The 131,695-nt window shown below is 50.2% G+C and overlaps 2 protein-coding genes and 2 pseudogenes across 4 annotated transcripts; all 4 read left to right on the top strand.

Annotated features, from left to right (window-relative positions):
* The first annotated feature begins 18,590 nt into the window (after positions 1-18,590).
* Positions 18,591-19,373, top strand: LOC125159392 (protein SET-like; annotated as a pseudogene).
* A 3,261-nt stretch (positions 19,374-22,634) lies between these two features.
* LOC125159391 (10 kDa heat shock protein, mitochondrial-like) lies at positions 22,635-32,655 on the top strand (annotated as a pseudogene).
* A 3,571-nt stretch (positions 32,656-36,226) lies between these two features.
* On the top strand, positions 36,227-104,448 carry MECP2 (methyl-CpG binding protein 2). 2 transcript variants are annotated; one of them, XM_047847760.1, is made up of 3 exons: positions 36,227-36,370; positions 95,152-95,502; positions 96,655-104,448. In XM_047847760.1, exons 1-3 carry the CDS (start codon positions 36,309-36,311, stop codon positions 97,736-97,738), a joined length of 1,497 nt encoding a protein of 498 aa, XP_047703716.1. In that variant the 5' UTR covers positions 36,227-36,308; the 3' UTR covers positions 97,739-104,448. The 2 variants fall into 2 exon arrangements, with proteins under 2 accessions (XP_047703716.1, XP_047703717.1); XM_047847761.1 differs by lacking the exon at positions 36,227-36,370 and having other exon boundaries at positions 95,421-95,502; positions 96,655-96,709; positions 96,819-104,448.
* Positions 104,449-109,018: 4,570 nt separating this feature from the next.
* IRAK1 (interleukin 1 receptor associated kinase 1) lies at positions 109,019-118,051 on the top strand. Of its 2 annotated transcripts, XM_047847757.1 has the most exons (14): positions 109,019-109,234; positions 109,317-109,484; positions 109,606-109,737; positions 109,856-109,959; positions 110,165-110,353; positions 110,590-110,654; positions 110,846-110,960; positions 111,902-112,014; positions 112,500-112,707; positions 113,125-113,190; positions 114,675-114,911; positions 115,559-115,994; positions 116,400-116,543; positions 116,950-118,051. In XM_047847757.1, exons 1-14 carry the CDS (start codon positions 109,099-109,101, stop codon positions 117,009-117,011), a joined length of 2,175 nt encoding a protein of 724 aa, XP_047703713.1. In that variant the 5' UTR covers positions 109,019-109,098; the 3' UTR covers positions 117,012-118,051. The 2 variants fall into 2 exon arrangements, with proteins under 2 accessions (XP_047703713.1, XP_047703715.1); XM_047847759.1 differs by lacking the exon at positions 114,675-114,911.
* Positions 118,052-131,695: the final 13,644 nt, after the last annotated feature.

Raw genomic sequence — 131,695 nt, 5'->3', positions numbered from 1 at the left:
GGGTGCCAGGCCAGGGGCTCTGTGTGGAATCGAAGGAACGGGTCCTGACCGCCGTCTTGCCAGGGCCCCCTGGCGGCCTGGAAAGCTGGGCTCGTTGTCCAAGGGCAGGAGAAAGTGCACCCAGTATTTACACCCCTAGGTGTCTACTCAAGAGAATTGAAGCCACATGCCCACACAAAAACCTGTCCAGGACCACTCACAGCAACACTAATCCCAACAGGTGAACAGGTAGAAACGGTCGAAAGGGGTGTCAACAGGTGAACGGACACACAGAATGCGGTCTGTCCGGGCGACGGCAGCGACTCGGCTGGAACGAGGAATGCGGTTCTGACCCCTGCCACAACAGGACCTGCCACAACAGGACCTGCCACAACAGGACCTGGAGGGCGGGGTGGAGTGAGAGCAGCCGGACACAGAAACCCGAATGGTGCATGATTTCACGGACGGGAAATGTCCAGAACGGGCAAATCTGCGGAGGCCGAACACGACGGGTGGATGCCAGTGGCCGGGGGCAGTGGGGAGTGACTGCTCGTGGGAACGGGTTCTTTTGGGGGTGATGAAAAGATTCCAAAAGTAGACTGTATTGGTGTAGCCGCTGTGGAAAACAGTCTGGCAATCCCTCAAAAAAATGCAACGAGGCATTGCCACGTGGTCCAGCAGTCCCGTCGCTGGGCGCACACGCAAAAGAATGGAAAGCAGGGGCTGGTAACATGAATGTCGCATGTTCAAGTGGCCCCGTGACGCGTGGACCTCACAACGTAGCTTGATGCAACAAGGTCGGATCCCTAGAACCCAACCCCAAGTTTTTGTGACTTCCAAGTTTATACTTTTCCCTCCTCCTGGGTCCCAGGGAGCTTTATCTGTCTGTCCCCACAAGGGTCAAAGAATCAGAGCCTCCGGGATTGTCAGAACTAAAAGCGGGCCTCCTGTGAGGTCACCCGCCCGACCTGGCCCCTTTGGAGCACTGGACACAGGATCGCCTCTTCCCAGCATCATCGGGGACCGGCAGGGTGGTCTCGGATGGGGCAGCCCTGCCCTCTCAGGCCAGGTGCACCTTCTTTCTAAAGGGCTGTCATGGACCTCTGAGGCTACCACGTTGTTTGGGAGGCGAAGTGCCACCTCGGGGGGGTCTGGCAGAGGCGGAGCAGGTCATGTGGGGGAACCTCCAGCTCACTGCTTGCTCAGCCCACTTGTCTGGCATCACACTCATGACTGAGCTCAGTCCTGGGTCTGCCCCAAGACGCCGGGGAAGGAGAGGGGAGGGGACAGAGGGAAGAGAAGGGGGAGATGGCCATGAGTCTGTCGCGGTCTCTGCAGAGTGGGATGCTAATTGATGATTAGGGCTAACAGAAGATCAAGTCTCATTTTAGCCTAAAGCAGATTACTGGCCTGGAAAGTCACCCGGCACCTGGGCGCCCACGTGTGCCACCCGAGGCCCAGTCTGGGTCCCACGCTCTGGCACAGGGTGGATGAAAGGGGAGGGGCCCTGGAGAGGGAGGGCTTGGGCGAAAATGGGTGTGAAAAGCAGCAGAAGTGGGTGGGTGGCGACCTTGACCACTGTGGGCTTTCGGTTCATTGCCCCCCGCCCCAGCGCCCACTGGACTAACGTGCTTCCAGAAAATGGGACCGTTTGGCCAGGCCGGGCATGCCGCCTTGCCGCAGCCTCCACCCTGCCCCACTTACGGCGCCCTCGCTGCCAGCTGGGGCCGCCCGGCCAGGCCGGAGGAGGAGGTGTCGGCCCCGTCGCTAATCCGACTACTCTGAAGTGATGCCGCGCGGGGGTGCCGATTAGGAGCCCCGGGAGCCGGCTGTCACCTTGATGCGGTTCCTGGCTCTGGCCGGCGGGCCAGCGGCTTTGTCATTAGCAGCCACAGGCTGCCAAAGGGACGGAGCGAGCAACCACTCGGCCGTTGTCTTGGGCTTTTGTGTGCGCGTGCGATAAAATAGAACATCCAAGTCACCATCCGAACCGTTTTTAAGTGTACGGCACACCCACGTCCCCACCGTCCACCCCCGGAAACGCAGCCCCATCCCCATCAGACGTCGCTCCTCCGGCACCCGCCATCCTGTGTTCCGCATCTGTCAGTTTGCCTAGTTCGCGCACCTCACTGGGGTGGAATCGTCAGGTACCTGCCCTTTTGTGTCTAGCTTATCTCACTTGGCATGGCGTTTTCAAGGCACATCCCCTGCCTTCGGCTTTCGAAGATGTTGACATGCTTCGTCAGAGACCCCTAAACGTGCACCATGTGTATAAAGGCCAAAGGCAGGGGCTGGGCTGTTTCCCCATTCCTGAGACGGTCGCGTGACTTCCTGAACCGCTCGCCTCGGAACCCGACAGCGATCAGATTTTCTCCCCCCTCCAGCCAACCGACTCCCCATACTGCCCGTGTCCCCCTCTCGGTCCGATCCCCATGCTCCTCAGCTCAGTCCCGTAATCTCGCCCCATCTGCTGCGGGCCTCCTGGAGCGCTGCCACGCCTGCCCCCTGTGACCTTGAGCAAGTCAGTCAGCGTCTCCAGAGCACGTGTCCTCATCAGGGCCATGGGGATGACATTCACTTGCTGTGAGGCTTAAAGGACGTCATCCTTTTGAAAAGCTCTAGCACAGTATGTGGTACAGAAAACTCAGTCCACGATTCATTCCACAGCTACTCGCCAAGCACCTGTTGAGGCCGGCGCTGTTCGGCGCCCCAGTGCGCAGACCAGTCGGGAGACCCCTGCCCTTTGCAGCTGCTTGTCCAGTGGGGGCGGGGAACATGGACGCCAGCTATAATGCGTAAGCTGTGATGAGTAGGTTGGAGAACAGGGAAAGGAAAACAGGATACAGACATGCCAAGAGCGGAAGGGAACAGATGGCCATTTTAATAGGGCATCAGGTGGGCCTCTCTGAGAAAGGCCTATGTGAGCCAGGACTCAAAGGAGGGAGGGAAGGAGCCATGTAGAGATCTGAGGAAGGCATCCCAGGAGAGAACCAGGAAGTAAGTGCAAAGGCCCTGGGGGCGGGGGCATGCCTGGCATGCTCAGGGGAACACCAAGGAGACCAGGGTGGCAGGAGCAGCATCAGGGAGTGGAGACTAGGAAGAAGAAACGTCAGAGAGGGGATGGGGGCCAGGGCATGTGTTAGCTTTCACTGTAAACGAAATGGGGAGCATTGCATGATTTTGAGGGAAAGGTGACCTGGCGTGACTTGGCTGCTGCTTCGAGACGGGTGGGGCCCAGGCCGAAGCAGGGAGATCGGGTGAGAAGCACTTTGGTGGTCCAGGTGAGAGATGGTGATGGCTCACCAGGGACAGGCCAGCAGGGTGGTGAGGAATGTCCGACTCTGGATAGAGTTTGCAGGCAGAGCCGACAGAATCTCCTGGTGGCACAGGTGGCAGCAGTTGGAGAAAGGGAGGAGTCAAGGCCAAGTCCAAAGTTTGGGGCCTGAGCAACTAGACAATAGAGTCGTCCTCGGCGGAGAAGTCGGGGCCACAGGCGGTGGGGGGTTGCCTGGAGGAGGGAGGCCGTGAGCATCAGGATTGCAGGCGTGAACGGCCAATATGAGGAACAAAAGGGGCCATCGCCCGGGCGCTGGGGGGGCTCAGGCAGTCAAACGTCCGTCTCTTGATTTTGTCTCGGGGCATCATCTCATGGTTCATGAGTTTGAGCCCCACGTCAGGCTCCGTGCTGACAGTGCAGAGCCTGCTTGGGATTCTCTCTCTCCCTTCTCTCTCTGCTTCTCCCCCGATTGCGCTCTCTCTCTCTCTCTCTCTCTCTCTCTCTCTCTCTCAAAAAAGGGGGGGGGCGTCACCTAGACCCATAGACATTATTCAAACAGAATATGCTGAACAACTTATCCCTATCAGTGTGAAACTTTGGATGAAAAGGGCCAACTTCTAGAAAAACACAGCTTAAAACGGGCTTGAGAAGTAGAAGATGTGAAGGGTTCTGTATCTATTAAGACATCGAAGCCCGAATCACAAACCTGCCCACAAGGAACGTCTCTTCTGTTGCAGACGCAAACAGCCTCACCGATTTTCAAGGCTCATCTGCACCGTCTTCCCCAATAATCCTCAGACCTTCGCTGCTCATCCCCAGAGGTCTTTGTAGCCACACAAACAAGCAGAATCAGTAAGTCAGAGCTGGACAGTTTTGGTGTGAATATCCGAAATTTGAATGGATTAAAATTAGCCATACCCCCACCCCCGAATTCTGCTGGTAGCCATATGATCACCACTGAGGAGAAACACGAGTTTTGTTCATTTATGATATGAAGTTTTACTCCAGAAAAACCTATTGGGTTTCTGTTGCTTTTTCTTCTTCTTCGTTTCTTTTTACTTGCATTTTTAAAGTTTACGTATTTATTGTAAGAGAGAGAGCGTGTGCAAGAAAGAAGGGGAGGGGCAGAGAGAGAAGGAGCAGGGTCTGGGCTGTCAGTGCGGAGCCGGATGCAGGGCTCGATCCCACGACTGTGACATCATGACCTGAGCTGAAGTCAAGAGTCGGATGCTTCATTGACGGAGCCACCCAGACGCTCCATCGTTTCCTTGTATTTTTCAATCGATTTTTCTTGTTTTTACTTGAAGCAAAAGTGTTTTATTTCTAATCTGGTCCATAGTTACAATCCAGTTCAGAGCCACGCCTTAAACTTCATAATTTCTGCTGCAGTTTAAAACTGTTTCTTGTTTGGGTATAGAGGGCCTTCAAGAAGATATAGTCTACAAAGCCAATCACAACAGGACAAATACTATACGATTCCACTTATATGAGGTCCTCAGAGTAGTCAAAGTCATCGAGACTGAAAGTAGAAGGGAGCGCAGTTAGTGTTCAATGGGTACAGGGTTTCAGTTGTGCACAGTGAAAACGTTCTCAAGCTTGGCTGCACAAAATTGAACACTACTGACCCGGACGCTAGGAAATGATTAAAATGGTAAGGTTTGTGTGATGAGTATTTTAGTACAATTAAAATTAGAAAATATATATTCTCCATTACTTTAAGTACGGCCCAGCCAATGGTGACTGTACGTGTCTGTGTGGCACAAGAAAAATGGTAAAAGTCATCTCTGGAAACCGTGTGTCACATCAAGGGAGAAATGCTCCATCACCTGCACGTGTAAGAGCAATCCGGAGGAACACAAGAAGTCATTACACAGTTGACACCGAGGGCTCTAACAGGGTGAGGGTCTATGAGAGCCGCACCGTGGGGCACCTGGGGGGCTCAGTTGGTTGAGTGCAGACTTTGACTCAGGTCATGAGTTTGAGCCCTGCGTAGGGCCGCGTGCTCACGGCTCAGAGCCTGGAGCCTGCTTCGGATTCTGTGTCTCCTTCTCTCTCTCTGCCCCTTTCCTCCCCACTCTCAAAAATAAATAAACATAAAAAAAAATAGTGGCACTGCTACTTTGCAAATATTGGTGTTCCTCTTGTGACCAGGCCAAACAGGCCAACCACCCGCACATTTGGCTTTGAGCTTGAAGCTGGGCTGAGCCAGGGCCCCTCACTTCTTCACTACCTGGGTCTGTCCAGCCAGCCTCTGGCTGCACCTGGTCGGTGAAGCCTGTAGTGTCCCGCATGCTGGGTGACATGGTGCGCACAAGGGGGAAGGCCCCGCTCCCGGGGCTGCACCCCTGTCTCCACAGCAGGCTTCTCTTTCCCCAACAGTATCGTCACGCGCCAGCTGGCTTCTTTATATCCGAGGACACAGAAAATTATAAGTTTGCTTTCTAAATCCTGATCTTCAGGGTAAGAGAAAGGAGAGCCACGGGCTAGTGCGTGTTAAGTGGCAAATTCGATCCGAGCTCGTTTTTTATTTTTATTTTTAATGCTAATTTTATTTTTCAGGGAGAGTGCAAGCGGGTGAGGTGCAGACAGAGGGGGGACAGTGCCCGACGCGGGCTCGAACTCACGAACCCGTGAGATCATGACCTGAGCGGAAGTCGGAGGGTTAACCGACTGAGCTCCCCAGGCGCCCCCTGAGCTTGTGGTTTTAAATACGCGAGTGTAGATCACGCACCGCATCTGTCTTTCCCTGTACCGCGGTCCAAAGAAGGACAAGGTGAGCCTGCAGCATGTCCTCTGCGCCGGAAACTGCGGGGACCGGCAAAAGCACACGGGGGCCGGCTGGAGGACGGTCCCCCTGGCCAGCCTGGCGACAGGTGGAGCGTCAGAAGGAATCTGCGACGGGAATTTCCGTGCGAGGCCCCGACTCCGTACCCGCGCGCAAGGCGTTTCGCTGTCCGCTTCGGAAAGGCTCGGGTTTCCCTGCGGGCTCCCCGGCGGGGGCCTGGCGGACGGGGAGGGCTCGCCGCGGGGCCGCGCTACGGCTCTCGGGCGCCCTCTCCCGGCGTCGCCGTGCCGCCCGCCCGGGGCCGCCTCCGCCGTCTTCCCTCCCGCCCGCGCCGCCCGCCTCGCCGCTCCCCGGCGTCCGTCCACCGCTGTCAGCCTGCGGGCTCGGGCCCGGCCGCGGGGCGCGTCCTGCTCGCTGCGCCCTGGGGACCGCCGGGGCCCTTCGTGCCGCCCCGCTGCCTGGCCTCGCCCGCCGTAGCGGCTTCTGGTGCTGCGGATCCCTCTGCTTGCTTCCTGGTCTCAAGAAACACGGGCATTGCTGGGGGGGGGGGGGGGGGGGGTAGGGGGGGCTCGGGAGCAGTGTCACTCGAGCCCCTTGTGTTTTTGTGCTTTTAGAAGTGGGGGGAGGGCAGGGGGTCCGGGTTTTCTGCTGCCTTCCGAGTCCTGCCTGAACCCAGAAATCTCTGATCTTTTTTTTCAATCGACTTTTACATTGCGGTAAAGTACGCAGAACATTTACCGCCATAACCATTTCTAGGTGTGCAATTCAGTGGCGTTGGTACATTCCCGTTGTCTTTATTGTCTTCTTTTGTATTAAGATCGTTCATTCAAGTTGTGGTCCGGTTAATTGGTTTTTTATTTTCGTTTCCACCGACAGTGGGAATCGGACAAAAGCTTACACAATATACTTGCAATTAAAATTATCAACAAGATGTGCCCGTCTGATATGGTTCCCTTTAACTGTCCGCCACCGTTGGGGAAGATATCGCAAACAAAAGCCCAGGGTGAACCCATTTTAACAGTATTATTTCCTGTAGCTCAGGGTCCTTTGTTTTTATTGTGTATATTCCCTTTATCTCTTACTGCCTGTGTTCTTTATCTGTCCTCCCTTTTTTACACAGTGCAACAAGAGATACGCTTTGTTTCCATTGTTCTAGAAATGTTCTTACTGGCTTTGAGTCAGGGAGCCAAGGACAGAAAGCTTGACCCCATTGGGTCTCACTGCAGGGCCCCCTCTTCTCTGCTGGTGTGACATATGCCCTCTTGTGCTGTGACCCTCTATGTCTGTAGGGGAGGCCCCAGGCCATTTTCCGGGCGGGCCCTCCGCACCTTGTTCTGTAAGGTGGGGGGGGGTGTCTTGATCTGATTACTTAAGCTTTACCTTTACAAGTGACATTTCTGGTAAGGTGGGCTTATAGTCTACAAGGCAAGAGGGGTGACCGATTGGCTGATGCAAATAACCACTTTGCTCATAAGCCCAGCAGCCCATGGGGAAAGGCCCAGCATGCTGCCCGGGCTACAGTGCTTAGGGTCAAGTTCTCCTCTGACTTGCTACAACCACCGCCCCCCCCACACACACACCTGAGGTTACTTACAAATGTCTCACAATTTGCGATGACCTGAATGTTTGTGTTCACCCCCCACCGCCCCGCAACTCTTATGTTGAAATCATAATGCTCGGTGTGCTGGTCTCAGGACGTGAGGCCTTTGGGAAGTGATTGCATCATGAGAGGGGAGCCCGGCTGAGTGAGATTACGCCCTTATCGAAGAGCCCCGAGAAAGACCCCTTCCCCTTCTCCCACGGCAGGACACAGTGAGAAGTCTGCCACCCGGAAGAGAGCTGTCAAGCAACGGTGCTGGCCCTCCCATCTCTGCCTTCCAGCTTCTAGCACCGGGAGAAACTACTTTCTGTTGTTTATAAGCCAAACGAATAGGTGGTATTTGTTATAGCAGCCCAAATAGGCTAAGACGGTAAGTTGGTACCAAATATCGGGGCGCTGCTGTAACGGATCCCTAAATGTGTGGAAGCAGCTTTGGAACCGGGTCATGGGGAGAAGCTGGAGCTCGGAGGCATATGCTGGAGAAAGCCTGTGTTGCCATGAAGGGACCTTCGAAGGCGATTCTGATGAGGTCCCAGACATTAAAGAGGAGAGCTGGAAAAAAGTCCTCATCTTCTCAGACGCTACCTAAGGGTCATGAGAAGAATGTTGGTAGAAATGAGGGACAAGAGGACATATCTTTGGACATGGCAGGAAAGGCCGCCCTTGCAAAACGGCCAAGAGCGTGGCGGAACCGCGCTCGCATCGTAGCGTTGTGTGGAAGGCAAGGTTGGCGAGTGACAGGATTGGGTACTTGGCTGAGGAAATATCTCAGCAAAGGGATGAAGCTTGCCTTCTCTTGAATGCTTGTGGTAAACTTCGAGAAGGAATGACTTCAAGATGAAACGGTTAGTCCAAAGAGAAGCAGAACTTAAACATTTGGAAAATCCTCAACCTAGCCACGCGTCGCAAAATATGAGAGCACATTTGGAAGAGAATGCTACGGGCGTGGCCAGGTGAGCCTTTGGGAAGGCGTCTAGTGTGGGTGTGAAACCCTGGACCTCATCGGCCACCCCAGCGGGCACGCTGCCACTTTGCACCGAAGGGGAAGGAGCCGGGCAGGCAGGCAGGAAGGCTGGGGACAGGTCCAGAGAGCTCTTCTTCAAGGCAAAGGAAGGACCCCAAAATCGCTTCAGAGATTGTCAATGCTGCCGCCTTGGCGTCAAAGGGGGGCCACTGCCTGGGTTTCATCAGGCCGGTGCGCCCGCCCAAAGCTGTGGGGACGGGGCCTCCCGAGGCCCCAGAGACGGGGCTGCCCAAAGCACAAGGACTGACTACTGCCCGGCAGAGCTGTGGCGGGGCAGGGCTCCCTCCACCTGGGTTTCCAAGGATGGAGCCCCCTGGAGATGCAGGCATGTGACCCCGGCAGAGGGCCGTGGCCAGGGTGAGGGCCAGCAAGAACCGTGGGGTTGGGGCCACCTGTAGCTCAGGGACCCACACCGATAGAGAGGCTCCGGGCACGCGACTCCGGCGTGTGAGAGCTGCCGTGGGGGCTGTGCCCAGCAGAGCTGTGGGGACAAGGATGCCCATGGTGCCTGGAAGGCAGGACCTCCACCCCAGTGGGCCTGGTGAGCTTTGTACTTGCCTGGGACCTTTCAGCCCTTTCTTTCCAATTGCACCTCTTTAGAATGGGGGTGATTACCCTCTGCCCATCCTCCCAGCACAATTTGGAAGCCCTGAACTTGTTCGCTTTAAAGGCTCACAGCTGGGGGCGCCTGGGTGGCTCAGCCGATTGAGCATCTGACTCTTGATTTCAATTCAGGTCGTGATCTCACGGTTCATGGGATTGAGCCCCACGTCGGGCTCTGTGCTGACGGCGCGGAGTCTGCTCGGGATTCTCTTTCTCCCTCTCCTCTGTCTGTCTCTCGAAATACGTAAATAAAACATTAAAAAACATTCACAGCTGGAGAGGAATCTGCCTCGGTGTGAATCAGACCTTGAGTCTTACTCATTTCTGATTTTTAGAACATATAGATGAGACTTTGCGCTTGGACTTTGGGTCAGTGCTGGAAGACCTTTGGGGCTGTTGGGACGGAATGAATATATTTTGCATGTGAGAAGGACATGAATTTTGGCGGTGCAGGGTCAGAATGCTAAGACACATTTAAATGACTAGAAGTCAAGGTGACTGCTCTCAGCACAAATCTCTCTCTCAAAACATGGGCATACTCGTTGTCTTGAGAAGTACTACAATGCAGAAAACAGATAAGAAAACCCGAAGACACAAGTGTCTGAACCTCCATCCGTTCTCATTGTCTTCAGGTTTTCGTATCCGTTTTCTGCATTGTAGTATTTCTCCTTCCCATGGTGGCAGCCAGGGAATGTGATGTGATCCTGCTATCCGTGGGCCGCCCGGACTAGTCTGCACCGGCGTCACCTGGTAAACTAGAGGTAAACTAGGCACCGAGGACGATGCCAAAAATATTGTAGGAACAGTTTCGCTTGATCCCCAAAAGGCCTCTGTAATTCTGCCCGACTCCCCCCGTCGTGGGCCAGGAGTCTTCGGTGTGGACTTGGTCCTAGGCGTTCTGGGCTTCAGTCCTTTACAAGCTTTTCAGGCGTGTTGTTCGAGAACTCTGGGGCTGTTGTCAGGACTTCATGTATATTCTGCGATTCCGTCTGGATCTCAAGTGTCTCTGCTGACAAGCCACACTAAAACTTAGTGGCCTAAAACAGCAATGATTTGTCATGTGTCGTGAGTTTGTGTGTTGACTGGGCTCTGGGGGGTGGTCCTTCGCGCCACATGGTGTCGGTTGGGGTCCCTCGTGTGACTTCGTCCAGCCGGGAGCACCGCCGAGGAGGCTCCGTCTCACGTCTGGCAGTCGGTGCTGGCTGTTAGCTGGGCTGTATTATCCTCCTTTGCGAGGCGGCTCGTCCTCCAGGGCCTCTGTCCTCGCGGCCTCTCGAGCACGACGGCCCAAACTTCCTGCCACGGTAGTGCTGGGTTCCGAGAGGGCAAATAGACCGCAAAGCCTCTTCTGGCTTAGGCCCGGAAGTCGCCCAGTGCCATCTTCTGCCACATTCCGCTATAGTCAACCCAAGTCACCGGCCGGCCCTGGCCAAGAGAAGGGGAAATAGACCCCACCTCTAGTCGGGAGGGGGAGGGGTCAAGTACAACGTGCAGAACGGGAGCGACCGAGGCAGCCATCTTCAGAAAGTGTCCACCTGTCCGGCGAGAAGTGCGCTGGCATCCCCACACCCAAGAGGAAAGCCAAGGGACCAGAAGAAGCTGTTGAACAGTTGGCACTGAGGTCTCTGGTGCGGGCGCCTGTGGGTCCGTGACAGCAGCACCGCCCTTCCCAAGTGTTGGCGACCGCGTCGTCACCACTGGACAAGCCAGGCTGCGCGCCACGACCCCGTCCTGCTGGCCGCTTGTTTGCAACCACCTCGAGCCCGACAGTCTGTCCATTCTGTGTGTCACTGAAGCTATTAATAAACAAGGGGATTTTAAACGTTGGAATATGATCTTTCAGAAGGTATAAAAGCCATCGTGCCAAGAGAACTTGTATTCGCTCTTGCGTAAAAACACGAACATTTGAACATTCACCCTGAGAACTTTTGCAATGGCCGAAACACAGTTTGAGTGTTTTCTTCTTGAAGAGAAATTCATATGACATGAAAGTCACCATCTTAAGATGTACAGTTCAGTGGCATTCAGCACATTCACAGTGTGGTACAACTATCACCACTAATTCCAGAACCTTTTCATCATCCCAAACAGAAACCCTGGACCCATGAGCAGTCACTCCCCAGTCCCTCTTCCCCTACCTCCCCGGCCGCTGGCACCCACCCGTTGGCGTTCGGCCTCCTCGGATTTGTCCATTCTGGACATTTCCCGTCCGTGAAATCACGCACCATGCGGGCTTCTGTGTCCGGCTGCTCTCACTCCACCCCGCCCTCCAGATCCTGTTGTGGCAGGTCCTGTTGTGGCAGGTCCTGTTGTGGCAGGGGTCAGAACCGCATTCCTCCTTCCGGCCGAGTCGCCGCCGTTGCCCGGACAGACCGCATTCTGTGTGTCCGTTCACCTGTTGACTCGCTTTTCCACTGTTTCTGCCTTTTGACCTCTTGTGAGGTGCCTACTATTTTTGAGATTCGCCTACAGTGTGTCAGCACTTTATTCCTCTTGGCCAAAACATATTTAAATTAATGACATCTTAATAAATGCACAGGGGAGCTTTGATCGTCCCGCTGCTTTTAATAACTGTGGCGCATCGTGATCCTGCCTCATTATTCCCAACGGCCCCCCTTTATCCGCATGCAGCATACAATGGGTCACCTGGGCCAGCCAAAGGAGCAGACCTTGGCGCCGCGGAGCAGCCTTCTAGCGAGGGCAGTGGCGTGGAGAACACTCTCGTGGACGTTATTAATGTGAGGACTCATCTCGGAGAAAGGCAGCATCAAAGAGAGTTGTCAGAGGAGTCTGGGCAGTTGCTTGGTAAGAGCACAGGTGCCCTGGAACCAGAAACGCCCACGGCCTTGCCAGTGTAACCAGAGTCACAATATTTGTTAACAACCCACAGGAGGAAGAAACATGATAACCAGTTGGAATTTTAGCTCCTCCTCTAAGAAAGAGTCTTGGCCGCTTGGTTTGCTGGTTTTCTTATAACTGGCCTCCGTTGTGAAGGACACACACCTCCCTTGACAGAGTTTTGGGCTGTGAGTTCCTACTAGGCTAGCGATTACTTCAGGACCCAGGCCTCTCTACTCTACTGTACGTAAGCTTGTAAAACATCTATTGACTTGGGGCGCCTGGGGGGCTCAGTCGGTGAAGCATCTGACTCTGGGTTTCTGCTCAGGTCACGATCTCACGGTTCTCGAGATCGAGTCCTGTGTCGGGCTCCTACTGACCCTACAGAGCCGGCTCGGGATTCTCAGTCTCCCCCTCGCTGCCCGTCCCCTGCTCTCTCTGTCTCTTTCTCAAAATAAAAAAAATAAAAGAAAAACACATTTATTGACTTCATACACCTTTATACGTATTATGCAAATGAACACTCATGTCCAGTCACGGTAAAGATATTCAGATGGAGATATTATCTAAAACTTTAAGTCTTTAGGTTTTTTTTTTTTGTTTAATTTTTAGTGTTTGTTTATTTTTAAGAGAGACAGAGAGAGACAGAGCATGAGCAGGGGAGGGGCAGAGAGAGAGGGAGACACGGAATCCGAAGCAGGCTCCCGGCTCCGAGCTGTCAGCACAGAGCCCGATGCGGGGCTTGAACTCACAAACTGTGGGATCATGACCTGAGCCGACTGAGCCACCCAGGCGCCCCTAAGTCTTTAGGTTTTTAAAATATAATTAAAACAACTTGGTGTAGCACAAAACAATGTTTATACTATGGTGATTTTCTGAGTTTGAGCCGTATGTGGGGCAAATGTGTTTATACGCAGACAACAATGTGTAAGTAAAAAGTGAGCAGTTTTCCATTTTCTGTCTGTATGAATTTTAATTCCTTTGGAAATTGCCCAGGTAGAGATTATGTACTAACCACCTCAATTTATTGTTCACCCAAGGTCACAAAGTCAATGGATTAAGAAATTATAGTAGATTGACATTGAAGAACAATATAATCACACTTGATGAATAAAAAATAACCCAGTTTACAAAGTGGAGTAACTTTCGGGGCGCCTGGGTGGCGCAGTCGGTTAGGCGTCCGACTTCAGCCAGGTCACGATCTCGTGGTCCGTGAGTTCGAGCCCCGCGTCAGGCTCTGGGCTGATGGCTCAGAGCCTGGAGCCTGCTTCCGATTCTGTGTCTCCCTCTCTCTCTGCCCCTCCCCCGTTCATGCTCTGTCTCTCTCTGTCTCAAAAAAAAAAAAAAAAAAAACGTTAAAAAAAATTAAAAAAAAAAACAAAGTGGAGTAACTTTGGACAACTAAATAATTACTGCTATTGTTAGACATTTAAAAGGATCAATTTTTCAAATGAAGACATTAATTATTTTAACTCAATTTCATTCAACTCGTGTACACATTTACATAACCATAGATATTTAGTGTAAGAAATGATAACATATCTGATCTATAGGATAAGTACGACAAGTTTAGGAAGTTCCATTTAATAAATCTTCTTGTAAGAAATTAATAGTAAATGCATCTCAAATCTGGCAAAACCCCCCAGTGTAGCATTTGCATATGGTTTTTAATGTTTACTTATTTTTGAGATAGAGAGAGTGAGCAGGGGAGGGCAGAGAGAGAGAGAGAGACAGAGAGACAGAGGATCCTAGGCTGGCTCTGCGCTGTCTGCACAGAGCCCGATGCAGGGCTCAAACTCACGGACCGCTGCGAGATCATGACCTGAGCTGAATTTGGATGCTTAACCGATGGAGCCACCCAGGCACCCCTGCATGATATTTTATACTGTAATAAAATTTGGGAGGAGACATAACTATCTTTCAAATGAACATTAATAAAACAATTTATTCAGGGGTTTACCTTGCAAAGAAATATTGAAGGAACTCGGGAAGCTTGGATTGTTTTCTTGGCTTTATTTTACTAAGTGGAGTAGAACAAAAGCCACAGCTTCAGAAGTAGGGTCCGAAACTTTGAATCACAAGTAATGAGGGGTTGCATCATGTGGAGATGGATGCAATGACCAGGGCCCGTGCCCCCCAAGGCCACCCAGTCCCCAGCTCGAATGGCCAGAGAATCCCATGACCGGTGGGGCCTGCGGCCCCCCTCCATTGGCCCCATGGAGGCACGTGGGGCGGGGTGAACCTCTCTGCCCTCCCTTTCCTGTCAGGCTGGAGGCCACTTCCCCATTTGTCTCTTACATTGTTAAAGCCCCTGAAATATCAGTAAGAGTGTTCAATACAGGAGAGGTTCCCGAAGCTTCTTCGCAACTGTTGATGTTTGGCCTGATAGTGGTGTGTGTTTCCTCGTCCCTTATCCTCTAACTTAGCAACCAGGATATCATGGCAATTAAAACACACACACAACAAACCCACTTCTCATTTTCTCTTATTCAAAACCTTTTTGAGAGAGAGAAAAACAGTGTATTGTGGAAACAAGACTACTGTTTCGGGCTTTTACTAATAGCTTGGTTGGTTTATATGGTTATACATACATATTTTATCCTCACTTATTAGAGTACGGTAACCAAAAATTCAATGATTTTATTGATCAATTTTTCTCTTTACCCTTTTGAGCACTTGGAGATTGCCTTTGTGCATAGAAAAAACCATGATATTAACGAGGGAAACAAAGGTAAGAAAGATGTAGTTTAAATTAAATTCCCCTACAGCGTGCAGCCCGTTGGTAGATGTCAGACATCTGTAGTGAGTAACACTCCCCTAGATATTTATGGCTGCCTTAATGCCCTAACGTTTACACTCCCTTAAAAAACTAAAAGCAACCTTATCTTGACACTAGCTAAATCTTCAGGGTCCTGAGAGTCCCTGCTTTCAGCATCCAGAAATTCCTTGGAGACTCACATTATCTATCCCTCCCCTCCCTCCACAAACTTAAGAGTATATCATCAGTCTCTCCTCACACTCCCAGCGCAGCTCTTCTGCCCATGGGTCCTGTCCCCGTGCTGTAATAAAACCACCTCGTGTACCACCGACGTCTCAAGAATCCTTTCTTAGCTGTTTGCTCACGAACCCCACTTCAAATTTCATCAATGTGATTTTTCCCCCCTGTAAGATCAGTATCTTTTATTTATTTAAATATCTGAACAGGCATACCGGAGGATAGGTCCGCATTGCACGGGGACTGATGTTCACACAATTGGGGTCCTTCTTTAAGAAAAAGAACACAGGGGGCACCTGCGTGGCTCAGTTGGTTAAGCATCCAACTCTTGATTTCGGCTCAGGTCACCATCTCACGGTTCTCGAGATCAAGCCCCATGCTGGGGTCCGTGCTGACAGTGTGGAGCCTGCTTGGGATTCTCTCCCTCCCCCTCTCTCTCTGCCTCTCTCTCTTTCTCTCAAAATAAGTAAACAAACTTAAAACAAAAGAAAAAGAATACAAAGTTAGTTTCAGAAACGTCTGTTTATTTGGCAAGAGAAAAGAAATCACAACAAACCGCTCCCTGCTCTGGCACCAGCCCTTGGGCTGTGGCCTGGGGTGTGGGCTGAAATGGCCCATCTCCCTCCTCGTGGCTGCTGGGTCGCTGTCAGGGGAGCGCCATCCCTGCTGCTTCCACTGTAGGACCATCCTCGTGACCGTGACCGTTGCAGCCTCACGTGACCACCCTAACAACCCACCCTCAACCTGTGGCCCTGTCCCCTCGAGGTCAAAGAGAAGTCAGGCTCCTTGAGGAGGCCTTCGAGCCCTGACCAGGGTGTGATGGTAGCCTGGGCCTCTAGTGCCTACTCCCTGATCCCGGGGACAGCCCTCCGAGCTGTCAGGGGACTGGCAGTGAGAGTTTTGCTCAGGAAACCTGCCTGGGCTCAAACCCAGCCTGTGGTTTCTTGTTTCCTAACCTTAAGGAGCCAGCACTTTCACAGCGTCGGAGGTGTGGGCTTACATTTGTTCGTTTCCTCCGGATGTGGGCAAACGTACCTTTTAGGGAAACTCCTCCCACCGATACGCATACAGACAAAATCCCCGCCTTCACCCAGCTGAAGAATCTGGAGACTGTCCAGGCGGCCTCCTGCGGAGGATAGAGGTCCCCCTCACCCCGCCCCCACCATGGCGACCGTGCCTGAATCGGGGATCTTCGTTGGGTACCAAGTTTCAGCATCTCCGTGATAAGCTCGCTAACTCCTGGGTGCAGACTGACACTTCGTGGGGCCCCACGGGAAGTTGGTACTTGGAGCGCACTGCGGGCAGGCTAGGAATCGGTGCGAAGGTTCCACATCAGACTGGCATCCACAGCTTCCCCTGCCATCCCGCCTTAGCCTACATGTGTATTTTCCTGAAATTCCTCTGGTTCTTCTGAGGGGGAGAAATAAAGAGAAACAGAACCAGCCTCGGGGAGCTTGGGTAGAGAGTGGGCTCATGAGCTGGCTGGAGCTCACTGCTTCCCTCCCAGTATAAGACTCAGAGCCGCAACAGCCACGCTCCAGATGTCACAGGTGCCCTGGACTCTGCCAGGAAGCACACTCCTCCAGGAGCCCATTCGCATGCGGGCACCTCTCCTGCGAACCTGTCCCATTTCTACAGCTACTTGCATGTACCTTTCCTTAAAAGACACAGACGCACAGCGTGCCCCAGTCTCCTGGACTCCAGGGAGCAGAGCTCCAGGCAGGCAGAGACCACAGGAAACAGGCAGAACCAGTTCTGCGGCTAGAGCTGGAGGTTAAGTGTAAACAGACCCCCCCTCCCCCCCCCCCCCCCCCCCCCCCCCGCCACGAGGTCACAGGGAGGGCCACCGGGCTGAGGCTGGCCCTGGGCACAAAGCATCAGCTCAGGGGCACAAAGACTCTGGCGTGTCACTTCAATCTGGGAGAAGGACACCTCACCCAGGCTTGTGATTTCTAAACTGGGAGACGGACCCGCTAAAGTGGTCCAATCAGTTTTGCATCCTGGGACACGGTCACAATTCACAGAAACAGCACTCTCACTGTCTCTGCATGAAACACCAGAGAAACTAACAAGGACGGACCAGGAGACCCGAAACGTCAGGTAGCCACCAGACTTTGACAGACAAGAACCCAAAAGCCTGCTCAGTCACTGCGAGCAACACTCAACTCCCCAGTCAGTAGCCACCCTCCCGGAAGAAGGGCTGGAGACTCGAGGACCCTCACCCCCAGGACTTCGCAAGGGCCAGGGCTCCCCTTCGATGGCAGCTATCGTAAGGTGAGTGACAGTGGGGGAAACCTCTAAACTCTGAAAGTGATGGTCTCGGCCAGAGATATGATATGTGATGAGGGAAACCAAGGCAAGAAAGATGTAGTTTAAATCAAATTCCCTTATAGCCCACAGCCCGTTGATAGACGTCAGACACCTGCGGTGTGTAACACTCCACTAAACGTTTATAGCTGCCTTAATGGTTACACTTCCTCAAAAACTAAAAGCAACCTTATCCTGACAATAGCTAAATCTTCAGGGTCCTGTGAGACCCTGCCTACAGCATCCGGAAATTCCATGGAAACTAACTTTATCTCTACCCTTCCCCCCCAACCTAAAAGTATATCATCGGTCACTCCTTACAAGCCCAATGCAGCTCTTTCTGCCCACGGGTCCTGTCCCTGGTGCTTTAATAAAATCACCTTTTTTTTTTTTGCAACAAAAGTGTCTTCAAGAATTCTCTCTTAGCCATTTGCTCGTGAACCCCACCTCAAATTCCATCAATAACAAAAGACGTATAAGCAAAGGGCAGTGAGGCAGCCGGCTAGAGAAGGCTGCCTTAAGGTGCAGCTCTCAGGGACAGGCTGCAGCGGAAGAGGCACGTGTCGACAAACTTCTTACATAGGTGTAAAGCATGTTACTTTCCCAAGGGCATGATCTCAGGGTTGTGGGATTGAGTCCAAAAACAGGCCCCAAAGATAGGCTCCACGCTCAGTGGGATTGTCTCTCTCTCTCTCTCTCTGCCCCCTCCTGCTCTCTTTCTCTCTGAAACAAAAAAAAAAAAAGAAAAAGAAAAAGAAAAAAAAAAGGAAAGGAAAGGAAAGCACCCCCCCCCAAAAAAAAAGACAGAAAGAAATACAGTGGAAGAAAGTCCAGTTTATTTCTCATGAAAAAGTCCTGCTTAGGTTGGGAGACATTCCATTTTTTTCTTAAGTTTAAATAAAATTTACCCACTGTACTTGGGGTCTTCGTGTCGTTCCCACTTCAGACACCAATCTGGACTGTTGTCACCAGAATGGTGACATGATCGGTAGAGCAGGGGGCAAAGCAGATCTGCCTGGCGGAGGTGGAAGCTTCGGGATCATAATAACATTTGAAAACGCTGTTGAAATGAACAAATTCCAAGAAAAAAACAATGACCAGTATTGACTCAAGAAAAGACAGAGTATTCAGAGCTCCTTCCACACGTGCGTCTGCGCCTGTTTCGTGGACTGTCCTCGAAGCATGGCCCCCAAATCCCAGTCGTCGCTCCTGCCGCCTGGAAGAAAGAAATAAAGACTACCTCCCGCCCCCAAGCTGGAGGAGACGTCCACCTGTCAGCACGTGCCGAAGGGACAAAGGGAACAACAAGAAGCAGTTGAACATATTGATGAGGTACAAAATGAAACAGACAGACTTAATGAAGAAGCTAGGGAGCCCGTTTTGGAAGTAGAATCGAAATGTAACAAACGCCGCCAACCACGTTTTCAGAAGCGGTCAAAATTGATCGCCCAGATCCCAAGTTTGGGGGTGACGATGTTCATCAGCCATCCACAAGTGTGTGCTTCTTGGGGAGGAGGATGAAGGGCACTGCGTTATTTGACAAGAGTTGAGGGGACAGAATTTGAAGATGTTAAGTCAGGCGACAGAATAGATTTCTATTTTGCTGAAAACCCTTATTTCAAAAATAAAGTTCTCGCCAAAGAATTCCATCTGAAGGAGAGTGGTGACCCATCTTCCAAGTCCACGAAAATCAAGTGGAAATCTGATGAAACGTTCGAGTCAAACGCAGAGTAGAGCCAGCGGGGAGAGACCGTGTGAGGGACCAGAGGGCAGATGAGTTACGAGAGGCCATCAAAGATGCTATTTGGCCAAATGCGTTGACAGCGCTACTTGGTTCCCGATACGGATGATGAAGGAGGGAAAGGAGTGGAAGATGACCATGACAGGGAGAAAGGACCTTTTGTACTGTTCTCCAGCCCCGGGGGGCAAGCTGCTGTCTTTTCTTTTTCCCTCCTCTTACGCTGATTTTTGAAGTCTCTTTTCTCTCCCTTTGTACCACGGTTCTCAAATTATTTTGGGGGGAAATAACACGGAGCAGAACAGCATGGGAAAAGAATCTCCCTGCTTTTCTGTTCCAAATTTATTTTTAACCCCTCCCTGTCTCAACGCAAAGTGTATGGAATCAACACACTGTGCTTGCTCTGTGGGTGAAAAGAAAACCCTTCTGGTCCCCTAGCTCTGCCGGAAATGCAAGGCTGCGAGGCCCCTGTGCAATAGTATGTATAATCCTAGCTGTCCCCTCCTTTCTCTGTATATTGTGCTCAGAGATGACATTGTGTCTCTGGGAGAATATGGACAGTTAGCATTTACCAACATGTATCTGTCTGTTGTCTCTTAAAAAAAAAAAGAAGAAGAAGAAAACCCTTAGAGAATAGGGTTTTAGAAGGTCCACAAAGGGTGGGTTTGAGATATTTGGGTGGGTTAAGTGGGCACTTTGACAACATGGCTTCTCCTCTGGCATGTTTAATTGTGATGTTTAACAGATATCCTTGCAATTGAAGATGACACTTTTATTTATTTATTTATTTATTTATTTATTTATTTATTTATGTTTATTTATTGATTTTCGAGTAGACAGAGGGAGCGCACAGGGAGAGGCGGGGGGGGGGGGGGGGGGGACAGAGAATCCCAAGCACGCTCTGCACTGTCAGAACAGAGCCCGACTCGGAGTTCGAACTCAGAAACTGTGAGATCATGACCTGATCGGAAATCAGGAGTCGGATGCTTAACTGACTGAGCCACCTAGGCGCCCCTGTTCCTGTTTATTTAAAAAACTTTTTTTTGTTTCACTGAAAAGGAAAGATAATGCTCAGTTTAAAATGTTAAAATGTACAGTTGCTTTTTTAAAATAAAACTTAATGTGGACACACACGAAGAAAAGGCAGAAACCCTACGTAGTCATATAATCATAAAATTATTTTTACCAGTAAATATCCCCCCTATAGCAAACTCCAGGCCCAGATGACCTTGTCAGCAAGATCTGTCAAATATTGAAGAACAAACAGTTCTAGTTTTATACACATTCTCTCAGAAAATAACAAAAAATGATACAATTTTGTTAGAAGGCAAACATAACTCTGACTCCAAAATGTGTCAAAGACATTACAAGAAAGAAAATTATTGGCCGAGCTCACTCGTGAGCATAGATGAAAAAAATCCAAGCAAAATATTAGCAACATCTAAAGATGATAACACGTGGTGACCAGGTTGCATTTATCTGTGGAGTGCAAAGTTGGTTTAACAAGAGAATATAATTTATTGGGGCACCTGGGTGGCTCAGGCAGTTGAGTATCTGACTCTTGATTTCAGTTCGGGTCATAATACTGGCTCATGGGATCAAGCCCTGAGCCGGGCTCCTCACTGAGCATAGAACCTGCTTGAGAGTCTCTCTCTCCCGCTGCTCCTCCCCACCTCTCTCTCTCTCTCTCTCTCTCTCTCTCTCTCTCAAAAGTAAAAAAAAATAAATAAATTAAAAAATAAATTAAAAAAGAATCCCTCTTAAAAAGAGAGAATAATTTATTGTAATCAACCACATTAATAGGTTAAGGCAGAAAAATTACATGGTCATCACATTAGGTGCAAAAAAAAGGGCATTTGATAACATGTCTACTATTCATTAAAAAGAAAACTCAGGAAACTGGGAATTAAAATGAGCTTCCTTCACAAAAGCCCTATAAAAATAGTGGTAGAAAATGAAAGCTTTGCCTGGAGATCAGAAGTAAGAAAAGGCTGCTCGTTACCGTCGCCACTTTTGTTGACATTGTAATGTCCGTTCCAGTCAGGGCAAGAAAAATAAGTAAAAGCTAAAGGCGAGGGAAGGCTGTCATTATTCACCGGTGATTTGATGTGTATTACGATACACCAAAGAATCTAGAGATAAATTATTATACTTACGAGGAGAGTGTAACAAGGTTGCTGGATGTAAAATCCATATATAAAAATTATTTATATTTCTATCGGGAGCGAAGAGTTCAGAAATGAAATTTGAAAAAATAATACACCATTTGCAATAGCATTATATATTTTTTCAATGTGGAGAGAGAGAGAATGAACAGGGGAAGGGCAGAAAGAGAGGGAGACAGAGGATCCGAAGCGGGCTCCGTGCTGACGGCAGACGGCCTGATGTGGGGCTTCAACTCACGAACCACGAGATCGTGACCTGAGCTGAAGTCGGGTGCTCAACCGACTGAGCCTCCCAGGCGCCCCTGCAATAGCATTAAAAAAAACACAAGATAGGGGCGCCCGGGTGGCTCAGTCAGTTGAGCATCCGACTCTTGATCTCAGCTCAGGTCACAATCCCAGGGTTGTGAGTTCAAGCCCTGCATTGGGACTCTGCGCTAGGCATGAAGGCTACTTAAAAAAAAACACTTAGGAATACATTTATAAAAGATTTGCAAGCCCTTTGTGGAAGAAGTTATAAAACTTTAATGAGGGACGTTAAGGAAGAAGACCTAAGTAAATGAGACACATACATGGCCGGACTGGAAGCGTCAATACTTTAAAGGTGTCAATTTTCTCCAAGTGGATTTATTACACATTCGATGCGATATCTATCAAAATCATAATACAACAAGCTGATTCTAAAGTTTACTCCCCTGCTTGCACTCTGTCTCTCTCTCCCTTTCGAAAATAAACAAACATTAAAAAAAATTTTTAAAAGGGGGCGCCCGGGTGGCTTAGTCGGTTAAGCGTCCGACTTGGCTCAGGTCATGGTCTCACGGTTTGTGGGTTCAAGCCCCGCGTCGGGCTCTGTGCTGACAGCTCGGAGCCTGGAGCCTGCTCCGGATTCTGTGTCCCGCCCCCCGCCCCTGCCCCACTCCCGCTCTGTCTGTTGAAAATAAATAAACGTAAAAAAATTAGGGATATCATACAGGAATGAAAATCCATTAACTGTGGCTATATTTAATAACATAAACATAAAGGTTAGTGAAAGGAGAGAGACACGAACTAATGTATACGAGGCAGTGACTATCACAACAGCGCAGGCTGGAGTGACAGCCGGTAGCTGTGGACGGGCACCTGGCGGTGTTGATTTATTCAGCTTCGAGGTGGCGACACGGCTGTGTACCTCAGGATTGTCCTTTCAACCGTGCAGTATATTTGATGCACTGTATTTCAAACAGCTTTATTCGGATGGAACTTACATACATCAAAGGGTGTTGTCTAAAGTATACAATTTGGCACATTTTGACACTTGTTTACTCATGTAAAACCACCACAATCGGGATGATGAGCATAGCCAGAACCCCCGAAAGCTTCTTCGTGCCCATCTGGTCTGTGAATCCCCCCTCTCACCACTCCCCTTAGCCCAATCCCTGTGCAACACCGATCTGCTTTCTGTCACTACGTGTTCCTTTGTCTTTTCTAGGGTTTTATAATAAATGGAATTGTGCAGTGTAGACCCTTGTTGTGTCTGGCTTCTTTTTGCTAGCATGATTACTTTGACGTTGTCGTTGAGTAGCATTCCCCCGCACGGGTGTAGCTCGATTTCCTTCTCGTTCATCCCTCTGAAGGACGTCCGCCCTGTTGCACCTGCTGAGGGTGCTGAAATTCTACCTGGAACAGGGAGACCCTGTGAATGTCTCCAGCCTGGGTGCTCAGAGTGGAGACCCCTCCTCCGTACCCAGATCCGGGCCTCCAGGTGCGGCGTAAGCCGTGTCTTCTCCGGGGAACTGGGGTGGGACTGAGCTTGTAGCCACTCTGTCAGAACTGAAGGCCCACAGAATGCCCAGCACGTGGGTGAAAACAGGTGCATCCTTCTAGATGCTGGAGGAAAATCACTATCAGCCGGGACTTCTATAGAGTAGACAAATTATCACTGATATCTAAAGGCAGAATACAGGTTCCAGGTCCGGGGCGGCCAGTCTAGATCGGAAAAGTGTCACAAAAAAGACAGACATATGCGGTCCTTAATCCCCATCCCAGCCCTGCCGGATGCCCATCTGGGGAGCCCTGTTTCCCAATGGTCACTCATGACCTTGCCCACTGGCTTCCCCGGAAAAGAACTCCCAGGGAGGGTGAGGCCAGACCCCGGCCCAGAAACTCTGTCCGGCTTCTCTCCAATGATGTGCTTGCCCTCTCCTTATTTATCACTCAGCTTTTATATTCATCAACCTTCTCGTGCCTTTCTACCAAGTGAGCCTTCCCTGTCACCCTGTCCAGACTTGCAACACTGCCTCCGTGCATCCTTCTAGACCCGAGCTAGCGGAGTGAAGAAGTCTGATGAAGCTACTAGTTCCTTCTTGACACTGACAACAAAGGCTTTAGGGACACAAGTGTGTTTGGGGAATGTATCTGTTAGGGCACCTGACATTTGAGCGCTGACTGTGGGCCAGGCACTTTTCTGGCCCCGGAGAGAGCAGAGGACAAGGCGCAGCCCTGTCCTCATGGCGTTCACTTTTCGGTGCAGGGGACGAAAGCTAACATGTGTCCAGACTCGATAACACTGGGGGGAAATAGGTGCCCGAAGGGAAGGAGAGCCAAGGCATAGCACAGGCCAGCACTGCCGCTATTTTACGCAGGACGCATAGTTTGCTACGTAGACAACTAGTGTCACAGATTATAGTGTTAGCCAGTAGGGGCGCCTGGGTGGCCCCGTTGGTTAGGCGACCGACTTCGGCTCAGGTCATGATCTTGCAGTTTGTGAGTCCGAGCCCGCGTTGGGCTCTGTGCTGAAAGCTCAGGGCCTGGAGCCTGCTTCGGATTCTGTGTCTCCCCCTCTCTCCGCCCCCTCCGCTGCCCACAGTCTGTGTCTCTCAATAGTAAATAAACGTTAAAAAAAACGTATAGTGTTAGCCAGCTCTATTGGAAAGATTTTTAAATTTTCTGTGTATTATGATGTTTTGACATCCAAAAACGGACAGACAAAAAAACCCCTTTCTGGCCGGGGAGACACTGCCCTTCCTGTGGCCGGCCAATTCTTCGGCTAGAGCCAGGAGCGTGTCTGTGGTATGCAAACTAGCCGATCCGGGTCAGGTCAGCCTCTAGCTGGCCCCTACAGCACAGCAGGCTCTGTTCCTCTGCCTTAATCATCCCAGGGTCGGGTGTCGGGCAAGTAGAGACACCCCCCCATAGCCCAGGGCCTACTGAGACTATTCAAATCAGTCAATTCTAGACTCCTAGGCCTGTCCCGCCTTGCCGTCCTCGCGGAAGCCCTGGTAAAGTCTCTGGCCTAAACCGTCCCCTCACTCCTGTCGTCTGCCTCCTGACAACCTGACTCGTCATCCCGTAAAAGAATACAAAATGCTAACTTGTGTCCTTCTCTTTGTTTTGCCCCAAGAATAGGACTGTCCTACTTCCGCCCATTTCTTTAGGGACTTCCAGCAAATTGTGCAAGCTCTGCTTCAGTGAAATCCTGCTCTGTCCGTAAGCATTCGTTACAGTGGCTTCTTGACGGCAACGTGCTCCCTTTATTGACGTACACGGAGACTGTGTGGGTGCCACTGAATATTCTCCAAATTCCCCTCTGTCAGACGCTAATATTGCTGTTTCCATTGATTCAAAGAGCGGCAGCTGAGAGCAGACCGGTCTCTGAGGAGTTCAGCCGGTGCACGGGCTGTTCAAATGAGCCGGGACATTTGTCCGTGAAGACCGAGAACCGCGAGACACAGAGCCGCGAGGGTACAGAAATGAGAAGTCAGAGAACGGAAGCAAGCATGGAGGGAGGAGAGGTGGGAGAAAGATTCCCCGATGCCCTGAGCTCTCGACAAAAGTTGCCCTTGTCAGTAGATATCGTTCAGTGTTGATCAGTCGCGTAGTAAAGGTTTGACTGGATTATTTAAAGGCATAAATAAAAGCACTAGAAGATCTGAAAGCAATGCCGTAAACACAAAGTTCACCAGAGAAGCAGGCAGAGAAGGAGGAGGGAAGAGTGTACTTACTTCCTAAACTTTCATTTATTTATTTATTTATTTATTTATTGAGAGAGAGAGAGAGAGAGAGAGAGAGAGAAAGCGTGTGTGTGCGGGGGTGGAGAGAGAGGGAGACAGAATCCCAAGCAGGCTCCATGCTGTCAGTGTAAGTCCGATGTGGGGCTCGAACCCATGAGCCATGAGATCGTGACCTGAGCTGAAACCAAGAGTTGGACGCCTAACGGGCTGAGCCACCCAGGCGCCCCCACTTCCTAGGCTTTTAAAGTTCACCCATGGGCCTGTTTGTCCTGAGATCTGCTGCTCACCTCTCCCTCACCCTGTGGGGAGAGGCCTTGCTGCCGGCCCTTCCCAGGCTTGGGGCTTAGCCGGTTTCTGGCAGGGATTGATCATGGAAGGCATGAGCAAGACTAGAGAAGAGGAGGAAGGGGACTCTCTTCCTCTTTGTCTCAGGGGCGGCAGCTGCAGCTCTCACCAGGAGCCCTCCTTGATTCCGCCCTAGGAATGGCAGTGATCTCCTATCCAGGTGGATCTCTAAGCTGCCTGCACATTAACCTCCCAGTAGTCCTAGGTGACCCTTTCCTGGCATTCAATGCCCTCACTTGAAGTGGTTTCTGTTTTCCTGGGAGGACCTTAATGCCTAAAATAGCCAGTTTGAGACCACAATAAGGAAAAGCCCATGCTGGGCATCTTGGCAGAGGGAAGGGAGAGACGAACCACTGACCGCATACTAAGCCAGAAAGGGTCCTGAAGAAATTTCAAAAAACAGAAAAGAATATGAACACATTGTTGGAATAGAATGTTAGCAACTAAAATGGAAAACAAAACAGAAGCCTACCCTTAGAATTTAAAGCTCCCTTTAAGGGGCACCTGAGTGGCTCAGTTGAGCGTCTGACTTCAGCCTAGGTCATGATCTCACAGTTCATGGGTTTGAGCCCCGAGTTGGGCTCTGTGCTGACAGCTCAGAACCTGGAACCTGCTTCCGATTCTGTGCCCCTCCCCCACCCACACTTTCTCTATGTCTCTCAAAGAATGAATAAACATTAAAAAAATTTTTTTTAACTCCCTTAAAAAAAATCTTTCGTTAAAAAAAGTCAAAGAAAACTTGCCAAATGCCTAGAAAACAGGAATGATGAGAACAGAAAGTACTGAGCTGGTACACAGAGAAACCAGAGAACTGATAATCTCAAAACTGGTTCTTTGAGAACCCAAAAACAAGACAAAAAGATAAAACAGTAGCCAACCTACATAAGGGGTAAAAAAAAAAAATACAAAAGAAAACAAAATTAGGGGAGCCTGGGTGGCTCAGTCGGTTAAGCCTCCTCCTCTGGATTTCGGCTCAGGTCATGATCTCAAGGGTTCAAGAGTTTGGGCCCCACGTCGGGCTCTGTGCTGATAGCTCTGAGCCTGGAGCCCGGAACCTGCTTCGGATTCTGTGTCTCCCTCTCTCTCTGCCCTCCCCTGCTCGTGCTGTCTGTCTGTCTGTCTGTCTCTCTCTCTCTCTCTCAAAAATGAATAAATATTAACATTTTTTTAATTAAAAAAAAAGAAAACGAAATTGAAAGCCCAAACTGGGAAATAACAGATACCGAGGAAGTCTCTAATCCCTCCAAGACCTCACAGAAGGGCCATAAGCCCCCCAGGGTCACAAACAACTTGTGATGTAGGCAACAGAACCCTTAACCACAGGGGAACCCTTAACCACATGTCCTAAAGACATCCCTGATGCCTCAGTGAGCTGTCGCCACTGCTTCAGAAGTCACCTCCAGACCCAACCCAGCCCAGGAGGAGAGAGGGGCTGTGGCTTCCCAGAAGGCCCCAGAGGACTTGCCGGAACTTACCACGGGCCAGACCCAGCTTAGTGGCCCCCACAGTTTCCCACAGCAGGGTTTCTTCCTGAGGCACACAAGAGCGGAAGCCAGAATCTAAGCAGGGCTCTACAAACAGGGGGAAAGGGGCATCTGTCCCGAGGGTGTCCGGGTCTCTTCGGGGCAGCTCTCAGTCCCACTGATCAATTGCCTCTTTCAGTAGCAGAGCTGTGCTGTCTCATCAATGCGTTGAGTCACCGTTTCCGTGGCCCATCTTGCAGAGTTACTCCAATGAGCCCTAGAATCGTATCGTCACGTTCCATGACACTCGGGGAAACAATGGGCATCACTTCTCGGACCCCTTCAGAGCCCAATGTTTCTGATCCCCTTCCCTCCACTCTCTTACTTCTCGGAGATTATCTTTTCACCTGTATCGGGATGACACGTAAATGTTAGCTCCGACAGCGCAAAGGTAAAGTGAAGCTGCTGTCGAGTGGTCAAAGATACATTTCTATTGAAAGTTAACAGCACAGGAGGTTCGAGTGTATTATTTATACTTACAAACAACTAAAGAGAGCAGTATGACTATCAAATCTGATGCGGCAGGGGTTCCCCAAGGCCTCTCTCAGGAGCACACGGGCCTGCTGAGTCAACCCTTCACGCTACACATAAGGAGAAGGGGGCCGTGTCCCATCCTGCCACACAAGCCTGTCATTCTGCGTTTTGTGCATAGGCTGATTCTACCAGGTGAAAACCAAAGACACAAATATACGTTATGATGTTTATGTAAATATATATTTTTAATTTAATTTTTTATTTTTTAAAATGTACATCCCAATTAGTTAGCATCTAGTGCAACAATGATTTCAGGAGTAGGTTCCTTAGTGCCCCTTCCCCATTCAGCCCATCCCCCCTCCCACACCCCCTCCAGTAACCCTCAGTTTGTTCTCCATATTTGTAAGTCTCTTCTGTGTTGTCCCCCTCCCTGTTTTTATATGATTTTTGTTTCCCTTCCCTCATGTTCATCTGTTTTGTCTCTTTTTTTTTTTTTTTAAATTTTTTTTTTTCAACGTTTATTTATTTTTGGGACAGAGAGAGACAGAGCATGAACGGGGGAGGGGCAGAGAGAGAGGGAGACACAGAATCGGAAACAGGCTCCAGGCTCTGAGCCATCAGCCCAGAGCCCGACGCGGGGCCTGAACCCACGGACCGCGGAATCGTGACCTGGCTGAAGTCGGACGCTTAACCGACTGCGCCACCCAGGCGCCCCTATCTGTTTTGTCTCTTAATGTCCTCCTATGAGTGAAGTCATATGATACTTGTCTTTCTCTGACTAATTTCACTTAGCGTAATAGCCTCCAGTTCCATCCACGTAGTTGCAAATGGCAAGATTTCATTCTTTTTGATGGCCGAGTCGTACTCCATTGTCTATATAGACCACATCTTCTTTCTCCATCCATCCATCGAGGGACATTTGGGTCCTTTCCATACTTTGGCTATTGCTGATAGTGCTGCATAAACATGGGGGTGCCAGTGTCCCTTCGAAACAGCACACCCATATCCCGTGGATAAATGCCGTGCCATTACTGGGTCATACGGTAGTTCTATTTTTAATTTTTTGAGGAACCTCCATACTGTTTTCCAGAGTGGCTGCAGCATCTGGCATTCCCAGAAATATATTTTGATGCCAGCTGAAGAAGAGACATGCTAGGATTCCATTTCCCTTGTATAAGTCAAATTTGGTGAGCCCTGGGCCATCAGGAAAGACTTGTTTCAGCATCGAGTTATTTGTCTCTTCTTATGCACCATCGGTTGGTAAACTTATGATATGTTTTGCTTTCTTTCCTATTTTGATTGTAAATTCCTCATAAGTTCTTTTTTCATCCTGTTTCTAGGGCTGTTTCTAGTTGTTTTTCCTTATTTTCTCGTACTAATTACCATCGTCGCATTCAATTTTCTTCCAACTCCCAATCGCAACAGCTAATACATTGAGTTCACATACCCACGCTCTTTCTTTTTTCAATTCTTGGAGTCCTCTCTCCCAGGGCCTGCCATTCTCCTAGTCCAATCCACGCTGATTGCCAATCAGGCCTTCTGCCCAGTTGGCATCTCCAGTATTTCCTATCACTGTGGTCCTGGATTAGATCCACTGTTTTGTGGATCCCACATTTTCCTTTTTCTTGGCTTCCACCCTTGTGTTGCTGGAGAACATCCTCAAGTAGATTCCTAAGAAAGTATATTTGGGAGGTGAGTTTTCTTAGCCCTTCCGTATCTAAAAATATTTTAATTCCATTGTCACACTTGATGGATATTTTGGCTGGAATTCTAAATTGAAAATCATTTTCTCTTGGAATTTTGAAAGCATCACCCTATTACCTATTATCTTTTTAAAACTTGTTGCCCTATTGTCTTTTATCATCCAGTGTTGTAATGAAGTCTGATGTGACTTATTCTGATTCCTGTTCTTTTTTTCTCAGTTTTATCTTACAAGAACTCTTGTTAGTTGCCTGCTGGACTTCCTAGATCATTCTTTGAAGTCCTTATATTTCCTCTCATATTTTTTTCATCTGTGTTGTTTTGTTCTATTTCCTGGGAGATTTATTCAGTTTTGCCTTTTGATATTTCTACTGAAACTTGAACTTCAATAATCACATTTAATTTCCAATAATTCTTTCTTGTTCTCCACTCCTTTAAAAAAATTTTTTTTAACGTTTATTCATTTTTGAGAGACAAAGAGAGGCAGAGTGCAAGCGGGGGTGGGGCAGAGAGAAAGGGAGACGTAGAACCCGAAGCAGGCTCCGGACTCTGAGCTGTCAACACAGAGCCCGGTGTGGGGCTCAAACCCATGAACTGTGAGATCATGACCTGAGCCAAAGTTGGACACTTCACCAACTGAGCTATCCAGGTGCCCCTTGTTTTCTGCTCCTTTCACATACTATTCTATTCTTGTTTTGTGGATACAATAGTTTCTCTGAAATTCAGTTCTCTGAATGTGCTAATTAAATTTTTCCATATGTTACCTGCATTTTCTGGGGTTCCTCTGAGCTCATTTTTCCCTACAGATTATACTTGATTTAAAAAAAAAATAATTTTACTTATTTTTGAAAAGAGAGAGAGAGAGAGCACACAGGGGAGGGGCAGAGATTCCGAAGTGGGCTCCACACTGACAGTCCCCGACGTGGGCCTCGAACTCACAAACTGTGAGATCACAACCTGAGCTGAAGTTGGATGCTCAGCCGACTGGGCCACCCAGGTGCCCTTATACTTGGTTATTTTTAATGTTGAAGACCTTAAAATTTCTGATGATCCTTCATGGTTGATTTAAATTTAATAAAGAAGGGCTGGGTAGCTATTTTGGATTTAATCTGCTTTAGGGCAAATAGGTGTGTTTTTCCTGCTACGACTCTTCTGTGTAGGACGGGGAGCCAAAGAAGCGTGTTCGCATTCTGCAAATGCTAGAATGAGGATAAAATTGCCCAGGAGTTGCCAACATCCATGCTGGCAGCCCTGGCTCTCTACAGACATTTCGTTCAAACTCTTTAGAGAACTGTCGGGTATTTTTCCTGCGGGCCTCCGCCAGCTGTCAGCCCGGCTATCCGGTAGAGAGGAGGAGGGGACATTCCCACTCTCTGGTCCCATTGATTTTGATTTTGCCCTTGTACCACAGGCCTGCCGATTCAGAGCCTACTCTCTGGTCTTACATCGGGTGAACTCGCTCCCACGTCTTCTGTAGCTCCCTTATCACATATGCTAGGCTCGATTTTTTCCCGCCTATTTCTTTCAACTAATTCCTACCTGCTTTCCAAAAAACTTGAAATCTGCCCATTGTGGAGAACCTCCCGTCTTCGCCACACTCTCTTCACTTTGATGGGTTTATTTCTTTCTGTTCCTCAATACTGTTCTTATAGCGAGTTTCTTTGGGTCAAGAAGGAAAAACTCTGCGTGTGGGCACGCACGAGAGTGACCATGATGTATCGAAGTCTATTCATTTCTGGCCTATTTTCCTGTTTTTTAGTACAGGTAGTTAAGGTTATTAACTTCTTCTAGATGACCATTTTGGCCACACAGCTTAGGTTTTAATACGTGGAACTGTCACAGTTGGTCGTTTCTGAAGAGCTTATCATTTTGGTTTCTGTTTCCCCTTTAACCAGAGAGCTATTTTGAAGTCTGTCTTAACACTTCCAAGCAGAGAGTGGTTTTCGTTTCGTTTCGTTTTACTTTTGCCCATTCTTTTGTTTCTAAGTTTTCATTTTATTCTATTGTTGCCAGAGACTGGACTGCACGCTTTCTACAGTTTGGAATTGACTGAGACTTTTGGTTTGAGGAGTCTAATTCATAAGTAACTTTGGGAAATGTCCCATAGTACTTGAAACAAATTTATGTTTTCAATTTTTTGTGGTATCATCTGAGATGCTAGCTCTAAAACTCTGGACCGTCTGTTTTTACCCTTCTTATTTTCTAGTGTCATTTTGCATTTGCTTTTTAAAAAATATATACAATCTTATCAGTTCAAGGGAGTTTTAGACAGATTGAGTAGAAGTTGGTGCTCTGTCTGTTTTATCGATAAAATCCTTCTGGTTGTTGTTTTTCTGTCAACTGCTATTCATACTGTGTTTTCCTGGTTTTTATCTTGTACAGTCTGAATTTTGAGGGGACCCATTTAAAAAATAGTATAACCCAATGTTTTAAATGACACATTTTTAATTCTACCAGTGAATATTTTTTTTAAGTTTGTTTATTTTGAGAGAGAGAGAGAGAGAGAGAGTGCACGCAAGCACACACACACACACACACACACACACACACGTGAGAGATGGGGAGGGGCAGAGAGAGAGGGGGAGAGAATCCCAAGCAGGCTCCGCATTGCCAGCGCAGAGCCCGACGCAGGGCTGGAACCCACAAACTGTGAGATTGCGACCTGAGCCGAAATCAGGAGTCAGGTGTGTAGCCAACTGAGCCACCCAGGCGCCCCCCCCCCCACAAGTGTATACTGAAAACTCTAGTATATTTTTCTACTTTTCAATGGTAAAAGTGCATTTGGATTATTTAAGCCTCATTTATTGAAACTAAGGTATTTAGCAAGACCCTCTCCATTGGTTTTCTCTTTCAAAAATGTTTTGACTTCTAGTCTTGTACACTTACTCTTCCCAATCTTGAGTGAACTTGCTCCAGTCCACAAAAACTCCTCGATTTTGACTTGGGAAAAAAATTTCCAGATTAATTCCTGAAGAATTGACACCTTCTGGCGGCGGCAGCTCCAAAGCAGAGTTCGCGCTGTGGCGGCCAGAGTCAAAGCAGGACAGGCGTTCAGAGAGTTTCTTCCCCTCTTTGACCGGCTTTTGGTTGAAAGGAGTGCAGCCAAAACTATAACTAAAGGAGGCATTGTGCTTCCAGAAAAATCTCAAGGAAAAGTCTTGCAAGCAACGGTCATTGGCTAGGGCTCTGAAGGAAAGGGTGGAGAGATTCAAGCGGTTGGTATGAAAGTTGGAGATCAAGTTCTCCCAGAATGTGAAGGCACCCAAGTGGTTCTTATTTAGAGATGGAGACAGTCTTGGCAAGAATGGAGACTGAAATACGTAATTATCGAAATGGCATCAAGTGAAGCTGCCCATTCCAGTGAACTTGTGAAATCTTTCATCAGGTAGATAATTTTCATGGCTCTCTTTTATAATAAACTAATGACATCCAGTGTCTCTCAAATTAGGTTTAGGGTACTGTTATAAACATCACCAAATAAAAATGCATAAATGAATGGTTCAACAAAATTGATATCTTTATTATGTCGACCTCCTTCTAGGAGTATGATAGTTTCTTTCTTCCTTATTTTTTTTTCAGGTCTTCTTTTATGTTTTTCGGTAAAGTGTTATAGCTTTTAAATATAGGTTTTTGGCATTTCTTAAGTTCATTCCCAGCTGTTTTATAATTTTTGTAGCCAGAGTGAGTTGAATCTTTAATTACATTTTCCAGCTTTTTCAAAAATATTTGTTTTCAGTGAGTGAGAGAGAGAGAGAGAGAGAGCATGAGTTGGGGTGGGGGGAGAGAGAGAGGGAGAGGGAGAGAATTCCAAGCAGGCTCCGCACTGTCAGAGCAGAGCCTGATGTGGAGCTCGACCTCACGAACCTTGAGATCATGACATGAGCCAAAATCAAGAGTCGGATACTTAACCAACTGAGCCCCCTTGGGCACCCCACATTTTCCAGATTTTCATTACTTGCTGAGGTCTTTCTCTACGAGGTCTAATGGCTCTTTCTCCTCACAGTGAAACACAAAGGATGGGGTTTAAAAGAGAATTAGAGGAGGATACATGTGTTTTATTTTACATGAATGATGTTGCACCATAGCTCCTGTTCCATTTCTTGCTTTTTTCCCCACTTCACACCATTAAATATGTTTATGCTAAGTTTTTTAATAGATACCTTTGATCAGATTGAGGAAGCTGCCTTCTATTCAGAGCTGTCTAGGTTGTTGTTGTTTTTCTCGTAAGTAGTCGTTGTATTTTACACTTGTATTAAACACTTTTCCTGTATCTATTGAAATAATCATATAATTTGTTCCCCTTAAATCTCTTAAGGTTGATTTTCTAATTTTAAACCATCCTTGCATTCTTAGGATAAATCTCAACTTGGTTATATCATTATATTCCACTGGATTCTGTTTATTTGGCTAGAATTTTTCCATGTACTTACACATCCTGTGGCACACTTTCATTGGCTCATTATAGTAGTTATATTAGTCTCATAAAATAAGTTGCGAGGTTTTTTCCTCGGTGTATGGTTGGAATTACCCATTCATTAACAATTTGGTAGAATTCATCTGTAAAGCTCTCTGAGCTCATTGTTTTTTTCTTTTTTTTTTTTTGGCAGGGGGTAGATTTTTACAATATGGTATATAGTCAATTTCTTTGTGGTTATAGAGGGTCTATCCAGGTATTATGTTTCTAGAGTCAGTTTTGGTAATCTGTGCTTTTCCAGGAATTTATTCATTTTGTTTATGCTTTCCAATTTTCCGACATACAGTTGTTCATAATATCCTTTTAAAAATGTATGTTTTATCTATTATCTGTTGTATAAGCTGTTGTATTTGTGGTTACGTCTCTTTTTCATTTCTAATATAATTTGACTTTTCTCTCTTTATAGCTAGACTGTTAAAGGGTTGGCTCTTTCCCCCAGCTTTTCAAAGAATCAGCTTCTGGTGTTCTCAATCCTATCATTTCTTTCTGTTTCATCGATTTCTACTCATCCTTATTTTTCTTCCTTCTATTTTCTCCAGGTTTACTCTGCTGTTTCTTTGATAGCTTCTTGAGTTGGATGCTGAACTTGTTGAGTTATTAACCCAAACACCTACTCAACATCTCCCCTTGCACATCTAATGGGCGCTCCAAGCTTAACACGGCCAAAACAGGACTCTTGGTCTATACCTCCAAAAATGTGTTTTTCCTACAGTTTTTCCCATCATAGTGAAAGGCACTGTTTCATTCAGTTGCTCAGTGAAAAATTCAGGAATCATCCCTGTTTTCTCTCTTTCTCTATACTCCACATCCAATCTTTTCTGCCCAATTTTAAAAATATAGCTTGACTCTCACAACTTTGCAGAACCTCCCCTGCCACCACCCTAGTTACTGCCATGATCACCTGTCCTAGACTGTTGTCAGGGCATCCTTACTGGGCTTTTCCTCCTAGTTTTGTCCCTCCATGGAAGTTCTCCACACCGCACGTACAACATGGATCTGATGATGTTAACTCTCACTTCAAAATCCTCCCAAGGCTTCTCATCTCAGAAGATCCCAGTTCCCATGGTGGCTCTAGCTGCCTCTCCAACTGTGCACCCTACCATTCTCTAGCCACATAAGCTTTCTCCCCAATATTCCAGGCATAGTATCTCCGCAGGGCCTTTCAACTTGCCAAATGGATATCTCTCCTCAGATATCCATATGGGGGAATAAAATGAGGGCAAAAGCCTACAGATATCTAGATAGCTCCTCCTTCACCCTTGTTTTATCTGTCTCAAAGCCCTTATCATCATGTAACATTATATTATATACTTATTTATTGTATTACATGTTTAGTATAAATCTTTGCCACAAGAATGTTAGTTTACAGTCTTGTTCAGTACCGTGAGTCCAGAACCTGGCATACAGCAGGTATTTAATAAATGAAGTGGGAAGGGGGGGGGGGAAGAAGCAGAACTAGAAGATTCCTTGTTAAGCACAGAACTAGTACAAGGAGCATTGGATGGATTGGATGGTGGCTGGAATCTGAGTAAGGTTGCCTTGAGAAATAGTCCTGTCCTGAACATCCCATTAGATAAAACTTTTCTCATACTCTTAAATATTTTTTCTGACACAGAATTGCTGGATCTTAGCTCCCAAATCAGCTCCTCTAGGAAGTCTTCCCTCTCCCCTCCTGGCAGAGCTAAGTGCTGCTTCCTTTGTGCTCCCAATGCCCCTTCGCCACACCTCCAGCAAACCATCTGATAAAATGACAGGTCTCGGTGCAGTCCTGGCATGCACCGTCTTCTCCGACCAGAGTTTCAGGAAGGCCAGGGCTGTGATTTGTTATTTATTCCTTGATCCTATGAGAGGCAGGCTCAGATGAAAGAATGCAATGGGTAGGCCCCTGAAACGAAGGTCCCTCGAAGGTCCCTCGTCTGGAACAACGTCAGGCTCCAGGGCAGGCAACTTTGCTGCTTCTACTGAAGGTGACGATATTGAGAAAATGCGGGTGCGGTGAAACTCTTGTGGCAGCGCAGTTTGTGCGTTTGTGTACAGAGGGTCAACGGCCCGGAAGGGCCACACAAAAAGACGTGCGAAGCCTAGGCCTTTACTTGCCCCAGCATCGCAAGGGCCTATTAATCCTTAATATTCAAATTCCTCCCACTAAACCTGCCCCTCCGCGCCCAAGCCGCCTCTTTTCCCCAAATGACGGTCGATGGCAACCAATCGGGAGCTTGACACGGTTTCCACCCCCTTTTCCCTGGCCGGAATGGACACAAACCCCAGCCAATTGGTAGCGTCGTTGCCGAGGCCCCGCCCCACCCTGGCCGCCGCACCCAATGGCGGGCGGGCTCGCGGCGGCGCCGGGGGCGGGGCGCGGGCGCGCAGGTGCAGCAGCGCGCAGGCCGCCCGGGAGGGCGGGGCGCGACGTCGGCCGTGCGGGGTCCCGGCGTCGGCGGCGCGCGCGCTCCCTCCTCTCAGAGAGAGGGCTGTGGTAAAAGCCGTCCGGAAAATGGCCGCCGCCGCCGCTGCCGCGCCGAGCGGAGGAGGAGGAGGAGGCGAGGAGGAGAGACTGTGAGTGGGACCGCCGTGGCCGCGGGCGGGGACCCTTGCCGGGGGGCGGAGGGTAGGGGCGGGACGTGGCGCGGGAGGGGCCCGCGGGGTCGGGCGACACGGCTGGCGGATGGCGTCCCTCCTCTCTACCCTCCCCCTCCCGCCGCCACCGGTGACGGCTCCCCCCTCGGCCCGCCACCCGCACTCGCGGTGACCGTCCTCGGCGCGGTCTCCCAGGGCAGCCTTCGCCTGGCGCCCCCCTCCCTCCCGCCTCCGGCGCGCATCCCGGCCCCCGGGCCCGCGGGCGCCCCTGTCGCCGGGGTTTTGCCTGTCGGGGCTGCGCGCGCGTCGTGCCCTTCTCGGGGCTTCGGGCCCGCGGCGTCGTCGCGCGCCCGCCGCCCCAGCCTCTCCCTGGATCGCGCTCTCCCCTCTCCCTCCCTCGCGCGCCCCCTCTGCCGTTACTCGGCCCCCCCACCGGCGCGCGTGCGCAGTCCGCCTCCCGTCGGGAGAGTGCGCCACAAGGGCTCCTGCGCTCTCACCCCCATCTCCAGGCTTTGCCTCCCCCTCCTTCTCGCCCATTCCATGACTTTCTGCCCCCACTGCGAGCGAGTCGGTCCACCATCTCCTTTTCTTTCTAGCAGGAGCAAGTAGGTGGGAATTATTGTCCACCCACCAAAGGGACTAGACATTGTGTTCCTGGTCCCACAACTCATCATAAAGAGGCGGTTATAGTTCCCATCAGGAGCCGTAGGTAGGGGACTGCGTGTCAGGGAGCACCAGAGGCTCTTCGGTGGGAGTGCGCCCCCAGGGTCTTTGGGGGGTTCCGTGGCCTCAGAATATGAGCGCCCTCCCATCCTCCCCGCCCCCCTTCGCCGGAGATCTTCCAGTTACATAAGTGGAGTGGGACATAGTATGTAACCGGCTCCTATGGTCCTGGAGTGCGCCCTGCTCAAGATCATCATTACGATGGGGGCAAGTTAATCGCATCGCTGTGGTTCCTGTCAATTGCCCCTGAAAGTTTATTTCCTTTTTAGTTTGGTTATAACTGAATCACCCAGACTGAAACTCAGGTGACTTTTACGTGGTGTGGCATTGTTTCTGTGGGTTTTGCCCTTAAGACTTAATGTCATCGTAAAGAGTCTAAAAAAAATTGCTTTCACCGAGAAGACCGTTGATGACCTTGCTAAGTGGACCCGAGCCTGGGAAAGCTTGCTCTGGAATACCTACCTCTGTGGTGGTCGCCTGTGTCGTGAGTGTGTTCGTTGTGGATTGGTCACAGCAGAAATGGGCTCCACCACAAAAGTGATATTCCTGACTCATGGTCAGGCAGATGTGTGCTTTTGGTTCTTTTTCCAGGAACAGGAATGGACTCTGCAGAGCCATTCACACATTGTGTCTCTGTTGTGTGGGATCAGTACCCCAAATTGTGAGATGGTAGGCTCGAATTCAGGGGGGTGGTTGGTGATGGTGGAAGCAAATCTAGCAGCGCGTGATGCCGAGTGGCTTAGACTTTGGAAGACTCTCACAAGTTTCAGGTGTTTTGTTATACTAGAAAAATGAAGCTTATTGGTGCCATGGTAGTAAAATTGACTGTTGTTAACAGGCAGTTATTACTTGCGGAGAAATTTGGGGTTCGTGGCCAGAATTTTCATTTGGATCTCAGCGATTTCAGTTAACAAGATTAAGCTGACCTCTTGGGTATTTTGAAATATGCTGGATCCTTATGAAAACAAAAACGGTGTCTGGGTTTTTTTTTTTTAGGTCTTTTAGGAATTTCCACCAAGGATTTAGGGAATAGGCTTATTTATGGGGTTTTTTTAGAACTTCTATTTCAAACTCCAGTCAAGAAGCCTAGGAAACACTTTTATTTTCTTACCCGGACACAGAAGAACCGTAAGGGGCACAGCCAATCTAGTAGAGTACTGTCGGTTAAATAAGTTGCCACAGACACCGATTTGTGGCATGTCAGCTTCATGGCCGAACACTGAGGGACATTCCTGTCCACAGACACACAAAGATTCCAAGGTTTGTGCATCTGAGCCACTGATGTGACAGGATGAGGACTCTGTTTTGCATCATTGGCAATGCGCTTGCCTCCTCGGGTGCCCCTCCAGTTAGCTGTCCGTCATACCCCCAGCCTTCTAAACAGCACAGGCTGCTTCCAGAGTATAGTGTCTTCGAAAAGTGCCTGGTGGCATCTGAACTCTGTATTCCGACAGCTTGACTCTATGGCTTTTTTGCTATTAGGGGCCTATCACACCGTCCTATTTCTTGTTGTTACAAATGTGCCTGGGATGCTTGAAACCTAGAGTAGCCAAGTCTTTATTTCACCTGATAGAGCATGATGTGCTCAAACCGTACTCCCCCTTTTGTGCTGTTTCCCTATTGGGAGGGTTAGAATACAATTTTGCATTCTATATGCAGTCTCCAGTTAGAGTCATTGTTTCTTCTTTGCTCTGTTTCTATGTAGCCAAATCTAGATGGTGGGGAGGCACCCTGTGGAGTTTGGCTAGATAAGTCCAATATGATGTCACCCCCACTAGAATACTGCTTCTCCCATGTGGACATAGAATGAGAAGAGCAGAGGTAAAATTGTTAGTTCCTTACTCCAGTCCCGTTTCCACCACTAATGTATCTGCCTGGGACTATTTGCATGATAAATCTGTGTCCTGGAACCTGTAATCTTTTCAAAAGGCAAATATCAGTGGACATCTTTTAATTGGTTAGGAGCAGTGTGTCCTAGGCTGCTTGAGTTATCGATGAGAATACCTACCTCTGTGGTGGTCACCAGGAGAGAATCACAGAAAATGTTTCACGTTTGTAGTAACTACAGTTGACTTTTGAATGATGCAGGGATTGGGGCCCTGACCCGCACCCCCAATGCAGGTGACAATCCACGTATAACTTTTGACTCCCCCCAAATTAACTACTAATAGCCTACTGTTGACTGGAAGTCTCACCATTAACATAAACAGTTGATTAACGTATTTTGTATGTTATGTGTGTTATATGCTGTATTCTTACGATATAGATAGTAAAGAAGACGTTGTTAAGAAAATCATGGGGAGGAGAGAATACATTTACAGGACTGTACTGAAAAAAAATCTGCATATAAGTGGACCCGCATAGTTCAAACCTGAGTTATTCAGGGATCAACTGTAGTGTCTGTAGTGTTTTAAGTGCACGGGATTGGACGGGTGGGGGAAACACAGTCCTAGACTGGTGGTGAGTTCCAGGGAGCACAGCAGGACACCTGCTTGTTTTCACCACCCTCTGCTTTGGTGACGTGCGTGCAGACACAACCTGTTTTCTTCCATAGAGCATTATTGCTGTTCCAACAGAAGGACCTTGTCCTCAATTTTTCTATACCAGCCTTCTCCAGTCAAATTGCCGTTGTCACCACTGTGCCTTTACCTTGTTTCCAGCAGGACAGATGTTTTCTTCCTTGGGCTCACTTACACAAAAGTTACGCTCTTATGCCTTTATCTGTTCTCTTCTGCCTTTCTCCTGCAAGGACCTTTTTCCTTTTGAAATCTTGATTCGCATGCCGTTACTAAGTACTTGGCTCTACCATGTTTGATGGTAGGTAATGGTGTTTGGGGGAACTGAATGGGAATTTGGCAGCAGGCAGGGTATCCCCACTCCCATAGCAAAAGAGGGGTGGTCATTCTCATGAATAAAGCCTTGGCCTTTATAATTTCTTCAAGGCACACTTATGTTGGGTCTGCTGGCATATGAAGGTGTCCTCACCGTGGCTGTTTTGCAGTTACTCCAGATGTCTGAACTCTCAGGAGCGAGCCTTAGGAAGGGTTCACTTGTCTTCCTTGCCTAGGAGCTGGGGGCACCATATATGTAGACCTACAAATTACTGCTTTATTGGGTGTTTGTCTACCTGCTTTCATTTGCTGGCTCTTTTTTTCCATGAAATCGTGAGTTAATCAAAGATCTTAAAAATTTCAGAGCTGGAAGGCACCTTAGTCCAGCTCCCTCAGTTTACAAGTAAAAAACAGATTGTGGCTGTGAGAAGTTGTGGCTTTGCCAGGGCCTCCCAGCCAGGGTACCAGTTTGATTTTTATGATATAGCTGAGTAGTACTGTTACCTTGACTTCTGGATTTCAAAGCATTCTATGACTTGACTATCTAAGGGAATTGTAAGGCCTCACTGCACCTCAACAGATAATTCTAGGTGGTATCCTGGTAGTTATAGACCAGTGGTAAAGACTGAGTTGGTGTTGCCCTTCCTCTGAGTTTAATTACATGAGTAATTGCTTGTGTGAATAGTCTCGAAGTCGTATGCTCTAGGCTTTTTTAGTCTAAAGATAAAAGTGCCGCTCTTGGGCCAGCAAGGGTACCAGAGATTAGCTAATGTGGGGCGGTTTAGGTTTTAACAAGGAAATGATGGTTATATTGATGAAAAAAATGTAATGACAAAAGTCTTTTGAACATGTTCAAAAGCAAAACAGAAACTATCGAATTAATAACTTAGTTTGTTGAACATCACGATTTACTGATCTGAGAGGCTTAACAGGGATCGCTCTGAAGCACACGTGCGTATTTTGGAGGAGGGCTTTGGATCTCCCAGGGCGCTTGGTTTCTGTTGGTGCTGCTTTCTCTCTCTCTCTCTCTCTCTCTCTCTCTCTCTCTCTCTCAGGGTTAAAGCTCCTTTAAGCGATGTTACAGCAGCTCATTTCAAATTCAGCTGCTTGAAAAAGAAAAAGGGAACACTTTGCCTCTGGATTTTGCATGTTCTTTTTGGGATGACATTTTGATGTTGCATGTTCTGTTGAACATGTGTTCTCTCCCTGAGTATTTCTGCATGACATAGCACAAGAAATACTTACTGGGGATCACCACTAACGGTCTGCTGTATAAAAGTGTCGAAATGTCCCTCAGAGGTGACAAGGCTTGTGATAGTGTTGATTTTAACACACACGAATCTTTATTTTAGTAATGTGTGTTATGTTCTAGTAGTCGGTTTATCCTTTGTTTCTAGTAGGTAAGCTGGGAAATAGTATAGTACTTTGTCTATATGTTTATCTTCAGAATGTCCCAAATAGCCCTGGGAAAAAGGTCGTGCAGCACAATGGGGGCTTTCAACTTACGATTTTCTTTGTTTTAGGCTCCATAAAAATACAGACTCACCAGTTCCTGCTTTGATGTGACATGTGACTCCCCAGAATACATCTTGCTTCTGTAGACCAGCTCCAACAGGATTCCATGGTAGCTGGAATGTTAGGGCTCAGGTAAGTAACCTTCCTTTTTTTTTTTTTAGTATATGTCCTGGTTTGGCCATCTGTTTTTAAAAAAAAAAAAAGGAAAAAAAAAAAAACAAGATGTACTACTCTTGGACAGTATAAAAGTACCCCAAAGACTAAAGATATAACTGTGCCAAACTGTGCCATATAATAAAAAAAAGTCACTTCCCTGAGCCCTGAAAGGTCAGTTTGGGTAGGGTTACTTGGTAGCCACAGCGTGATCTGGGGGCGGGCGTCAGATTAGAGCCGGAACTGGTGATCTGCAACTTCAGTTCACCTTGAAGCAGGTCAGCTGAGCTGAGAGCCCTTTGACTGAGCTCTTCACCTGCCACTGCTGCTGTCGCCTAGCGGTCTTCAGCGTGGTGCTTTGTGTGCTTTGGTCTTGGGTAAATGACTTCCTGGTCAGTGTTAGTGCTCAGTGGGAAAACATGTTCAGTTATGGGGACTGATGAGTGGTCCCCTAGAAGGACGGCCTCCTGAAAGCTGTCCCAGAGCAGCAGAGCCCATGGCTAATAAGGTGTGCACGGGAACTGAAGAGAGCACCCAGACACGGCTCTGGCTCTTGAGACTCTAGAGCAGAATGAATGTCTTTTGAAAAGCTGAGGATCTAAGCCAGACAAGGTCTGACACTCAGGTGCTCTCTCAGCCACACTTTGGGCTACTTTGGTACCATCGTGTGGACTTTAATTTTGTAAAAATTAGTGGTTCCTTAATTTCTCAACTGTCAGGCTCAATATCTCCAGCTTTTTTAAAATCAGTGGTCACTCCCCGTTTGATGTTTTGACACCTGGATTTCAAACATTCCATGTGGTAAGGCAGAACATACTAATTGAATTTTTCCGTTCTTTTCCTTAAGAAAAAATGTGAGTTTACACATATGCTGCCATTATAATTCCAGCTGAGACACCCCCCCCCCCCAGTAGCACTTTGTTGTGTCTCTCTGGTAGTTTCGGACGCCTCAGTCTAAAGCTTTATGGACATCCGTGACACAGCCTGTTTGGGGACTATGTAAAGGGCTGGGATTTGGGTGGAGGAGAATAGAAGGTGTGAAGGAGTGAAGAGCCTGGCACTGCCTGCAAGTCCCAAATTTGGTTCCACTTCTGATCCTGTGACTCAGATTGTCATTTCTCCTTGATTGCTGCGGGGTGTACTCTGGGCCCTGCTGACAGGACGTTCTTTGTGCACCACGTATTTATGCTGGTGGGAGTTGTGTGGCTGGCGCTTTGTGCATTGTCTCAGAAATTGCGTGGACTAAATGTCATATGGGCAGTGAATGGGTTTCTTCTGGTAGATGTTAGGCCTGGGGGATGGCTTATGTTTTTAATAGTCTTTTTCTCAGATTATGAATGGATTTTATAAAACAGGCAGTGGTCACTCTATCTAGTTCCTTCTAAGAAATGTAAAAAATATCTCTTAGTACTTATGAGTGGGAAAGACACAGCCACTTAAGCTGCAAGAAACTTTGAAAGGAATTCTCCAAGGATAGAACCTGTGTTTAGTAGATAAGTGTTTGATATCTTGTTATTTTCCTTCTTTTCCTTTTTTAAGAAATTATAAAAATAATGCATGCTTTTATGGAAAACAAACCATTTTAAAGCCTACTGTGTAAAAAGATGAAAGCTCCCTGTTAGTCTCCGTGCTCATTACCCAGAGTAACCACTATGAATGTAGATCCTTCTGAGTCTTCTCAGGCTCTACAAATATGCACTCTTTGTGTTTTTAACAAAATGAGGATAATATCATACATAGTCCGCATCTATCCAAATCCATGTGATACGTTTCTTTCTGCCTCACTTCTGTTAAGTAGCAGTGTGATCTGGTGCTGACTTACTGTCCTGCATTGTCCTCCTGTTGGTTTTCCCACTGGTTTGCTATTAAACATACTACAGGATTGAACTTCCTTGTGTGCCACTCTTTTTGAAGAACGGCTACCTAGGCTTGGAATTGCTGATGGGTGCCACCACATTGCCTTCCAAAATGGCTGTCTCAGTTCTCATGACAGTCTGAGAAAGTACCGCTTCCTATACCCTCCCTGAATTGGATGCCCATCTTTTAAATTTGTGCTCCTTGGGTTATTACTGAGGCTGAACCTCAGTAATCATCAGCCATTTGTATTTGGTCTTTGTGAATTGCCTATTCATGTTCTGCGTTTATTCTTCCATCAGGATGTTTCTTTTTACGTTGATTTGTAAGAACTTGTATTAAGGATATTGTTTGTCGTCGTGCAGATGTTTTCCTACTTTGTCATATATCTTTTGATTCTCTGCTTGTCATGTTGCCGTATCCAATTTCTGTTATGATTTCTTCTTTTGATTTTGTACTTAGAACATCCTTTCCCACTTAAAGAACGTGTGAATATTCGTCTATATATTTTTTCTTCCTAAAAAAACGTGATGTACTGTATTGATATATACAAAAGAATCTTCTAGGTAAGTTGTCCTTTGTTTTTCATATGGTTATAAAAATGGCTGGTTTTGTATTGAGCATCGGGTAAGGATGGGATCGAGAGCCCACTTAGCCAGTCGTGTCATAGCCGCGTGGGGATTCAGTCAGTCATCTGGTCTTCACCTTTATCGTATGTCGACTTCAAGTAAACAAACATCTCTTACTTTTCTCTTTCCGAAGTTTTTCTTTGTGAGACTTGATGGCAAGCCTGTCAGCAGATAATCATTTATTCATTCACCCAACAAATATTCCAGGCAGGGGCAGCATTGGGCCCTGCAAGTGCTGCCTTCTCCTTGACTTGGGGCAGGGCTCTAGAGGCTGCAGTGCCAGTGGCTGCGGCCGCAGCACTCATTCCAGAAGACTCAAGAAAATAGTGGATCTTCACAAAGTAGGTTTTGGATCAACGAGGAGGAATCCAGAGGGTGTGTGCATGTGTGTGTGTTTAAAATTCTGACACAGAAGTTAGAGCTTAGGGTAGACTGAAACATAAGCATAGTTTGTTTTCTGTCTCATGTAATTGCGGGCTGATTTTTGTCTTGAATTATGATGAAGGCTTTTTGCTGTTGAAACAGTTCTATATTCGGCTATCTCGGTTGTGATGGAATAAAAGTTGTGTACTGATAAAAATGGTAATTTTCTTCTATGATTTTGAAGCATTTCTGTAATAGCTGATAAAAATAAAGTCAGGCTTTTGGTGAATATATTCTTAGGGGGAAAAGTGTAATTTTTTGCAGCTTGCATCATTTAAATCTAATAAATAACCTTAAAACTGAAGTGGAATCCTGGTTTGGAATGAGAAGTATTTTTTTACTTAGAGAAGGGATATGAACAACTTATGATTAAGGAAAAAGTTTCTTGTAGGAGGCTGCTTTTTTCATGAATTTTAAAAATAAGTATATGATACAGAATGAGAAAGGTTGTATAAAAGGTTGTATGGTTAAAGAGCTCCTTGCCACCCTGTCCCCAGATATCCATTTCTCTCCCTGGAGGCAGCCATCGTTACCAGTTGTTTTTTTGTTAATCTCTGTGTATATGCATGTATGTATGTGTGTGTGTGTGTGCAGTTTTTAAATTGTGGTAAAATATACGTAACAAGATTTACCATTTTAGCCATTTTTAAGTGGACACTTCTGTGACACGGAGTATGTTCTTGTGCAGCCATCCCCATTATGCATCTCCAGGATCCTTTTCATCTTGCAAAACCAAAACCATCTCCATTAAACTGTAATTCCCTATTCCCCCTTCCCCAGCCCCTGGCAGCTACCCTTCTCCTTTTTGTTTCTATGAAATTGATTATTCTAGGTACCTCATATTATATTATATTTTATAATCGTGTTTATATATTTTGTGGGCATATGCACACAAACAAGGGTGTGTGTGTGTGTGTGTGTGTGTGTGTGTGTGTTTACACAAACAGTGAAATGCCATGCACATTTCCAAAATTTGCTCTTTTTAGTGAATGTATCTTGGAGATTGGTATCAGTTTCTATAGAGCTGTATCATTCTTTTTAAGGGTTGCTTTACTAGTATACAAGAAATTCCTAGAGATGGGGCTTGCTTGGTCAAGGGGTATGTGCATTTTAAACTTGGAGAGATATTGCCAAGTCAAGGGTGACCTTTTAATTGCATAGTTTTAAAGAAAAGACTACATATGAGGAGATGAGCACACGAATTTATGTCTGCAGTGCTATTTGTAGAGACTAGAGAGCTGTTAATTAGGCTAGGAAGAAATAATTTTTAGCAGTTAGCACTAGAAAGCAAAACTTCGGAAGCTTCCATTTCATCAGATGTGACCTCATGTGAGCAGAGCCTGTGAGGCAGGACCCTTTACTTGACAAGGGGAACTTCAGCCAGTTCTCGTTTGTGAATATTGAAGAAAATGGAGCATTTTTATTTTGCTACTAAGTTGCAGTGGCTCCTTGGGACTCAGAGTTACAGGGTCTCCTGAAGCTGCTGGACCTTCTGTCTCATTTGTATTGTAATATGCATAAGGAATATACTGGAAGTATTCAGGACCAGAATGCTGTTGTGTCATTCTCTTTGATACTTTATAGAGCAATACTTCATTAATTTACCCTATACCAATTGAGTGTCTATTCTGTCATTTACTGTACTAGACGGTGCAGACTTCCACTATCCTCAGTGATCTTCTGATCTAAAAGAAGATACAGATCGGCAAACAGACGTTATTTACAAGGGGCCAAATGCTACGATGGAGGAGTACTGACCACTGAGGGAACACATCAACGTTAGAGAGGTCCCACCTAGACTTGAAAGTGAGATTGGGGAGGAGACTTCTTTGAAAAGTGACCTCCAGGACCTGAACCATAAGGCAACATTAGCTAGTCCAGGAGAAGGTGGAACATAGGAGTGGGGGAGAGACCAGCATGCACAGAGGCTCAGACAAGAGAGAACTGTTGGGCTGGGCCTGAGGAGTTTGGAGGATGGAGATGAGACAGGTGCGGCAAGCCAGGCCTAAGGGCTAGGAGCAGTTTGCAGAGTGTGCTGGTAGGAAATCAGACACACCACACCAGCTGTGCTAAGCAGGCTCTGCTTTCTTTCTAAGTCACACCCCATTCTGAGATGTTCCCACGCCCCAGAAGGCAGTGTAAGGAGCTCTGGCCATCCATCCTGTCCCCTTGCCATCCCCATGGCTCTGGAGGCCATCTGCCCTGAGCTGGCTTCCCACCCACCCATCAGGGCCCCGGGGCTCTCCCTCCAGGTCTCTTTATGGAACCTTTCTTCCCTCCACTTCTGCCCCAGGAGACCCATGAGGAGAGGGCTTCCCATTCTCCAGCACACTTCCTTCTGTGATACTCCATGCCGAGAGGAGGGCGGGAGCTTGTGTGGCATGACCGTCCACTCTGGTGCCAAACTCACTGCTTAGTTCTTCTGATTTTTATTTATTATTTTTTTTTACCAAGACTTTCATGGTGAAGAAAGCAGTGCATAATCAAGCTCACTGTGTCTTGTCAAGGGCCAGGTCCACCCTGATGAGCCACCACGGATGGCACTGCTGCGATTCCCACAAGCCTGGGCTCAGGAGGTTGGATCAGAGCCCTCTTTACCTCTTCTCTGTGTGGCTACTCCTTGGCCCTCCCTTAGGCCATCCTGACCCTCCCGTCTTTGAGGTCTTGCCTTCCTGCAGTCCTCCTGGCCCTCTTCCTCCCCAGCCTCTGCACTCTGCTCAAGCGTTAGCTACTCCGGTGCTTTCCACTTGGACCTCAGAAACGTTAGCAGTTTGCCCCGTTCACATCAGCCTCCTTTATGGAGCTCCATGTGACGGCTCCCGTGAAGTCCCGGGCACGGTTGCACTTGCTTGCCCTGCCTCCCTGAGGTGGCCTGTCCTCCGCAGGTGATGGGGATGCTCTCCATGCAGGCTTTATGCTGCGTTACACGTGAGAATGTATAACGTTCAAAACTGTTTTTACAGGCTTGCGGGAGGGTGTCCTACTGGATGTAACATTCTGCAACTCGCTCTTTTCACTCGGTACTTGGCTTTTGAGTTTGGTCCGTGTTGCTCTGTACAGACCTTCATTCAACATGTCTCCTTGTGCTGTAGAAACATCTTTATAACAGAAGCCCCACCAGAGCCCAGAGGGAGAATGGAATTTAGAGAAACGGGGATTGACATCTGGTTTATGTTTACATCCTTTGGTCCTATTAACCAAGAAGATATTTTTATTTCTTTGTTTGTGAAAGCTTTCCACACAAAAAAAGGCATCCATTTTCTAGATTTATTAATAGGGCAGTCCGAAGGTTTTATTTTTAGATTTGAAAGAAAGCAAAGCAGGCTTCTGAGATACGCACGTTTCCCTTTGTTCCCATCTTTGCAGCATTCCACACTGCTGCTAAAACACAGACGTGAGCACTTTAAAGCATGAGCTGACCTCTACATGTGGATTCTTCTTGAAAACATTAAAGTATTTTGATTTCTTTGGGGCCTCTAGTGGTACTCAAGTTTTGATAGTACTTTGATAAGTTATATTTTAATTTTGTCTATACATATTCAATAATACAGTTTTAAAGTATAAATTTGTGTGTTTCTGGTTTTTGTGTTTTTGTAAACAGCAGAAGGTATCGGTCCATATTAGTGCTAATTTGCTCTAATATTTTCAGCTGTTTTTGGAATTGCACTTGGCAAAAAAACACAAACGTCTGCAGTTGTGACAGTTTGTCTTTTTGTTCCACTTAACTCCAGAATAAATAATTCTAGTGATTTTTTTTTTCTAGGCTCATAAGAACATAGGAATGATTAAAGTCGTCGTAATACTTAAGGAGTTAGGGAAAGTTGAAAAGTCTTTAAGTGGTCACCCTATAAAAAATGTTAATGTAGCTTGTATGCAGCTGTCTAAAATTGCTTAGCCATTCTTCTAAGTTGTTTAAGACAAAAATGTAGTATTTATTAAGCTCTTTATTTTTTTATTTTATTTTTTTATTTTTTTTTCAACGTTTATTTATTTTTGGGACAGAGAGAGACAGAGCATGAACGGGGGAGGGGCAGAGAGAGAGGGAGACACAGAATCGGAAACAGGCTCCAGGCTCCGAGCCATCAGCCCAGAGCCCGACGCAGGGCTCGAACTCACGGACCGCGAGATCGTGACCTGGCTGAAGTCGGACGCTTAACCGACTGCGCCACCCAGGCGCCCCATAAGCTCTTTATTTTTTAATTCCACAAGTAATTTTATCATTGTGGAAAACACATATGGAAATGACTGTGGAAGTTCCACCACGCGGAGAAAACTGCCGTTACTGTTTGGTCTGTATGTTCTTAGACCAACAGTTCTGACTCATGGTTGAAAATCCACGGGTTCCGTAACCTTGGATGGGAAAAATACTTCATCTTGATTTTCACTAACCTCTCACTGAAAATTCAGTTTTCCTTCAATGACAAATGTAGGCTACAGACCATGGTAGTGTTAGGAGTACCTGTGACTTTGTCACCAGTAGAGATGAAAGATGCTTTCTTACCACATTACAGTTACAGATATTTTGGAAACATCATTTGTCCTTATCATACTTCAAACTTAGGGTAGTTATTAGACCTAGGTGTTTAATGGTTTCCCAAAGAAGCACATAATACTCCAGCACCATCTCGATGTGCATAATTCATCAGTTTCTATGTATTTAATTTTATGCATTTCAAAACATTCTTCTGAGAAGGGTTGCGGAGATCCAGAAGGGCCCGCGGCAAAAGAAGGTTAAGAACACCCAGTGTGTATGTTACGCCGTGCGACTGCAGACATCGGAACTGCCAGCCCTTGAGTAGTCACTATGTGGGGAAAAGAGTAAAGAAAGCCCTAGAGCACAAGTGCCAGAAAGGGAGACAAAATGGCATTTAAAGCTTACTTCAAACTATTCTGTCAAATATTTTTATGAACCCATTTAGTGTTTTTGCAAAATCCGTGCAAAGTGTAATGCAACTAAAACTGTTTAAGAATGCTTAATACCACATAAATTTCTTGATAAATAATAGTCTTTTTTTTCAGTTTTTTTTTTATTTTTTTTATGAAATTTATTGACAAATTGGTTTCCATACAACACCCAGTGCTCATCCCAAAAGGTGCCCTCCTCAGTACCCATCACCCACCCTCTCCTCCCTCCCACCCCCCATCAACCCTCAGTTTGTTCTCAGTTTTTAACAGTCTCTTATGCTTTGGCTCTCTCCCATTCTAACCTCTTTTTTTTTTTTTCCTTCCCCTCCCCCATGGGTTCCTGTTAAGTTTCTCAGGATCCACATAAGAGTGAAACCATATGGTATCTGTCTTTCTCTGTATGGCTTATTTCACTTAGCATCACACTCTCCGGTTCCATCCACGTTGCTACAAAAGGCCATATTTCATTTTTTCTCATTGCCACGTAATATTCCATTGTGTATATAAACCACAATTTCTTTATCCATTCATCAGTTGATGGACATTTAGGCTCTTTCCATAATTTGGCTATTGTTGAGAGTGCTGCTATGAACATTGGGGTACAAGTGGCTCTGTGCATCAGTACTCCTGTATCCCTTGGATAAATTCCTAGCAGTGCTATTGCTGGGTCGTAGGGTAGGTCTATTTTTAATTTTCTGAGGAACCTCCACACTGCTTTCCAGAGCGGCTGCACCAATTTGCATTCCCACCAACAGTGCAAGAGGGTTCCCGTTTCTCCACATCCTCTCCAGCATCTATAGTCTCCTGATTTGTTCATTTTGGCCACTCTGACTGGCGTGAGGTGATACCTGAGTGTGGTTTTGATTTGTATTTCCCGATAAATAATAGTCTTAAAGTTACCTTTGCTGTTGGCATTTTAAACATTTTTCTTGGGGCCCCTGCATGGGTCAGTCGGTTAAGCGTCTGCCTTCGGCACTCAGGTCACGATCTCACGGTTTGTGAGTTCAAGCCCCACATCAGGCTCTGTGCTGATAGCTCAGAGCCTGGGGCCTGCTTCGGACTCTGTGTCTCCCTCTCTCTCTCTGCCCCTGCCCCACTTGCACTCTGTCTCTCCCTCAAAAATAACCATTAAAAATTAAAATTCTTCTAGAGTCTTCCTTATGCACCCTGTGCATACATACATACTGTTTTAAATAAATGGGATGATATTATAAATGTACTGTTGTAACTTGCCTTTTTTCCTCAGTGATGGGTTGTAGATATCTGTCTGTGTCAGTAAAAGTAGATTGATAACACCACCTTTCTCTAAGATGAAAATAACGTGATTGTATTTACTAACTATAAAAATAATATCTGTTCAATGGAATTTTTTTTTAGAAAATAAAGAGGAAAAGAAAGAATTGCCCATAAATCTGGCATCTACAGATAACATCTGGCTAATGTCTTCACGCCGTCATTTTTGATGATCACATGACATTTCATTGATGACTATGCCTCGATTTAATTTGGGGCATATCCATTGTTTATGTGTTTCCATTGCTTTGCTGGGTTCAGCTGTGTGCTGATGATTCCACTCTGTGCCTGCATATCTAGCCTCCCTCTTGAACCCCACATTGGATGGCCTCTTCAGTATTTCCACTTGAGTTCCTCATAGACATTTCAAACTTAACAAGTCCCAAACAGTTCCCTTGCTTTTTTTTCTCCCCTCAAATCTGCTTTTTCTCCTGTCTTTTCTAATTTTTTTTTAATGTTTATTTTTGAGAGAGAGAGACAGAGCATGAGCAGGGGAGGGGCAGAGAGAGAGAGGGAGACCCAGAATCCGGAGCAGGATCCAGGCTCTGAGCTGTCAGCATGGAGCCCGACTTGGGGCTCAAACCCATGGACTATGAGATCATGACCTGACCCGAAGTCGGACACTTAACCCACGGAGCCACTCAGGCGCCCCTCCTCCTGTCTTTTCTATCCCAGTAAATAGCATCAGTATCCATCCAGTTACCAATGCAGAATTCCAGGAGTTGTCCTTTGCCTTCTGTTCTTTCCCTTACCAGCGACTCATGTGGGGATCCGTGTTCAAAATGGACCTCACAGCCAGCCGTGTCTCACCACCTCTAATGCTAAGGCCTCAGTCCAAGCCCCAGGTCACCTCTCAATGGATGCAGCGGGACCTTGGGTGACATTGAACAGCTTCCTCACTGACACTCATGAAACACCACACATTTCATAGGACTATTTGTTATACTGACACTCAATTCTGAGTGACAGGACTGTTCCATATTTAGTAACTTTTTCATCTGGCTGATACAGTTCAGTTTAAATACTGAATTCCTTGCTGCTCCATGCCGAAGGATCTGCAGTTCATCAGGCTGTCCCCCAGCCATTCATCCCACGAAGGAGTTAGGTGTCTCCAGTACCTCAGGCACTGTAGTAGGCAGGTGGAGACTGCTTGGTACCTTTCCTCGTGGAGCTTAAGTTTGGCAAGAGAAACAGACTTAAATAATTCACAAGTAATTATGTAATTACAGCAGGTTAAGTGCTCTGAAGGCCAAGTGGCGGTGGGGGGGGGAGGGGTGGTTACTCACCATGCTCATGAGTAATGGGGGAACAGTGAAGCCTTGGGAGGGATAAGGAAACCAGTGCTAAGGAGGCAGTGCTGAAGCCAAGACTTGAGGGGTGAACAGAAGTGGGCAGGACACAGAGTGGAGGAGGGCTTTCCCAACTGGAAAGGGCATGTGTGAAGGCCGCGAGCCTGGCAGGAGCTTAGCCCTCTAAGGCACTTACAAAGCCCTGTGTGGCTGGAGCAGAGTTGGGGCGGGGCAGGTGGTGGTGATGCAGGCAGAGAGAGGTTGACAGGCTAGGTGCAGGATTTTTTATGTTAATCTCAGAGCAATAGAAAACTACTGGAGGGTTAGGTTGTTTGGCGTTTGAGTTTTTATCAAAATACTACGGCCACTCAATAACAATATAACTCCTCAAAAGAGGTTATGGTGAAAACAACAGCCTACCCCTTCCCCTTCCTGTTCCACAACCCAGATAGGACAGCTTTTAACTGTTTCTACTTTCAGTTTCTTTAATGGTTACCTTCAAAATTAAATCATCTGCTTATCCATCTCTCTTGGTTTACCAACTTTGCAGAATTAACTCCCTGAAATGGAAGAGGATGGCTTAGCTTCCATCACCTCCCATGTTGAGACTCACACTCACATTTTCTCTCTGACTCCGGACGGTGCTTCCTCTTCTGTCAGCTTGCGGCCGTGTGGCACTTCCCCTCTGTTAAGATGAGGATACTAGCGACCCTGCTCTTCCTCCCACCTTGACCTAAAAGCTATACTTGACCTGGGCACCTGGCTGGCTCAGTCGGTGGAGCATGCAACTCTCAATCTCGGGGTTGTGAGTTTGAGCCCCATATTGGTGTAGAGATTATATAAAACTAAAATATTTTAAAAAATAAAAAAATAAAAGCTATACTTGATCATATTCATTCTTACAATTACTAACATTTGTGCTCTGCCCTCCAACTACATCCACGTGGTCGTAGGTTAATTCTAAAGTTGAATGAACACTTGGGGCGCCTGGGTGGCGCAGTCGGTTAAGCGTCCGACTTCAGCCAGGTCACGATCTCGCGGTCTGTGGGTTCGAGCCCCGTGTCAGGCTCTGGGCTGATGGCTCAGAGCCTGGAGCCTGTTTCCGATTCTGTGTCTCCCTCTCTCTCTGCCCCTCCCCCGTTCATGCTCTGTCTCTCTCTGTCCCAAAAATAAATAAACGTTGAAAAATAAAAAGTAAATAAATAAAGTTGAATGAACACCTGTCAACATCCTTGACACCGTTACACGTACGTAAATATTGTTACCCTGAGGCCAAGTCACAAGTGCTAGGATTACATTCCCTTCTTTATAGGTCTGGAGTCACAGTCACTAGACCACTCAAAGGAGAATGACCAAGCAAGGTAAAATGGATTCTCCTTTCTTACACTCCCATCACCTGCTTACAATCTTTGCCAGAATTTAACGTGCTTCATGTTTGGACCTTGGCTTTCTTGTACAGATCTTTGTTTTCCCCACTGTTTCTGATGGCCATTTGCTCTTCCTTAATAGTATTTCCTGGTTTTGTAAAATCTTTCCAGCCATGCTGTTTCTTTCCTGTAGCTCTGCATCGTCCTCTCTCCTGCCCCCCTCCCAGAGGGGGACAGAGCTCTCTGTCCCCCTCCTGCAATCTGGATGAGTACTTGCTCTCTGAGGTGGTACACAGCTGCCACCCGGGTCTTCCCTTCGCGGAGATCTTGGGTTGGAGCCACTGTTTCTCAGAAGCCATGTCTTTTACATGGTTTATTCCTCATTTCCTGGATACTGGGATAGGGTGTGTGGGTAGTAAACTGTAATGGACACGGTTGTTCCTCACCATATCCATTCCCTCTTTCCCCGTTCCTAACAGGGCCCTGGTGTCATCTACCTTTCTACCTTGCTGCCGCCACCAGCAGGGATCCTTAAGACATTCCACACATTGCATTCCCTTAGCAACTGATACTGTGTTTTAATTTTTTTAGAGAGAGAGTGAGTGTGAGCCGGGGAGAGGGGTGGAAGGAGGGAGGGAGAGAGAGAGAATCAAGCAGGCCCCGTGCTCAGTACGGAGCCCAGCACGGGGCCCAATGCAGGGCTCGATCCCATGATCCCTAGAATCATGACTCAAGCCAAAACCAAGAATCAGACACTCAACCAAGTGGGCCACCTATGTGCCCCTTGGCAACTGTTACTGATCCAGGTTAGACCTATGTTCTCAGTCCACTCAGAATGAAGGGAAGGGCTTTGATGGCATGTTCAGGGTAAACCGACCCTCACTGGGTATAAATAAGGAAGATGCTGTTGGCGGCTTTGGTGTAACCTCAGACTGAGGTGTCAAGCCTGAGGACAGCACTTCCTCACCAAGGATCTGGGGGCAGATGGACAGGAGGAGCCTGGGGCCTGCCCCCGCTCTGGGCTTCCAGTTGTAGGAGAGAATACATTTTCTTACTGTGTAAGCCAGTTGGAGTTGGCTTTTCTGTTACTTGCAGCCAAAAGCATTGTAACAGACATGTCTTCCGAGTCACTGCATGTCTGAAATGTCCTTCTTCTGCTCTTCTACTCAATTGACTGAGCATAGAATTTCAAGTTGAAAATCATTTTCCCTCCTAATTTTGAAGGCATTGCTTCCATTGTCTTCTAGCATTCAAAGTTACCAATGGAAGAAACATCTGATGTCAGTCTGATTGGGGTTCTTTTGAAGGTGTCTTTCTTTTCTTTTCTTCCCTGGAAAATTTTTAGGATTTTTTTTCTTTTTCTTTAGGGTCTTGGAATTTCATGAGAATGTGTCTGGAGTTGTGTCTTTTTCATTCATTGTGCTGGGGTCATTCAGTCAGAATACTTTTGTCTATTGTCAACTCTTTTCTAAAAAATGTTTCATTTTTCCATTTTCTCTTTTTTATGGAGATGCCTCTTAGCTTAATTTTGGACTTCTTATATTGGTCCTCTGTCTCAATCTTCTCTCATATTTTCCTTTTGTTTTCTTTCACTCTGAATTTTGGAATGTCTCCTAGACTCTATTTCCATCCCTTCTGTTAAATTCTTTATTTCAGCCAAATCTTTTTTTCTACTTACTGTGAAGCCTGTGTGCCTACTGCCTAGATTCAACAATTGTTAACATTTTGACATATTTGCTTGGTCTGTTTAGATGTGTGCATTTTTAGGGGCACCTGGGTGGCTCAGTTGGGTAAGTGTCTGACTCTTGATTTCAGCTCAGGTCATGATCTCACGGTTCATGGGATCGAGCCCTGTGTTGGGCTCTGCGCTGGCAGTGCGGAGCCTGCTTGGGATTTTCTCCCCCTCTCTCTGCCCTTCGCCTGCTCGTGTGTAGGTGTGCTCTCATAATAAATAAACTTAAAAAAAATGTGCATTGTTATATCTTTATGCTGACCATATGAAAGGAATTCGCAGACATCATGACATTTCCTCCCTAAGTACTTCAGCATACATCTCCTAAAATTAAGGATATTTTCCAATACAACACAATGCCCTGAGCATACCTAAAAACATTAACAGTTCTCTACTGTTATCATTAGACAGCCATTCTAAATTCTGATTTCTCCCAAATGTCTCTTACAGCTGTTTGGGAAGAGGGGAGCTAGAGAGCAATTAAGATTTATTCGTTATATTTGAGTATGTTTCCTTTTTCTCTTTTGACAAGAACAGCCTCCCCACCTCCAGTCCACCTGTGACATTGGCTTTATGAAGCAACTAGCCCACTTGCTTTACAGAAGACCCACATTCTAGATGTGTCTCTTTCCCTGTTTATCTTTTATATTAATTGTAAACGAGAGGTTAGATTTTAGGGCTTACTTAGGCAAACATTTTGGGCAAGAGTATTTTGTATTAGTATCAAATCAGGAGGCACGTTCTGGTTAGTTCTCTTGTGGCTCCTGATGCTGTGTTTTACCACTTGGTTGAAGAAGCGGATGACTACTAGATCTCTCTATTGCAGATGTACAGTTTTCCTGCTGTAATTGAGAAGTAATATGTGGTATGCTTTGGCACCATACAAAGATCCTGTTGCCCAGCAGTTCACCTACTGATTTAGCATTCATCGATGATCCTTGCCTCAATCGATTACTTCATTGGCAGTTACAAAATGATGGGTTTTCTAGTTCTGTCCTCTCTTCTACATGTAGTATTGGCATTCTTCTGTAAAGAACTTTCCCTTACCAAGTAAGGAGGAACTATATTTCCTCCTAAAAAGATAGCATAAGCGCTAAATCTTTGCCTTTAATTACTAAATTAATTACTAGATTCCAGAGCAAGGAGTTGGTGTAATAGTCACCTCCAGGTGGTGGCAAACCCTTTGCTGTTGTGTTTTCTCTTCTCTTTTATGTCAATATGAACTCATGGATTTTTATTTATTGAATGTTTTGCAATTCAGCTACAGTCACTATCTTTTTAATAAAATTATTCCAAATTTGATCAGTGGGAGTCCCTTCATGCTGGCACCTGTGTCCTCTTGGCATACTCTCATTAATTAGTCTTTGAGTGATTCTTTGCTTTCTGGCACAAGACATTCCATGTGTGCTTTTCCTGACCCAGAACTGGTTCCAAGAGCTCCGATTCCTTTTAGTGGAAAATGGTATTTAGGAGCCAAGCTTTGGGTGCTAGATGTGCTCATTCTCACTGGGGTGACATTCTCTCTAGGTTCTCTCAATGGACAAAGCTAAAAATGCTGAAAAGATAATTTTTAGACTCATGAATACATAATGATGTCTTTGGTGGAAATTTAACATTTGAGGGTTTGTCTTTAACTTTTATTTTATCCTTATATATCAACTGAAAATGTTGACTCCCTAATTAGCCTACTTATTTGCTTTATCTAGTAATATATAAAGTAGTTACAAAATTATAATACCAATATTACTACTAACCTGCAGTCTCAAGGGCTGAAGAATCACAGGACAGAGAGTTCACAGCAACCACAGCAGCTGAAAACCAAGAGCAGAAATCCTGGAAAGCAGATAGCCACAGGCAGGGGGCCCAAATTCTTCATATAACTCTGCTAAATTCCAGCGAAGGCAAAAGAAATGAACAGAGATTTCAGATGCTGCCCACCATAGGGAACACAGTTTGGAGTTTAAATTCTACTGAGTTGACTTCCTGTTAAATCCGTGTCTTTATTGCAGTATAACCGAATCCAGAGTCTAACAGTGTATCATTCACAATGTCTAGACGTTTGAAAAAATAGGAAAATGTGACCCTTACTCAGGAGCAGGGGTAAGCAAATTATTTTCTGTACATAGTAACTATTTTAGTCTTTGCCAGCCATATAGTCTCTGTTACAGCTACACAGTTCTGCTGTTGTAGTGTGAAAGCAGCCATAGACAGTATATAAATGAATAGGCCTGACTACATTCCAATAAAATTGTATTTCCAAAGATAGGCAGTGAGTCATATTGGGCCTGCAGGTCATAGTTTGCCCACCCCTGTTCAAGAGAGAGGCAATCAGGGGCACCTGGGTGGCTCAGTCGGTTAAACGTCGACTTCGGTTCAGGTCATGATCTCGTGGTTTGCAAGTTCGAGCCCTGCGTCTGGCTCTGTGCTCACAGCTCAGAGCCTGGAGCCTGCTTCAGATTCTGTGTCTCCCCTGTCTCTGCCCTTCCCATGCTCATGCTCTGTCTCTCAATAATAAATAAACGTTAAAAAAGTTAAAAAAAAAAAAAAGGCAATCAATGGCAACCTACCCCAAGATGACCCAAATGTTGGAATTAACAGGATTTTATTTTATTTATTTTTGAGAGAGAGAGTGAGTGCATGCGATGTGGGGAAGGACAGAGAGAGAGGGAGAGAGAGAATCCCAAGCAGGCTCCTCATTGTCAGTGCAGAGCCTGATGCAAGGCTCTATCTCAACAACCCTTGAGATCAAGATCTGAGCCAAAACCAAGAATTGGATGCTTAACCAACTGAGCACCCCCCGCCCAGGTACCCCTAGCAGAGAAGGATCTTAAAGCAACTGTTGTAAGCTGTGCTCAAGAATGTAAAAGAAAATATACTTGTAATGAAAGGACAAATAAGTAATCCTAAATCCACTCATATCAATAATTACGTTAAATGAAAAGTGGATTAGACATTTTAGTTAAATGGCAGAAACTGTAGGCTGGATTAAAAAGCAAGGCCCAGGGGCGCCTGGGTGGCGCAGTCGGTTAAGCGTCCGACTTTAGCCAGGTCACGATCTCGCGGTCCGTGAGTTCGAGCCCCGCGTCGGGCTCTGGGCTGATGGCTCAGAGCCTGGAGCCTGTTTCCGATTCTGTGTCTCCCTCTCTCTCTGCCCCTCCCCCGTTCATGCTCTGTCTCTCTCTGTCCCAAAAATAAATAAACGTTGAAAAAAAAAACTAAAAAAAAAAAAAAAAAAAAGCAAGGCCCAACTTTTGTTGTCTATAAGAGAAGCAGTTTTTTAAAGTTTATTTATTTATTTTGAGAGAGAGTGTGTGTGCACGTGCACATGGGAGGGGGGGAGAGAGAAAGAGAATGAATATTCTAAGCAGTCTCTGAGCTGTCAGCACAGAGCCCAATGAGGGGCTTGATCCCATGAACCATGAGATCATGCCCTGAGCCAAAATTAAGAGTTGAACACTTAACTGAGTCACCCAGGCATCCCTGTAAGAGAAGCAGTTTTAATGCTAGACACAACTAGATTAAAATAAAAGGATGGAAAAAGGTATACCGTGCAAACAAACAGAAAACGTAGGAAAACTGGAGTAGCAATACTAATATCAAAAAAAGAGACTTTAGGGGCGCCTGGGTGGCGCAGTCGGTTAAGCGTCCGACTTCAGCCAGGTCACGATCTCGCAGTCCGGGAGTTCGAGCCCCGCGTCGGGCTCTGGGCTGATGGCTCAGAGCCTGGAGCCGGTTTCCGATTCTGTGTCTCCCTCTCTCTCTGCCCCTCCCCCGTTCATGCTCTGTCTCTCTGTCCCAAAAATAAATAAACGTTGAAAAAAAAATTAAAAAAAAAAAAAAAAAAGAGACTTTAAAACAAAGGATATTACCGGAGATAAAGAGACACACACTTCATAATGAGCAAAGGGTCGGCTCATCAGGAATACATTAACAGTCATGAATGTGTATGTGCCTAATTATAAAACTGCAAAATACATGAAGAAAAATTGGCAAAATTAAAGAGAAAAAGACAAATTTCATAATCATACTTGGCAATTTTAATACTCTTCTTTCAATAATTGTTAGAACTAGACAAAAGAATTAGGATACAGATCTGAACATTACCAGCCACATTGACCTAATTGATATTTATAGAATAACACACTCAACAACTGCAGAACACAGTCTTTTCAAAAGTACATAATATAGTTCAACAGTGTAACATTTACTGGACCATAAACAAGTCTCAAGACATTTCAGAAGTTTGAAACATAGATTATGTTCTTTGATCAGAACAGGATTAAAATATCATACCAATAAGATCTAGAAGAAAAACCCCTACTATTTAAAAATTAATACATTTCTGAATAGAAATAGAAGTCAAAAGAAAAATTAGGAAAAGTTTCAAGCAGTAACAAATTATAATGAAAATAAAACATGTTAAGATTTATAGGATTCAGCTAAAGGAGTACTTAGAGGGAAATTTATATGAGGTATGAACAGCCAAATTAGAGGTAATTAACAAAGCCAAAAATTGGTTCTTTGAATATATCAACAGATAATCTGCTGGCCAGACTAATCAAGAAAAAAAGAGAAGTATGTAAGTTACCTACATCAGGCAGAAAAGGGATATTACTGAAGCCTCTTCAGACATTAAAAGGATTATAAGGGAATGTTATAAACAACTAAAGTTAGCAAATTGGATGAAATGGATAAATTCCTTGAAAAACAGGACATATCAAAACTGACATAATATGAAATAGAAAGTATTTAGTAGTCCTTCATCTAGTGAAAATATTTAATTCATTATCAGGGCACCTGGCTGGCTCAGTCAGTAGAGCATGTGACTCTTGATCTTGCGGTCGTGAGTTCAAGCCCTACATTGGGCGTGGAGCCTACTTAAAAAAACAAAAAAAAATTTAATTCATGATTAAAACATTTTCCCAAAAAGAATATTCTAGGCCTAGATGGTTTGGCTTCACTGGTCAATTTTATCAAACATTTAAGAAATAGCACCAATCTTAACATAAACATTAGCTTTTAGAAGAGAGAGGAGGAAGAAGAAACACTCCAGCATAACCCGGATACCAAATCTTATGAAGACATTACATGACAAGAAAATTCAAACCAATATCCGTCATGAACATAATGTAAAAATCTTAATAAAATATTAGCAAATCACATCCATCAGTATATAAAAAGATAATGTGTCACAACCAGGTGAGGTTTATCCCAGGAACACAAATATGATTTAACATTCAAAACCAGTCTATAATTCACCATATTAAGAGAAAAAAAGGAGAGGGATGCCTGGCTGACTCAGTCTGAAAAGCATGTGACTCTTGATCTTAGGATTGTGAGTTCAAGCCTAGTGTTGGGTATAGAGATTACTTAAATAAGTAAAAACTTTCTGAAAAAGAGAATAAAGGAGAAAAATATGGTTATCTCAGTAAACATAGAAAAAACATTGACAAAATTCAGTGCCCATTCATAATAGAAACTCACCAGATTAGAAGGGAACTTCCTCATTTGATACAATGCATTTATGAAAGCTACAGATAAACTATTTAATGGTAAAATATTGAACATGTTACCCCTAAAATCAGGAAAAAGGCAAAGATCTCCATCCTTAATACTTATGTTCAATATTGTACTAGAGGTTTAGGCCAGTATAATAAGGCAAGAAAAAGATAAAAAGCATGAATGTTAACAGGAAATAAAACTTTCTTTTTTGGAGGTAATGTAGAAAATTTGAGTCTATAAAAGAAAGAAAGAAAAACCTTTACTAAAATTAAAAAGTGAATTCAACAAGGTCTCAGGACACAAGGTCAATTATACAAAAATTAATTGGAAAGTGAATTTTATAATGCAGTACCTCTAAGAATAATTTAATGAAAAATGTACATGGTCTATACACTGAAACTGAAAAACTTGCTGAAAGAAATTAATGGCCTAAATAAATAGAAAGATATACTGTGTTCACAGATTGAAAGACTGATCGATCTTTGCAGTGTTAGTTCCCCCATACTGATCTGTAGATTAAACATAATTCCAGTCGGAGCGCCTGGGTGGCATAGTCAGTTAAGCGTCCGACTTCGGCTCAGATCATGATCACACGGTTCATGGTATCGAGACCTGCGCACAGTTCATGGTATCGAGCCCTGCGTCAGGCTCTGTGCTGACAGCTCAGAGCCTGGAGCCTGCTTCAGATTCCGTGTCCCCCTCTCTCTGCCCCTCCCCCACTCGTGCTTGGTCTCTTTCTGTTTCTCAAAAATAAATAAAAACATTAAAGGTTTAAAAAATATAATTCTGATCATAACTAAAGGCTTTTTTTTGTAGAAATTGACAAGTCAATGCTAAAATGTATATGGAAATGCAGAGTACCTAGAATTTTCAGAGCAATCTTGAAAAAGAACAAAATTGGAATATTTACAGTACCTGATTTTGACTTACTGTAAACCTACAGTAATCAAGACTGCTTGGTACTTGCATAGGATAAACACGTAGTTCAGTGGAATAGAATAGAAAGCCCAGAATTGACCAAAGTTCTATGATTATTTCATTTTAACAGAGGCACCAGAGCGGTTCAATGGGAGAAAGGAAAGCCTTTTCACCAGATGGTTCTGGATGATAGCAAATGACATTTATACCAGACAAAAATGAGCCTTGACCCTATCCATATTAGTTTCCCGGAACTGCTGTAACAAAATACCACAAACTGGGTGGCTTACAACCCAAGGTGTCAGCAGAGCCATGCTCCCTCTGAAACCTGTAGAGAAATCTTTCCTTGCCTCTTCCTAGCTTCTGGTGGTTTGCTGGCAATCTTGGATGTTCCTTGACTTGCAGCTGGATAACTGCAGTGTCTGTCTTTCTCATCACATGGTGTTTTCCTCATAATATGTGTCTTTGCATAGCTGTCTTCTAATAAGGACGCCAGTTATAGTGGATTAGGGGTCCACCCTATTCCAGGACGACCTCGTCTTAAGTGATTGCATCTGCAAGGACCCTATTTCCAAATAAGGTCACATTCTTAGGTACTAGGAAACTTTAACATTAAAATTTAAAACTTTTGTTCTTTAGAGGATGCCATTAAGAAAATGAAAAGACAGATCACTGAGAAAATAGTTGAGACAAGTCATAGAGAAAATAGAGAGTCATATATTTGACAAAGGACTTCTATCTAGAATATGTAAACTACAGTTAAATAATAAAAAGAGGCAAGATTTTAATAGATACCTCGCAAAGGAAGGCATCTGAATGATGACCATGAGAAAGTGCTTAACAGTACCCATCGGAGAAATGCAAATTAAAACCACAATGAAACACCCCTACACACCCCCAGAATAGCCAAAATTGAAAATTGACAATACCAAATGTTGAAGGGGATATTGAGTATGACTGAATGAGAAGTGGGGCCAGGGAACTTTCTGTGGCCATAGTGATGTTTTCTGTCTTAATAGAGATTTGGCTTCTACAGATGGATGTACTTGACAGAACTCATTAAATGATTTTGTCACTTTACTGGATGTAAGTTTTACTAAAAAAATGAAAATAAGTTTTCAACTCTAGTTAATGATACACATGCTAAAGTGTTTGGGTGTACTAGTGTGAGAACTTTGAAATGCATCAAAAATAAGATGGATTGATGGATAAATGGCTGATGTCAACAGCAGCAGAATCGAGGTGATGCGTATGTGGGTATTCTTTGTGCAGTTTGTTCAATTTTTCTGTATGTTTGAATATTTTCTTTATAATATGTTGGGGAAAAGTCACTTGGAATAGTTCTTTTCTGTGTGGTTATGTTATTTGATATACAGCTAGGTTTATTTGTTTTCAGTGTTGGTTGCGCCTTTCTCTGTTTTTGGAATATGTCAAGTATTTAATGGTTCAGAAGTCAAGTCTAATTTATTATGGGGATTGCTACTTTACTGAATGAACCTTGTTTAGTTATGATTGTAGAATAACAAAAAGTTAACGATTGTAATAGTGATTCTTTACGTTAAGGGTTTATATGCACACATTTTATATACATGTAAACAACATTAAAATGCAAGTTGATGTCTGTTGAATCTAGTATAATAGACTTTAATTTTTTTAAAGCCCCGCCTATGTAAGAAATATACACTTGTAAGTCATATTTCCATTTTATTCCCTTGATCCCCTTTTAATTAAAAATTTGTTTTAATGTTTATTTATTTTTGACACACACACACACACACACACACACACACACACACACTCTAAAGCCAGCTTTCAGGCTCTGAGCTGTCAGCACAGAGCCCGACGCAGGGCTCAAACCCGAGAACCATGAGATCATGACCTGAGCCAAAGTCAGGACGCTTAACCAACTGATCCACCCAGGCGCCCCTAGGTGATCATTTTATTAGTTCTTTGCTCATCCTACTAATGTTTCCTTTTACGAAGATAAGCTATAGACATGTATTCTTATTTCTTCTTCTTTCTTACACAGAAAGTTAGCACGATGGATATACTGTTTCACATTTTGTTTTCAGTTTGTTTTCATTTGGTCTGTCCTGGAGATCAATCGGTATCAGTGTAAATTCCCTCCTTTTTTATGACAGTGTGGTGTTTTCCCGTCCTCATTCTTATGTCCCTGCTGCATGGACTCTGTTGTATAGATAAACTATGCTTTAGTCGAGCAGCTCCCTGTGGATGGACATTTGGAGCCTTTTGAGCCTTTTCCTATTGTAAACAATGCCACACTGTTGTTTTGTATTTGTAGCTAATCCGTTTTTAATCTCTGAACTCTTTTATTGTCTGTCTTTGTTGTTTGTGGACACTTCTGCTCTGGTTTTAGGGCTACGTTGTCTTCTAGAATTTCTCCCAGAATATTATATTTCCTCTAGGGACAGAATTGGTCTCTCTTCCATGTCGCTGGATCTCTTCCCCTGGCCCTGGAAAGCCATTCAGGTTGGGGACGAGAGGCCTGGGTAGCTGGCACGCTGCCTCTGCTCTGGTGGAGTCCCCCACTTCCTGTGGGGTCTCTCCCCCAAAGAGGATTTGGAGTAGGAGTTCTATGGAGGGCAGGTAGGGCAGGTTAACCAGCAGTTGGCTTTGCAGGGTAAGCAGATAGGAGTCACCCTCATGCCATGGACTCTCAGAGGCCAGATAGAGGCGGGCTTCACCTGGGCTGCTGCCTGCCATACCGGGAGACTTGCCAGGAGGAAGGGAAGGTTCAAGCCACAGATTTAGAAAAGACCCTTGGTTTCTTGCCCACGGGAGAAAGGGGCACCTTGCCGCTCAAAGTGTGCTCCACTGACAGGCCCCAGTATCATTAGCCTCACTGGGAGCTTTCTGGAAGTGCCCTGCCCTAACCTTCTGGATCACAGTCTGATGCTCAACAAGCCCCCTAAGTGGTTCATATGTATGAGAGTTTGAGGGGCTGCTTGTCCCTGGTCTCCTCTGCTCTGAGAGCCTCTTTGGGCTTCTGACTGGCACCTGGGCTCCCATATTCTTTGTAGTACATTCTGTTCTGTTCCATTAGTCAATACATTCCTCCTACTTCCAGCATTTAGAAATTTGTGAACCATATCTGTTCAGAAGTCTCCTCCTGTTGTCATCTCTGTTGGAGGTTTCTTTCTCTTCATACATCTATACTTTGTTTCTTCAAGGTTTGAAGGGCTAGGTAACAAGTGCATGTATATAGTTGCTTATTCTCTAGGAGCGAAGGATTTTAAGCAGGGACCTAGCTGTAATATGGTGAACTTCATCAGAGGCAATGGAGACAGAAGCCAGGTTGGAGTGAGTGGGAGGTGAGGCAGTAGAGAGCAGGTATAGACAACTCTTTTTTTTTTTAATATTTTTATTTATTTTTGAGACAGAGAGAGACAGAGCATGAGCAGGGGAGGGGCAGAGAGAGAGGGAGACACAGAATCCGAAGCAGGCTCCAGGCTCTGAGCTGTCAGCACAGAGCCCGATGCGGGGCTCAAACTCACAGACCGTGAGATCATGACCTGAGCTGAAGTCAGACGCTCAACCGACTGAGCCACCCAGGCGCCCCAATATAGACAACTCTTCTTGAGAAGTTGGGCTATGATGAGGACCATAGAAATGGGAGTGGGGTTTAGGGTGATGGGGTTGCAGAAGGTCTTTTTCAGGTGGATGGCTATGAGAGCTTGTTTGCATGAAGAGGAGGAGACAGAGCCCTGGAAGGGCAGAGTCCTTGCACGGAGAGCGGCCATTGGAGGGTGGGCTTTGGGTGGGAACTTACTCTTTCGTAAGAGTGGGGAGAGTAGAACGTGGATCCTTGGTTAAGGCTCAGGAGTCCAATGAGACTCACTAGACTAGAGCTCACACAGTGCTGGAGGCCAGAGGTCCAAAATCCAGGTGTTGCAAGGCCTCACTCCTTCCCGAGGCTCTAGTGAAGAATCCTTCCTGCCTCTTCCAGTGGCTGGCAACTGCCTGGCAGTCCTAGACTTTCCTTGGCTTGTGGTCACGTTACTGCAATGGTGCTTCTGTCTGCACTTGGCTTCTCACCGTAATCTGGGAGGAACTCATCTGAAGACCTTTCACTTAACCATGTCTGCAAAGACTCTTTTCCCAGATAAGGTCACGTTCACAAGGCCTAGGGGTTAAGATGTGTACGGACCTTTTTGTGGCCACCATTGAACCCACTATAGAGGCCTGTCCACCACAAGGGCAGAAGGGCCTAGGGAAGGCCAGGAGTTCCCACAGAACAGTTGTTTTCCAGTGGAATCCAGGCCCTAAGCAGAAGGACAGTGGCCATTCAGTTCTATTTTGTGTAGCATGACCCACAGTATTTTGGCTAACAGAGTTCGTGGTAGACTTAATGAGATGTTTATCTCGTCCTGAGTAGTCTTCACACAGCACCCATGTAACTCCTGACTGACTGGCTGCCACAGTTTTGGGGAGCTATAACAGGACAACCTTGTTGTTCACTGGAAAGTTTGTGTAGTTAAAATCAAGGGTCCCTTTAAGTCTGTTCTCATACTCCTGTACCCCGTGCTATGACCAGACATGGAGATGGAATATTAAAAAATGAAAGTGCTGGAGCACCTGGGTGGCTCATTCAGTTAAGTATCTGACTTTGGCTCAGGTCATGATTTCACAGTTTGTGAGTTCGAGCCCCACATCGGGCTCTGTGCTGACAGCTCAGAGCCTGGAGCCTGCTTTGGATTCTGTGTCTCCCTCTCTCTCTCTGCCCCTCCCCTGCTCATCCTCCCCCCCCCCCCTCCCTCTCTCTCTCTCTCTCTCAAAAATAAATAAACATTTAAAAATTAAAGAAAAATGAAAGTGCTGGGACGCCTGGCTGGCTCAGTTGGTAGAGCATGTGACTCTTGATCTCAGGGTCATGAGTTTAAGCCCCACGGTGGGCGTAACGCCTCCTTTTTTTAAAAAAAAAAAGTGGAAGTGCTTACAATTGTGCTCTTCAAAATGACTTTTTTTTTAAAAAGTTTCTTTTGAGAGAGAGGAAGAGAGAAAGACTGTCTGTGTGCACGGAGAAGGGGTAGAGAGAGAGGGAAAGAGAGAATCCCAAGCGGGCTCCGTGGTGACATGGGGCTCAATCTCAAACCGTGAGATCATGAGCTGAGCCGAAATCAAGAGTCTGACGCTTAACCTAGGCACCCCTATATGACCTTTTAAAGATGCACGTGCTCTGAAGGATAGCCACACCTTTTTCTTCTTTCTCAAAGTCACACAGCTTTTCCAGTAGCCACTGGTGCCAAAAAATGTAGCCCTAATCATTTCCATCATCTGCAAAAACAGAGCTCCTTCTATGTGTCCAGCCGACTGCCTCTGTACCCAGCTCCCATAAGCTTTTGTCTTTGCAGGCACTCAGACACCAGTGAAGGCTCCATCTGCTCTCTGGCCCAGGCTTCCCTCGAATCCTCAACTCCTCTCCTTCCCAGTGTGAACGGCATGGGCAGTTGTCTTAATTCTCTGGCACACCACCTCCGCAGGCTCACCACTTTCATGCTTTGTCATAGTCCGTCGTCGAAGCGTGAACCCTGGTGAAATGTAGTCATCGCTTGCCCCACACCTGTTCTGCCATGCAGCTGAATAGAGCCCCCTGCCTTCTCCGGCCAGCATACCGCAGATCCCCAATCTCTCTCCCTGCCTCTCCCACCCACCCTCATCAGCTGTCTCACCATCTCGAAGCTGATACCTCATTTCCTAGTTCCTGGAGAGCAGGGAAGCGATCCAGAGAGAACATCAGCAGGCCCTGAGGCTCCTCGCCAGCACCTACCCCCACCCCATGCCCTCCTCTCCTGGGCCCTTGCTCCTGCTCCGGGCCATCTCTGCCGCCCTCTCCTGTGCCAGAGATTCTTTCCCCGATGCCACATCCTTCCCAGCCCCCTTGAAGCTTACTGCTACCTCTCTAACTTGGACCAAAGTGGCCCTTGACCCTACCATCCTTCCGGGTTTGCTTCTTTTTTACCAGCGGGACTCCACTTTTTCTCTCTACATACTCTCTTGAGCTCTCTCTAGTCGGCCCTTTCCTGACACGAATGATGGCCTTTGTGTTGTTAAATCCAGGAGCCAGTTATTACTTCTCTTTCCTGATGCCCAGTTATCCACATGACTCGGTCCCTTCCCTCCCTTGACGCTTTGCACCAATGTGTGTCTTCCCAGTGGGGCCTACTCTGACCACCCTGGTTTTTTCCCAAACCACAGCTTTGGTCCCTTTCTAACAGAATAGGTGACCGACCGTATTTGTCTGTCATCCCTGCTGGGGCAGAACTCCGCAGGGCAAGGTTGTCCACTGTGTTCATTAGTAGTCCTCAAGAGGTCCTTGGTGAGTGTGTGCTGGCTCTTCCCTGCACCCCACATGATACTGGAGGGCCTCAGGCTCATACTTCTCCACCTTCACTCCTGAGCTGATCCTGTCCACCCTTGGGGTTCTCTATCCATTTGCAAACTTCTGGCTACCAAATTTATATCTCCAAGCTGACAAGGTCCCCTGAGCTCCAAACCCATGCTCCCAGTGCCACCTTAATATCTGTTCGTCTTCTAACAGGTTTCTCTGGCTGTCCCTGTTCAAGCCTGGGCTTCAACACCCGCCCCCCCCCCCCACGGATGCGTTCTCTTTCCCTGTTCTTTCCCTTCCCAATATACAGCAACTCCCATCTTCTTGTTCCTTAGGCCAGAAACCTGGTGCTAGTTACCCATAGTGCTTTCACATTAGGTCCTCTTCGTCCACAGGCCCTGTTCGTTCTCCCTGACGAGTTCTCCCCATCTTTGCCGGTCCCATCCTGGTCCAGGCTCCCAGCCTTCCTGCTTGCCACCTGCATCTCTGTTCAGTCCTGCAACATGCAGGCCAGAGTGTGGCCCTCTCCTGTTCAGTACCCTGCCCTGGGCTCCCCTCTCACTCAGAATTAGAGCCAAAGTTCTTATAGTGTGATCACCTCTCCTGTCAGTCATCCACTGCGGCCTCCCTAACCTCCCTGCCTGGACCCTCGGGTTATACCTCTGCCCTTCCCTGTCTTGGGGACATTCTTCCCCCAGGTATCACATGGGTCCCTTTTTGGTCTCCTTCAAGTCTGCTCAAGTGTCGCCTTCCCAGCGTGGCCCTCCCTGAAAGTTGAAGCCTGCCTCTACCCCACCAGTTTTCCCTGCCTAGCCTAGCGCTTGTCACCATCTTCTGTATGCTCTTTTACCCGTTGGTTTTATTTGTGTTCTGTCTCTGTCTCTCGCACTAGCATCTAAGCCCCAGGAGGGCAGGAATTTTTTTTTTTTTTTACCTCTTGCATTGCTGTATCTCCAGTGCCTAGAATCGTGCATACTTCTCGCATGGGTGGATGAATGGATGAATTCTGTAGTGGGACCTTGCCCTAAGATTTTGTCTTCTGCTGAGAGGGACAGAATAGAATGCAGACTGCTCTACTGTTGACTCATTAGCTTCTCTGTGGCCAAGAGGAACGATTTTGTTTATGGGTTAATCAAACCTGCAGTCCGGAGTCAGAAGGTACACATAAAGGGCAGATATGTGGAGTGATTAGTTTGAGTTACTTTTGGGGGGTTTGCAGTTATCTGAAAACATGGAACAAATTGATGAAAAGTCTACAAAACACCCACATAGTTCCCCCACTTTTTAAACATACATCTTCGAGGAGTGTATAATTTAATAGCATGGTTTTCCAGTGCAGCTTTGCAAAACAGGAGAAATGAAGTGTAAAGGCTGTCAGGTATCTTTGCATCCCGTGGCTTCGTATTTGTGTAACAACATTTGTGTTTTCCCAACAGATGTGCTGCTTAAAGTACCCATGAGAATGGCCTTTATGGTTTTCTGCCTGACCAGACGGAACTCAGGAACTGATTCCTGAGAAGAGGCTGACACCCCCACCCCAGCTCCCAGGCCTCAGGAGCCTGACCGCTCCCCTCCTTGGGCCCTTAGTGACCCCTACAGACATCCGGTGCAGCCCGTATAGCTAAAAGGGACAGTGGTTTTCTGGCACATTGCTCTTTCCCTAGTGGCCTTTCCCTTATGAGCTTCCGGAGCAGAGACCCCATGGGACCCCTCGGGACCCTCCCCTGTGTAGTACAGTGCCTGGCACGAGTAGCTGGCGGGATCACTTGGAGTTTCCCAGGAGCGGTAAGGGGCAGAGTTTCCGGCTCACCACGCGGCCTCCAGGCACATGTGTGTGTGTGCGCCTGCTACCTGGATCTGATGTCCAGGCTCCCTCAGCAGGCTTGGGTTGCTCCTTTTCCTGCTCAGTGGCTACAGTTTGGGAGAGCAGAATGATCTGGCTAATTGAACTTTCGGAGTCTCGGCAATTTGAACAATGTTTTTCTTTCTCTTCTGGGCAGGTTCTGACACCCATTACTGTGAAGGCAAGGAAAGGAATTTGGTGTTGTAGGTGGTAGTGTGTTTTGTCATTAACTGTTTTACTTTTAGGTTTTTTACATTTTTTGCAATGAAGCGGGTTTTTTTTGAATAAATAATGCTGAGAGCTTATCTCATAGAAGACATATGTGTGGTCCTCAGTACATTCTGAATTATCTGGGTTTGTTTTTGTCCCTCGAATTCACTTATAAACAAATCAAAGGCTGCATTTTTAGCCAACAGAAATAGGAAGAATCTCAGAATTTGTCAGTTTTCAGTAGCTTGAATTAATAGTGATTGTGTTAACTTCAGTGAAAAAGCCATGTAATGAGTAAACCTCACATATAGCTTATTTTGAACATGTTGTCGTGGGTTTTGCTTGTTTCTAAGCACCTTGATACCTTTTTTGGTGTTATATTCCCCATTTTGTGGATCTTGGGTAGAAGTAGACCTTAGCTTCTACTCAAGAAAGGGATTATCTTCTCTCCTATGCCCTGCAGGCTGGAGGCAGGTTGCCCAGGGCCCCTGCAGTGGCTCCATAAGTATCTGGGATCCCTCAGTCTCTTTCTTCCATCGCCCTAACCAAGTGACTTCTGTCCTCAGGGCTGCCCGTGCTCACAGCGGGGCAGCTGCGGTTCTAGCCGTTGCGCCCCCCTCTCCAGGCGGGAAGGAAGAGGCATAGAGGAAGGGCGGAAGAGCGGCTGCTGGCTCACCCTCCGGGCCCGCTCAGTAACTTCCGTCTCTAGCTCCACATCTCTCATTTTGCACTGAGGGACAGGCGGTGCCTAGAACAGCAGTCGTTTCTTTCTCACTCACAGGCCCAGGTCAGCTGCCAGCTAGGGTTCAGATCTGTTCCCGGGCCTGTCGTTCCAGGACCCGGGAGGGAGAAACAACTGCCGGGGACAGTCTCTTCTTAAGCAGACGTCATCCCCAAAAGGATCGAGGAGGGACACAGAAGCCATTTAAAGTCTCTTCCTCCTCAGGCTCATCAGTGGAAGCCAGACCTGTGAGCAAGTGCAAGGCCAGTGCAGGGAGATGTGCCCTGCCCGCAGTTCACGGGGCAAGAGCAGGCATGAAGAATAGGACAGGCAGTGCACTCTGCCACTGTCTCGTGGGCCAGTGTGTCATCCCAGCTCTGCTGGGAAGCTGGAAAATGTCTTTTCCGAGCACAGGGTCCTGTGAGGATGGCTGACGGCGAACCTGGGTGTGGACGGGTGGCTGGCAGCGCCTGCTACAGGGGACGAATGTTCCCTCTCCTTGCTCCCTGGAAGCTAGGGGATGGTCGTGAGGTGTAGGCTTGGCCAAACCCATACTGTCCTCAGGCACCTCAACTCTTGAGGGACAGTGAGAGAGACGTCATGGTGGTGGCACATGTATCAGGAAGCCAGCAGTAGGGGCTGATCCAGTGACGAGGTGATCATGGTGGTGGTGCCCAGGGTTGGGTGTCCACCCGGACGACCCCGGTGGTATAACTGTGGCTGTGTTTTCAGTTGAGCAGTTGCTTTTCTGGGCTTGGTTCTCTAGTCTTTTCTCCATTTCCAGATCTGCCGAAGAATTCCTTTGTGATTGAAGTTAACTAGCATTAGTTTCTGTTGCTTGCAGCACGGGACCTTGATGTAATACATGGGGTCTAGGGAAGGTAAAAACATGCTACTTTCACAATTTTATCTTAAGTATAGTAGACAAGCATAGGTTCTTGAGCCATGTCACCTTAGGATTAAATCCCAGCTCTCACCTACTACCTGTCAGGTCACTTCTCCCTCCTTGAGCCTGTGTTGCCCTTGACGACATTGCTTTGCTGTGTTGCCGAGCATTCAGTGAGATGGTCAAGTGATGATTGTGAAAGTATTGGGGAAACCATCCTGGTCTGAGCTGTTTGGTCGACTATATATTGTCTGGTTAATGGCCTAGTAACTTAAGAGTACTGACAGCAGGTCAGAGGGTTCTTCTGGAAAGCAGGTGAGGAAGGATAGGAAGCACCACTGGTGCCCGCTTTGAATGACCCTGGCCTCCTTCAGAGCACAGTGCTTGACAAACAGAGGCTATTTGGTGAATGAATGCATACATGCCTGTATGTTTGGGTGCAATTTTATGGGATTTGGGTGAGTCTGAAGTGTTGGAATAGTTCAGTTGCAGATCACCACCATCCAGTGAATCATTCTAGGTTTAACGCTTCCAGCTGGACACTGGGAACAATGATTTTGGGCTATTCCACAGTTGCTTGTTGTGAGTGCACTTGGGGAGAATTTTAAATTTCCTTTCCAGTCTAGACTTGAATGCAGCAGCTCTTACTGCAAACTTACAACTAGTCAACCGCTAACAAACAAAGAGCGTGAACAGGAAATTTATAAAAGAAGAGGCACAGGGGGCTTCTGGGTGGCTCGGTGGGCTAAGTGTCTTGAGTCCTGATTTCAGCTCAGGTCGTGATCTCACAGGTCGTGGGTTCGAGCCATGCGTCGGGCTTTGCACTGACAGTGCAGAGCCTGCTTGGGACTCTCTCTCTCTCCCTCTCTCTCTCATGCTCTCTGTCTCTCTCAAAATAAATAAACTTAAAAAAAGAAGTACAGGGGCGCCTGGGTGGCGCAGTCGGTTAAGCGTCCGACTTCAGCCAGGTCACGATCTCGTGGTCCGTGAGTTCGAGCCCCGCGTCAGGCTCTGGGCTGATGGCTCGGAGCCTGGAGCCTGTTTCCGATTCTGTGTCTCCCTCTCTCTCTCTCTGCCCCTCCCCTGTTCATGCTCTGTCTCTCTCTGTCCCAAAAATAAATAAAAAACGTTGAAAAAAAAAATTAAAAAAAAAATAAAAAATAAAAAAAATAAAAAAAAAAAGAAGTACAGCTGTCCAGTGAAGATAGCAAAAGAATTCTACCTCAATGATAATCAGAGACACAAGTGAAAACAAAGATGCCATTTTTACCTACCAAATTTGTAAAGGTGAGAAGGAGCGAGAACACCTAGTGCCAGCTAATACTGGGGGTTTGCTCCTGCCACACAGCTCACTCCCCATCAGCCTGCACACCCAGCCAGGCAAGGCCTTTCCTTGTCTACAGGCGTGTTTGGATCCACTGTTGAGTGGGTGACCTATTCACATTGTTCATAACTCACGAACTGCACACTCTAGGGTGACCCTTGGTCTGTGAGTGTTCCTGCTGCCACCCTGGCCCCTCTGCAGGGAACAGCCGCTTCCAGGATCTGATAGAGTTCCTGTGAGGTGTTCTGTGCACGTACACACAATTTGAAACCTAATTTTATTTTCCCTGCACCTGCTTGGGTCAGTGTGGCTAAGGTATATTTTTGTCCATTTTTTCTGTTGCTAAGTTTACTAGCATGAAGTTGTGCCTAACTTTTATAAACTTCTGTAGCATCTGTATTTATGTCCCCTTTTTTGTTCTAGTATTGTTTACTTGTTCCTCCTCTGTTTTCCTTGTCTTGTGGAATTTTGTTGGTTTTATTACTTTTTCAAAGAGCAAACTTGGGGCATTTTTGTCCTGTATTGCTGTGTGTGTCTACAGTTCATTACGTTCTGCTTTTATCTCTGTATATCTTCTACCTTCTTGGAGGACATTCTCTGGTTTTCTTTTTCTTGCTTCTCAAATTATAGACTTAACCCATCGATTTCCTTCTTTGCAAATATAAACACTTAAAGTTGACCTGCAAACTATTTCACATGTATGCATCAAGTTTTGATGTGTACTGTCATCACTTAAAGTCAGCTGAAAGGGTTTTTTAATTCCCTTTATGATCCTTTATTTGACTCCCCCAAATTATTTTTAAAAAATTTTAGGGGTGCCTTGGTGGCTCAGTTGCTTCGGCTCTGGTCATGATCTTGCAGTCAGTGAGTTCAAGCCCCACGTCGGGCTCTGTGCTGACATCTCGGAGCCTGGAGCCTGCTTCGGATTCTGTATCTCCCTCTCTGTCCATCCCCTGCTCGTGTGCGCACGCACTCTCCCTGTCTCTCTCAAAAATAAACAGACGTTAAAATTTTTAAATAAAAAAAATTTTTAACGTGCATTTATTTGAGAGAGTGAGCGAGCACACACAAGCAGGGGAGGGGCAGAGAGAGGAAGGGACAGAGAATCCCAAGCAGTTTCCATTCTGTCAGCGCAGAGCCAGATGCAACAGCTCGGTCTCATGAACCTGTGAGATCATGACCTGAGCTGAAATCAAGAGTTGGACGCCTAAGTAACTGAGCCACCCAGGTGCCCCCGGAAAAACTATTTAGAAATGTGGGGTTTTTTCTTTTTTTCATTTCCAAGCATGTGGTTTTATGGATTGTTTTCTAGTTGCCGTTGTAAAAATCCAAGTTTCTAGCTAAACTGCACCGTGGTCTGAGAACGTGGTCTGTGGTATCTGCCTGAGCAGAATGTCGGGCTCTCAGGTGGGAGTGCGGGGGCCCCTGTGAGCTCACTTCCCCGGTCTCGTTCACTGGGTTATGAAAGTATCCTCTCTTCTTACTGTCATTTTGTCTGCTTGATTTGCCCACCGCTGGGGGACGTGTCTCAGTCTTCTGTGCTGGCAGACACATCAGTGTCTTCATAAGCTTTGTTGATTTGGGCTCTATTATTTATTTTGAGGGAAATGGTTCTGTCTTCTGGGTGAATTGAACCCTTTGACATTATCAAGTGACTGTCTTTATAATTAAGAGTGCTTCTGGCTTGAATGTGACTTCATCTGGTGGTAGTAGCACTGCATCACCTGTGTTTTCCGTCAGCACTACCACTTTTCATTTTCTTCACTTCTGTGTCTTTGTGGGTTAGATGTAGCACTTTAAAAAAATTTTTTTTTTAATCTTTACTTACTTTTGAGAGAGAGACAGAGTGTGAGCAGGGGAGGAGCAGGGAGAGAGGGAGACACAGACTCCAAAGCAGGCTCCAGGCTCCGAGCTGTCAGCACAGAGCCCAACGTGGGGCTCAAACTCACGAGCCGTGAGATCATGACCTGAACCGAAGTCGGACGCCCAACCGACTGAGCCACCCAGGTGCCCCAGATATAGCTCTTGAAAGATGGCAGATAGCTGGATTTTTATAAAATCTGTTTCATTAGTTAACATCTATTTAATTAGTAATGTAGTTTTGTTTATGCCATTTTGTACATTCCGATTTTTCCACATTTTCTGTTCTTTATTTTTTTCTTTCTTGCCTTCTCTTGGACTGAGGCTTTTTTTTTTTATTGTGGTAAGATACATATAATCTTTACTATCTTAACCATTTTTTAAAAATATTAATTTATTTGGAGGAGAGCGCAAGTGGGGGTGGGGGGCAGAGAGAGGGGGAGAGAGGACCCGAAGCGGGCTCTGCACTGACAGGCTGACAGCAGTAAACCCGATGTTAGGCTCGAACTTACAAACCGCGAGATCATGACCTGAGCCGAAGTCAGCTCAACCGACTGAGCCACCCAGGCTCCCCCTGTCTTAATCATTTTTAAGCGTACAATTCAGTGGCATTAAATACATTCGCATTGTTGTACTAACATCTCTCAGATTGAGTTTTAATTGGTGTCACACAGTGTACATAGTGCCATACACTGTCTTTTCATTTTCCATTTAACAATAGAAAATATCAGGGGCGCCTGGGTGGCGCAGTCGGTTAAGCGTCCGACTTCAGCCAGGTCACGATCTCGCGGTCTGTGAGTTCGAGCCCCGCGTCGGGCTCTGGGCTGATGGCTCAGAGCCTGGAGCCTGTTTCTGATTCTGTGTCTCCCTCTCTCTCTGCCCCTCCCCCGTTCATGCTCTGTCTCTCTCTGTCCCAAAAATAAATAAACGTTGAAAAAAAATTTTTTTTAAACAATAGAAAATATCTCCATTGTTATGGACTAAAGTGTTTGTCCCCTCCCCCTAGGATTCATATGTTCCCTCCCTAACTCCTAATGTGATAGTATTTGAAGACGGGGGGGGGGGGGGGGGGGGCTTTTAGGGGATAATTAGGGTTAGAAGAGGATGTGAGGGCTGGGCCCCATGATGGAATTAATAGCTCACTCCTGCCCTTCTACCATATGAATACGCAGCGAGGGCTGTAGCTCCTTATTTTGTCCCCAGAGCTAAGACTTTTCGCTAGGAGTTTGGTTTTTGCATTCCCAGATTTATAAACCTAAACCTAAAGGTGGCACGTGAAACACTAGAACCCAAAACTGAGCTCAGCTAAACTCAAGTACCCCAGAATTTTTGTCCACCAAGTAAGAGTTTCATGGATGACAACACAGTGGTTTCCTCAGTACACTTCAATTTGACAGTTGGTCCTGGGAGCGCAGAGAAATCAAGGTCAGAGCATGTCTGGAAAACGATCATAGGTTGAACAAGGTATTTCTAATGAGTGAGTAGCTCTGTGAGCTCCAGGAAGCTTTGATCTTCCAGTCGGGGGTCCCATGGCCCCTAGAGATGGTGTCACACATGTCAAGTTAGCTGGGCAGGCCCTTTTCCACCCAAATGCTGCCCCTTCCCCGCTTCAGGAGCCTCCCACTGCCCACTGGGCAGTCCACAGGTAAGTCTCTGGGTTTCAGCTGACATCCCATTAGGTGGCGACAGAGGGCACTTAAAAAGAAGTTGGAAGGAAATAAAACTTGTTTTGCTTCATGTGAGAAAAGGCACGTGGGGTTATGTGCACATTAGTCAGATTTTACCCAAGGCATTTGAAGTTTTTTCGCCCTTTTTTCTCCCTCCTTTTCTCCTCAACCCACTGCCTGCCCTACCACCTCCCCCAAAGTAAAGTGGATAGATCTGAAGACCAGACAGCCAAACCCCATGTCCTCTGGTCTCTGTCACAGTTGATAGCAGCAGCAGGCATGCAAACTGGGACCCGGCCCCACCCTTTGCTGTCCACATCCGGGGAGCCAGCCCACCCTTGCCCGTTCCTTTATTTCTGCCACCTCTGTCTTCTACATCCCGTCCTCCACCAACCTGGTGTAAGCCCTCATCTCCCAGGACTCCTGCAGTAACTTGCCAACTCTCCTCCACGACGTCCCCAGAGTCAGCTCTCACTCCCCTGCTTTAAATCCAAGAACAGCACCACTGTCTTCAAATGGCATTGGGGCCCCTGACACGACCCCTGCCTCTTTCTGTCCTCTTCTGTTGCTGTTCTTTTTCTCATACATGTACCCCTCAGCTGCCTGCCCTCATACTCCTGGCTATGTCCATGGTTCCCTTGCCACATTTACCCTTCTTGCTTATTTTTTAAAGCTTATTTATTTATTTTGAGACAGACAGAGCAGAGGAGGGGCAGAGGGAGAATCCCAAGCAGGCACCACACTGTCAGCACAGAGCCCGACGCGGGCTCAATCTCACAGACTGTGAGCCAAAATCAAGAGTCTGACGCTCGACCCACTGAGCCACCCAGGCGCCCCGCCCACTTACTCTTGAAGACTCAGTTCAGGTGTCTCTTCCTGAAGAGAGCCCTTACTAAGCCCCCAGGCCTTATTTGGGTTACATCCTTCTCTTGCAGTCCTGGCTCCCTGCCAGTACCTCATGCAGAGAGAACAGACTGTTGACTGCACATTGGGGTCGCATGGGTCACACAGCCTATAGACCCCAGGGAGAAGGAGAAGCTGTGTCCTCTGTATTCAGGATCCATGCTCATAAAACACGCTGTGACACTCATGCCACTCCGCTTTGCAAGCTCACACACTCCCTGTCACAGGCTTGTTCGCTGCCCCAGACGGTCCCCCTCTGCCTAGGATTTGGTGCCAGGCCCACAGTCTTTGTTCCTGTGTCCCAGTCCTTTCCATTCCAGAGGTGACTTAAGTGTGCATATAAGATGGCCCTTAACCTCCTCTGTTGCAGTGACTTCTGCCACCCATTGCCATCATCACAGCCTGGACTTTGTCATCACTGGAAACTGCTCTACCCACAGAGCTCTAATAGCTCCGCTGGTGACACAGACTTCCTGTGCTGCTAGCTCACCGATTCCACTCTCCCCGGGACCCTGTCAGTTTTCTCTCTCGTGACTCATGCCCATCCCCATAAAAACATGTTGTAGAATCTCCCATCTTCACTGTGCACTCCCTCCTCAGCTCCCACGCAGTTTTCTGTTAGCCCTTTGGTCAAGCTCTTCAAGACTTGACTCCTCGCCTTCCCCCTCCTCACTTGCCACTCTGCTCAGCCCAGTCCGTGGAAGTTTTCCTTCCCCCACAGTCCACGGAGCAGTCTTGTTAGCCCCCCGTGGATGTCCCCCTCCGTGGGAGGCCATGTTGCCACGGCCAGTGGCGAGTCTTCCTCTTGACGTGGTTGTTCCCTCTTGGAAACCCTTCCTTCCTTGTGTGTCTCTTTGGAGACCCCACCCTTTCTGGTGCAGCATCACTGGCTTAGTTTTATTTTTTAGATCCCTCATTTCACATCTGAGCCCCCTTCTTTGTTTGGGGGAACTCTCCCTCCACCTTATGAATTTGATGGGAGGCCAGGTGACCTGACTGTAGTCACTAAAATGCCACATGCTTTCCTTTTTAGTTTCCCTTTCAACCAGGGCAGCAGTCGGCAGACTATATCCCAAGGTCAAATCTGGCCCACTGCCTGGTTTTATAAATAAAGTTTTATTGCATCCCAGCCCCACCCTTCCTTTATGCATTGTCTGTAGCTGCTCTCCCAGTATACCAGGCAAGTTGAATGTTTGTGACAGAGATCATGTGGTCTGCGAAACAGAAAGTATTTACTGTCTGGTTCTTTACAGAGAGAATGGCCTGAGCTATGCACAAGCGTATGGGTGTGTGCCCCGTATGCTGGTCAGGCCCGTCCTCAGTGGGGATCAGGGCCAGGAGAGGAGCCTTTGCTCAGCGTCTGGGCTGCAGAAAGGACAAGTTCCTGGGCCACGCGTTGGCCGTGGTGCCGGTGGTCAGAGCTGCCCCCTGCAGGGTGGCAGAGGCAGCGCTAGCTGCCCTGCACCTGCCTGACAGCAGTGAGATTTGGAATGTTGTTCCTGGCCAGCTAGACTCAAACCTCTGCCTCCAGCCTTCTAAGGATAGTCTGGCCACCGGGGAGCCTTTTCTCTTTAATTTTTGTTATTGTGATAAAATACACATAACAAAACTTACCATTTGAATCATCTTTAAGCGTACAGTTCTGTGGTATTAAGTACATTCTTGTCATGGAAACGTCACCACCTTCTATCTTCCAGTAGCCTATTGATCAAGTCCTTGTCTGCATGAGTCAGCCAGAGTTGGTCTCTGTCTCTTGCCACCGATAATCTGGGCAGATACACCTAACCGTGCTTCCTCTGCCTTGGTTGTCTTCCTCTACTTCCTTTGCTGACTCCTTCTCATCACAACTACAGATAGTGGGGAGAGGGTTGTCCACATTTGGCGTCCAAGGTGCCCCAACCTGCCTCTTCAGACCTCTGTGTTGAGCACCCCCAGATATTTGTCTCTAGCCCAGACCTCTCCCACAAACTGCGGACTCACATGTCCAGCTGCCCTTTAGATCTTTAGAAGGTGAAATGCCTCAGTGTTGAAAACATCAAATTTGGAGGTCAGAACCCTTGATCTGTGCTCCCCCTGCCCCCAGCGCACACACGCCCTCTACTGCCAGTGCCTACACCCTGCATTGGCCCCTTTGCAGCGCAGAGGTCACTGCAGGGAGTGTGGTCCGCAGGCGGCCTCCAACTCCTTTGGGCTCTGCTGGGCTCCAGCTGCAGAATCCTCCTTGCCGAGGTCATGTCGCCGCTTTCAGGGCAGCACTGAGGTGACTGAGGTGGGGTTACGACGTCCCACCCCGCCATCTCTATCCAAGGTGCTCAGGTACTTTGTTGGGCCTGTGGTACACTTCAGCTTCTTCCTCTTCCCAGGTCCACTTCCTGCCCCCTTTTTTCACAGATGTCCATCCCTAGTAAATATTTACTACCCCAACTGTGAGCTCACCATGCAACATCTTGTGTCTCACTGTCCCTTCACCCCTCTTAACACTCTCTATCTTCCACATCGTTAGAATGATTTTTTAAAACTTTATTTGGTCATGTCACTCCTCTGGGGGCCTCTTATCTCTCAGAATGAAATCCAGGATCCATTGCCTGGAAGCAAAGCCAGCTTCCTGGGCATGTAGCCTCTATAATGTCTGGGGCCTAGAAGAATCAGGCTTGGTTTATTTATACATTTTATTTATTAAAAAAAAATTTAACGTTTATTTATTTTTGAGAGACAGAGCATGAGCAGGACAGGGAGACACAGAATCCGAAGCAGGCTCCAGGCCCCGAGCTGTCAGCACAGAGCCTGATGTGGAGCTCAAACCCACTAACTGTGAGATCATGACCTGAGCCGAACTCAGACGTTCAGCCGACTGAGCCACCCAGGCGCCCCTAACCGGGCTTGGTTTAATGTCTTACTGTAGCCATCTCAAAATTCTCCATTTTTTATTTTTTTTAACGTTTGTTTATTTTTAAGAGAGAGAAAGTGGGGCGCCTGGGTGGCGCAGTCGGTAAAGCGTCCGACTTCAGCCAGGTCACGATCTCGCGGTCCGTGAGTTCGAGCCCCGCATCAGGCTCTGGGCTGATGGCTCGGAGCCTGGAGCCTGTTTCCGATTCTGTGTCTCCCTCTCTCTCTGCCCCTCCCCCGTTCATGCTCTGTCTCTCTCTGTCCCAAAAATAAATTAAAAACGTTGAAAAAAAAATTTAAAAAAAAAAAAAAGAGAGAGAAAGTTTGAACAGGGGAGGGGCTGAGGGAGAGGGAGACCCAGAATCCAAAGCAGGCTCCAGGCCCCAGGCTCCGAGCAGTCAGCGCAGGGCCCAACACTGGTCTCGAACTCACGGACAGCGAGATCATGAGCTGAGCCAAAGTCGGACGCTCAACTGAGTGAGCCACCCAGGCGCCCCCTCGTCCATTTTTGAACAAGAGGTCCTGAGTTTCCATTTTGCACTAGGCTCTACAAATTACATGGGCCAGCCTGCCTCATTTTTAGTTCATTTTCTCCTCCTTGTCACTTGGCTCCAGCCCACTGCTCTTGCTTTTCCTAGAACATGCCAGATTGTTCCTAGGTCGGGGCCTTGGCTCTTTCTGCTCCTTATATTTGGGCCCCACTTTATATGACCCACTCCCTCATCCCTCACTTCCTTCAGGTCTGGGTTCAGACTCCTCTCAGAGAGGCCTCCCCCAGGGATCAGGCCCCTGCCCATCTCCCTGACCTCACCTCTGACCTCTGCTCCGTGTGTGTTGCACACACATGGACACAGCACAGATGACCGTGCTAGGATTTGAGCTCATTGCAGGCTGGCCCCAAGCCTGTGCTCCCACCACTGCACTGAGCTGCCTTGGGACCATATAGATGGTTAGAGCTCCTGGTCTGCTGATGTCTGCCCCTTGGAAGTCGTTTGCTTTTTCTTTTTCCCTCAGGATACCAGAAACATTCTTTCTTTGTTTGTTTCTTTTTTAATGTTTATTTAATTTGTTTTTTAAATTTACATGTAAGTTAGTTAGCATAGAGTGCAACAATGATTTCAGGAGTAGATTCCTTAATGCCCCTTACCCATTTGCCCACCCCCCCACACAGCCCCTCAGGCAACCCTCTGTTTATTCTCCATATTTAAGAGTCTCTTATGTTTTGTCCCCCTCCCTGCTTTTATATTATTTTTGCTTCCCTTCCGTTATGTTCATCTGTTTTGTACCTTAAAGTCCTCCTGTGAGTGAAGTCATATGATATTTGTCTTTCTCCGACTGTCTCATTTCACTTAGCATAATACCCTCCAGTTCCATCCATGTAGTTGCGAATAGCAAAGCAAGATTTGATTCTTTTTGATGGCCAAGTAATACTCCATTGTATATATATATACCACATCTTCTTTATCCATTCACCCATAGATGGACATTTGGGCTAAGCATTCTTTCTTTTATCCTTGAAGTTGAGGAGGTTGAGCAGAGTGTGTCTCACTGAAGTGTTCCTTATCACATTTTCCTGGGAACACATTGTGTTCTTTCAAGATGCAAATGTAGCTCATCTTTGTTTCAGGTCTGTTCTCTTACATTTTTGGTAGCTTCTTCTGTTCCATTTTTTGGGTTCCCTACTATAGGGACACAAATTATCCTTATGTTGGATTGTCTTTGTCCCTCTTCCAATGCTGTTAGCTTTGCTGTAATTGCTTTAGCTCTTGTTTTTTCCATCTGCATTCACTGTTTGGCTGATTTGATTTTCAGCTATATATGTTCTGTTTCTGGCTGTTTGTGAATGTATTTATTAGCTCTGAAATGGTGTGTTTTAGTCTGAAGTTTGTCTAGGTTGCGAATTTGTCCCTTTCATCTTACTGTGTTTTATCATCTCATCTTTGCCTTCTTATTGAGAACATGTTCTTACAAAGTTGTGAGGAATTTCCTTCTCTTCCTTGCAGTGTGTTCTCTTCTTGGTGGGAGACTTGGCCTTTCCTGAGCCATCTCCCTCCCTATTCCTTTTTTTCCCCCCTCTTTTGGCCATAATATGTTTGCAGAGTTACCATGCTGTTTCCAGATATTCTGTTTGCTTTGGTACAGTGGGGGAGTTCCTGGCTTTTTCTTCCCGGTCTCTTGGCATCCTTTCTCACCGCTTTCTCTTCTGGGCTCTCATGGGCCCAATATTGTGTGGTCAGCAAGAAGTTGCACACTGGGAGAGCCATGCCCTGGGGTAGTCATTAGCAGTATTCTGGATTCTTCTCTCTTTCCTAAGAATTGTGTTAAATGTCTTATAGCAGGGCACCTGGGTGGCTCAGTCGATTAAGCGTACAACTCTTAGTTTCAGCTCAGGTCATGATCTCACAGTTGTGAGATTGAGCCCTGTGTTGGGCTCTGTGCTGACAGCGTGGAACCTGCTTGGGATTTTCTCTCTGCCTCTCTCTGCCCCCTTTCCCCCCACCTCGCCCGTGCAGGTGCACTCTCTGTCTCTGTTTCTCAAAATGGATAAATTTTTAAAAAATGTCTTATACCAAGGTTCATTCCAACTTGAGGGACATCTGTACCGTTCCTGTAGGGATGCACGAAGGGTACACCCCAGGCTCTGGGCAGTTCCCTGGGTCTGTGTTCTACTCCAGAGAAGTCGAGCCCCCACCCACCCACTTTGCTGGGTACCTCCCAGCAGGAGGTTCTGTAGTCCCTGGGTCTAAAAGGAAAAGTGACAGACTTCCACCCAGTTGCTTCTCTCCAGCTTATTGGCTAAGGTCTCTGGGTATTTTTGGCTCCCCAGCATGGCTTCTGGGGGCAGGGCAGGAACTCCAGTAGGCTGCTGAGCAGGTTTTATGTCCCTTTCCTTTGTTTGACAGAGTCTTCCCCTCACACGTCTTCCCACCTTTGTTTGTTTCTAGGTTTTATTAGAGATTGGGAGGGAGCAAGTCCGTGGGAGGTTGTAACCAGCCATTTGAAGCTAATTCTCTAACCCATGTGGAATTGATCCTGTTGTGTGGTATGTGATGCAGTGGAAGTGGAAGTGGTCATAGGAAAAGCAAGTCACAGCCCTGTCCCCCATACTTGCTCTGGCTGTTCACACGTGCTCATTCCAGGTAAATGCCAGCTCCGAGAAGGGAGTTCCAGTGGGCTCTGGGCTGCAAGAACAGTATTCAGTCTTCCCGTTGTATTTTCTCCCTGGTTAGTGTTTAGACACAGGGAAGTGACTGAATGTGCAGATTTTTTTCTTGTCACCAGGTGTGTTACTTTTTTAGCCAGTCCCCAGAGTTATCTATGGGGTGGAGGTTTTAGTCCCTGCTGCTTGCCCACTGCTTCCCCATGACTTTGAACCCCTGTCATCCAAAGCCAGGGTCGGTGTAGGGCGGGGGCCCAGGCTGCTGCTGGGGAGGTTGCTGGGACAGGTGGAACCTCCATCCATACCTGTGTGTCTCTTTCTGGGTGTTCCAGCAGTGCGGGCTCCCTGGGGCACTGCAGCCCTTCTCTGTTCTCCCCCTTCTCAGCAGTTCCCCGGGGAAACCCCCCAGCCTATTAACTGGCCTTTCTGTGGAGGGTACTAGTGGTATTTCAGGCCCTTCCATTTGCCACCAGCAAACTGCCCTCAGGCCAGCCTGGCTCCGAGGTCCTGTTGTTGTGACCTTGAAGATTTCCTAGGGCTGTTGGGGAGTCCTGTGTGCAGACCTCGCTGACGGGTCCCTCCTGCACTCCCGTGTCTGAGCAGGGTAGAGCAGTGCGACCAGTACGGGACTCACACAGAGCCCGATGGTGCCGTATCTACAACAGTCTCTCGGAGTACCTCAGCCGTCGCTGGCACCCTTATTTGCCAGCACCGATAGAGATTTCCCTTCTTTTTTCTATTTTGTTGGCTGTTTCAGTGGGCTCAGACGTCATCACTGGGAAAAAGAAGCTTGTCGGGCATGCAGATAGGAGGTGACCTACACTATAGGGGGAGGCACAGTAAGGAAAACAAAGTGAGCTGGCTCTTCTGCAGAGTTCTCTCATCCGTTACTGGAGATCTCCTTTCTGCCCCTTTTTCCCCCAAACACATATTGCTTCTGTTGAAAATTTATTTTGGCAGATATTCTGTTCTTCAACAAAAGCAGCCAACGTTCTGATAAAGGTCTGTAAAACTTAAAGTATACAAAGGTAAGAAGAAAACAGCACCAACAGAAAAGTGGGGGAAGAGGTAGCTGTGGGAATGTACTTCCGGGGACCAAAAAGGCAAATATGTGAGTGCACGTGGAAACTGGCTGCTGGGATGTTGAAGACTGGATATTTGTCAGGGCGCCTGCATGGCTCAGGCGGTTGAGCGTCGGACTTCGGCTCAGGTCCTGATCTCGCGGTTCGTGGGTTTGAGCCCCGCGTCGATCTCTGTGCTGACGGCTCGGAGCCTGGAGCCCGCTTGGGATTCTGTGTCTCCCTCTCTGCCCCTCCCCTGCTCCTGCTCTGTCAATCTCTCTCTCAAAAATAAATAAATGGTAAAAAAAAAATGTTTTTTAAAAGACTGGAGGGGCGCCTGGGTGGCGCAGTCGGTTAAGGGTCCGACTTCAGCCAGGTCACGATCTCGCGGTCCGTGAGTTCGAGCCCCGCGTCAGGCTCTGGGCTGATGGCTTGGAGCCTGGAGCCTGTTTCCGATTCTGTGTCTCCCTCTCTCTCTGCCCCTCCCCCGTTCATGCTCTGTCTCTCTCTGTCCCCCAAAAAATAAATAAACGTTGAAAAAAAAATAAAAAATAAAAGACTGGATATTTGTCATGAGGACACTGGAGGCCCAGGGTCCGGGCACTCGCGCAGAGGATCACCACAAGCACCCTGCGGCATGTAGGAGCAAAGGCACCGGGGAACGTGATGGAAGAGAAGTTGCTGGCTGTGGAAGGTAGAGAATGGAGAGCAAGGTCAAACAACATGGGCTTTCCAGGGGAAGAGACGAAATAACAGAAACATCAGGAATGAGGATTGGGTTCTTGGTTTCCTCCCATTCTCCTCTCCTCTGGCCAGCTCCCCGCACAGTTGCCTTCATGGAGACAGCTGCGGCTGAAGCCACCCTGCTTGGGTTGCCGTCATGACCCACAACCTCACCAGCTCTACCATCTTGGACCCTCCCCCCTGCCGCCAGCAGCCTCACATCCTCGGGTCACAGTGTTGCCATTTCATCCATATTCTGGAGTTCTTCCCCTCCCTTCTGGGGTCTCCCCTTTCACAACACTCCTCACAACTGCCAATTTCAGTACTGTCTGCTTTAGAAGATGGTCAGCACCAGCAGAAAGAGAAGCGGGTGCCGGTAGAAAGCTTGTCTCTTTGCTGTAGCGCCCCCGGCCCTGGCACAGCTTATCTGCCGTACCTCGAAGGTGCTTGAAGGATGTCAGCTACTGAATGAGTGAGTCGGTGAGATGAAACGTTGCTTCGCACCACTCCCAGCGGCCTCGCTGTGATCACTTCTGTTTAAAGCTTGCCCTTACCCGCTAAGCATTCCAGAGTGGAAGCGGTTTCTGCTGCCCTCCGTTACTTTTGTCTAGTTCCAGACCATTTTCATCAACTCCAAAGGAAACCCTGTGGACAGCAGCCCGGCAGTTCCTCAGAAGGTTAAACGTAGAATTCGCATAGGACCCAGTATTTCCACTCTAGGTACAGACCCGAGAGAATTGAAAACACATACCCATGCAGAAACTCGTACACAGATGTGATAGCATCTAAAAGGGGGAAACAACCTGGGTGTTCATCAGCAGACGTACGGGATAAAAAAGTGTGGTGTTCTCATACAATGGAACGTTGGCCGTAAAAGGGGATTAAGTTCTGATACACACTACAGCGTGAATGAACCTAGAAAACATGCTGAGTGGAAGGAGGCAGTCATAAAAGGCCATATATCGTATGATTCCATGTATATGAAATGTCCAGAACAGGTAAAATCCATAGAGACAGAAAAATTAGTAGTTGCCGAGTGCCGGAAGTAAGGGGGCCTTGGGGAATGTCTGCTTAATGGGTGTGGGGTTTCCCCGAGGGGTGATGAGATGTTCCGGAACTAGATAGTGGTGATGGTTGCACAACGCTGTGAATGTACTAAGTGCTGCTAATGGTAAATTTTATGTGTGTTTTACCACAGTAAAAAAAAAAAAAAAAAAAAAAAGATGGATCAAACGCCCTCAATATTTAGCCAACAACCTTCAACTCGGCTAAATGCCTAGTCATTAAACTTTTTTTTCTTTTTATGCCATTAAGCTTCTTGAACTAAATTCTTTCCAGCTGTCATAGTTACCATGTCCTGGGCTTCAGAGATGGCATTCAGGTCAGCTTGGTCCAGTCTACTGGCATGTATCACCCTTGGTTCCACGCTGGCCTCTTTTCCTCAGACAGACGGCACGGCCACTTGCCTGGGCTCCTCCTGCGGCCAGCCAGCCAGGGTTGCTTGGAGACAGCTGCGGGCTCTGAGTCCTGCTGGGGCATCATAAAACCTACCTTTATGATTTAGGGCAATAGACAAAGTCAGCTGTCATTTTAGCGGGATGTTACAAAAATCGGGATCTAATTCACATACCGTGAAATTTACCCTTTAACGTGTACAGTTCAGTGGCATTTAGTACGTTCACGGTGTTGTGCGACCATCACTTCTGCCTGGTCCCAGAACATTTTTATCACCCCTAAAGAACTCTGTACTCGAGAAGTCCCTCCCTGTTACCCACTACTCCCAGCCCCTGGTAATGACTAATCTACTTTCTGTCTCCGTGGATTTGCCTGCTCTAAACATTTCCTATGCATGGAATCGTATAGTATTTGTCTTTTCGTGGCTGGCTTATTTCACTCAGCACAGGGTCCCCAAGGTTCATCCATGTTGTAGCCTGGGTCAGAATGTCCTTCTTTTTTAAGGCCGAACAACATTCCAGTGTATGGATAGACCACATTTTGCTGGTCCACTCCTCCGTCAGCAGACACAGGCGTTGCTTCTACCTTTTGGCTGCTGTGAATCGTGCTGCTGTGAATACAGGTGTATAAATATCTCTTCGGGTCTCTGTTTTTAGTTCTCTTGGGTCTATACCTAGAGCGGACTTGCTGGGTCATGTGGGAACTCCATGTTGGACCTTTTCAGGAGCTGCCGCCTGCCTATTCTCCACAGCAGCAGTGTTGGTGGGGCCCTGCTTGTCTTTGCCCACGTGTGACGGCCTCGTGCTGTGAAGAGGAGAGCTAGTGTGTGGCACCAGGGGCCATCACTTGGGGAAGATTCTCCCTTTGACTGTCAAGAGCTGTATTTTATTTAGTTTTTGAAAACATAGGCGGTTTCTCTTGCATCTTCTGAAAACTGGGGTATTAAAAAAATACACTGAATTCAGAGCCACTGAACTTCAGGTTCTATGGCTATAGCCTTTGAGCGGAACCCCATTTGCTCTTTTGCTCCCCAGACACCACTGAGACTCTCTTCCAGTGCCAGTTTGATTTCTCTCAGATCTCTAAAGGGGCTGAAGCTGGCATCTCAGAGTGCTGCTGCCTTTATTGATTCATGCAGAGAAGCCGCCTCGATTCTGAGATTCTGCGGCTCAGACCGAGGGTAGGAAGGATTGGAAGCACCGAGTGAATGACGCTGCAGGGTGGAAGCAGCCCCTGCCAGAAGGCTGTTTCTGTCTCCTCTGCTCCCTGGCCTTTCACCTGAGGAAGTAGCCACCACCTTGCCCTCATGGGTCGCGGCCCCACTGTGATACTTGGGCTCCTTCTGCAACTCGGGAATGGGTGACTAGAAATGAAAGGTGCTGAGAAATGCTATATCCTGACATTGGCCCCATGCGAACATGACTGAGATTGGACCGGGATATTGCTGTGCCTCTGGAAGGTTCCCTGGAGCTCACTTTGGAGGGAGCTGGATGCCAATTCAGGTGAAAAGCACCTTTCAGCCTCTGCTTTCACCTGGCTTTGTAGCCTTTTTCTTTTGTAATCCGAAAGCCTTGGGGACTGAGTAGTCCTTCCTCAGTCTCAGTTGTTGGGCCAGCCGCACCTGCCAACCGTTGGTTGCCTGCACCCCTGTAATGTACAGGAGCCTGGGGCCAAACGAGTGCCGGGTGCAGCTTCCCAGAGCGGTCTTCCGCAGGGTTACTGTAGGTTCCTTCCGTTATCAAAGTACAGGCAGTACTCTCCATCAAACCCCTTGGGATACAGTGATTTGGCTCGAAAACAAGATTCCTGCAACTCTGATTTTCCTTCACCAGATCAAAGAAAAGATTGGATCTAATGTTTGCGTTCTAGCAGCACAATTACTAGATAATGTTTTATTACTCAAGAGCTTTTCATGCTTCGTGGATACTTAAGGTTAGTGAAGGCCTTTCTGTTCCAATGTGATATGTGCACTTCTGGAAAAAAAAATCCCGTGTTCTACAAATGACACAATAAGAAGAGCTGTTACGGGGAAAAATGCGTGGGGTACACCACGCCGAACCTATGTGATTTGGTAACCAGGGCTTGCTAACGACACCAGAGATGATTCTGTCTAAAATTTTCATTGAAACACAGAACACCAGGGCACACTGAGTTCCCCGCTGGCATTTGCGCCCAGCATTGCCGTCAGCCGACCCTTTTCGCCGTGACCCCCAGATTTGTGCTGCTTTGCACATGAGACACAGATTCTACCGCACAGTTCTTTTGACATTTAAAGTAGGGTCCTAGGCAGGGCTGCCTTCAGCAAGGATTTTTTTTTTAAAAAACACCGGAAAATATCTTGACACCTTCCCTTCATTCACGCTCACAGCTTCACCATATAGAGCATAACACTGTGGAAAACATTGTGGGCCTTTGAGCCACTAAACAAAGGCACTTCCACAGGGATTCCAGCTGTCCCTCTTAATGTATTCGTGTAATGTGAAGGTGTTCCCTTTCATTGTTAGAAAGCTTGCCCGAAACTGCTTCAGAATATTGCTGTCAACCAGCACAGCTTCGGTGACACGGATGTCTTCCGCACACCCCTTTTCAACCGTGCTGCCATGTCAGTACCATGCGTTTCCCTGAGTCACGGCCGCTGCATCACACTCCTAAGAGCATCCGGTGCACTTTGACCCTCAGGAGTTTGGCGCCGTGCTAACATGGGACCATCTTCATGTTCCCCACATGCCCCATTACTACCCATTTAGTGCCTTCGAACCAGGGGCCGGTACCGGATCGCTTGTTGCCTCGTGCTGTCTGTCCTCTTTAATTGGGAGCTGCTCCCGAACTTTTTCTTCCAGGTCGCAGACGGTTTTGAAGGGTCCAGTTCCACAGTTGGGTGGAATGCCCCCTCTCTTTGGACTCTTCCAGTTGTTTCCTTATGACCTTAGTTACCTCTTCTTGCAGGATGGGACAGTGTTGATGGTCCTCCTGCATGGCACTTCTGCCATGGCCAGTGGTGCTCAGTTTGATCACCTGTTAAGGGGGGCGCCTGCCAGATTTCTCCGTACAACAGGATCCCCTACCTTCCTTCCCTTACTCTTTAAACCGTACATTCCTTGCTTTTTCGCCAGCTTGCAAGTGCAGGTAAAACTTTTTAAAGTGTCTTCTCCAGTGTCTTCTAGAAGACGTTCGGTCTAGCATTTTACGTAGTTTGCACAGGAGGAGCATCTACAGACCTGATGCTGTTCCTTGGAAGCCTAGAGCCCATCCTCCCAGTGTAGCCATCCTCCATACTGCTGCCCCCGTGACCCCACCCTCCCCATCACCATAGACTGTCACTGCCTGTGCTCCCAGGCCCTCACTGTGACTGCCCCAGCCTCGTCCCCTGCCAGCTCCAACCCGCCAGCACTCAGCAGGCTACAGTAGCACCCAAACTCATCATTTATTCACTTACTCAGAGCGTGCCTGCTTGGTTGTTAAGCTAGCCCGTGCTCGTCAAAGCTGTTAGTCAAAGGGATACAGCCATCAAAAGAAGCATAGGTAGTACAGCGTCTGGGTTGTGGTGGCCACTTGGCACTCCTGTGCCTGGTCCTGTGCATCGAGTGGAGAGATGACGGTTAAGAAGGCACACGCTGTCTAGGGGGCATTGACCTACATAATGGTGTATTCCAAGTACACTGGGGTACGTAGGGCGTTCTTGCTCATGGGATTGGGGGGTGGGGCAGGAGTAGGGACGGCTTCTCAGAAGTGCCATCTTAACACAGAAGAAGATGAGAAAGAGGCCAGTCCAGAGACATTGCTTACACAGGATAGGCGTCGTTAGTCGCTCCTCCTCCTAGGGATGGGGCTGTTGATATCGCTGGCCTGTCCTGAGCCCTTCTTGCCAGCTGGTGGAGCTCCATCAGCCCCGAAACCCAGCTCAGGCCTTCCTCCTCCGGGGAATCCCCATCTCTGGGCTTCCCCTGTGCCTGGAACCGGGAAGGCTGCCACTGTTTTTTTGTTACTTCGTTGCCCCCCTGACTAAACAGGGCTCTTGAAGACCAAAGAATGATGTTAATTCTGCTCTGACGTCCCACCCCCTGGCAGAGTCCAGCTCAAGGCAAGGGTGGTTGATGAACACACATCAACTCAACTGTGACCTCAGATGAGTTGTCTTGTGTGGTTGGACTTCCTTTGCATCTGTAACCCTGAAGAGTTGGGTGGGTGGCTTTTCTGAGGGTACTCTCAACTCCAGAATATATGAACTTGGGAACTAGGTGCTCGCTCCGTTCTCATCTCAAGATTCTGTGTGTGCATGCATATATAAGTGGTCTGATTCAAGGGATGATAAAGAGGGCCGTTTGGTGTCTGAAAAAGTATGTGTTTCAGCAAACTCCATAAACCCCTGGTGGGGAGGCCTTAGGGAGTTGGGGCACCCTAGGACTGAGCAGGTGGATTACCTGTTTTGCATTTTTACCTCCAGTCCACGCCCAGTGGAATGGCCTCCAGGCTTCTTTGTGGGCTTTTGTCATTTGTTTTTGTAGAGAAGTAGCAGTCAAAATAAAGTAGCCAACACCTGTGTGCACCTCAGTGCACAGAATTGAAAATCACCATATTGTCATAGCTGCTTCACAGAATTTTAACTTAAAAGGACTAAAATATGGACACCTGGGTGGCTTATTCGATTAAGTGTCCGAGTTCGGCTCAGGTCATGATCTCACGGTTTGTGAGTTCGAGCCCTGCTTCGGGTTCTCTGCTGCCAGCACCGATCCTGCTTCAGATCCTGTGTCTCCCTCACTCTCTGCCCCTCCCCTGCTTGCAGGCGCACACACACTCGCTCTCTTGCTCACTCTCTCAAAAATAAACATTTTTTAAAAATAAAAGAACCAAAATATCACAGAGTTAAAGGCCCTTTTATTCCTCAGCTTTGGTGCTATTAAAAGTTCGTTTATGGGGCACCTCGGTGGCTCAGTCAATTAAGCGTCCAACTCTTGATCTCGACTCAGGTCTTGATCTCAGGGTCATGAGTTCAAGCCCTGCATTGGGGTCCACGCTGGGCGTGAAACCTACTTTAAAAAAAAAAAAAGTTTGTTTATTATGCACTTAGATAGGGTTTAAAGGTAAATTTTATGTTATAACTGTTTTATCACAATAAAAAGCTTTTTTAAAAAACCCGAACAGTTCACTTGGGCCCGAGTCAGAGTCTGGGCACAGCTTGGTCTCCCCTCTGTGACTAGTATCAAAGAGCTACGTTCTCCTCTCCTTGAACCTCTGTCAAGGTGGCTATAACCAGCCCCTGTTCCTGGCCCAGGATTCCCTGTCCTCAGTCAGTGGCACCACCATCCTCCTAGGCATTGGCCATGATCCTCAGTTCATCCCCTCCCTTCACCCACACCAGCCTGCCTATCAGCTCTGTCGTTCCACCCCTCATCACATCCCAGACCCTCCGCTGTCTGCACCCTGGGCCACAAGGAGACCACTGCAAGAGCAGGCTTCTCAGGGCGCCTGGGGGGTTCAGATGGTTGAGCGGCCAACTTCGGCTCAGGTCATGATCACGTAGTTCATGAGTTCGAGCGCCATGTCGGGCTCTGCTGACAGCTCAGAGCCTAGAATGTGCTTCGGATTCTGCGTCTCCCTCTCTCTGCCCCTCCCCTGCTCGTGCTCTGTCTCTCAAAAATAAACAAACATTTAAAAAGACAGGCTTCTCACGGGTCTTCCCTGCTTTCCTCTCTGGCCTCCCCACAGTCTGCTCTGATCGAAAAGTAGAGTGATCCTTTGAAGATAAGAGCCCTCGTCCCACCCCCCACCCAAGGCGCCCCAGTAGCAACCTGACAAAGCCCTCCACATCTCTCTTGAGGCCTCTCTGCTGCCCAGAACCTTCTGGCACATAGCCATATGGCTTGCCCCCTTGCCTCCTGTAGGCTTTTCTCTCTTTTGTCCCTCATTGTGTTCCAGTCAGTGTGTTCTTTTGGATACTCCCCTTGCCACAGTGTCATCTAGTGCAAGGAGCCCTTCCAGCCAGCCCCTGTGTCCTTTGACTTTCCCTTTCTCCTTCTAAGCACTCCCCTGCCTTTCCACCCCCACAGGCCACCTCAGAACCACAACCACCCACTTCTCCCAGGGGCTGGCCTGGTTCCCTCCATGGACACAGGGTGCATTCCCTGCCCCTGACGTGTCATACTCGGTCTTAGATATATCCCACCAAGGATGTGCAGAGCACTGTGGTCAGAGATATTTGAAATAAATCTTTTCTCTGCGGTATGTTGTCAGTTTGATACACAGTTCATTTGTTTGTGTTTGTATTCAATATAGTATGGTTTTGTCACCTCTTATTTTCATTTTGGTTATGATGTAAGCTCGTACGTGATTCCAAGACATCTTACCTTGTGCCTGTACCTTCCCTCATTCGCACCCACCCAGGACTAGGAAGCGCTTCTTACCTCGTTGATCACGTGAAAGGCGAAAGGCGGCCTATGATCCATCGATCTGTAGGTGATCTGCAGGGGCTCCATCCTCTCCAGCTGCATGGCTCTCCACGCTGTGGCCATGGTGTTGCCCATTCCTCACATCCTTGCTGGCAGCTGTCTTGAGTTGTCTGCAGTATCGGGCCACGAAAAATAATGCCGTTACAAATAACCTCCTATACCTATTGTGTTTTGCATTTCTGGGAGTGTCTCTTGAGGATAGAGTTCTAGAAGGGATTGCCATCGATGGCATCGACACCCTTGATTGTATCTAAGAGGAGTTCCTGGGACATGTGGTTTGTACTTGACCTTACAGTGGTTAAACTATTTGGGGAATATAAGTGAGCATTCTGAAGAAGCCAGACCTTTCCCACGGGTGCAGTGTTGTTCTCTGACTCCAGGACTGTCCAGCTTCCAGGGAGCAGCCCTGGCCTTCAGCAGCGCCCCTGTAGACTGTGTGAAAGTGACTGTTCCAGTCCATCCACCACTCTGATGCTGGCAAGCTCCCTTTCTCCCCTATGTGATGGTGGGCTGCAGGCCACGCCCAGCTTCCCAGGATCCTTCTTCATTTCCTGCTGGGAAGCTAAGACTGTGAAAATGGAAAACTAAGCTCTGTGCTGTAACAGGCTAGGGACCCTCACTTTTCAGCAAGAAAAAGTCTCCTACGGGCCTTGGACTGAATCAGGGTGACCGTGAGAGCCAGGCTCAGAGCCCTGAACTGCTAGAGGAGGACCCAGGATGGGGAGAATCTCAGGGGTGAGCCTGTCTCCCTACCCCTGACTTGAGCTGTTCAAAAAAGGCATGTCCTAATGGTGCCAAGTCCTGATACTAACATGCCTTTGGCAACTTACCCACATCATTTGAATCAGGTTTGCATTGCACACCACAGTGCCTTCATTGGAGTCTCCCCTGTGTGAACAAGGGGGAAGTTGCTTGGGGCAGACCGGCCGTGAGGCAGTGACCAGTGCTGACACAAGCCATATGGGACCGGACAGCTCTAGGGCTAAGATACTGAGGACAGGAATAGTCTGATTCTTTTCTAGAATGAATTGCTGAGAGACCAGCAGACAGCCGATCCCGAGCCCACAATTCCTCCCAAGCCTCCCCGGCCCCGGATCATGTTCCAGCCCTCTAAACCCTGCCTGAGAACATCGTGGCCAGGCTCTGATTCCAGGGCCCGGGGCCTCGTGGTGATCATTTCTGACACACACAAGGAAGGGACCCTGCCAGGTGGAGCCAAAGTATGGGGAAGGAGCTCTGCCAGTTGAGGAGGAGCGGGGAGGGTGCTCCTCTGTGCCTTGGTCTTTGCCCCTCCGTTCTGGTGGTCGTTGGGTGGTCGTTGGTCGAGGCGGTCCTGTGTTATAAGGGAATGTCAACCGTTTGCGATTGCCCGAGTTGGCCAGTCTTTATATAGTGCCTCTGGGGTGTTGGTACCTATTGTTGAGATGAGGAAACTGAGGTATGGGATGTTGAGGTCACTTGCTCAGGTCCATGTTTAGAAATTGCCAAGTCAGGGTTTGAGCTCAGCTTGGCTGGCTCCAAACCTGCGTGTTCTTACCACAGCACTGTGCTGTGTGCCACCTCCCCGGGGGGTAGCGCTAGGCTGTGTCACCATCAGCGAGTCGTCCTGTGCCCCACAATTGCTTTTGGTCAAGCACGCATGGGAGAAAATCTAAAATACAGAGGCCATAGTAACACCCAAGCCAGGCCTTCATGAAGAGTAGCCCTGCCCACGTTTTGGGTGGGCAGCTCCCTCTCCGGCAGCCAAGGGCCTCTTGTTAGCCAGCAAGCCCAGAGGCCCCTGGGCACGGTTTGTAAAGTGGCCTCTTCCAAGGCAGTGTACTAAGAAGCCACATGGTGTTTCTATCCAGAAGAATGCCACCTGTACAAGGTGTTTACTGTCCTGCATGCTAGGGGTGGGCGTGGGGCAGAAGGCCTCACAGTGGTCACAGCAGGGGGGCAAAGCCCAAAGCCCCCAAAGACCTCCTGAAGGGAAAAGGCGTCAAGATCTGATGAGCTTTGGCTGGCGGGGAGCGGCCCTGTCTCTCAGAGCCCCACCCGCGCCGGCGTGCTCCAGGCCTGCCGATGCTGACGTTTTCTACAGACTGCTGTTGTGTTCCCTGTGATGCTTACATACTTATTTAACACTTCAGGGAAGAAAAGTCAGAAGACCAGGATCTCCAGGGCCTCAAGGACAAACCTCTGAAGTTCAAAAAGGTGAAGAAGGATAAGAAAGAAGACAAAGAGGGCAAGCATGAGCCCCTGCAGCCACCCGCCCACCACTCTGCTGAACCAGCAGAGGCAGGCAAAGCGGAGACCTCAGAAGGGTCAGGCACAGCCCCAGCCGTCCCGGAAGCTTCTGCCTCCCCTAAACAGCGGCGCTCCATCATTCGTGACCGGGGACCCATGTATGACGATCCCACTCTGCCTGAAGGCTGGACCCGAAAGCTGAAGCAAAGGAAATCTGGCCGCTCCGCTGGGAAGTATGATGTGTATTTGATCAAGTAAGTAAGGGCAACTCGTGTCGTCTGCAGAGCAGGGAAGGCTGGGTAGGCAGGAGGCGGGGGGCAGGTGCTAAGAAACTAATGGGGATCCCTTAAGAGTGGCAGCTCTTCATTGCTTGTCGATCAGGAAAATGTGTGTGCATCACCCTATCTTGGGTCCGGGGAGGGGGGACTTCCCTAATGAACACCACTTGTGGGCCCAACCAGGTAGGTTTGGAATGACCGTGTGCAGAGATCACTGCCCTGAGTGAGACATGCACAGGGTAGCAGGGCGTGACTTTACCCCACCAGCCCTTGGGTCTTGTCTGAAGATGGCATAGCAGTAGGGCCTGCCCAGGGCCACAGCGAGGGTTGGAGTTGACGGGGCTCGGTCCACTCTGTGGATCACGTTGGGAAAGGTGAGCTCTCTGACAGGGCTTCCGGGGAGAGACACAAGTGAGCACCATGTGCCTTTCCAGCTGTCCTTTGTGCATTTGTCCAGCTTCGGGCTGGTCGTTGGGCATTTTCTATTGAAACAGAGTAACTTCCAAGCCAGAGCTTCAGAGGAAGACTGAATGAGTAGTGCATTTCAGTTCTGGCCCTTAGACGATCCAGAAAAGGTTAACAGACTTTGAAGGACATTTGCAGACAACCTCGTTTGATTCCAACAACTCTGAGAAGGGTGAGCAAAGCGTTATCCTATTGACAGATGAGGAAACTGATCCCAGAGAGGCTAAGCGGCATGTCCAGGTTCAGACAGAGGAGTGCTCTACTTACTGACTGGACCCAGGCACCAGCCAGCAGGGTGGGCCCCAGCCTGGTGGCTCAAGAAGGTCCCTAGGCCTGGCCCCTTTGGGGGGCAGCCAGAGGAGGGGCCTTGGTGGCAGACGGATCGTCAGGGGCATCCAGGCAAGAGCCAGAGAGCAGCCAGCACTGAGCTGTTCTGTCATTGGAGCACGCCCTAAAGGGGCCCACCACCACCCAGCGCCCCTCTGTTTTAGCCCGTTTGGCTCTCCTCTAATGTGACTGGCCTCTCGCTCAATAGCACCATCAGGCAGGTTGTAGCTGCAGAGCATCCTGTCGGAGAGTTCACCACATTCTGCTCTGCCCCATATCTGACATTCCTGTGGAAGCTTCTAATCATTCTTTGTGTCTCTCCATTTGTTCCCACAGTCCCCAGGGAAAAGCCTTTCGCTCTAAAGTGGAGTTGATTGCATACTTCGAAAAGGTAGGCGACACCTCCCTGGACCCTAATGATTTTGACTTCACGGTAACTGGGAGAGGGAGCCCCTCCCGGCGAGAGCAGAAACCACCTAAGAAGCCCAAATCTCCCAAAGCTCCAGGAACTGGCAGAGGTCGGGGACGCCCCAAAGGGAGCGGCACTGCGAGACCCAAGGCAGCAGCATCAGAGGGTGTGCAGGTGAAAAGGGTCCTGGAGAAAAGTCCCGGGAAGCTGCTGGTCAAGATGCCTTTTCAAGCTTCGCCGGGGAGCAAGGCCGAAGGGGGTGGGGCCACCACGTCAGCCCAGGTCATGGTTATCAAACGCCCCGGCAGGAAGCGAAAAGCCGAGGCCGACCCCCAGGCCATCCCCAAGAAGCGGGGCCGAAAGCCAGGTAGTGTGGTGGCGGCTGCCGCTGCGGAGGCCAAAAAGAAAGCAGTGAAGGAGTCTTCTATCCGGTCCGTGCAGGAGACCGTGCTCCCCATCAAGAAGCGCAAGACCCGGGAGACCGTCAGCATCGAGGTGAAGGAGGTGGTGAAGCCCCTGCTGGTGTCCACCCTCGGCGAGAAGAGCGGAAAGGGACTGAAGACCTGCAAAAGCCCCGGGCGGAAAAGCAAGGAGAGCAGCCCCAAGGGGCGCGGCGGCAGCGCCTCCTCGCCCCCCAAGAAGGAGCACCACCACCACCACCACCACTCGGAGCCCCCGAAGGCGCCTGCGCCGCTGCTTCCGCCCCCGCCCCCGCCCCCGCCCGAGCCCCAGAGCTCCGAGGACCCCGCCAGCCCCCCTGAGCCCCAGGACTTGAGCAGCGGCGTCTGCAAAGAGGAGAAGATGCCGAGAGGAGGCTCGCTGGAGAGCGACGGCTGCCCCAAGGAGCCAGCTAAGACTCAGCCCGCGGTCGCGACCGCTGCCACGGCCGCAGAAAAGTACAAACACCGAGGGGAGGGAGAGCGCAAAGACATTGTCTCGTCCTCCATGCCGAGGCCAAACAGAGAGGAGCCTGTGGACAGCCGGACGCCCGTGACCGAGAGAGTTAGCTGACTTTACACAGAGCGGATTGCAAAGCAAACCAACAAGAATAAAGGCAGCTGTTGTCTCTTCTCCTTATGGGTAGGGCTCTGACAAAGCTTCCCGATTAACTGAAATAAAAAATATTTTTTTTTCTTTCAGTAAACTTAGAGTTTCGTGGCTTCAGGGTGGGAGTAGTTGGAGCATTGGGATGTTTTTCTTACCGACAAGCACAGTCAGGTTGAAGACCTAACCAGGGCCAGAAGTAGCTTTGCACTTTTCTAAACTAGGCTCCTTCAACAAGGCTTGCTGCAGATACTACTGACCAGACAAGCTGTTGACCAGGCTTCTTAGGGTGTGCCTGCACCTCCCCTCCCACCCGGACCTCCCCCCTGTGTGGTCATTAGGGACAGTGAGTGCTTGAGAGGACACGCCCGTTTTTCGGTGCCGGTGCCGTTGGTGCCCCAGTCTGCCCTCTCCTCTCCCCCTCCCCTGCCCCACCCCTATACCCCAGTTCCCCACCCACGTTGGGACAAGGAGGTGTGAGGCAGGAGAGACAGTTGGATTCTTTAGAGAAAAAGACAGAGATGGCCAGTGGCTACAGCCTGTGTGATCTCACCCATGGTGGCACAAATCTGGCCCCACGCCAGCCCCAATCCAAAACCGACTAGGACATTTCACAGAACAGGGAAGTAAGCACCTGTTCGCTCCAGTTCCGGCATGGCTAGGAGGGAGTCAGTCCTTGAGCTGCTGGGTGTAGATTGGCCTGAGCCGCAGGAGAGAGGACGGCCGGGGGGGCCGTCCTCCAGTGGGTGGCGCTAGAGAGAGGCCGTGGAAGCCGCAGGACAGGGCGCAGGCAGGCTGGCCCCGACTCCTCCGGGTGGCAGAGAGCAGTGGGGCCGATGGAATTCCTAGTCGCTCAGAGCAGTCTGTGACTGGTAGACAGAGGCCTAGTGGACAGGTTGGGGGGCCAGGGGAAAGGAGGGGAAAATGTTCTTCCAAAACTTTCCAATTCTACTCCTTTAGGGACAGCTTAGAACTATTTGCACTATTGAGTCTTCATGTTCCCACTTCAAAACAAACATGCTCTGAGAGCAAACTGGCTTGAATTGGTGACACTTTGTCCCTCAAGCCACCAGACGTGACGGTGTTTAGAACTACCTGGATCTGTATATACCTGCGCTTGTTTTAAAGTGGGCTCAGCACATAGGGTTCCCACGAAGCTCCGAAACTCTAAGTGTTTGCTGCAATTTTATAAGGACTTCCTGATTGGTTTCTTTTCTGTCCTTCCATTTCTGCCTTCTCTCATTCACCCTTTCATTTCTTCCCTCCTCGTTCATCCCTTCTGCACCAGGTACCCACAGTCTCCAACTTTACCTGAGTTGATGCTGGTCAGCTCAGCCCCCCAGATCTCACCCTGCCCTTGGCCTTCCCACTGCCAGCCCCAGCCCCAGCCCCAGCCGCACCCTGTTCTGAGCCCTGAAGAAGCCCTGGGCTCTGCCGAGTCCACCTGGCCCTAGCACCTTGGCTTCTCTGAAGGGCAAGAGAGCAGCACGATCTTGCTCTCGTAGGGAGCTCCCTTCCCTGGTCAGACCCTGCATTCTGGGCCTTCTGAACCTTCTACTTGAGAGAAACAGGCAGGAGAAGTTGGGCGGATTTGGATTTGGGAGCTGAGGGTAGCACAGAGGCCCCCTTGGCCTGCCAGAGTCATTGAGTAACCCAGCCCTGACCTTGGCCTCCTCCAGGCCCAGCTAGCACAGTGCAGTGCAACAAGGCAGCAGGTGGGAAGGAATGTAGGTGCCCCAGATCTGGGCCGGGACCAGCGCCTAGCCCCCTGGCCCCTCCGCTCCTCCTCTGAGTTAACCACGAGTTCTCTTCTGATGGAAAATGTGTGGCTTTTGCTTGCCGGAGACTGGGTGGGGCCAGCCCACCCCAGGTTTCCACCTCTGTGCCAGGGCTGTGGTGTGGGGGCTTAGAGGCTTGGCTTTGCTGTGGGTGTTCCTTGATCAGTCTCCATTTAGGACCCCATCCCCTCATTCTCTGTTCAGGAAGTCCTTATCTAGCTGCATATCTTCATCATATTGGTATATCCTTTTCTGTGTTTACAGAGATGTCTCTTATATCTAAATCTGTCCAACTGAGAAGTACCTTATCAAAGTAGCAAATGAGACAGCAGTCTTATGCTTCCAGAAACACCCACAAGCACGTCCCATGCGAGCTGCTGCCATGAACTGTCAAGTGCGTGTTGTCTCGTGTATTTCAGTTATTGTCCCCTGGCTTCCTTACTGCGGTGTAACCATGAAGGAGTGAAACATCCTAAAAACCGTCTAGCACTTCCTTGCCAGTCCTTAGTGATCAGGAACCATAGTTGACAGTTCCAATCAGTAGCTTAAGAAAAAATCGCGTTTGTCTCTTCCGGAATGGTTAGAAGCAAGGGAGTTTGCCCCCATTCTGTTTGCAGAATCATAGTTGGCCTTCGTAGTGTTTCTGTACCCATTCCCCTATGCTGCAAAAGCAAGTCCCACAACCAGACCCGCTCTGCTGTCGACCCTCTGGGCTTCACTTCTGACTCCTCCCCAGGAAGGGAAGGGGGGGTGGCTGGAGGAGGAGGCGAGTCCTTCAGGACCCCTCTTCCTTCAAGGACAAAAGGCTCCTGACCCCGAAGTAGCCTCGCACTCCCGGCACCCACAAAGGATGCCTAGCCACGCGAGTACAGCGTCCGGCCAGTTTGTGGTGGAGACGCCGTCCATTCTGGTCGGTTGGGTTTTTATGCATTACACTTAGTCCAGTGGAATGTGACTCCTGGAACCAGTGTCAAGACAAGAGCTGGCCTCCCCATCAGCTCAGTACCATCTGGTCCTGGGAAGACGAGTGTGGGGCCCACCATGCCCCCCCCCTTTCACCCAGGACCGTTCAGGGGCTGCCTGGGTGTTGGTGGTTGAGGGCACAGCGTTTCAAGTGTCATTTTCCTTCTGCCCGGCCTGACCTGCAGCCCCTCACTCCCCGGCTGCTTCTCCTTACAGTTCCAAAGCCGCAGGCAGCGCCTGGGGCTCTGTAGGGTTTTCTCTCCTTCTCCCCTTTCCTCCACATTCCCTCTTCTGCACCTAATAAAAGCACCACGAGTAAGTCACCATTAAGCAGGTCGCCGTGGTGGTTTGTCGCCCTGGCAGGCAGGGGCCCTGCAGCTCCCATGCCACCCCTGTCCTGGGTCAGGTTGATAGGAGGTTGGAGGGAAAGCCAGGCCATGGGATTCTCACCAGCTGTGTCCAGCCCAGTTTGGGGGTGTGACCTCAATTTTGTGTGTACTCGGCCACCCCGAAGATTGGGGGCATCTTTTAGGGACTGTGTGAAGAGTACAGAAATTAACCAACAGCTTTTAGATACCTGTCTGTGGGGCTAGGTCACAGAGTCCCTTTCAGTCACCCCAGCCCTCGTTCTAGTTGTTAGTTACTACCTCCTCTCCCAACAGAATGCCATAGGCCCTCGAGCTCCTCCCACAATGCCTAGCCCAGCTCTGCCTGCCCACTGGTGGGCCTGCCCTAACCAGTGGAATTGCTGGCCTTGACACTGTAGTGAAGCAGGGCACTGAGCCACAGCCAGGCTCTAAGACAGCTCCCTTCTGCCGCTGCTGTATTCCCACATCAGAAGGCACAGGACACACCTAGAAATGCCCCGTTCCCCAAGTCCGTCAGTGCCAAACTACCCAAGGACCCCAGCCCCTCAACTTCCTGGAGGGTACAAGCCGTGGTGGTGGCCCAGGGACCCTGGCCACAGCCAGCACCTGGCTTCTACTCCTGAGACCCCGTGCAGGTGTGGGCAACAGTCTTCAAGGGCACCCTTCCTGGCTCGAGGCCACCAGTGGTGGCACTAGGACCCGGAGGAGCCCCAACTTGTCACCTGCTCCTCTGCCCAGCTTTTCACTGCTGTGACGGGGGTGTGAAAGAGGGTACTAGTCCGAAACAAACTGCCATGTTTAGAGGGAAAGGGGTTTCTCTAGCTGACAGGACCTCTGCATCTAAGTAACTTTTAATAAAGCAGCCGAAGCGCAGGAAGGAGCAAAAGGTATGAACTGAATTCACCAGGTGGGGCCGACTGGATCTTGCAGGGCCCAGGTAGAGCCCGGCAGCTGAACTCCGTGCCCCCTTTCCAGAGCATTCCCACCCAGCTCTCGGGGCTGATGGAGCCAGGGAAGGTCACAGGTGCCGGTTCTTGGAGAAGCCTTTTGCGCACCCTTTCCTAGCCAGTGTCACCCCGAATCGTTTCCTGATCGGAGTTACACACACAGATTCTAGGACTGATGGGCCAGACCTCAGGAAGCGAGCTATGTCTAGAGCCCTGCGGGCCTTTGCCTAGCCAGTTCCCGGAGTCCTGGCTCGTGGGGGTGGGGGTGGGGGTGGGGGCAAGCAATGGCAGCGTCGCCCCGCCTGTGGTAGAAGCCCTGCTCCTGTGCCCCTGCGGCCCCACCGTGTCGCGTTCCTGATCTTACTCTGTTCTCTGTAAGGGCCCCCCCTTTGCTCTCTTCATCAGTAAACTCGTCCACTCTGGAGGGGTTTGTTGAGTCTCCATTTTTGCGTCTTTCTCTTTCAGCTACTGTTATCGATCTTTAGAAAAGGCATAGTCTAATTGTTATCAATCGCTAGGATACTGCCTCCCCCAGGGTCTGAAGTTACATATTAAATGGTTAAAAAAAAAAAAAAAAAAAAAAAAAAAAAAAGTGAACACTGAAACCTGTTCTTGACAATTCAGAAGGAAAACCTAGAAAACATTTGGCAGAAAACCACATTTCAATGTTGCTGAATGAATAAGACCAAGCTTTTGCAGAAATGCTGATCTAAAACAACTTGGAGCTTGGCCTGACATGTGGTGAGTGCTGCAGGAAAAGGGGAATCCAGCCTGAAGCTGCTGGGTCTGAGGCTCGGGGCCATCCTGTCCTGTGGGGCCGCCCGCCTGGTCCCAGACCTGTAGGAGCCCAGCTCTTGGTGTGGGAAGCAGAGTTTCACCAGTGACTCCAGAGGCCTGCGACGTCCTCACCACCGAGCACCACCTGTTCTTTGCTCCTTCCTCATCTCGACAGGGCCCTCCCCAAGTGCTGGTTTTTCAGGAAAAAGGGAGTTCTAGGGTCCTAGGGCCCAGGCAACTAGGAAGGTGAGGGTGAGGTGTCCCTTTCAGCCTTGACCTGTGCCCTGAGGACATTCCCCCGCTCTGCTCTCCCTGGGGCCCAGGGCCTAGGTGAAGTGGTGCTCCCTTCTGCGGTCGGAGGGGAAGACAGTGGCCTGAGCACCCACTGTGGTGCGTGTCCCCCTCGCCCCTCACCAGCGAGAGCCCCTGGGCCGGAGGGACGGCAGGTGTAAGAACAGGTGCCGGGCGGAACCGAGACCCTCCGGAAGGGAAGTCCGGCCTTGGAGTTTGAGAGCATCCGGGAAACCTGCAAATTGCCTTTGCTCCCCAGCCCCCTTCCGGCTCCCCTTTTCTCAGGTCCTCAGCAGCGAGAGACAATGAGATGAAAAGGCCAAGAGGTTTGGCTCCTGCCCACTGGTAGTCCCTCTCCCTCGGTGTTTGTGTGTCCAGTGACAGAGCTGTTCCTCCTGGTGACCCTGATTATATCCAGTACCTTATAGACTATACGCATAGGCCTGCTTGGTCTCTATCCTGGGCTTTTGTTTTGCTTTTTAGCTTCGCTTTTAGTTTTTCTGTCCCTTTTATTTAATGCACCAACTAGACACACAGAGCAGTTGAATTTTTATATATATATCTGTATATTGCACAATTATAAACTCATTTTGCTTGTGGCTCCACACACACACAAAAAGACCTGTTAAAATTATACCTGTTGCTTAATTACAATATTTCTGATAACCATAGCATAGGACAAGGGAAAATAAAAAACAAAAAACAAAAAAAACAAAAAAAAACAACAAAAAAAAAACACAAAAAACTACAAATCTGTCTGCTGGTCACTTCTTCTGTCCAAGCAGATCCGTGGTCTTTCCTCGCTTCTTTTAAGGGCTTCCCTGTGCCAAGCTAAGGAGGCTCCAGGCAGCGTCCGGGTTTTGCACTGTTTCTCCCATGCTCGTGAGAAAGGTCCCAGGATGCTGGTGCGAGTCAGTTCACCTCAGCGGGTGGGCGCGAGAGCGCTTCCTTGCCCTGGCAAAGTCTGGAATGTAGTTGGCACCACCTGGCCCCCTTTGCCGTCTGGGTGGGGCAGCTGGAGTCCACGGGGAGGGGAGTGGCCTGACCCCCCGCCCCCGCCCCTCCCGGTGACGCAGTCAGAGTGATGGCGTCTGGAGGGCCGGCTCAACAGACCTCCCCACCAGTAGGGCTTCCGCTTTGCCGAGACTGGAGGGGAGCTGGGGGGCCTGTCACCTCTCTGAATGTGTGAGCTGCACCAGGTAGAGCACCAGGGACCCCAGAACCACATACGAGAGTCCACCGGGTCCCCTCTAGGAGGTGGCAAAGACTCCAGAAACATCCCTTTCTCTTCTCCCCCGTCCTACGAGTAACCGCATTTGCTTTTGTAATTCTTAACGAGCAATATCCGCTAGAGTTTAGCCGTAACACTTCTTTTTGATCGTTTTTTTTAAGTAAGTAAAAAACACCAAAAAAAAACCAAAAACAAAAACAAAAACAAAAAAACAAAACCCAGAAACTTGTTCTTCCAAAGCAGAGAGCATTATAATCACCAGGGCCAAAAGCTTCCCTCCCTGCATCAGTACTTCTTCTGAGGCCTGAACCAAAAGAGAAACGCTCATAAGCCCTTTGGGTGGCCAGGCTAGCCGTGGGCCCCTCGGAGGCCCCGGGCCGGGGCAGCCTGTGAGCCCAGCGTGGGGCCGGCTCCAGCCTGCGGTCAGTATTAGCGGTGGGTCACAGCGTCCTTCCCACCCAGCCTGGGGTGGGGGCAGACGAGGCGAGGGGGCCGTTGCCGCCGGTGTTTGCCGCTAACAGGTGGGTGTCCACATGTGTCCACTGAAAGCACGTGCTTTCCGACTGAAATCAGCGCCCGAGTTAGCCTCACACGGTGACCTCTCGCCCGCCTGGACGGAGCAGGGCCCACCCAGTCGAGTGTTTCTGGGGAGCTGGACGGTGGAGTGCAAAAGGCTTGCAGAACTTGAAGCCTGCTCCTTCCCTTGCTACCAAGGCCTCCTTTTCCGTTTGATTTGTCACTGCTTCAATCAATAACGGCCGCTCCAGAGTCAGTAGTTGATGAATATATGACCAAATATCACCAGGACTGTTACTCAATGTGTGCCGAGCCCTTTCCTCGCGCTGGGCTCCCGTGTACCCGGACACTGTAACGTGTGCTGTGTTTGCTCTCCTCCCCTCCTCCTTCACCCTCCCATTGTTCTGGGGTTTTTCCGTTTGGGTTTGGTTTGGTTTTTCTTTCTCCTTTTGTGTTCCAAACATGAGGTTCTCTCTACTGGTCCTCTTAACTGTGGTGTTGAGGCTTATATTTGTGTAATTTTTGGTGGGTGAAAGGAAATTTGCTAAGTAAATCTCTTCTGTGTTTGAACTGAAGTCTGTATTGTAACCATGTTTAAAGTAATTGTTCCAGAGACAAATGCTTCTAGACACCTTTTCTTTACAAACAAAAGGATTTGGAGGGAGGGGATGGTGACCAAGATGAGGGGGGCTGTCCTTTTTCCCCAGGAGGGGAGTTCCGAAGAGATGACCCCTGCCCAGATCAGCCAGAAGCCACCCAAGGAAGTTAAGCCTAAACCAACGGACCAAATAGCTGATGTGTTGCCATTTTCAAAGAGCAAAACCAGGTTTCGTTCCACCCAGTGGATTCTGTTGCCTTTTTTCCCCCTGAGATTATTAGCATCATCATTACTTTCAAGGACAGACAAGGTTGGTGTCCCTTTGAAGGGAGACAGGAGGGGTGTGGGCAGAGCCGACCTCGCATCAGCGGGAGGAGGATAGGGCCGGCCCGAGTAGCACAGCTCAGACGAAAGGTGGTCACCTCCCTGGGGACCTCCACTGTGGCCACAGAGTCAAGTGTGTGTTCGCAGGGCAGATGGCCACTCTCCACCCGATGCGGCTCTTCCTGGACGGGCCAGGTGGTGGGCATTACCATTTGGGACACCTCCATCACATCCCACCCTGTCCCAAAGTCCACAACACTTCATGTGACCTGTAGATTCTTCACCATCTGGGGTGATCTGATGATGGGGGAGGGGTGCACTCTCTTTGCTGTCATCTGATCCCCAGCAAAATTTGGGCATGACAAATTCATGCTTCCCTTTCCTTGGCAAAACCAGATCCTTCTGAAAAAAGCTGTTACCCACACCATTGTTCTGGGCTCATGGAACAGGGACAGATGTGTGCTCCCTTAGCACGCAGCCCCCCCCCCCCCCACCAAAGGCAAGGACAATGCTGACTGTCAAGACTATTTGCACATGGGAAGAACCAGGCAGGGTGGCTGCCCCCTCCTGATTCGCAGTGACACCGGTCGCCCTAGACAGAGGAGCTCCAGCCGGAAACCCGGCCGAGGGTGGGAGAGAGGTGTGTGTGGGCCGGGGAGCAGCCCAGGACAGACTTGGTTAGAGATGTCTCCAAAAGCCCTCCATCACATTCACCTTTGGTTTTTGTGTTTTGGGACAATTACTTTAGAAAATAAGTAGGTTGTTTTAAAAACAAAAAATATTGATTGCTTTTTTGTAGTGTTCAAAAAAAGGTTCTTTGTGTATAGCCAAATGACTGAAAGCACTGATATATTTAAAAACAAAAGGCAATTTATTAAGGAAATTTGTACCATTTCAGTAAACCTGTCTGAATGTACCTGTATACGTTTCAAAAACACCCCCCCCACTGAATCCCTGTAACCTATTTATTATATAAAGAGTTTGCCTTATAAATTTACATAAAAATGTCCGTTTGTGTCTTTTGTTGTAAAATCAAGTGATTTTTTCATGAGGTTCTTTTACTATTTGAAAAGATGGGCAGCACGCAGTTTTATTTTATTTTTGTAAGTTTTTTAATACGTGTGAAAGCAAAGAATACTCAGCATGCCTTTCTAAGTGACGCGTTTGCACCTTTTGTTGGGAAGTACTGTATCCTGTGCTGTTAGCATTCTCGATAAATCTCTCTGTGAAAGTGACTCAAGGTCTGGGCTTTCATTATCAGACAGCTCACAGGACAGCATGGTGGTGTCTCCTGATTCCATCTGGCTGCCCCCGAACATGACAGCCAGCCGCTGTCAGGATGGCCTTGGGAGGAAAGAGCAGTCCCCTCCATACACCACCTCCCCCTGGCTTCCGAGGCTACGCCTTCCAGGCACACTGCTCCTGCGTGTGACAGGGAGCCCTGGGGTGGCAGGCCTGGAAGGGCCCGGTGCGGGGGCGGCCCGCCGTGCCCCAGGTCCAGAGGCCAGCGGGCCGCAGGCCTTCTGCACAGAAGCACAACTTTCCCGCTCCTGGGGGCCGTGGCGGGGGCACCTTCTCTGTCCAGGTGCTTTGGGAAACACCCAGCCATCCCCCGGCTGCGGCTCCTCCTGTGCCTGTCGCCCAGGACCCTCCCGAGGCCTCTGCTGACCTGGCCCCCTGACCACAGGGGGCGCTGTCATCACCGTGGGTGTGCAGACCTTTTGCAAAGCCCGCATTCAGGAGCTGCGCGCCCTGCCGCAGCCGTTCTCAGCAGGCTGTTGCCGGGCTGGAGGGAACGACGGCTCAGAGCCCCGCTTCACATGCAAATGTGGACACAGCTGCTAAAAGGTGCACTCCAATATCCTGGCCTTGAATGTTAAAACAAAGGGTTGAAATGCGACCTGTGTATACTGAGCATTTCTCGCGTGCCGGGCCCGTCCTGGGAGCCGCTGTACAGCAGTGAGCAAGGAGGAGCGCGTTGCTCTTCCCTTAGATAGAGCTCAGTGTGTGCGTGCAGGAGGCTTTCCCGCACCAGAGTCGGTTGTCTTTGTAAAGGCTGTCCCATGAGAAGCCACTGGGGCTCAGGGTGTGGCTGGCAATGGCTGTGGCTTCTGGGAAGAGCCTCCCATTGGAGGCCCATGTCGGGAGGACAGCCTGGAGAGGAGCCCACTACCGGTCGGGACTGGGGGCGGGGGGCGGGGGGTCAGGGAAGGACACCTGTTGCCTTGCAAGCACGCATCCAACTGGAGAAACAAAAGAGGAAGGCACCGCTGCTGCTTGCTGGGGTCTTCCCCCATCTAGTGGGGGAGGCAAACAAGTGCAGAGGCTCCAAAAGGATGCCCCAGGGGCAGCAGGCAGCTCTGCCCAGAGGGAGCTAGGGGCCGAAGGTCCCCCAGGTAGCAGGGAGCAGTGAGAGCAATGGGCCTATGGGGAAGAAGCGGACTCCCGAGATGTTCAGGGAAATGAGCGGAGGATAGTGGCTGCTGGAATGGAGGAGCTCCAGAGAATCCAAAGAAGTCCATGGCTGCAGACCACTGTGGGAAGGGGCAAGAGACACTAACGTGGTGAAGACCTCAAGGAGGCTGGGAGCCGAGCTTGGTGCCGGGGAGAGGCTGGAGTCTGCGGTCCTAGCAGGGAGGAACGCCAAGTGAGCCAGAAGCATGGCCACCAGAGGGAGGAGGGATGGCGGAAGCTGAAGGCCTGTTTTTAAGAGGTGTAAATACGTTTTATGGGCTAGTGGGAAGAGGCCAGCAAAGAAGGAAGACTTGCAAACACCGCAAAGAGCTAACAGTTGCTGGAGCAGGTTCCTCAAGGAGCGGAAAAGATAGGATGCAGGGCAGAGGAGGTGGGCAACAATGCCCTGAGCTGGGTAGCCTGCCCTGCAAGCTTCCAGACGCTTCTCCCTGCGCCCGGCCTTCCGGCCAGCTGCCGGGACTCGGCGGGGGTCCTCTGTGTGGCCCCTATCTGACCTCGCCCTGCCTGGATCTCTGACGACTCTGCACTGCCTCCCACATGAAGCCAGAAGTTCCTGCGGGGACCTCCCGATGACTCTCCCAAGGCCCGGCTGTAGCCCGGTCTGGCGTGTCCCGGGCCGTGCCTCGCCCTTTGTCCCACGGCTCGGAACCGCGCTCCTCCATCCCTCGGGGCCCCATTCAGGCGGCCCCTCCTCCGGGAAGCCCGCCTGGCCGCCTCACAGGGCGAAGGGGCGCGGCCTCCGCGGGGAGACACCACGCGCGGCGCCCCCGTCTGGCTGAGGGTGGTGGTGGCGGTGGCGGCGGCGGCGGCGGCGGCGGCGGCGGCGGCGGCGGCGGCGGCGGCGGCGGCGGCGGCGGCGGCGGCGGCGGCGGCGGCGGCGGCGGCGGCGGCGGCGGGCAAGATGGCGGCGGGCCCGGACCCCGCCCCTTCCGCCCCGCCGGGCGCCGCACGAGGCCGGCTTAAAGGGGAAGTGAGTCAGTGTCCGCGGACCCGGCCGGCCAAGGCCCGCGCCCGCCGCGGCCCCGAGAGGCCCCAGGAGGCCCTGGCGCGGCGGCGGCCATGGCCGGTGGGCCGGGCCCGGGGGACCCCGCGGCCCCCGGCGCCCAGCACTTCTTGTACGAGGTGCCGCCCTGGGTCATGTGCCGCTTCTACAAAGTGATGGACGCCCTGGAGCCCGCCGACTGGTGCCAGTTCGGTGGGTGGCGGCGGGCTGGGAGAGGCTGGGGCGGAGGCGCGCGGGCCCCGGGCGCCCGGGCCTGACGCCTCCCGCCCCGCAGCCGCCCTGATCGTGCGCGACCAGACCGAGCTGCGGCTGTGCGAGCGCTCCGGGCAGCGCACGGCCAGTGTCCTGTGGCCCTGGATCAACCGCAACGCCCGCGTGGCCGACCTCGTGCGCATCCTCACGCACCTGCAGCTGCTCCGCGCGCGGGATATCATCACGGCCTGTGAGCGAGCGGCCCCGGGGACCCCGGGATCCCGGGCTGACCCAGGACCTCCCACGGGACTCCTCCCTCCTCCCCCTCCCCCGCCTGGGCCTAACCGCCCTTTTCTTCCCTGGCATCCCAGGGCACCCTCCCGCCCCCCTTCTGCCCCCCGGCACCAGCACCCCGAGGCCCAGCAGCCCCCCTGCACCCTCTGAGGCCGAGGCCCTCCGCCCCCGGAAGTTGCAGACGTCAGCCTCCACACTCCCCTCCCCAGGTAAGAGGGGCCCGGTGTGGGGCTTGATGGTCTTTTGGAAAGGTCCGCCTTGACCATGGCCACTGTCGTAGACCATGCCGCTGGTCTCTCCCTGCCTCTCACTGGTGTCTTTATGAAGTTTTTCCAGGCTCCCAAACCCATTCTGGGGCTGAGCTGGGTCCTGTCCCAAGCCCTGCTGCCCTCCAGCCACCACCACCATATCCAGACCCTTCCTCTACCAAGGTAGGTGGGGCCTGCCGGCAGAGAAAGAGTCAAGACAAGGAGCAAAAAAGGTAGCCTTTGGTACACTTGTGAACCCCAGCCAGCCAGGAGGGCCGGCCAGGAGGCAGCTGGGGTAGCAAGAGCTTGTGAGTTTCAGGCGCAGGGGAGGGTTTGGGGCACAGAGGAAGACAGAGGACTTCACCTGATCCAGGGTATCTTCCCACAGCCTAACCGGGAGAGCCCAGTGTCCCTCCTGCAGGGGGCCCACCCCTCTCCGTTCTGCTGGCCCCTCACTGAGATTTCCCAAGGCACCCACAACTTCTCAGAGGAGCTGAAGATCGGGGAGGGCGGCTTCGGGTGTGTGTACCGGGCTGTGATGAGGAACACGCTGTATGCTGTGAAGAGGCTGAAGGAGGTGGGTGTAGCACCCCTGCAAAGGCCCTGGCCGGTCGTCAGCAGACCCTCTCTTCTCTGGGCCTTCCCCTGGACACGCTGCCCCGTGCACCTCCTTCAGCCCTCTGATTCCCCAGTTCAAGGTCCCCAGCCCCTCAGTTGTTCTGGGCCCGGGTCAGGTGGCAGTGAGTGGCCGTCAAGCCTTGGCCGCAAAGGCTTCACGCTGCCTCCCACCCTCGTTTTCCTTGGGGGCCGCAGGGGGCAGACCTGGAGTGGACCACAGTGAGGCAGAGCTTCCTGACCGAAGTGGAGCAGCTGTCTCGGTGAGCCTGGGGCGTCCCTCCCGGGTGGCGGCAGAGAGAGAGCCACGTTGGGGCCCCATCGGCCTCCAGGACCGCGGACCGCGGTGCCTGGCTCCCTCGAGCCCCCGGGGACTGCCCACCCCCACGACAGCCAGCTGGAGAGCGTGGTGGAGGCTGGAGGCCAGAGCACTCAGGTCCCACTTTTGAAGCAGGTTTCGTCACCCAAACATCGTGGACTTTGCCGGCTACTGCGCCGAGAGTGGCTTCTACTGCCTCGTCTATGGCTTCCTGCCCAGTGGCTCCCTGGAAGACCGCCTCCACTTCCAGGTAGGCCTACTTGGCCGCACACACTTCCCCGGCCCCACAGTGCTGTCGGCACCTGGGCGCTCAGGCTCCGTGAGTGGGTCCCACCGGCAGGCAGGTTTGGGTCCGGGGTTCGGCCCGAGGTGGGTTGCCATATTCCCCGGCACCCTTTCCCGGGGCCTCCCTCTGGCTGCTCCCGCGCGCTGGGAAGCCTGGGTCATGATGCCTCTAAACGGGGGGTTACTGGGGCACCTGGGTGCCTCAGCGGGTTAAGCGTCTGACTCTTGATTTCAGCTCAGGTCACGACCTCACGGTCCGTGGGTTTGAGCCCCGGAGGCAGGCTCCGCACTGACAACATGGAACCTGCTTGGGCTTCTCTCCCCCTCTCTCTGCCCGTCCTATGCTCCTGCTCTCTAAATAAATAAATAAAGATATAGAAATAAATAGTTAAGAATCAATCAATCAAATCAAATCAAAGGAGGGTTATTGACTCAGTGGCCGGAGTCAAGCTTCTCCCTTTTGCAAGCAGAGTAGCTGAGGGGTCTTGTCAGCATTGCCCCTGGAGAAAGGGGGCGGCAGACCGCACCATCCGGACCCACGACTGAGCCCCCTCTCGTGACGTGCCCACAAGATCCAGGGGCTCACGGCGCTCAGGGACTTCAGCTCTGGAGATCAGCACGCTGTGCTGGGGGAGGTGGAGAGAACGCCTCCCTCCCCCGACATCCCGCTCACCCCAGGAGGAAGGGCGCACCCCAGCCATCCTCCCCTCCTTGGAAGAGCTTAGCCTTGACCTTCTTGTGAAGTAGCTCATGGACTTTTGGCTCGTGGTTTTCCAGAAGGGGAGACTGTGGTCCAGGCAGTGAAGTGACTTGTCTAGACCCTGCAGTGACAGGCAGAGGGAGGCTTGGGATCCAGGAACGGGGGCCCTTCCAGCCTCTTCTGCGCCCCTCTGCTTCCTCTGCCAGGCCTGCCCCCCTCTCTCCTGGCCTCAGCGACTAAACATCCTTCTGGGCACGGCGCGGGCGATTCAGTTTCTACATCAGGACAGCCCCAGCCTCATCCATGGAGACATCAAGAGGTGAGGAGGGGACACGGCCAGGCCCCTGCGGCCTCTGACAGCTGTCAGAGCGGAGTCCGCCGCAAGGGAATGATGCTCCCCAACCTTCTGCCGGCAGGGAGCAGTGGCGCTCGCTCTCCGAGTCCCAAGGAGCCCTGCTCTGGGTGTCCCCCATGAGAATAGGCCTGTCCTCTCCTGCCTGAGGCTGAGGTGAGGGACGGGCTGCAGCCCCGAGGCCCGGGCCATCGGAGCTGAGGGCCCCGGGTCACGGAGAGCCGGGCACAGGACAGGTATGGAAGCAGAGGCTGAGGACGGGCCCCACCAAGGAGCAGGGGCTGGCCCGCGTGAGGGAGCCCCCGGGCAGCGGGACCGCCGGCCGCCACCAGCCACTTTCCGTGGGCGAGGCGCGAGCTGGCAGCCCGGAGTCCTCTTCCGTCGGCTCCAGGCAGGTGTTGGGGCGTGGAGCGGGCCGGGGCCAAGCTGACGCTGCCGCTTCCCTCCCCCAGCTCCAACGTCCTTCTGGATGACAGACTGATGCCCAAACTGGGAGACTTTGGCCTGGCGCGTCTCAGCCGCTTCGCAGCAGCCAGTCCCGGCCAGAGCAGCACCGTGGCCCGGACGCGGACCGTGCGTGGCACTCTGGCCTACCTGCCCGAGGAGTACATCAAGACGGGGCGGCTGGCCGTGGACACCGACACCTTCAGCTTCGGCGTGGTGAGCCGCAGGCCCCTCTGCCGCTTTGGGGAGGCGACGGGGGGATGGGAGGCCGGGGCCCAGCGAAGGCACCGGGGCCTGAAGAGCTCCCTGTGGGGCCAGAGGCCGACCTGGCGGGAAGCTAACGGAGCTTCGGCTCCGGGGCCCCTCCCTCCCTGACCCGGGCCCTCGCCTCCGCCCTGCAATTCACTCCCCGTGTGTGCTCCCACCGGAGCTCCGGTCCCATAACGCGCGGCTCCGTCCTTGCCGGCAGCCGGTCCCCATCTGCGCGTCCGAGTGCCAAGCCCCCGTCCGCCCGGATCTGTGCCTCAGCAGCCTCTTTGGGCCGGTCCACCCCACGAGCCCCCCCACCCCCGCGTGTGGCCCTCCCTGCCATCCCAGAAGCCACCGCCACACTCTCCGTCCTGCCCTCTCCAGGTAGTGCTGGAGACCCTGGCTGGCCAGAGGGCCGTGAGGACGCATGGTACCAAGACCAAGTATCTGGTGAGCCTCCTGAGGTGGGGCAGCGAGGGAGGCAGAGGAGAGAGAGAGACAGAGAGGCGAGGAGACAGCAGGGAGAGAGGCAGAAAGGGAGGCAGGGAAGCGCTACTACTGGTAACCAACAGGTGCAGCCCTGGAGGGTGGAATGATCTGGAATGCAGTGCCCCACAGAAGCCAGCCTCTGCTACTGCTGACTCATCTTTGAAAGCAGGCAGGGCGCCAAACAGCTTCCCTTGACCTTGCCGAGGAAAAACCTGTCTGTCTTCTGCAGATGCTATGGCCTCTCCAGCCCCTACCTGGGCTGTGGGCGGGGAAGGGGGTGGCCCAACAGGACAGTCCCAGAGCTCGGGGCCAAGAAGCTGTGGTGGGAAACAGAACCCAGGGCCCCAGGGGAGGCAGTGGTGGGAAATCGGGCCAGCTGCTTCCCATTCGTCTCACCGTGGACTCAGACCTGGCTTCTAGTCCCAGCGTGACGGTCTTGGAGCAAATCCCTGCTCCTCACTGGGCCCGTTTCCCCACCTGCAAAGAGACTTTTTTGTTTGTCTGCTTGAGAGAGACAGAGACCGTGCAAGTGGGGGAGGGGCAGAGAAAGGGTGAGAGGGGATCCCAAGCAGTCTCCGCGCCGCCAGCGCAGAGCCCGACGCGGGGCTCGAACTCCCAAAACCGTGCGATCATGACCGGAGCCAAAACCGAGTCGGACGCTTACCCGCCTGAGCCCCCCAGGCGCCCCTCCCCTGGGAACAGACTTAATCCCCCCGCCGTGCTCAGGCACTTCCTGGGCCGCTCCATCGGTGTTGGTTCTGTACGTTTGACAACTGGTGTACCTCCTGCTGCCCCTGTTCTCGCCTCGGGGTTGCTTCTGTCTGTTCCCAAGTTTCACCGGGTCTGGGCCAGAACCGGGGAGCCGGATGGGAGCCATGCTTCCCTCGCCGGCCTCATCCATGAGCACATCCCTCTGTCCTCCAGACTCAGTCAGCTCCCTGCTGCCTGCCCCAGGGCCTTTCTATGAGCCCTTCCTTCTGAAAGACCCCCCAACCCCCACCCCAGGTGCTTCCTCCTGGTCCTTCCCATGTCAGAACTCAAGATGATCTCCAGTCCTATTTGTGCCCCTGGGTACCTCTCTCTGGGCCCCTCCCCTCCCTTCTTAGCTCTGACCTCTGGAGAGTTCGTGCCTTCAGATCCCAGCTCGAGTGCTACTTGCTCAGGCCCTCGTCAGAAGCCCCACAGGCCTGTCCTTTGAAGTGTCCCATTGCTTTATGGGCTTGTTGGTATCTCTCCCACACCAGGAAGTCAGTTCTATGAAGGTGGACCCAGAGCGCTCCGTTTGTCACTGTGTCCCTAGGGTGTGTCCCAGCAGTGCTGGGCACACAGTGGGTGCTTAATAAGTCTGAACAAAGACCACAGGAGTCCGTGATTAGAGCCTGGGGAATGGGACTGAAGGTACGACCTCCCCCGCAGTGGCCACACTCATAGTATCCGTCCCACAGAAAGACCTGGTTGAAGAAGAGGCTGAGGAGGCCGGGTTAGCCCTGAAAAGCACCCAGACCACACTCCAAGCAGGTCTGGCCGCAGACGCCTGGGCTGCCCCAATTGCCGCCCAGATCTGTAAGAAGCATCTGGACCCCCGGCCCGGGCCGTGCCCCCCCGAGCTGGGCCTGGCGCTGGGCCAGCTGGCTTGCTGCTGTCTGCACCGGCGGGCCAAAAGGAGACCCCCCATGACCCAGGTAGCCCTGCACAGCGGCATAGGGTGGGAAGCACTTGGGACTCTGCTGCCCGTGGGGGACAGCAGCGTGTCGGGAGCCCTGTGTTCCCGGTGCTGCTCCGCGGGGAGCCGGACGTGGCAGCTGCCGGACCTCTTTCTAGAGCCAGGGTCTTCACACGTGTTTCGCTTGGCCTTCAAATCCGCTTGGGGTGGCCGGAGCCCCACCAAACCCCACCTGCCAGACACAAGCAAAGGGCTTTGCCATGCCCCCTTCTGGGTACACTGTGCCACTGCATCTGCCTTTCCCTGGCCCCTCCCTGCCCCTCCCCTCTTTCCCTCTGCCCATTTGAGGGCAGGGGGGCAGTGAGGTTTGCTTTCTGGAAGAGAGGGAAAAGCCATTCTTGGTCCTTTATCTTAGGGGCCGTGACTTCTCGGCATTCCTTGCGACAGGGACAAAAGGGCAAAGGACAGATGCAGGGCGTGCCAGCTCACTGGTCCCCACTGCCCCCCAGGAAGCCTGAGCCCCAGGACAGACCATGGGTGGCCCGGAGCAGGGCCCTCTTATGTGAGGGCCGTGACCGGTCCGCGTGGCCAGTCCTGGCCCGCCTGCGGAGAGCCACGGAGACCCCACCCAGGCCATCCCCTCAGAGCGTCTCTCTGTCCTCACAGGTGTATGAGAGCCTGGAGAGGCTGCAGGCGGCCGTGGCAGGGCCAGCACTGGAGCCTGAGGCTGCCGGCCACGGCCCCCCTTCCCCCCAGGAGAACTCCTACATCTCCACGGCTGGCAGCACCCCGAGCGCTGCCAGCCCGCTGCGGCCCCTGGCGGTTCCCCCAGGAGCCCCAGCCCCGGCTCCAGACTGGCTCCAGAAGGGTCCCAACCAGCCCGTGGAGAGTGACGAGAGCGTGTCCGGCCTGTCTGCTGCCCTGCATTCCTGGCACCTGAGCCCGAGCTGCCCCCCAGGCCTGGCCTTGCCCGGCAGCCCCGGGCAAGGTGCCGCCGTGTGGGCCCCGGCATCCCTCGGGACGGCCGGCGGTACCGAAGGGGGTGCCACCCAAGCGTCGAGCTGGGGGAGCGGCCCAGGGCCCCGGCTGACAGCTATGGAAGGTAGCTGGGAACCGGTGCCCAAAAGAGGGACCAGGGGCCTCCTTTGCTGACGGTCCCCATACGCCCCACCCCCAGCCCTTTGGCAGGAGAGAACTAGGGGCCTGCTCTTAATCTCCCTGTGTCCTTAGCAAGCTCCAGGCCCTGACCTCCGGGTGGGTGAGAAGAGGCCAGGAGCTCACTCTCTGAAAGCTGGGAACAAGGAGGGCTTTATGCAGGACGGGGTTCCTGGCCTGGCCAGGAGCTGGGGCAACGGCGTGGCCCCTTCCAGGCCCTCCCGTCAGAGACAGCACCGAGGACGTGGGTCCCAAGGGGCAGGGAACTAAGCTGGGGCTGGCCAGGAGCGTCCCTGACGAGTTCCCGGGGACAGCGGCCCCTGCAGCTCAGAGGACACTCTCTCCACCCCAGGACCGCTCTTGGGTAGCTCTCTGTCATCACAGCCACCACAGATCGTCATCAACCCAGCCCGGCAGAAGATGGTGCAGAAGCTGGCCTTGTATGAGGACGGGGTCCTGGACAGCCTACAGCTGCTGTCATCCAGCTCACTCCCAGGTACCCCTGGGACCGGCCCCCATGGGGCCAGGGGCTAGAGGCACGGGTGCGCCCTGCGGCCGGCCGGCCTCCAGGGCCGCTCGGGCTCGCCTCTTCACGCCGGCCCCAGACAGCAGAGCGTTTGTTCCGATCGGCATGGACGCAGCGCCTGGTCCCGAGGGGGGTGGGGGGGTGGGGGCAGCTCCGAGGCAGGCCACCCCTTGCGACGATGGCTGGAGACAGGCCTGCCCCCCACACCTCCCTCTGGAAGTTGTGTACTCGGGGCGAGGCCTCGTCCCAGCTCCCTCACCTTCTCTGCCGAGAAGCCCAGAAGCCGAGACGGGAGCACAGCCTGGCCCTCGAGCCAGGCCTTCTGGCAGCCGGAGCGCCTCCCGCACTTGCTGACTGCCGTTTCCTCCTTCTGCAGGCTTAGGGGTGGAGCGCCAAAACAGGCAGGGGCCAGAAGAGAGCGACGAATTTCAGAGTTGATGTGTTCACCTGGCGGATTCCCCAAACCTGGAAGTCAAAGTTCTCATAGTTGGAAGTTCTCGTGGCTCTCGAATCCTCAGCAGCCCGTGGGCGGTGGGGGGTGGGGGTCTCCTCGCAGGGGACAGCAGAAGGTGGCCCCAGCTGCTCCAGGCGCGCGGGCACAGGCTGGGCTCAGAGCCGGCTGCTAGCTGTCGATAGGCAGGACACCGCAAAGGCCTGCCTTTGTTCCGGCGTTTGGGGGACGGGCGAGCTGTTCTCACCGGAGGGGTGCAGGGGTGTGGGAGGAATGCGTGTCTGAAGGCTGCCGGCCTCGCAGGCCAGGGGAGAGATGTGAGTGTGGCTGCCGGGTGGAGCAGGGAGCTGGCTCCCCTAAGAACTGGGCAGGGCGGCCCTTAGCCCTTCCCCTGGGACTCGGCTGAAGCCCTGGGGGAAAGGGGCCACCGTGTAGGACAGAGCCAATGAGGCTGCGCCGCACCCCCCCCCCCGGGCTCTTGTGATTCGGAAAAGTGAGGTGTGGCCGTCCTATGGTTCAGTTCACTAGCTAGAACGAGAGTTCGGAGCCACCCCAGAGAGCCCAGTGGTGTCCCCTCACCGGGCTGGTGTCTGCAGGCTTCACCAGGGACCTGGGAGCCAGCCTAGCGTGATCGCCTGGCACTCCGGCCCACCCCCGGGGGTGCCTCCCGACGGGTGTCGCACCAGCCCCGGCTCCGGAGGCCACAGGCTCAGCCTCGAGCCCGGGCACTGATTGTGACAGAGGGGCCACAACCCCAAGGCTGGGCTAAGCCCAAGCCTTGTGTTACCCGGCCGGTGAGGAGCCCCAGGAAGGGGGGGCGTTGGAAGCGAGGCGGAGAGGGACGAAGAAAACGGGACTCACGTTGTGAAAAGCAAGTCAGGTTTCATGTAACTGAGTGTCTTCAAAAGTAGCACAGGCTCACAGTGATTTTGTGTCTGCGGTCACGAGTCACACTACGTGCCCCATGAAGCTAGGCGTTGGTGAAGTCCAAGCCGTCCGGAAGAATAAAAGCTTACGTTTCCATCTCTGCCTGTGCTCGTGCAGTTTTTTTGCCCCGAAAGCCTCGAGTTCTTCCAATGCTTTTCGTCTCGGGGTTCATAACTATCCAACCCAAAACATTGGACACACTCCTCTCCCCCCGAAAATCGTCTGGAGCCTCTGGTTTCCACTCCCATTGGTATCGTCCTTTCATTTTTAATTGATCATTGAGAGTTTCTGGAAACGCAGTTGAGTTTTTAAGAATGGCTTTGCATCTTGAGCCTCGCTCAGGCTCACTTACTGGCTCTAGTAGGTTTTTTATTTTTTATTTTTTTTATTTTTTATTTTTTTTTCAACGTTTATTTATTTTTGGGACAGAGAGAGACAGAGCATGAATGGGGGAGGGGCAGAGAGAGAGGGAGACACAGAATCGGAAGCAGGCTCCAGGCTCTGAGCCATCAGCCCAGAGCCCGACGTGGGGCTCGAACACACGGACCGCGAGATCGTGACCTGGCTGAAGTCGGACGCTTAACCGACTGCGCCACCCAGGCACCCCTCTAGTAGGTTTTTTAATGTATTTACTTATTTTGGTGCCAAAGCCAAGGAATGAACCAACCTCTAGTCGTTTTGGGAGGGCGGTAAATACCTTGCAGTAGTCCACTTACACAGTCAGTTCTTCTGGAAATACAGAGACTTACTGCTTCTTTTCCGATCTGTGTGCCTTTCTTCTTTCCTTATTGCACCGGTTAGGGCCTCTAACCAAGTGTTGAATAGAAGTGGTGAAAATGGACATCCGTGCCTCGTACTCAAACTTGGGTGCAAAATGTCATCTTTCACCATTGCTAATATCCCTGGGGAGGTTTTGCGTCTATGTTGATGAGAGAGGTTGACCTGCAGTTTTCTGGTAATGTGCACCTGGCTTTAGAAAGTGTTCCCTCTCCTCTTACGTTCTTTAAGGGCTCGTGTATGCTTGGTGTTACTTCGTTAAGTGACTGATGGGTTTGCCAATGAAGCCGTTTCTACGGGAGTTTTCTTTGTGGGAAGGTTTTTAGTTATAATTTCAGTTCCTTTAGGGGCACCTGGCCGGCCCCGTTGGTACCGTGTGTGACTCTTGATCTCAGGGTTGTAAGTTCGGGCCCCATGTTGGGGTATAGAGGTTACTTTAAAATCTTTAGAGGCACTTGGGTGGCTCAATCGGTTAAGCATCTGACTCTGGATTTTGGCTCAGGTCATGATCTCACTGTGGTTCTGAGTCCCACGCTGGGCTCCATGCTGACAGCACAGGGCCTGCTTGGGATTCTCTCTCTCCTTCTCCCTCTGCCCCTCTCCCCGCTTATGCTCTCTCTATATAGAAAGAAGAAAAAGGCATGGAGCCTGACGTGGGGCTCGATCTCACCACCCTGGGATCGTGACCCAAGCTGAAATCAGATGCTCAACTGACTGAGCCACCCAGGTGCCCCAATCTTTTCCAGCTTCTTACAGTATAACCTCAAGTCATTTATTTTAAACCTTTCCTGGGGCACCTGGCTGGCTCAGTCAGTGGAGTGTGTGATTCTTGATCTCAGGGTCATGAGTTTAAGCCCCATGTTGGGCACAGAGCCTACTTGAAGAAAAAAATTAAAACTTTCCTTGTCTAGCCTAAGCATTTAAAGCTATAAATTCCCTTTAAGAACATCATTAGCTGTATTCTATGCCCTTAGATATGTTCTATTTTCATTATCATTGAGTTAATAATGGTTTTTTTAGTTTTTTTTTTAAGGTTTATTATTTTTTGAGAGACAGAGCATGAGCAGGGGAGGGGCAGAGAGTGAGGGAGACACAGAATTGGAAGCAGGCTCCAGGCTCCGAGCTGTCAGCACAGAGACCGACGCGGGGCTCAAACTCATGACCTGAGCCGAGATTGGACGCTAAACCAACTTGGCCACCCAGGTGCCCCTGTTTTTTTGTTTTTAATTAAGTAGGCTCCATGCCCAACATGGGGCTTGAACTCACGACCCTGAGATCAACAGTCACGTGCTCTAGCCGACTGAGCCAGCCAGACACCTTGTTATGCATTTTTAATTACATTGTAGGACAGAGAATTTACAATGTCTAATTTCATTTCTTTTAAAACGATTGAGACTTGTATGGTTTAGCAGATGGTTCAGCTCAGCGAACATTCCGCGTGTATCTGGAAAGAGTGGATATTCCGCAGTTGGTGGCGCGAACTACAAGTGTCGTTTGGCTCGAGGTGATTGGTAATGTTGTGTATGTCCTCGGTAGCCGTGCGGATCTCTCCACCGGCTGTCTCTGGCCGACTGAAAGAAAAATATCACAGTCTCCAAATGCACTTGTGGATTTGTCTTTCTCCTTTCGGTTCTGTCAGATTTTACTGCATCTGATTTGAGGCTCCCTTTGGGCGCGTACGCCTTTAGGACTACGATATGTTATTGATAAGTTGACCCTTTGATGACCAGGAAACGGCCGTCTTTTTCCCTGGTAATGTTGCTCCTTTCGACATCTGCTCTGTTCGGTGTAGCCACTCCAACTTCCTTATGCTTACTTTATTTCTTGGTGTGACTTTTTCAGTTGTGTTCTTTTAACCTGTCTGTGTCTTCCTTTCAAGTGCACCTGTAGACAGCCTGTGGCCTGGTCTCGCTTTTGTAACCAGTCTCATAATCTCTGCCTTTGAATTGCTCTGTTTAGGGGCGCCTGCGTGGCTCAGTCAGTTGAGCGTCCGACTCTTGATCTCAGCTTGCGCCGTGGTCTCACAGTTTGTGAGTTCAAGCCCCAGGTCAGGCTCTGTCCACGCAGAGCCTGTTTGTGATTCTCTCTCTGCCCCTCACCCACTTGTGCTCTCTCTCCGTCTCTTTCTCTCTCTCTCTCTCTCTCAAAATAAATAAAGAAACTGGAAAAAAACAAGAGTCAGACACTCAACTAACTGAGCCACTCAGGTGCCCAATCCATTAACACTGTAATGGTTGGATTTAAGTCCACCATCTTGCTATGTGTTTTCTATTCAAATGTTTCCGGTCTTCTGTCTTTTCTCCACTATTGGCTCGTTAGCTGTAATAGCAGAGACCACAAGTCCTACTCAGGACACCCCTTCCTGCACCGTGATCTGAGAAGTGCTTCGAGGCAGAAGTCCAGGCCGCTCATACGGGTCACGGCATCGGGTCTCCTTGTGATCACGGTCCGGCACAGCCTGTCGTCTGTGGGATTTTGCCTAGTTTTCTAGCTGTTTACTACCAGAGGGCTATTCTAGTAGTTGTTATCCCACCATGGCCAGAATCACAAGTTTCTCGTCTGTTCTGAGGAATTCTTCACTCCTGACGTCACCCCATCTTTCTCCTGCGTCCTCAGATAGGTCCCAGTAGCATCCACTCTTGAAGAACTTTGAGGCAACACCTCTCTCCAGTCACAGCCCCAACTCTTCGCTCCTCTTTACGGCGAAACTTCTCCAGACACTTGTCTGTTTCCTTACTTCTTCCCGTTGCCTCTCCAACAGGAGAGCTTCTAGCCAGGCTTCTAACCTGGCTCCTACCCCACCACCCCCCCAAAGTGGCGTGTCGATGTCACCAGGGATCGGGTTGGCTAGTCCCTTTCTGACTTTATCCTATGGGCCCCTCGGACTGCTCTCCTCTCGTGACCTCTGCCACACCGCCCTGTCCCCTCTACAAGGTGGGAGTCCCTGGCGGGTGGGGGGGGGCGGGGCCCCCTTCGCTACCTCTGCTCACTCCTGTGCTGACCTCGCTCATTCTCGTGGCCCTAAACACCGTCTGTGGATTGATCGTTCCCAAATGACATCTCCAACAATGAAGTCTCCGCTGAGCCCTTCACCCGCCAGACGAGTCCTGCGTGCCGTCTCACAGATATCACAAGCCGGACATGGAACTTTGGCCTCCCGGTCACCACCAGCTCCCCGTCTCGGTGTGTAGCACCACCCTCCATCCGCTGTGCAAGCCCGGTGCCCCAGCGGTTACACTTTGTTCACAGACTTTATTATGGAGGCATGACTTGAAGGCAGGCAAGTACTCGGCATCTACCGTACAGCTCAGTGACTTCACAGGGGTACACAGCCACGTGACGGCCATGGCCTGGGCCAGGAAACGTCTCCTATGTACCAAACCACCCCGAGATTCAGGGGGGGGGCGATGACGTGTATTTCTCCCACAAACCCGCAGTCTGGGCAGGGCTCAGACAGGACAGCCACCTGCTCCGCTCAATATAGCTGGCCGTTGACGCAGGCTGTCAGCGGAGGACCCCCTGGGGCTAAGACACCTGAACGTTCCATGGGGCTTCGTCCTGGGGGCGGCTCTGTCACCTCTGGTGGCCTGGCCTGTGCCGCAGTCCCTTCATTGGAAGCAAGTTGCTAAGGGCGGTCCGTCGTCAGGGGAAAGGAATTAGTGTCCCACTTTGGATGGAGGAGGGCCAAAGAATTTGTCGGCGTGTTTAAAACCAGCACAGGGGCACTTCTATCATTCCAGAAAGATCCCTCACACAAAAGAAGCACACACATAGATTAGTTTTCCGTGTTCTTAAGCTTCACTTAAAGGGGACCGTGTAGGGGCATGTGGGTGGCTCAGTCGGTTAAGCGTTTGACTTCGGCTCGGGTCATGATCTCATGGTTCATGAGTTCAAGCCCCACATCGGGCTGTGCCCTGACAGAGGGACTCTGCCCCTCCCCCACTCGTGCTCTGTCTCTCTCTCAAAAATAAACATGCATTAAAAACATGTTTTTTAATGGACTCACATAGCACAGGCTCTTGCGTCTGGCTGCTTTCACTGGCTACCGTACTGAAACGTAGTGTTGGTTCTGACTTCCACGTAGCGGCCACTGTGCGACGATAGCACGCTGTGTCCCTGCGGCCCTTGACAGACATCCGCGTTGTGTTCAGCAGCGGCCGCCGTAAATAAAGCTGCTGTGAACATTCTAGTGCATGGTGACACGTGCCCTCGTTTCTTTCAGGTGTTTTATCGGGGCCAGCACAGCGAAGACAAGAATAAATATGGATAGGGTCAGACCCGGCGGGTCCACAGAAGGCTGTGACTTCCGCACCGCCTGCGGGCCTGCGGGTCGGTGGCACTGGTCCCCGGAAAGCAGACACGGCCCTCTGCGGGGGGCAGACCAGCCCAGCCCTCATCCCAACGCCGACCGTGCGGGTGGCCTACGGAACCAGCGGGCACCTTCCTCACGGCCTGTGCCCGCCCCGGGCCCGGAATCTGGAACGGCCGGGATCGGTACTGACGGCCGTCGCCCGGGCCGCACGGCACCCGGCCGTACACCGGCCTGTATGGCACAGGAACGCGTGGGACGGAGCTCTCGCTGGCCGAGCCCCACGCGGATTTCTCCTGCGGCCACCCCTGCCCCACGACCGCACAGGGGACGGGATCCTGAGGAACGGGGCTTCGGCGGAGCCAGACCGACACGGAGCGAAGGCGGCACGGGCACCCGTTCTGGCAGCAGGGGTGCTGCTCCTTGGGGCTGCCTGGTGGGCCCTTCCCGATGCTTCCCTGTTCCAGGCGCTCTGCATCTTCGGCAACGCTTGACGGTGTCAGCATGTCCGACCTGGGGTCGTTCTGACAGGTGCCTCGCTGTGGCCTCTGCGTCTCTGTGATGGCCAGTGTGGCCGCGAGCAGCGGCGCACACGCTCATGGGCCGTCTGTACATGAAAGGTGCATTCCCGGCTTCCGCACGTTGTCATCCTCGTTGATATGGGCTATGAGGCTCGGACGTCCTCTGTTGCTCCAGAGTTTCACCGTTTCACTCTCCTAATGCCGACTTTTGATGAATAGCTCTTAATTTTGGGGAAGTCCAAGTTATCAATCTTTTCCATTTTGGATAATGCTTTCTGTTCTCTGTGTAAGAGGCCTTTGCCTATCCCAAGGTCATGAAGATACTCTCCCCTGACTTCTAGATGCTTCCTTGATTTCCCTTTCGTATTTAGGTCCATGCCACATCTCCAATTGATTTTTGTTTCTGCTGGTAGACAGCCATTGAGATGTCTTTCTACCCCCTCCCCCCCCCCCCCTTGCACGTCCACTTCATCCCATCCCAGTCAGTAAAAAGACCATCTGTCCCCAGGGAACCAAAATGGGGACTTTGTCATCAGTCTGCCCGCTGTGCCCGCACAGGCCTCTCTGTAGCCTCTGTCCTGTCACATCACTGTATCCAGGTAGCACTGTCCCCACAGCACACTAGGCTTGTTACTGTAGCCGTAGAGTGAGTCTTGATCTGTTTGGGCCGTGAGCCCACCAGTTCCTTTTTCTTCCTTATCGTCTCACGTATGGTAGGCCCTTTGCATTTACATGTGGATCGCAGAGTAGTGGCGACACTTATCTAGTGCCGGTGGCGATGTGAAACGGTTTGGCCACTTTGGGAAACGCTTTGGCAGTGCTTTAAAATGTTACCATCCCCCCTAAGATGTTAACATCCACCTAAAAAGGGTACCATCCACCTAAAAATGTTACCGTCCATCCACCCACCCTAAAATGTTACCATCTACCTGGAGAGCCTGGGTGGCTCAGTTGATTAAGCAGCCGACTTCCGCTCAGGTCATGATCTCGCGGTCAATGAGTTGGAGACCCACATCGGGCTCTGTGCTGAAGCGTTAGAGCCTAGAGCCTGCTTCGAATTCTGTGTCTCCCTCTTTTTCTACCCCTTCGCCAGCCACACTCTGTCTCTCTGTGTTTCAAAAATGAATAAATGTTAAGAAAATTTTTTTAATGTTACCATCCATCCTAAAATGTTACCATCCACCTATACTATTTGATACAATATTCCACTTGTGGGATGCGTGTCGGAGAACTGAATTCATACATGCACACGAAGACGGGCGTTCACAGCAGCTCCGTCCACAACGAAACAGGCAGACGGTGCCAAGAACCCGGATGGACGTCAGGCGCCTGGAGAGACAAACGGTGTGTCGGTACGACGGAAGACTACTCAGCAGTAAGAAGAGAACTCTTCCGCTCTCACAATAAGTACGCTGAGCGAAAGGAGCAAACCGCAGTATACGCACAACCCGGGTCCATCCGTCCCTGTGCAGTCGTAGGCGGTGCACGCTCACCTCTCGGGACAGAAGCCTGGTCAGCGGCGGCCTAGCAGCGGGTGGGGCGGCAGGGGCTGCGGGGCGAGGTTATCGGCTTTCAGGAACCGCGCGGCGTGCTGTGTCTCCAGTCGACCTCCATAAAGCTGTTTTTCAGAGATACAGCGTGTCTTTCAAGCCGCAGTTTGTTGTTTCTTTTTGCCCTCCAACCCGGCCTTGCCATCGTTGTTCCCACGCACACGTTACCACATTTACCAACTGGATTGCGCGCGCGTGTTTATCCTGGCAAAACACACAGGCAATACTTATCGTTGGAACTATTTGCACACGATTCAGCTGCGTTGTGGAACCGTAGCCACCGGCTGTGCGAAATGCTGCAGCTCCAGAGCCACCCCTGCACGCCCCCACGTGCACCCCTCCCCCTTGCCTTTGACACTGTTGTTTTCCTAGATTCCGACGGGTGTTGAACGGTGCAGTTTTCCTTGCGCTTACTCACGCGTGTGCCCTTTGGAGGGCTCTGCGCGCATTCCTGCCGTTGGGTTCCTGTGTCCGGGGTCCCTCCGTCCCTCCTTTTCTTTCGCACATTACTTTGTTTTTTGGCAGAAAGGTCAGGCAACGAACGGGAGGGTAACGTCACTACGGGGGACTCCGATGAATATTCTAGTCTCGGCGACTCCTATAAATATCGCCAAAGACCCTGTGTGGGTCCCACAGCGGAGACGTGAGGATGTTTCCGGTGGCAGCACAGACTACAAACACGCTACGGGGGACGCACGCGTGTCCTCCGGGTGTTTCTTCAGGGCTGGGGCGAACGCGCCGAGGTGTTGCACCACCGGCCGTGAGCGGGCGTCGTCCGCGTCACTCGCTACTGTCCATCCTTTGGACGGCAGCCATTCCGGTAGGCGTGAGGTGCTACTCTACCGCGACTTTCCCTTCCGCCCCGGATGACTGACGGTGTCGGGCATCTTTTCGGGCGCAGGACCCTCTCCCTCGGCCTGAAGGACCACCTGCAGTGGTGTTATTTTTTTATTTTTTTTATTTTCTGATGTTTTTTTCAGAGAGAGAGGGCACGAGAGCGAGCGTGGGAGGGGGCAGAGGGAGAGGGAGAAAGAGAAAATGTTAAGCAGGAGCCCGACGCGGGGCTCGATCCCACGATCTTGGCATGACGACCTGAGCCAAGACCAAGAGTCGGACGCTCAACCGACTGAGCCCCCCGGGCGCCCATTGCCATCACGGTCAGAGGTTCCTCTGCCGGGTACAGAACTGCAGGTTGCCCGCCTTTCTGTTTCTGACGCCGAGCCGTCACGTTTGGCCGTTCTGGTTTCGGAAGGTTCTGGTCAGCCCTTCTCCCTCCCCCCCCCCCCTCGGTCCTTCTCAGGTCCTACCCTCATCGGCCGGCCCGGTCGCTCTACGTGCTGGGTTGTGCGGCCGCGACTGGCGGGAGGCGTGGTCTGTAGCCTCTGGGTCCTTGTGGGCCACACGTTCGTTCCGCGGTGTTATTTTTAGCCAGGTCTTCAGTGCCTGAGGGGACCCTGAGGGGAGCGGTGGGGTGTGGTACATTCTCAGGAGGAACCTTAAGGCTGAGGGGTCTGCCGTGGTCACACGCTCCGAGCCTTGTTCCAAAATCTGTCTTTCCCCGCCAGCGTACCTCGGGTCGTCACCTTTCCCTCTCTGCCCCCCGAACGCCAGCTTTCCCTGTCATAATGTGCCTAGTTGTGATTGTGTTCGTGGCTCTGTTGTTTGATGTTCGCGATGCCGTACCCTCCCGGAATCCCGCTGCCCGTTGTCCGGAACATACCTTTTGTCCGGCTGTGGCAGCTGCTTTCTGGCATGGCCTGGGGACCCTCAGGAGGATCCTGTCCCCTCCCATTCGCGTTTGTCACCCACGCGTCTTGCAGCCCCTCCACGACCCCCCGCCCGGGCCCGGGCCCCCACCCTGCGAGTCCTGCCCCTGCGGGCACCCGGGCCCTTCCCCAGGGCCTTGCGGCCTCCTCCCCCGCGGGGCTCAGCGCGCTGCATCCTCTTCGACCCCCGCTCGCGCCCACAGCGGGGGCGCCTCACGCAAACCACACGTTCGACTCCGCCCGTCGGTGTGCCCTCGTGCAGGACAGATCTGTGCCCAGGCTGCTTTACGACCCGCATTCGGCGGGTGGGTTGTCTGGCTTGGCTTTCGGGTTTTTTTTAAACTCGCCAAGGGCCAAGCCCTTGCTCTCAGGCCCGCTGTGGCTGCGGCCACCCGGGGGGGGGGGGGGGGGGGGGAGGTGGAGGGGGACGCGGGGAGGGGGGCGAGCCGTGCGCCGTCAGGGGGACCGGCCAGAAGGCAGCGCCCGACTCTGGGCCGTCACTCGACACCGCCAACGGCCAGCGGCGCCCGGGCCCGGGGTCCCCCGAGGACGGGCCAGCGCACACACACGATGCCGCTGCTCTCCTCCCGGCATTTCCCATCAACCTTCTGCTGTTTTTCTAGAAGAGCATGGGAGTCGGCGGGCACAACCGGTGAGCGAGGCCTCCCTCTTGGGTGGGGTTTTCTGCTGAGTCACGGGCTCCGTGGCTGCCCGAGGTAACCGACTCCCCCACGTTTGGCTCGTTTCTAAGGCAACCAGCGGGCGGGCCGGGACCGAAGCCAACCTGGGATCAGACAGAGTCCCGCTCCCGGCCACCATGCCCCCCCCTTTTTCCCTAGCCATGACATTTTGAGACACCACGTTTTGAAGACAAACTTTTCCTTTCAAAAATACCTGCTTGATACAAACACGCGCAAACGGTACAGACGTGTCCTCACCGTCTCAGCCTGCAGTGTCCTCCACCAAGAGTGGCTGCACGAACCTCCCGTCACCTCCCGTGACTCCTACACCCCGGCCCCACACCTTCCGCCCCGCCCCCCCAGCACCGTGCATAAAGGTTGTTCCCTGTGGCACAAAACGACCCACTCCGTTCCTCCGGAGACCCGAAAGCAGACACCGTGTGGGCTGACGACACATGCACTGCGCAGGGACTCTCTGGGAGGTCACCCAGGCTGTTCCCAGATTTTCTGACTGTCACGAACAATCCAGAGTCCTTGTGCGTGTGTTTTTTGCACACTTAGGCCAGGCTGTGTTCCGCGGAGACCTCTAGCAGCCAGATTGCTACATCATTTTGCCAGATGTTGCCCAAGCGGCCTGCAAAACACCAGCTTTGGCCAGAAGTTTCACCTTCACAAACATCAGTGAAAAAGCTGAGCTCGCTTTTTATTTGCAGTTTCTTCATTATGTTCATCAGCCTCTGAACTTCTTTTCTGCGTACCATCTAGTCCTATCTGTGCCAAGAGTTCCACAACATTTTCTCTTTTTTTAAGTTTATTTATTTTGAGAGAGAGAGCACGGACAGGAAGGGCCAGAGAAGCGGGAGGGGAGAGACAGAACCCCAAGCAGGCTCCATGCTGTCAGCTCGGAGCCCGACGCCGGGCTTGAACCCACGAACCTTGAGATCGTGACCTGAGTGGAAATCGGGAGTCGTGACGCTTAACCGACCATCTGACCACCCAGGCACCCCTCACAACTTTTTCTCGTTGGTTAGGAGAGTTCTTTACATAGTCGGCATCATACCTGTGACCTATCCACGCACGTGTGGCGAATATTCCATCTGGGTTGACAATGCGTCTTTAACTTCGTTCATGGAGGTTTCCATGCAAAAATTTACTAATGTTTTTCTTCGTGGCTTCCGGTTTGCACCATCAGGCTTTAAATGGCTTTTCCCACTTCATGATCATTTTGAAAGGTCGCTCATGTTTCCTCTCTTATGACTTTATCTTTCAACGTGTAAACGTTTTATTCAGAAGACCAACATTGATCTGACACAGAGAACTGTGCCCCACAAACAGGATACGCACTTTTCCAACGTGTACAAAACATTCCAAAAACTACTTGCTGAGCCAAGTGCATATTTTAAAACACGCTTCTAAATAAGGTTCAGGTTGAGGAAGAAATTCAAACAAAAACTACTAAGCACTAATGATAACTATGCCAATACCTTTTAGATGAACGACTTTCTTTGCAAAAGAGAGATCTCCAAAACTGTCTGCAAAAGAAGTCAAAAACTCAATAGGACAAAAGTGACACAGGCAGCCACAGCCTCTAAAGGTCCGGAGGCACAGTCTATGCTCGTGGTAAGTGAACCGTCCTTGCCTTTCAGACAGGCAGTCACACAAGGTGGCGAGCCCAGGAAGAATGCTCACAGGCCCTGCGCACAGGTGACGCGTGCAGGGGATCGGGGCACCCGTCTGGCTTCCGACACTTTTCTGCCTTTTGGACTGATTCACTTGGGAACCGAACACGTGTGTGGTTTCTTTCTACCTTGTGCGCAGCCGCCAAAGCCACCAAGCCCGTCAGAGGTAACAAAGGGGGTCCCCCCATTTCCCAGTTGTAGCTATTGGTGACGGGTCCCCCAAAACAACCACGGGAAAACCCCGTTGAGCAAACAAAGCTGAGTCTACTGGGGTCAGTGCAGTAGAAACAGAGACGCACAGAGCCTCAGAGCCTGCGGCGATTTCAGGGTAGGAACCGGAGGCCAGGCCGAGGCTATGACATCCTCACCTTGGATTGGTGGACACAGCCTAGGGGCGTGACTCAGGAAGAGCCCAGATGAGGCTCCACTAAGTGTTGGGTCTTACCTTCCGGGAGCGGGTATGTTCTGGAGCCAGAAGTTCATTTACTTTGGTCTTACCCAGTTTGACGGTGGAATGGGGACAGGAAGTCATGTCTGCCGCCAGTGTGGTTTAACACGGGGCTAGGAAAGGATGTTGGTTTCACATTTCCCAGCCAGGACCCCTACGCCCGTGGTGGCTCCCACTCCCCCCAGAGTCAAGCGAAATCAAGCTTCTTGGAAGTGTGAGGTCAACGGCGGGGTGTTTTCAAGTAGGTTTGTCGAGTCTGGTTTAAGACAGGACGCTCAAGGACGGCATCTGATGGGGGTTGAGTGAAGTTGTTTAAGATCAGTGGCTGCCTCAAAGCACAGGCTTTGGAGGGAAGGTCCAAGAATAAATGACCCCCTGAACACTGACCCTGGTGAGGGCTGGCTGACTAATTGGCTGATTTCAATTTCATGTCTGGATAAATGGATTTGGGGGAAGTTCCTGAAATAATCAAGTTTTTTGCAACTTCCTCTTCCTAGACAAGAATTTCCTGGCATAGTAAAGGCATGTGAGTGCTGGGACACCAGAAGCCGGGTGACTGTCTTTGGTTTCAGTTCTCTGCTGAGCTGCTCACATTCTGAGGTCAAAACCTGCCGCATGTGGGGGAAACCACCGCTCCGTGGAGCTTGCCGGGAGGCATAACCGAGCAGAACTGGCCCTCCCGGGACCTCCTGCTGTCACACTCATGCCCTGGCAACAAGGGGCTCCGGCTGGTGTGGCATTTGATGGGAAGGCATGGGGGTCTCGTCCCCTGCTCGGGTCACCCTGTCTCATCTAGAAGTGGTGGAGGTCCCGGCGGGCAGGGCTGGCGCGATGAGTAGCCAGGAAGGGCCCAGCCACGGGCAGCCCGCTGGCCACCATTCGGCACAGCCAGGAGACGGGGGTTTCCGGTGGCTTGTCTCACTGGCCCTACCCACAAGCATGTCCTACTGAAAGGGCCGCTGGCAGCAAGGACTGCGCGGTAGGTAGGGCTGAGGGGCAACTCGGGAGTCCTCGCGCCGGGGAGCGCTTCAAATCGGGTACAAGGGTCATGCTTGAAGATGGACGCCATCGTAAGAACCAGAATGACAGTACCTACAGGAGTCCTGGAAAACGATGCACTTGGCCTCCGACAGCTTAAGGGGGACTACGTGTGTCTATTTCCGTGGCGTTGAGGCCACTCCCGAGACTGGTTCAAGGGGTGAACCCGATGCTCCAACCGGACGAGCCCCAAGAGACAGTGGGACTGGCCAGGCTGCTCCGGCGGACGGGACCCCAGGACCCTTCCCTGACTGGTAAAGGCGCCCGCTGGGCTCGCCGCCACCGCGCTGTCTCCCGCCAGTCGGAGCTGGGGCCGGGGACCAGCCCTCGACAGGGGTGGGGCCTGGTCATCAAGAGAAACGGCGACTGACATCTTGGCAAACGACACTTTTTGCGGGTGGTGGTGTCGCTGCAGGAATTGGGTACCGAACAGGGTTCCCCGCTGCATCCTGTAACTTGACTCTGCGTAGAAACCACTCTGTTTGGGGGTTAATTCTGACGGCGTTCGCTTCTTTCCTGGAATTCTTTGGCACTTGACTCTCTTGGAATTCTCGGCCGTACAATCATCTGACTTGCCTTCTGCCTTGTGGCTTGATACATATATATATATATATAAACAAAATATGGCTGGAATAATACTTCCCATCCCACTTGCTCTTCCAGAACATTTCCACTACCCCATCAAGAGGTGGAGTGTTCTTGACCCTGGGTGGCCCTGTCTGTGCCTTGACTAGATGGGGTCTAGGAGAAGGGGAACTAGTGACCTCCGAGGCCGGATCCCTCTCGTGGGATGCCCTCCCTTGAAACCGAACACTATGCTTCGCTCCCAGCTGACGTCCGGCACCAACCTTTCTTCTTATATTTTGCATCGTGGCAAAATAGGCACGTAAAATTTACCATTTCGGCGCACCTGGGTGGTTCAGTCGGTTAAGCGTCGGACTCTTGGTTTTGGTCACGATCTCACGGTTGTCAGATG

This window comes from Prionailurus viverrinus, unplaced genomic scaffold, assembly GCF_022837055.1.
Source record: "Prionailurus viverrinus isolate Anna unplaced genomic scaffold, UM_Priviv_1.0 scaffold_49, whole genome shotgun sequence".
Classification (NCBI taxonomy): Eukaryota; Metazoa; Chordata; class Mammalia; order Carnivora; family Felidae; genus Prionailurus; species Prionailurus viverrinus.
This window is presented reverse-complemented; position numbering and strand designations above follow the sequence as displayed.

Coding starts and splice junctions, on each gene's coding strand:
- MECP2 (XM_047847760.1), top strand. CDS start 36,309: ATGGCCGCCGCCGCCGCTGCCGCGCCGAGCGGAGGAGGAGGAGGAGGC. Junction 36,371..95,151: donor GGAGGCGAGGAGGAGAGACT/GTGAGTGGGACC, acceptor TTAACACTTCAG/GGAAGAAAAGTCAGAAGACC. Junction 95,503..96,654: donor TATGATGTGTATTTGATCAA/GTAAGTAAGGGC, acceptor TTGTTCCCACAG/TCCCCAGGGAAAAGCCTTTC.
- IRAK1 (XM_047847757.1), top strand. CDS start 109,099: ATGGCCGGTGGGCCGGGCCCGGGGGACCCCGCGGCCCCCGGCGCCCAG. Junction 112,015..112,499: donor ATCCATGGAGACATCAAGAG/GTGAGGAGGGGA, acceptor TCCCTCCCCCAG/CTCCAACGTCCTTCTGGATG. Junction 116,544..116,949: donor GTCATCCAGCTCACTCCCAG/GTACCCCTGGGA, acceptor CTCCTTCTGCAG/GCTTAGGGGTGGAGCGCCAA.